The sequence below is a fragment of the Mchenga conophoros genome, linkage group LG19, assembly GCF_057382185.1.
Source record: "Mchenga conophoros isolate Kocher_MC1m ecotype Shallow Benthic linkage group LG19, M_conophoros_male_GT1.1, whole genome shotgun sequence".
Taxonomy (NCBI): Eukaryota; Metazoa; Chordata; class Actinopteri; order Cichliformes; family Cichlidae; genus Mchenga; species Mchenga conophoros.
In genome coordinates this window covers 14022934-14167112 of record NC_140544.1, presented here as the reverse complement: position 1 = coordinate 14167112, position 144179 = coordinate 14022934, and the positions used below count along the sequence as shown (strand labels likewise).

Here is a 144179-nt window from a genome sequence, read left to right as displayed (position 1 = left end):
TATAAAATATGATGCCAATAAGGAACACTGTAAGAGTAATAATTTATGAAAAAGTGGCAATCATTAATTAGTAATTGACCGATTATTTAACCTGCTCCCGTTATCAGTCACTGGCATCTTATTAAACAGGACATGTTGCTCTAGAACAGTGCTTCCCAAACTTTTTCCAGCCACGTACCCCTTGAGACATGTCACCCTCAGCCGCATACCCCCTACTACGAACGACTCTTAATTAGTGTCTATAAATACATTGCAATATCGCATGCATAAAGATAAATACTGCACAGTCGATTATTTCTCACCACCAAATGAATTTATCAATATTTTTTAGTAATGACAGTTTTAATAACAAACTTTACTACTTAATACTAGCAGTGTATCAAAGGATTTATTAGAATTCACTTTTTTGTCGAGAGCATAAAGGCCATGAACTTTCATTAAACAGAACTTTATTTAATGTGATGGATGTGCTTGAGCAGAGGCACACAGCTCTTCAATGTTTGGCTCAATTTGGGAAAGGCTGAGTCTTAAATCGTTTTCCACACAAAGTCTTGCTCTGTATTTTGTTTTCATGTTTGTTAAAGCAGAAAATCCCTTTTCGCATAAGTATGTGGTGGCGAAAGGCATCAGAGTCTTGACAGCGCGCTTAGCCAGCGCGGGCTGTTCAGTGCGCAGCCCTATCCAGAAATCCGCCAGGTTCTTTTGAGCGTGTTCAACTTTTAGAGATCCATCTGTGGCGATTTCAATTAGGCTCTCCTGGTCAGACGGTGATAACGAAGTAGGCACGGCGGTGAACGGGTGACGTATCCAATCATTTGAGCCGTCCGTCTCTGGGAAGTATCGGCGTAACTGCACCGCCAGCTCCTCAAGGTGCACGTTACATTCGCGCTTTACACTTTTAGATAGTGTGAGATCATTAGAGCACAGAAAATCATGCAGCACAGGAAAGACTTCAGTGTTGTTTGTATCCAAGCAGTTCTTCCAAAGGTTTAACTTCTTTATCATGGCCTCAACTTTATCTTGAACATTGAATATAGTTGCAGAAACGCCTTGTAATCCGAGATTGAGCTCGTTCAGACGAGAAAATATATCACACAGATAAGCCAGGCAGGTAAGGTACTCTTCATCATGCAAATGTTCAGACAGCTCAAAGGGATGGTTACTGAAGAAAACTTTAAGTTCATCCCTCAACTCAAAGAAACGGGTCAGCACTTTCCCTCTAGATAGCCAGCGAACCTCTGTGTGGAGTAATAATGTCTCATGCTCGCTGCCCATCTCATTGCACAACGCAGCAAATAAGCGGGAGTTCAGCGGCCTGGCTTTCACAAAGTTAACCATTTTTACACTCGTGTCCAAAACATGTTTCAAACGGACAGGTATTCCCTTTGCAGCAAGAGCCTCTCGGTGGATGCTGCAGTGTACCCAGGAGGCATCTGGCGCGACTGCTTGCACACGCGAAACCACACCTCCGTGTCTCCCAGTCATGGCCCGTGCGCCATCAGTACAGATGCCAACACATCTGTCCCACACGAGTCCATGTGTGTTCATGAATGTGTCCAGCTTTTGAAAAATATCTGCGGCAGTTGTCCTTTGTTCCAGCGGTTTACAGAACAGCATGTCCTCCTTGATGGTTCCTTCATGAATGTAGCGCACATATACGAGAAGATGCGCCAGGCCAGCCACATCCGTGGACTCATCTAGCTGTATTGCATAACATTCACTGTGGCGTATGCGCAGAAGTAGCTGCTGTAAAACATTTTCTGACATTGCATTGATGCGCCGTAAGACAGTATTGTTTGATGATGGAATGGACTGTATCGTCTTTTTTGCCTTTTCCCCCAACATTGTCCCTACCATATCTAAAGCAGCAGGGAGAATGAGGTCCTCCACAATAGTGTGGGGTTTGTTGCTTTTAGCCACTCTGTAACTGACCATGTAAGATGCTTGTAGTCTGTTTTTATTCATAAGATCTGGCACCTGAATGCAGGTTTTACTTGTTGAAAGTGATTTTAGCTGTCGCTCAAAATATTCCCTTGGTTTATTTTTCAAATGGGGATGATTTGTCTCTAAATGTCTGCGCAAAAGTGAAGGTTTCATTGAGTTCTGAGACAATACTTTTGCACAAATAACACACTGTGGCCGGGGAAATCCACCAATATTTATACACGTAAACCCCAGCGAAATATAATTGTCATCATATTTGCGCTTCTTTGATGAGGTTGTGTTACAGTCCGTGCTGTCATGCTTTCTCCCACTTTGACGCTCCGCATCAGACACTTCATCACTTTCCACATGGCTGGCTCCAGCTATGCTAGCCACTTGGCTAGTAACCACAGATACATCCCTGCTAGCACTGCTAGCATCCAAATCTGACGAACACATTGTTGTTGAACAATCACCTGTGCGGTCACTGGAAAATGCATCTTCAGATATGAGCTTATTGGTTGTTGTGGCCGGTGTCTCTGTGGTAGGGCCTTTTTTTCTTGTTAACCACTTGTCCATTTTCGCGCTGCACTGAATGCTTGGAGGCAACTTCAACTGTTAGGTGTCAGTCATTTGGGCAAATCACGCCCATGTATTTTGTCAGAGCTATTTTTTTGCTGAACACCAGAGGGTGGTATATAGTCATGTATTTGACAGGCAAAAAAAACTGCATTAGCGCAAATTTCGGCTTTTAAAACTTTTGATCCCCACTCCAACCCCAACCCACGCGTACCCCCTACAGCCACTTGCGTACCCCCGAGGGTACGCGTACGGTAGTTTGGGAACTACTGCTCTAGAAGGTATTGTAAGAGGCAGCTGAATACAAATACATAAACATGCAACAACAGCTGTTCCTCAATGAATGCACGTGAGACTTAATACTCTTCACAGGTGCACAGTTGCTGGAAGACATACAATCTTTGACATAAAATCTGCATGTGCACATATACACTCCCACACGGTCGACTGTGATCACGTGGTGTTAAACTCTTACACAGTCTCCCCCTCAATGCACTGAGTACATTTCCATGCATAATGAGCCTGGGTCACATCTGAATAATTGATAGGAGAAAATGGATTTGGGAATCCATTGTAATTTCTCCTCCGAGCAAAATAACCACCTTCCCAAAACAAGACACTGATGATAAATTTCTACCAGAGAGAGGGTTTCGGGAGATGGAGAGGGTGTGTATGTGTGTGTGAGCAAGAGTCAACACAGTTAAGTGTTAATTAAATCAATATTCACATTTACCTGAAGCAACCCGTGTTGCCCTTCACACTTCCTACCTTTGCTTTTCCTCTGTTTCAAGTCCATACATCTTTCTCCATTATCTTTTCCTACCCACCTTTGTTCCCACTTGCTCCTTTCTTCACCATCTGAGATTCTGTTTTGCTCTCTGTAGTGCTTTTAACAGATTCTGCAGTTATAGACCCACAGTGCTCATCCAGGTAACTAAGGGTATGGGTAATATTTCAGGTCTGGAATTTTTGGGAGCCTTGTGTGGATATTAGCATTTTATATGCTGAGCTTCAGGCTCAGTTTGAGCATTCCTTTCAGTAATCAGTTATTCCCATGTAAATGGTTTGACAGCTGTGTGTGTGAAACAAACAAGCAGCCCATTTATTAGATCCTTGCAGTAGCTTCCAGTCAAATAAAGAAGTGAATTTAAGGCCCTTCTTATTGTCTCAAAGATCTGGGTCCAAAACATGCCAGCGATTTCTTTGTATAGTGCAAGCGTGCTAGATACCTCAGATCTGCAGAGACTGCTCAGTCAGTGTTGCCCAGAGATCAAACCAGGCATGTGGAAATGCCTTTCAGCAGTCTTCTGGTAATCTGCTGTAATCAGCTCCACAAGGAAATCAAAAATACACCAAATTTAGCAACTTAAACTAAACAAAAGACAGTTCTTGTTTTAAGAATTGTAACACAAGTTTTTATGATGCTTTTACTTACTGTCTGAATTCTAATATAAACTTGTATTTTATAGCTTTTAGGCTTCTTATCTATTGTCTGTAAAACTCAGTTTTATTAAGATTTTAATGACTCATAAACAAAAAGCATTTGGGAAAATGAAAGACAGGCTGAGACATGCATTACTGTGGATTAAGGTTAAAATGTTATTACAAACATAATTATAGTAGCACATCTTTTATGTTTTGGATGTATTTCAGAGGGAAAACTCTAAAGCACTTTATATTAGATCATAATGCAGGTTGTAAGCTTTGCAATATGTTACAAAAAGATTCAGCTGCATTGCAAAGGTCACCAAGGTTCACAGATCACAATGAAACATTTAATAAAATGTCTCATGTCCATCCTGCAGCATAATCAATAACAAACTTGCACAAAACATAGTGCAAACGTGCAAAGGTATATACTGCGTGTGGATATTCTGCAGTTCTTTATATTTGCTTCAATAACTTTGAGTAATTTCATAAATACACAGCTTATACTATACACCAACAATGAACTGCATTCAAAAATATTTAAACCCCTCAAAAGGCAAAATATTGTGAGAAATCACTTCAGCTAAAGAGATAAAAGATAAGGTTGTGTATAGCTCTATAGAGAGAACTTTGAGACCATAATATTGGGCTTTTTAAAAGCAATAAAAATAAACCCAGTTTTCTCCCAAAAGAAAGGCAGTAAAAAGAATTCAACCCGAAAATCAATGCTTTGTGGAGCATAGTTCTGTCTTTATGACCTAAAATAAATCTTTTTGGTATTTTCTCCCAAACTTTAATTTATTTGAAATTCTTGTCCATCTCTTATGAATAAAAAGCATTTAGCCTATTAATATTCTCTGGTTTCCATGGTGTCACTACTTTTTAATCAAATTGGATTCAAAATCAAGATATTGATTTTTGATATATGTTTGAGATTATCGTCCTTTTAGAAAGTCCAGCGATGACACAGTTATAGTTTACATACTGAAGGCAATACATTCGTCTTCATACTGGTCTGGATTCCTGTCTATGTCTATGAAGCTTTCCACATAAAATTCCTGCAGCAGGAAAACTACTACTGCTGATCTGGTACTTTGTTTTGTACAGGGCTCAAATCTTTCCACTTCTGTGCATTAGCAGTTATTGTATTAACTGTAACAGTGGTAGTAGTAGCAGCTTTAATAGATGTATTGTCAAGTATTAAATATCTGTTTGTATATTTGTATATAAGTGAGAAATTATTGTTTCATCTAGCAGAATGTAAAGAGTGTCTTGTTGAGTTTTGCTGGCTGATGAGCTGAACTCTTATCTGTCAAATACCTTCCTGGCCTGAAGACAAACTCTCCATCTTGTCAGGCTGAAGGCTTGTAGGCTGTGATCTTCCAGCTGCTTACCGAAATTATTCATTTGTGAGTTACACAATTATGCAGACATCACGGACATGGTGGAATCTAAATGAATAACTGCCAAGTACTGAAAGTAGGTAAATATTTTTTTACTCAACGAGTCAGTCAGAGGGCAGACTGAATGTTCCACAATTTGCCAAATGCTTCGTCTTTTTTTTTTCTTTTTTTGTGTCCCGTTTGGATCTTTAGCCATCAGAATTGTTGTCTTAAGGCCAAGAAAGATGCCAAGCGGATTTATTTTACCAAGTGGATCATCATGGCCTTGCCATATTGGTCCATTTGATTGAACTTTATAATAATTATGAATTTATTTTACAGTGGGGCAAAAAAGTATTTAGTCAGCCACCGATTGTGCAAGTTCCCCCACCTAAAATGATGACAGAGGTCAGTAATTTGCACCAGAGGTACACTTCAACTGTGAGAGACAGAATGTGAAAAAAAAAATCCATGAATCCACATGGTAGGATTTGTAAAGAATTTATTCGTAAATCAGGGTGGAAAATAAGTATTTGGCCAATTACAAAAATATAACTCAATACTTTGTAACATAACCTTTGTTGGCAATAACAGAGGTCAAACGTTTACTATAGGTCTTTACCAGGTTTGCACACACAGTAGCTGGTATTCTGGCCCATTCCTCCATGCAGATCTTCTCGAGAGCAGTGATGTTTTGGGGCTGTCGCCGAGCAACACGGACTTTCAACTCCCGCCACAGATTTTCTATGGGGTTGAGGTCTGGAGACTGGCTAGGCCACTCCAGGACTTTCAAATGCTTCTTACGGAGCCACTCCTTTGTTGCCCGGGCGGTGTGTTTTGGATCATTGTCATGTTGGAAGACCCAGCCTCGTTTCATCTTCAAAGTTCTCACTGATGGAAGGAGGTTTTGGCTCACAATACATGGCCCCATTCATTCTGTCCTTAACACGGATCAGTCGTCCTGTCCCCTTGGCAGAAAAACAGCCCCATAGCATGATGTTTCCACCCCCATGCTTCACAGTAGGTATGGTGTTCTTGGGATGCAACTCAGTATTCTTCTTCCTCCAAACACGGCGAGTTGAGTTTATACCAAAAAGTTCTACTTTGGTTTCATCTGACCACATGACATTCTCCCAATCCTCTGGTGTATCATCCATGTGCTCTCTGGCACACTTCAGACGGGCCTGGACATGCACTGGCTTCAGCAGCGGAACACGTCTGGCACTGCGGGATTTGATTCCCTGCCGTTGTAGTGTGTTACTGATGGTGACCTTTGTTACTTTGGTCCCAGCTCTCTGCAGGTCATTCACCAGGTCCCCCCGTGTGGTTCTGGGATCTTTGCTCACCGTTCTCATGATCATTTTAACCCCATGGGATGAGATCTTGCGTGGAGCCCCCAGATCGAAGGAGATTATCAGTGGTCTTGTATGTCTTCCATTTTCTGATGATTGCTCCCACAGTTGTTTTTTTCACACCAAGCTGCTTGCCTATTGTAGATTCACTCATCCCAGTCTGGTGCAGGTCTACAATACTTTTCCTGGTGTCCTTCGAAAGCTCTTTGGTCTTGGCCATGGCGGAGTTTGGAGCCTGACTGTTTGAGGCTGTGGACAGGTGTCTTTTATACAGATGATGAGTTCAAACAGGTGCCATTCATACAGGTAACGAGTGGGGGACAGAAAAGCTTCTTACAGAAGACGTTACAGGTCTGTGAGAGTCAGAGATTTTCCTTGTTTGAGGTGACCAAATACTTATTTTCCACCCTAATTTACGAATAAATTCTTTACAAATCCTACCATGTGGATTCATGGATTTTTTTTTCACATTCTGTCTCTCACAGTTGAAGTGTACCTCTGGTGCAAATTACTGACCTCTGTCATCATTTTAAGTGGGGGAACTTGCACAATCGGTGGCTGACTAAATACTTTTTTGCCCCACTGTATTTTCAGTTGCTACAAACGGGACAGACATGACTGGGGGATAGGACAGGGAGAAAGAATGAAAGAAAGAGAGGGAGAGAAAGAAAACCAAAGGGGAGAAGAGATGGTGAGAAGGGGGGGAAGAAAGAAAAAAAAAACAAAAAAAAACAAACACCTGGGTCACCTGTATGGAGAAAAAAAACAGAAGAGAAAGCAAACAACAAAGAGAAACATAATAAAAAAACCAGCACCATCACAATAAACTAGCTAGCAGTAGATATCAGTAGATACTAAATAATAAACGATATTGTGCAGTACGCAAGATAGACAGCGCACAATGTGCTTTGAGGCAGCAGCCAAGAAAGCTGTAGTCCGCGTCTGTGAATACCCGTGTGTACACCTGTGTGCATACCTGTGTGGATCAGCATGCTTGCATTCCAAAGGTTTCTCCATGTAACGATCTGCTAGAGGGTGTGGGGAGCCACAGCCCCGTCCTCCAGTGTATGAAGCAGGTATGGAGGAGATCAAAACTCCAGACATCCAGAGGCCCCCAGAACACAAGAGACCAAGGAAGACCAACAGAGGGGCAGCCGCGCCACTGTTCCAGTGAGAGCTGAGGAGAGTCCCAGATGAGGGCTCACTCAGCAGCCGCGGAGCAGAAGCCAGGGGGAGTTGCAGTGACGCGCCCGTGAGCTCCGCCGGCAGCCAGCTGTGCCTGAGTGACCGAGCCCCAGGCCGAGAGGCCGGGGGCACCCCACCTCCGAAGTGGCCCGAGCGAGCCCCAGGCTCCAGGCCCCGATAAGCGGCCGCCAAGGAGTGAGCCGGTGTGTACCTGGACGCCCATCCCCAGACACAAAGAACCACCAACGCACCGATGTCTGAGGGAGTCCGCCACTGGCAGGGGAAGTGGTGGTGGGTGGAGATAGGCCTCCAAACCTTGGAGGGCCTGAGATGTCCCCAGAGAGGTGGCGTCTGATACCCAACCTGACATATAGACACAGACATACAGGCACACACATATACAAACATCCATTCCCACCCTCATGCTCTCATATACACTTACTCCACACTCAACCAACATGGAGACAGACATAAAGAGACGCTGTACACACGATCACACTCCCCAAGCGTACTCTACGAACCGGGTCTAGGTACCCTTGCCCCTGGAGGGGGGAACTGCACCCAGACCCAGGTGGTGTTACCCTTTTCCCTGCGGTGGGGAGAGGCAGACCGCCCCGACCCCGCAGCAGCAGGGAGGCCCCACACTCCAGACCGCAGTCGGACGGCCAACTCCTACTCCTAGCCCCCCCGCTCCAGCAGGCCGCAGAGAACGGGGGTGAGAGAAGACTCCAAACCTCCCTCCACCCGCTCATTGTAGTGTTGATGCATGTGTGTTCTAAGGTGCAATTAAAACCCAGGAGGGCATGGAGCTACCTGCCAGAGAGCAGCAGGTAAGCGCATGGTCCCTCCTGCTAGCCCTCAATGTCTACGTGTATTCAAAATTGAGAGGTGGGCAACGACGCCAGGGGTGAGGTGTACACCCTGATGGTAATTTGGACTCCGTGTATCGTGCCCACCCCCAAGATCCTATATGTATGTGTAATGAGAGTGTGAGTAATGTGAATGTCTAAGTTGTGGGATAAAATTGAGGCAGAGGCAGCCAGAAGGGGACAGAGGGGGGGGTAGCCTCCTCTGCACCCTGGTGACATACCCCTACTCCAAGGCCCTGCATGTGTGGGTGGTTGTGGTGGAGCGGGAAGAGGGAGGCAGCTGGAGATGGGGAGGGAAGGAAGGGAGGGGCAGGTGACCCCTCCCTGGGGCCAGCTCCCCCGCTGACCCCAGTAGGCACTCCCATACTCCACGACCCACCAGGGAAAGGGGGCCCAGGCCCATCCAGACCGGGGCCCAGCGCAGCAGCGCCCCCCGGCCCCACAGAGCCCGGGACAGTCCACCCAACCCCACCACAGAGAAAATTGCACCCACCCCACCATCCACTCATCTTCCAGACTACATGAGACAATAGACGCCCAGGCTGAGATCTTCCTCCACCTCTCCTGTATCTCTCCCTCCTGCAGAGAGTTCCTGAGGAGAGGAAAGCTCCTGCAAGATGTGACAATCTCCCCCACCAGTTTAAGAGCCCCCCAGGTGGCTCGATGCACCGGCGGCACCCTGCACCAGGGATGGGCCCCCATGCACCCACCCGCCCACAACCCCGGCAACACACAAACCAGGTCCCAAGGCCCCGAGGCCCGGCCAGGGCCCCAGCCCAGAGACGGAGCTCCCCCAGAACCTCACTCCCATCCCGGACCCACCCAGGGGCAGACAGGCTACCAGGCCAAATGCTTCGTCTAATAAAACCATTTGCCTGTTGGGCTCATTTGCATAAACAGCCTGACAGATCAAACAAAATAAATGTAATTACTAACCTGTAAAATACTGATAAAAATGATAAAAACTGATAAAAAAAAAAAAGCTTACAATTCTAGGCAGAAATAGATGACTTATGGAAAGTTCTGTGACATGCTGCCTGCTTTTGCTAAACGTGTGTGTGTGTCTCATATATATATATATATATATACACACACTAAACATGTTCTGACATTTAGACATAAGATTTGTGATTTTTTTTTGTTGGTATATCTGGAAAAACGTGCATCTCCCATTTTTTTGAAATTGCCGTTTTTATTATTACTATATTTATTATTATACATTTTTTTTCCTGCTTATCCAATTCAGCTGTTGTGGAGTGACAGACTGCTCTGTTGCAGAGCATCTGGAAAATCATGTGACTGCAGTAGGAGAAGAAACAGTAAAAAAGCTTAAACAAATTTATGTTGTAAAGTGTGACAACATTGTTCCGCTAGTCCGTTTGATCCGTTAGTTATGCAAGTTGTGAGGTGGGGCCTCCATTGGTCAGACTTGCTTTGTCCAGCACATCCCACAGATGATGAGAATTTGGAGAAATTTGGTTGCCAATCAACACCTCAAACTTGTTGTTGTGCTCCTATATGCCAATATAATACTATCAGCGTTTATAATGAGTGATAAATGAAAATTTTATAACAAAAAACCAGGAGAATCACCTTTCAATCGAGTTACGAGTGTTGATGTTACATAGACTGTCCAACAGAGGGCACTCTTCAACTTCTCAGGTGTTGACAAATGTTTGGAACACCACTCACACAACAATCAGCTAATCTGGTCGAGCAAAACACAAACGAGAAATCCTAGACCAGGGGCCCGTTCTTCGTACGTCGCTTACTACATCCAAGATCAAATGACACATCCAAGATCAAATCATCGCGCTAACCGTGAGCTCGCTAATCCGGTTCCCCGAACACACCTGCTGTTGACGATTACTACAGCTGGACGCAGGAATGTGACATCACTGGGTGTCGTAAAAGGGGCTACGCATTGATAGTAGAAACATTGATCGGCAACCCGCTGATTGGTCGGCGAAAATGTCCAAGGGGCGTGCTCGGTATTTTCCGGCAGCAGAGCAAGAACTCATGAGTGAGGGATTTCAGGAGTTTCAGAGTTTAATTAAAACGCAAGAGAACACTGCAAAGGCTGCAAAAGCAAGGAGAGAGGGCTGGCAGAAAGTTGCTGACAAATCAAACTCGTAGGTAATTTAATAATAATAATAATAATGGATTGGGTTTATATAGCGCTTTCCAAGGCACCCAAAGCGCTTTACGATACCACTATTCATTCACTCCCACATTCACACACTGGTGGAGGCAGCTACGGTTGTAGCCAGGCTGCCATATCGCGCCATCGGCCCCTCTGGCCAACACCAGTAGGCGGTAGGGTAGATCTATCATATGACACTATATTGTCCAATATCATATGGCATTATATTATATTATAATATGTTATATTATATCCCCTTTCACATTAGAGCCACAACAGGACCCACAAGAACATGGGAACAAGTAAAAGTGGAATACAGGAGTATTCTACAGAATGGTAATATTTATCTCTTAGATTGCTTTGCGTCTCTTGGCAAGGTAATACTGGCCTGTAATACTCTGTTAGTTTGTTCATAACAGCAACCAAGAAAAGGGCAGAGGAAAAAAAGACAGGTGGTGGTCCTGCACCCCCTCGTCAACAAGTTGGTTAAGTAAATAATACCCTCACGGGAATATCGATATCTCTCTATGAGCACACTGTCGCGCTGAGCTAAAGGATCCTGTCTGTCCCGCAATATACGCTGAATTCTGAGGACTCTCCTTATCAATCTTGCACCTTCCGCAATGGGTTGGTCGCGTATACGGACAGGACATGGCTGCGACAGGCTTCCCAAATCCACCTTCGCTTTTATAGCCGTGGTCTCTCATCTTGATTACACGAAGTAATTTACAATTACTACTCTGAAATATGAATTACATCTGTAATAATCACATACATGTAATAGAATGTTAATAGTACATTTCCCTTTTTTAGGAAATGACCTGTATGTATCTGTGTGACATCAATAAAAGGATCAAGTGCTGCATTATCTTTAGTTACATTGATAATATTTATTTATGGTGAAACAGTGGAAAAATATCGCTGTTGCTTTCGTATAAATGAAGCGGACATACCTGCGTGGCCGCGATCTAATCCTGTTTACATAAAGTAAACCTGCTCCCGAGCAGGTTTACGCTTACGGCTCTGTTGCTATGACAGCAAGTCCCGGATGAGCTTCGGGGAACCGACTGATCCAGGATCACGCGAAATCGTCAACAATCTAATCCGGCTAACCTACTTAGCGAGGTACGAAGAACGGGCCCCTGTTGTGACAAAACGAGATTATTTTAAACTGCACTTTAAAATCTTAGTTATATCTTAGCATGGACTCATCAATAACTAGACATAGGAAATGCCAGGACAATCTGTTTGTTTCATGTGTCTCAAAGATAAAGCAATTTTGTATATCGAATATTTAATAATAATAATAATAATGGATTGGATTTATATAGCGCTTTTCAAGGCACCCAAAGCGCTTTACAATGCCACTATTCATTCACTCTCACATTCACACACTGGTGGAGGCAAGCTACGGTTGTAGCCACAGCTGCCCTGGGGCAGGCTGACAGAAGCGAGGCTGCCATATCGCGCCATCGGCCCCTCTGGCCAACACCAGTAGGCAGTAGGGTAAAGTGTCTTGCCCAAGGACACAACGACCAGGACAGAGAGCCCGGGGATCGAACCGGCGACCTTCCGGTTACAGATACGCTTCCCAACCCCCTGAGCCACAGTCGCCCTAAATCTGATATTCACCAATTCACCAGATATCAATATGAGTCTTAAAAAATGTACATTGGTCATGGTTTGTTTTAGTCACAATGTCTAACTAGCACATGCTTTGCATTAATTTAATATTTACTGAATGTTAAATAAGTAAGCTGGGCAGCACGGTGGCACGGTGGTTAGCACTGTTGCCTCACAGCAAGAAGGTCCTGAGTTCAATTCCACCAGCAGGCCGGGGTCTTTCTGTGTGGAGTTTGCATGTTCTCCCCGTGTTTGCGTGGGTTCCCTCCAGGTACTCCGGCTTCCTCCCACCGTCCAAAGACATGCAACTTGTGGGGATAGGTTAATTGGATAATACAAATTGCCACTAGGTGTGAATGTGAGTGTGAATGGTTGTCTGTCCCTGTGTGTTGGCCCTGCGACAGACTGGCGACCTGTCCAGGGTGTACCCTGCCTCTCGCCCTATGACAGCTGGGATAGGCTCCAGCGCCGCCCGCGACCCTGAAAAGCGGAAGCGAATGGATGGATGTTAAATAAGTAAACCTTCCACCTCATTTTTATGCGTTCTCCTTGTGTTTTGTCTGCTAAAGTAACAATTTAATATGATGACAAGTGAGGATTCAAAAAGTGGATCCATCCCTGTCTGTGAGCTTTATTTATAACTGGAACAACATAGCATCACATTGATATTCCTTTAACATCACTGGTGGCATCCCAGATGCTATGCAGCTCTTGCCAATAACTGTTAACCTCTGGCACCCATCGCATGGAAAACACAGATTTCCTTTTAGAAATTGCAGATTTAAGGAGGTGACCCTTTCAATCACATTCTCATTCCTGCTCAAGCAGTCAAGTGCCCTGAATTATGTAGAAGAAAGTGACAGAGAGAGATAAAGTAAGGTGAAGAGAACGTGACTGAGCTGGACGTTAAGAGGCTGTATGGCTCGATATGCCCGGGAACCATGTTTAAATAAACATCAGACAGGCAGAAAAGGTGAGAGCCATGCACAGTCATACTTCAGGGATATTCTGCTCAGCCCAGTCATACATAATTCTTCTTGCTTTCTAGAATATCAGGCTGCCCTGTCCATGTGCAAGTGTCCGGAGCTACTGATATTCATGCATATTCAATACCAACTATAAATCTCTTCCACCCTCCCTTCTTTCTATTATTTCTTGAATCTGCCTACATGGGGTCTTGCTGCTGGATGTTAATCCTAATCTCGATTTTATTCCTCTCCTCGCTTCTCAGAGTTTAGCCGCATGAGGTCTGCAGCCAAAAGAGAAAGAGACTCAACAAAAGAACCGATCAGCCAGCCTCTCTTTTCAGTTTTGATCTCTATTCATTCGTATTACATCTTGTGAGGTCCACATGTAAATATTGATATATAAATTTTTGAAATGGCATTTTGAAACTCAGTGACAATTTGACTTGGCTAAATAAAAGACACAATTATTTGAACCAAGCAAGAAACGAAATTTTAAAATCATGAAAATACATTTATAAACTTCATTTAATGTTCAACTTATCCTTCCAAATGGGAAAAATGTGATTTCTCAGTGACTTTGAAAGTGCCCCGATTGTTGGTGTCAAACGGGCTGATCGAGTAGGCTATGTCTGAAACTGCTGATCTCTTGGCTTGTCATCACATCAGCCTCTAGAGAGAAAAACAAATCTTTTTGTTAGCTGTAGACCTGCAACTGTCAGCCAAAAAAAGGAAATCTGAGGCTACAGTGCGAACAAGCTCACTTAAGCTGGACAGCTCAAGACTGGGAAAACAAACCTGTGACTTAGTGAATCAACCTGCCCAGGCTCCTGCTGCTGGTAGTCTCCCAGTGTGTGGAGTTCCTCCATATGACTGTTGACCAGTTGCTTTTATTTAGGCCTCAAATGACTTCTAATATCAGGATAATGCACCAAATCAAACTGCTTTGATTTGGTGAATTGGCTGAATATATCCAGCAGACATAGTTACCCTATGTCTGCTGGATTTTATTTTTATTTTTATTATAGTCTCCCAAAGAATGAGAGGTATTCAGTGATTTGTTCCAACATGAAAATAGTCACCTTCAGTGGCCATGCTGACTTAATTGTCCTACAGTGGAGTCTTCAGTGGATGCCAAAGAAGAGTTTTCTTCTTTGGCATCCCAGAAATGATGTAAAGCTGAAAGAGGTAAGAACTACAGTTCAGTAATCATTTTATTTCTGTGGGGTTGTCATTTGTCATTTGATAATATAATATAAGATATATCTATATCTATCTCTCTCTCTCTATATATATATATCTAGATATATATATATATCTAGATATAGATATATAGATATATATCTATATATCTAGATATATATATATATATCTATATATCTAGATATATATATATATATCTAGATATATAGATATATATCTATATATCTAGATATATATATATATATATATATATATATATATATCTAGATATATATAGATATATAGATATATATAGATATATCTCTCTCTCTCTCTCTCTATATATATATATATATATATATATATATATATATATATATTCGATATTTTTTCGATACAAAAAAAATGTTCATGCCTTTTTAATTTGTCATTTATTAAAATTATAAATATAGATTTTAACTCAAAAGTACAGTTTTTAAATTTAACCCTAACCCTTGTGCGTGTTTTTTATTTTGACAGCGAATGCGCACCTGCGGACCACTTATGTGCAGCCCTGGTTATTTAGCTCGTCATATTGCAGCCACAGAAATTCTTTTGTCCATGAAACCATAAAGCTGAACTTTCTTTTTGCCTTATAGTCTGATTTGTCATAACTTCTCCGTGTTGTGTTCTTCACCCTGACCTGTCTTATTTGGCTCAGCAGAACTAAAATATATATACTGCTGCTTTTACACACGCACTCACATAAGCTCAGCGATTCTCTGCGCGATCAACCTCTCACATGTTTAAGCTTGCTGCGGGAGATTTCACTTGTCATGTTTGCATAGTAAGCTACCAATTAATAAGACAATGTCAGAGGAATTGGTGCACAAATTATCATCACTCACAGATCAGTGCTGTCGCTCTCTATACACAGTTCGCGCGATTGCAAAGTGAAAGCAAAAAAAACAAGCGCAAATTCAAACGCGATTTCAATATGTCACATATTGACAGTGGCTCACCGATGCCAATGACATAATTACCCAGCTACATTTCTGAAAGAATGCAAAAGCATTGACATATTTTTCTTCCTACAATAGCCCGACGGGCAGGGCAGAGATAGATTTTGGTAGCCCGACTAAAAAAATCGCTAGCGATATTGCGAGCCCTGTATCTGATTGAGGAATCACTCATCTTTGGAAAAGAGAGTTTATTACAGAGAAATGTCTCTTTCCAAAATAAAAGCTATACTATCCGCTTCTTCTGGGCTATATTCTCAGCAGCATATTAAACACATAAGGAGAATCATGTGCTAACAGCTGTCTAAATGACTCGGCTAAAGTTAGTAGCATGCGTGCTTGTTTTTTTTCTGCTTCCACTTGTCTTTGCACTAGGATGATGTCGGCGTAAATGTGCAGTCATATTCGTTGTGTTCCCACTAGTGCTTTCAGGTTAATCTCGTTGAAATGACCTTAACGCCACAACATGGCAAATCTCCGTTAACGAGCTACCGCCGATCGCCCCGTGCATGGGGCTAGACGGCCAACACGTTAACGAGCTAACTGCGCTAACACACTAGCTCCCACCCATGTAATTGAGCATTGCATGGCATATCCAACATACTGTTTTACTTTAGTCCATGATTCGCTTACCTTCAGGGTCATACGTCACATGAAAACCAAAATAATTCCAAAAGCCAGATCTGAATGAGGGTGGGGGAGGTCCATGTTGCAAGGAGAGCTTAACTTCTGTCTCGCTAGCTTGCCCTGCGCTCTTCCTTCTGACGATGCTGTCTGTGTTGAGCGCTCAGTGAATCTGCGTTCGACTACTCCGCCTAGGCTGCACTGTCGAGCCTAGGCGGAGTAGTCGAACGCGGATTCACTGAGCGCTCAACACAGACAGCATCGTCAGAAGGAAAGTTGATAAAATAAATAAAAAATTTTGTATTGTTCGATACATATGCGTACCGAACTGAAAGCACTGTATCGAACGGTTCAATATCGATACGAATATCGTTGCACCCCTAATATATATATATATATATATATATATATATACACTGACCGAGTGCTCAGTGAATACCTAAGGCAGCAGAAACCCAAGAAAGAGGAGGGAGACGAGGAACCATCATGGAAGGACAGGCCCCTGCACGGTATGTACCACCGGCAGATAGAGGGGGTGGCTGATATCCAGAAATCCTACCAGTGGCTGGACAAAGCTGGACTGAAAGACAGCACAGAGGCACTAATCATGGCAGCACAAGAACAAGCTCTGAGCACAAGATCCATAGAGGCTGGGGTCTATCACACCAGGCAAGACCCCAGGTGCAGGCTGTGTAAAGATGCCCCAGAGACAATCCAGCACATAACAGCAGGGTGCAAGATGCTAGCAGGCAAGGCATACATGGAACGCCATAACCAAGTGGCCGGCATAGTGTACAGGAACATCTGTGCCGAGTATAACCTGGAAGTCCCGAGGTCAAAATGGGAGATGCCCCCAAGGGTGGTGGAGAATGACCGAGCTAAGATCCTGTGGGACTTCCAGATACAGACGGACAAAATGGTGGTGGCTAACCAACCGGACATAGTGGTGGTAGACAAACAGAAGAAGACGGCCGTAGTGATCGATGTAGCGGTTCCGAATGACAGCAATATCAGGAAGAAGGAACACGAGAAGCTGGAGAAATACCAAGGGCTCAGAGGGCTCAGAGAAGAGCTCGAGAGGATGTGGAGGGGAAGGTAACGGTGGTCCCCGTGGTAATCGGAGCACTAGGTGCGGTGACTCCCAAGCTAGTCGAGTGGCTCCAGCAGATCCCGGGAATAACATCGGAGATCTCTGTCCAGAAGAGCGCAGTCCTGGGAACAGCTAAGATACTGCGCAGGACCCTCAAGCTCCCAGGTATCTGGTAGAGGACCCGAGCTTGAAGGATAAACCGCCCGCAGGGGCGTGCTGGGTGTGTTTTGGTATATGTAATACAACAAAATATAAAAAGGGTTTTGAAGGCAACTTGAGTGAGTCATAGCAACATCATCACAAACAGCTGATTTTCAGATGATCTCTTTCTGCCTCTGCAGTTTATACTCTCTCCCATGAACTCATATTTCTGTAAATATTCAATATCGAGACAAGTGTGTTGGCAGTTCAGCTTTCAAAACGTGACCACGATGCAAGTATGAAAAATATGGTGAGAAACTTATAATATGAACTTGGTATTTGAGATTCTTCTCTTCTCGAGTTGTTGTTGTTAGGACACTAACTGGCTTAACCTTTTCCATCTTCAATTGCATCTCTAATGCAGCGAAAGTGCAAGAACCACTCCAGTGTTGATTACAAAGAAATAATGAACTTTGATTTCCTCAAGGTCCAAAAGTTTTTTGAGGAACTTATTTTAGATGGTTGGAAAAAAAGGCAGCTTTCAAGGCCATAATTTTTTCCACCTGTCTTACTGGAAAGTAATTATCCAGTTCTTTCAGAGGCAAACAGATAGCAGTCTCCAGTGTTTTGGTAAACCATCCATCCATTGGGGTCTGTCTTTAATTGGAGGGCAGTTTCCTGGAGCAAAGTTCACATCTTTCTAATGAGCAAACATGAATTATTACAACAGATAGTTTTTAAGTCTCTCCTATGCTAATTACAATTAAAAGTTATAATTAATGTATAATTAATGTAATATTAAATGAAGATAAATGAAGATACTAGACTGAAATTGCTGTCGAGAGTCTCCTCTGTGTTGTCTCCTCTCAATAACCTTTAGAAAGGAAGCCAGAGAAAAAGAGATAGCAAGGAAGGAGGAAAAGACCAGGAGAGAGATGTGATTAACTGCTTTGAACTTTAACTGATGACAAGTTGGTCGTGTCTGCTAAGCATATGTATAACCTATTCTTTTCTCTAATAAAGCTCCTGTGTTGTTCCCCCTTTCTCTTAGCTCTCAGTCAGGGTGTTTCTGCACCATCGTCTTTTGAAATTGGTTTGAGGAATAAAATGCTGTGTGAATGATCGGCTTGTCTGTGACATGTGACAGTGAGTCACTGACAGGCTTGAAGGCAGATGGTAGCAACATCTGACTCTGGATTTAAGTGCTTTCTTTCATCTGCTTTACAATTTTCCTTGTGTTGAGGTATGTATTCATGACTGAAGCCCCATTTCCTCTACCTTGGACCAGTAGATCTGAAGGCTCAAGTTTCCAAACTACTAACCCAGACTCAGAATTACATGCACTTCTAAACCCATCGCTCTCAATGAGTTTTTTGAGTGCTTATAAACCGGCAGATATAGCTTAACATTGCCTAACATTGCATTTAGATATGTAGCCTAATTTATGGTGTGTTTTCCACTAATGCACTCCAGTCCAGTTGTCATAGCTGACCAAAGATCTAAAAGAATATATAACCCATCTTAAAATAATACAATATATTTACTTGACAGTATGAGACTGATCAAGCTCCTATTTTTGATGTTTTAAAAATGCATACATAATGCAAGATACAGTAAATAATAATAATAATAATAATGGATGGATATGTCACAGGTTTTTGACCCAGCGTTTTGTGTATTTTAGTTTTATTCTTTGATTATTTTATTTTCTCAGTGTTTCCTGGTTTCTTTGTCTTCTTCTTTGTCATTGTGTTTAGGTTCACTTCCCCTGTGATGTCGTTAGGTTCATTTGTGTCAGCTGTTTCCTCGTGTGTTTCCACTCCCCCTGATTAACCCTTGTTTGTATTTAGTTTTCACCAGTTTCATAGCCAGTTTCTCAGTTTAGCGTTTGTATCATTTTCACCTTAGTTTTCATGTGTGCGTCTGCCATCAGCCCAAATAAAGGTTTGTTTTGGGTTCAAATTGAGTTCCGTCTCCTGCAGTATCTGCTCTTGGGTCTGTTTAACAAACACATCGGCCCACCTCGCTGTGACGGTATATCCTTGTGAACAGAAAGCAAAAAGCGAGGCAGATTAAGTTCATTAAAAGGAAGTGTTAAGATATGTTGACAAGGTAGAGTTTCACCCCATTCTTTCCCCCAAGTCTATTTCCTGTAAAACGTATGAGTCTCTGTTAGCCCAAGGTGCTTTAGCTTTCCACTATTCCCCCTGAAGTTGTCTCCTGCAAACACAGAGAGAAGAGAAATGTGACAAAACACTGTGAGACACAATTACAATCTTGCAGAAAACTCTCGACTATTACCACATCTCACAACACCCCATTACTTTTGGTATGTTTGTTTTTAAGGTTTTAAGGTTGAAGTATTTTTTTGAAATGAAAGCCTATTTGTCAGATTACACTGCACAATGTGTCAAGAGAGCTGGTGAAAATAGACGCAATCCATTTCAGTTACAGTGGGTGAACTGATGGATTTTATCTAGCTCAATGGGACCAATACAGTTGCAGCAGCAAAGTCCTATGTTAGTGAAGTCAGACCACAGCAGACACTTAGAGTAATTGGATATACCACACTTTGTGTATTTTTGGGTGGGTGAGAGAGCAGATAGTAACATTTGAGCATAGACCAGTTCCCCCCCCCCCCCCCTTTTTTTTTTGGAATTTGTGATAATCCAGAATCAAAATAACATTCCATTCATTACTTCAAATTTGCTTTCATTTTTGAGTAAATGGGGGGGGGGTTAGACACATTAGTGTTATTGATTCTGTAAAGTAACAAATCACCAAGTCCATCATCTGGGAACTATCAGTTCCATTAAAAAGAAAACCAAAAAATATCAGTGCCTTTTTACGCAATTTCTGTGATAGGAGAAGAATTTCAAGCAATTCCTAAAGTTAACATGATTGATCTTCTTAAGTTCAAGTTCCTCAAAGTTCTTAAAAATCTTAAAATCCAAAAGGATTTTTATGACCTAACACAATCCTTATACCAGCACTGCCATTTCTAGAAACGACAACAAGAGCTCATATGATCAGACTCATTAAACTTCCATCCATTTATCCTCTTCCACTTTTCCAATTAAGGTTCACTGGGGGCCTGGACCCTATCACAGCTACAAACTTAACTTGTTTAAGCAAAATTTTTGTCACTAACATGTTTGGTCATTTTCCATGTCATAAAGAATATTTATAATTGGTATAAGTATTTTTTTAGAACTCTAATTTAGAAACCTCTGACTTGAAATGATGAGTTGTTAGCCAACTGAGAGATGGATCCCCAAGTCTTAGTGACATTTATTCTGTTTCAGGAAAAAAGTTCTTTTGCAGATTCAAGTCAGAGAATGTAGAAGTGGATAGTGGTTGAATGATAGATGAATTGAACACTTTACCGATCTGTCTAGCTGCCTGTCTGCACATACAATAGGCCTTGACTGACAGGGGGAAGACGAGCTACAGTGGAAGGATTGGGATACAGAGAAGGTTGCAATGATTGATGAATAGAACCAATACAGATGGTTCCCCAGGTTTATAGAACGTTTGGGATAAAAGGATTGGAAAACTGAGCGAAATGGATGTCGACAAAGAATGACTGACTGATAGGAATTCCAGAGAGGGCTCTGGTAGGTTAAGAACAAATTTTCATGAATGTGTCTACAAGCAACAGTTTTTGTGTCGATCAGATCTGTAACATTATGTGTTGTTCACTTGTCTCCATTTATCAACCATCAAGCCAGTCCATAACAGGCAGAACAACTACAGATTATCCCCAAACTAATTTAAAAGCATGGCCTGACAACACTGACTGGAAAGATAAGAACATAATAGGATAAAGTCTTGAATTTTTCACGTTGTTGTCAGTTTTTATTTGAAGTCTTGTAGTGACTTGACATGCAGAGAGAAAACATTGGCTATAGCAGGAAGAGATCCATATACCCAGAGAAGTTCAGATGCTCTGCAATCCCACAGCTCACAGCTCCGTGTTCAGCATCAGACATCAGAACACACAGTCTATTGTCAAGGGTAATGTTATCTGATGCTACAGTGAGTTAGCAGTTTCTTAATATGAGAAACTGATCATAACACTTTAATGGCATATAAGCAAGCATTACTTAAGACCTAATGATAAAATATTTTTGTTGGGCAAATGTAAATTTGCTAAATTGCTGCAAGAGTTTGCAGCACCCACTTACAGACACAACATCAGAACATAGCTCAACAAGGCAATAAGTGTGGCAACGTGTGAAATGGACATGTTGGACCAGCATGTCTGTTTAACACTTCACTGTGATATTGGGTTGAGAGCTTACATTTAAGCAAATCTGGAATATGAAGACCAAGTCATGAGAAGAACAAACTGCGGAAGCAATTGAGATTAAGTCAAGTCTTGCTCTAACATGACTTTTCTCTCAACTTGAAGACTACACATTTATGACAAAAAGTCCACAATTAATACAAACAATAAATCCGAAGCAGTTTTATAAAGTATATACATTAATGATTTGAAATACTGTAAACCAGTGGCAGGTTGTCGGGGTGCTTGAAACTCCATCAGCTTAATAACTTGGTGGCATAAACCATAAGGCACCTTCAGAGGTCTTGTACAGTCACCGCATCTTATAAGTCATATCAGTTCACTTTCCTTTAAATCTCACATCAATAATCTCACCCGCTCTGCCTACTTCCATCTACGTAACATTAAAAGATTGCTTCCTTCTCTTTCCACCCAGTCTACATCCATTCTTGTCCATAGTCTTGTTACCTCCCGTATTGACTACTGCAATTCTCTTTTGCATGCCCTCCCCCAAAAATCCCTCCATAAGCTTCAACTGGTTCAGAACTCTACTGCTCGCATTATCACCAGAACACCCTCCTACCAGCACATCACCCCTGTTCTTCAGGAATTTCACTGGCTCCCTGTGAAATTCCGGATAATTTTCAAACTTCTTCTGCTCACCTTCAAGGCCATTCATAACCTCGCTCCTCCTTTCTGACCTGTTAACCACCACTTGTTCTGCCCGTTCACTTCGTTCTTCTTCTTCTATCCAGCTTGCTGTACCTTCCTTCTGCCTCACCACCATGGGAAGCAGAGCTTTCAGCTGCTCTGCTCCCAGGCTGTGGAACTCTCTGCCCCCAGAAATAAGAAACATTGGTTCTCTCCCCCAGTTTAAATCCCAACTCATCTTTTCAAATCTGCATATTCACTGTGAATCCACTGTTTGTTCATTTTATCTTGTGCTTTTATTTTATTGTTCTTATTCTGCCATTGTTTTACTAAGTGTTTTATCCTATTGTAAAATGTCCTTGGGTGATTTGAAAGCCGCTCATAAATTTAAAAAAAAAATATTATTATTATTATTATTATTATTATTATTATTATTATTATTATTATTAGTAGTAGTAGTAGTAGTAGTAGTAGTAGTAGTAGTAGTAGTAGTATTATTATCACCACTATTCTTGTCTTATATGCTCTTGACTTACTAAACCATAGAAACCACAGCCCTCCTGACGCTTCCCTCTGGTTTCAGTCTTACTCTGGCTTTCACACTTGCTTATTTCTCCCACATAAATTGATATTTTCCTTATTTTCTTTACCTTGAAAGGCACAATTCTTACAAATTAAATCAAAACTGTTCTCTTGTCTCGTGAGTGGTCACAATTGTTTTCTTTATTCCACAGACAAACTGTGACCAATTATAAACAATATGCTGTCTAAGTGTCTGCAGCATTCGATGACTAATGACCTGTGTGTGCATTTTTTGTGTTATCTGGCATATTTGACCCATGGCACATGAAAACACATATTTTCTTCCACTCTTGATTACAAGACCCTTTTTTTTAAAGCTTAAACTGCATAAACATCAACCAGAGTAATCTGCAACCTTTCCAGAACATTTAGACTGAGAGGAGGTGGTGAGGGATCATCACTTCACTGGCAGGCTGTGAGCTTTACAGCATATCTTAAAATCCTTACAGCAAGTCATTACATGGACTTGCACTCTAATACCCAACCAATTTACTTCAACTTTACACTTGGCTCCAGCAATGCCAGGCTCTTAACCGTCCCTGTCATTTCCAAAATGTGAGCAGGTGGTAGGTCATTTCATTTTATAGAAACAGTCTGCCTTGCCATGTCAAGGAATTAGAAACAGTTTCTATTTTTAAAATGAGAAGAAGAAAAAAGCAAACGCCTGTTTTCAGACTTTGCCCTATACCTGACCCAGCCTCACATATCAGGTCTTTCCATCATTATCATCTATATATCAATAGGTAGGAGTGTATGCATTCACTTCTTTATTAATGACTACCTGCACTACTTAGCCAGTCATTAAAAAACAGCAGCATGAAAAAAAAAGATGGGAATGGGGGAATTCTATGCTAAATTAATCATTAGCTATATTTACTTCAGCTGGGTTTGATGGGTCTTCAGCAGCTGCATGTATTAGATTGTGAGACAAAAAGCAGCAGGATTTCAAAAATAATGAACACATAATTGGACATGAAATTAGCTTCAGTGTTGGAGAGATGGAGCAGAAAAGAATAGCAGATTGCTAACAATTTGAATATTTAAAGATAACTTCAACCTGCTAACCATCCAAATTGCACAAAAAACATTTTAAGGTGCAAAACAGTCAGGTCAAGACACTATCTGATGCCATTCCTGGCTATTAACAGACAAGAACTAAACATACAATAGGATAATAATCACTGTAGTTACTTTTGCCTGAGGATAATTGTTACTCTGAATAGTCATCCAATCTTCAACATGCAGAAGCTGCTTTTCTGACAATAAACATGGCAGACAGGTAAGAATGTAACATTTTTAGTGTTTGCACTGTTTTAAGTTAATTAAATGTCATATCCTCACATATAATACTGCTTATTTGCAACTGTTGATGTTGATGACTTAACTTATGATAATCAAATGACCAACACTGAATGAAAAGATGGCTTTGCCAGTTATTTGGAATTTGGGTTAAAATTGTGGTGTAATGTGACTGGAAACCTCATTGCTGGTCCTGGAAAAAGCTCTTCTGAGTTAGACTGAAATTCCTTTGATTTAGTGCTAAACATCATCAAGTTGGAGCACTAAAAGGTTTAAAAGACTGCTTTTAATGACAGTAAAATTAAAAAATACCCAGGGGTACATTTCCATGTAAATTAAACTGAACTGGGCAAAAAACAACAACAACAATTGAAATATGCTTGTTATTCACACTTTCCGAGCTGTTCTGTTATCCAGATATTAGAAGGTGAGTTGTTGAAATAAGCAGCTGGTGTTGCTTTTCCAGATGATTGTCAAGATGTCCCAGCTGAAAGAGCGCTACTCAAAAAAGTGACAATGAATATAGAAAATCTGTTTAATAATAATAATATATATTATTAATTCAAAATCATCCACGACTTGCAATAATGACATTTCCTATTTCCTTTTCTGGCATACGGCTTAAAGTAAAGAAACATTTATTCATTAATAATTCAATTCCTCACCTCAGGGCATTTCATTTAGTAGTAGTAGTATAGGAGATGTCTGCCAGGTTTCAACAAAGGACAGTACAATAAACTTGCTCTTGGGCAGAAAATGTAGCAATGTGTTAAAATGTAGGCGTTTTGGGGTGTTAATTAGTCACTGCATGAGAGAAGTAGCTCTAAGGAGGCCAAGCAGGACCCAGCAAGTTGGCCAGGCAGGAGGAAGACAAAGATACCAGTGTCTACTACCACCAGGAGGTGAGATCACTGTCTGTTTGCTAAGGGGAACGATGCATATTCTCATTTGGTCGGCACTCTGGGTGGTCCTACTGAGCAATGGTCATGTGAAAGCTGTGATAAAAGTGTCCATTCTATTAATAGAGATGAGCTGTCAGGCTTTGTGCAGTATGTCTGTTCAACAAATGTTAAGAGTAAAAAGAATTAGACAGTTAAATGAGATTAAATGTCAATGTGAATATAGAATGTATACTGCAGCAGAAAAAAAGATAAGAAGTGCATTATAAAAAGGAGGTAAACGATTTGAAAGATATAACAAAGCAAAAACAGGAAAAGACAAGAGAGTGTTGAACAACTCCTATCAGTCTCAGTTGCTGTCCAGCTGCTTACAGTAGGAAGGACTGCAGTGTCCACACACACAAATATGCACACACACCAGACATTCTGCCGATGGCTGACAGATACTGCAATGCAGAGAGATGAAGGGAAGGAGCCAGCGAGCAAACGAGTAGGGGGGAGAAAAAATGAAAAGAAGAGAAGAAGGGATCATACTGTGACTGAGAGGAGGGAGGGGGAGAAACAGAGTAGGGTTACTAAGGAGCTCTAAAGTGGAGAGGAAGAGTAAAGAAAACAATGAAAAGACAGTGGTTGACAGAGAGGGTGACAAATTAGGAAGGATGCAAGTTGGGAGGCAGACTGAGGGCAGCAAAAGGAGAAACATGGGCTCTGTTAATCAGAAAGTATTTATTTATTCAATTTTTAAGTTTGATTGTGACAATTTAAATAGATAAATAAATAGTAAAAAAAAAAAAAAAAAGTAGCAGGAATGCTTACTTTCACAATTTTGAGCTTCTTAATTGCCAAGCTCATAGAATGATCATCAACAAGAAGAAGCATGACTTGGTAATAAAATTGATGCATCCATATTAAAAAAGAGATTAAAAGAAGAGTCATAATTTTACTGTTTGTTTTTCTAAATTTGGCAAATTTAACAGATTACTGCCCTGATAAGGGTGTCCATCCATCAGAGCCAAAATAGAGAAGAGCCAACCAGAAGAAACCTTTCTGTGAATTGACTGTAAAGTGTGTAAAAGACATGCTTTGTCTCTCCTAAGCGTGAGATGGACACGCATGCAGAAATTGCATTACCAGTAGGGGGAGATAATATATTTAAAGCCACAAAGTCAGTAGTGAGCATAAAAAATATTAAGTACATTCCAGGAGCCTTAATTGTCTGAATCTATTCATCCCTTTCCCGTTATTATTTTCATGTTGGCTTAAAAATAGAACATCTCCCTCTGCTGTTACTGCAGATGACTGCAACTTCTGCATGAGTGTACATTTCATGTTTTGGAGAGGCAATGCATGAAATGGACACAGTGGACCAGCATGTCTATTGTGATATTAGGTTGAGGTGACCTACTACCTACTGGAGAGTTGTTGGTGTATTGTGTCATGTAATCACATTACATTTTTCAGTGTAAAGCGTTAGTGTACTTATCTGCACACCGGGCAATAGAAAAAAAAACCTAACACGCCTTTTCTTCTTCTGCTTTAGCAGTACAGTTATAGTGGGGAACAGTTTAAAGGAATCAGAATTTTACAACTGGGTTTGCTAACTTTGCAATCATATACACAAAGAGCATGCTAACACAAAGCTAGCAAAAATTCCATAATGTAAATACATGTATAAATGTACATCTAAAAATGTGTTGTTTAATTGATTAGTTGGTCAACAAACAACTGGAAAAAACAAATTGGAACAATTTATTTAGACTATTTTGTAATGTCAAAACAATTTCAGAATAATGTCATATCCATTTTCCTCGGCCAATTCATTAAACATGCCGCACTCAAGTAAATAATCTGAATTCACATTGATAATGTTATTTATTAAAAGAACTGGTAAACCTTTTACATGCATTGTTAGATTCCAGATTCCACTCAAAGAGCTAAAATAGGGTGCAATGAGTCTGTTTACTTTTATTATTAGACTTAAAGGAGCTGGACAAAATACATTTGATGATTTATTATATTTAGAAGAATGTAATTTCAAGGGAACTAAAAATCCACTTCTACTTATGAGAACGTTCTCCTATGAGGCGGAGAGATACAGGAAGCCCAAGGTCACAGCACTTAGAAAAATTGCTTATATCCACTATTTATCTACATCTTTTCCCCTTCCCTTTGTTCTTTTGCCTCTCATTATCTTGGTCTACCTTCCTTTCTCTCTTGCTTCCTGTTCCCTTCTCTCACATGCACATGAACAATAGCACAATTCTTTCCAGGATGCAGGATGATTCACAGATGATGCAACTCCTGCTATTCTGTCACATGTCCTTTTCTTTCTGTCCATTCTTTTTCATTTCTTTCTGTGCTCAGTAGAAAGAACTATCATCCCCATAGCTGCCGTGTGATGAACAATAATCTGGTGATAGACCATTATTTTACAGTGCTGCCATCACCATTGTTGTTGTGTAAGTGGATGTAGTTGTCTGGATATGTGGAATTGTCTCTGTGTGTGTGCATGCGTGCGTTTTTACTGGAAACTATGAGTTTGATTGATACTGTACCTTCCTTCCTCTATTATTGACACTAGTGTGTCTTTCTTCACAGTGGTAGCTTTTGTATGTGTCTGAGATTTATGAACTGCACAAGAAATACTGTAATAACCAACTTTACAATAAGAAAATCACAACAAACATTTATAGACTTGGATTTGTCTCCTACTTTACTGTAGAGCTGTTTAGCAACTTAAGAAAAATCAGGTCGTGTCTACAAGCACAACAATTTGCTATTAGTCTATAACTAACTGAAGACTAAAGTAATATGACAAGAGTATGCACAGAAAACAGTGTTGGGGAGTAACGGAATACATGTACCGCCGTTACGTATTTAGAATACAAAATATGAGTAACTGTATTCCGTTACAGTTACCGTTTAAAAAGGTGGTATTCAGAATACAGTTACTTTGTTGAAATAAATGGAATACACTGCGGTACTTTCCTGTTTCATTTTGTCGCGGGTCAGGACTGTTTGGGTTTTGTTTGACAGCTACGTTCTTTTGTTCCAGGCGGCAGCGTTACGGTTGCCATGGTTACAGGGCGACGCTCTCTCTCTCTGCGACTGTGTGTTTCCTGGGTGAGAGAGCGCCTTTTCGTTGTTGTGCTAAGCTAACAGGCAGAATGCTACAAGCATAGCTCTAAAGAATGTAGCATCATGTTCAGTGTAGTCCGTGCTGCTGGGAGAATGGACTGGCATACACGTTATGTGTCTGTGAGCGCTAGGAGGGAGAAAAAGGGGAGTGGAAAGGTACGAGCAGTCATCGAGCAAAAACGGGAGCTGGAAGCATGTAAATATAATAATAACCACTGCAGCCAAGAAGAGTGCCCAGTTGTAAGTAAACTATTAAGACTCGACTGTACACTGTGTTCGTGTTTTCCTCCGAAAACAACAAGTTCCGTTGGAGCAGTCTTTCAATGCCTCTCTCTGTCTGTCGCAAGAAAAGTTGACCCACACAACAAAGTAGAGCTATTTTTCGGCTACCAGCCGACAGGGACCCCGCCGTATTATGCTGGGCTTACACTGTGCGATTTTTTTTCAGTCGCACGATTCAGCTCCTGCTCAAACTGTACGATTGACTCGTAGGGGTTAGAAGTTCATAGGTCACGATGCAGGGTCTCACACTATACGGCCCGATGCTCTGATGCGACCTGAGTGCTCACACTGTGCGTCCATAAAAATGAAGGTTATAACAGAAATTCTGTCGCTCGCTCTCCCTCTCCGTCTTTCACTCACACAGACACACCACCACCATCAACTTTGCTAAATTGCTAATGAAAAACATTGGTCAGGCAGCTGTGATTGAGCAGCAGTGTCGATCCAACTATTTTCACGGTTGTTGTGGTCGTGATAATTTTGTGAGGCCACATCGAAAGGGCTCGGATGGTTCTACAGGTTGTGCCTCCATCGCTTGTGTCCAGATCACACGCTGCACTGCAGTGCTACACCGTCTTTTTCGCTGACATTTGTGTTTGCGCGTGCACAGTGTGGCAAACTGCGGTGACACCCTCACGACCAAGCGATTGATGATCGGGAGCTGGTCGTGAGGTGTCAATCGCTTCTCGTTACCCCACGTATACTACACGATGCACGACGCACGATGAAGGCCAAAATCGGGCCGATCCCAAAACGATCGCACGACTCAAAAATCGGCTCAAAATGGGCCAAAAATCGCACAGTGTGAGCCCAGCATTAGTCAGAGGTCCCTTTACTACAGTTCGGAGTCGCGGACCTTCAGTAATAGTAATAAATCACACAGCAATAGTACATTCACGTTGTTGTAAAAAGCATGATAATATTGTAGCGGGTCAGGGCTGTTCGGGGTTCTGCTTGTACAGTTATGTTTTGTGTATGTTGCCATGGTGACGGGTGACGCCCTCTCGATGCGACGGTGTGTCCTTCCGGGGTCAGAGGGCGCCCTATGTGTGTTGTGGTTGCCGCGCTGAGCAGTTAGCTAGTGGCAGTGTGTTCTTCTGCAAATGTAATAAACGGCTGTGCTCCCTGGCTAGCTCACGGGAAGCAAGACCAAACGATACCTCCGTCTCCTCCTTGTCTGAACTCGCCACAATATATTAAGTAATCCAAAGTATTCAGAATACGTTACTGTCATTGAGTAACGTAACGGAATAGGTTACAGAATACATTTTGGGGCATGTATTCTGTAATGGAATACATTTTAAAAGTAACCTTCCCAACACTGACAGAAAAAGACATTTGTTAGAACAGCTAACTGCTTTTAGTGAGATTTTAGAAAATGCAGTTTGCAGCTTTTGAACACAGGGTAATACAATACATCTAAAGATTTATTACTGGATTTTACATGGCCTGAAAATATCTTTATATTCCTTCATTTTGATTCACCTTCACTTTGGATTTACACATTTAGTTTTCTAAGAGGTTTTCCTGAGACCTGCTTTCGCCTTCTGTAGATACTAGAAGTGCAGAAAAAAATTCACAAAATGATTTTCAGTTATTGCAAATCAATTTTCATTTTAACACCCTCCCTGACCTTTTTAGATCCAGGGTTGCAGGAGTGAGAGGATGGTGGTGGTGTGTATGTGTCATATTTCCTGTCTATTTTTGATAGTCTGCATCCTACGTCAATATATCTAGTTTTACCTTCCCTCATCTCATTATGTCAGATTTGTCCCAGCTGCGTTTCTTCCGTTCTGGACTGGATTATAGATTGCAGACAGTTGATGTCGTAAACCACCGCCTCTGTTCAAAGATGGTCGCTCACAGTGGACATAGATGGCTTCTTTCACTCCTCTTTCAAACCATCTGTCCTCTCTGTCCAAAATGTGAACATTGGCATCCTTGAAAGAGTGACCTTTGTCCTTTAGATGCAGATGGAGTGGTGAGTCTCGTCCTGTGGAGGTGGCTCTTCTGTGTTGTGCCATGCGTTTGTGAAGTGGCTGTTTGGTCTCTCCAATGTAGAGGTCTGGGCATTCCTCGCTGCACTGTACAGCATACACCACATTGTTAAGTCTGTGTTTTGGAGTTTTGTCTTTCGGGTGAACCAGTTTTTTTCTGAGCGTGTTGCTGGGTCTGAAATGGCACTGGGATGTCATGCTTGGTGAAAACTCTCCAAGCATGACATCCCGGTGCTCCTTTGACTACGATGACCTGGATGACTGAGAACCTTCACAGACAATCCTGTGTTACATTTTCCTTTTGTTACTTTGGCTCCAAACTTACCAACAAAAACACTAGAAAACAAATGAATATATTTCATTTGCCATGTCATTTTTTGGCCCTGGCTTTTTGTAACTTATACTGCACGTAAAACAGGATAAAAAAAATTAAATGGTAAATGGCTTGCCTTACTAGTCCTTAAGGACCCCAAAGCACTTTACACATCCAGTCAGCCACCCATTCACACACTGGTCAAGGCTGGACTGGGACAAAAAATCGGCCCGGGCATTTTGACTAGAGACCGGCCCACCAGGATAAAAATTGAAAATGTGACATCATTCAGGGGTAAAACCGCAAAGGATTCTGGGAACTTGTGGCAAGAGGTACTAGCGCACGCAGGCTTTCAATTGAACTCAGTTACACAGCGATAAAAAGAAACCCAAAAAATGGCAAGAAGCTGTTGTATTATTAACTGCAATAGCCGGTCGCATGACAGCCACGGGAAGCCGACGGGTAAAGAGATCGTTTTTTTTTTTATCGGATTACGTCGTTGAAGAGAAATTTTTTAAGCCATGTTTCCGAAGTAAGAGCCGACGGATGGTCTGGATATACCAAATATAACGTCTCAGAACACTCCAGCTCACATGTTAGTCTGCTCCAAGCATTCCCTCAAAGGTCAGAGTTTTGTAGTAGTTAATACGTCATTTTTCTTAACATAATTGGTGATATAGGTTACAAGCAAGTTTGGCGCTGAACAGAAATTGTTGCGCTATGCTCCTTTGTTTATTGTGTTTATTGTGCATAAATAGTGAATTGTCCTGACACAATATTGCGTTTCGCTTCTGTTATTACCATGGTACATTGACAAAAATATATACTTTTATTCACAGGATAAAACAGTTGTTTTGTATCACTAATTGTCCAGTACGATTACAGCATACAATATTATTGTCACTGCTACATTTCTGTAATGCTACCAGAAATTATTTCCACTACTAATTAATTACCGTTGAGCTCAAAGGTTATATTAATAAACGGTTAACGAATGTGTATGTATGACGACGATTTGTGAGACTAGTAAACTTACCTTTGTTCGTACGATGGTCTTTCTTTCTACACGGTGCATTTCAAGGTCCTGTACTCATCCGTCGGTAAACTGTACCTGGGCTTGTTGCGGTGACCTGAATTTACTAAACTTCATGAGTGCATGCACTCACTCCAAGAACCGTATAATTATAAATATGAGCGTGGTGAAAGTTGGGCAGCACGCTAACGTCTTTTGTCCACTCTGTGTGCTCGTAAGGGTCTAACCCTTTCACTCCTTTGATTTTTTCCTTGTATCTTTTCTTTGTCTTTTCGTCGAGTCTGTCTTTGTACGGACCGGCATTGTTCTCCTTTTGTTTTTGTACATTCCTTTTTGTGCGTCAAAGAAAAAACAAGAAGGCATTGGAACCGGAGAATGAACGTTTTGCGGTGCTGCAAATGCTTGCATTTGATGCGGTACTTGGATTGTTTTGCCACGAGTTCCCGGCATGCAATGCGCGAAAATCACATGATTGCTAAACAAGGGAGAGGGTGCATCCGGCCTCCTCGGCTGTAATTGGTCCAGCCCAGAGTCGATCATGACCAATTGGCCAATCCAACACCTTTCATTATATATACCCTTCCTAAAAAAAAAAAAAAAAAAAATCCATCGGCCCATAAAAACAAAAAATCGCCAGCGGCCCACCGGGCAAATGCCCGGTATGCCCGATGGTCAGTCCAGCTATGACACTGGTGATGGCAAGCTACATTGTAGCCAAAGCCACCCTGGGGCGCACTGACAGAGGAGAGGCTGCCGGACACTGGCGCCACCGGGCCCTCTGACCACCACCTGTAGGCAACGGGTGAAGTGTCTTGCCCAAGGACACAACGACCAAGGCTGTTGGAGCCGGGGCTCGAACCGGCAACCTTCCGATTACAAGACGAACTCCCAACTCTCGCGCCACAATGGCCCCTTCACACCCCCCCCCCCCAAAAAAAAAAAAAAACAAAAACAATAAGCACCGAGACTAAAATGCTGCAGTACAACTGCAAAGTCTGGTGGTATGTTTCTGGTATTTAGTTTATCACAGGAAGTTTGCAGTAAAGATGCAGTGCTGATCAAGATCCACAAACTATGCATTATAATTGAACCTTTCACGCATTGTGGTCGCTACAGTGGACAGCTATTCAAAGGCTGTTTTCTTGCATTTGTGTCAGTGTTGATGGTATACTTGCACACAAACCACTACATCGGACACTGTGTCCCTCCATACCCTGCCACCCAGTCAAAATGTATGTTGTCCACCTAAGTAGACATGTAAAAAAAACTCTTTGAAAAATACATGTTTAAAAAAAATGAAGTTCAGAAATCTTTTTTTCATGCCTGAAGATAAATGAAAATACATAAAAATACTTAAGAAAAAAAACCTGATTGAGGTTGTCATAATTCATGCATGAAAGGGTTAAGCAGCGAAACACCGATTCCAAGTATGGTACAATCATTGCTGATAAAATCCAAAATTATTTTAGCCCCGTATATAACAGCACACAGCATTGTTATACAAGCATGGCCACATCTCAATACACCATTTATCACAGCAACTGCGGTTATTAAAGATGTCAAACTGATCTCCTGTGACAGATACGTTCTCATTAGATAGATTTCATATAATTTGGTTATCTTATCAAAATATTACTTCCTGGTTATTCCCTATTTTACTGATTGCAAAAACCTTTTAATAATATAGGGAGTGCAGAATTATTAGGCAAGTTGTATTTTTAAGGAATAATTTTATTGAACAACAACCATGTTCTCAATGAGCCCAGAAAACTCAATATCAAAGCTGAATGTTTTTGGAAGTAGTTTTTAGTTTGTTTTTAGTTTTAGCTATTTTAGGGGGATATCTGTGTGTGCAGGTGACTATTACTGTGCATAATTATTAGGCAACTTAACAAAAAACAAATATATACCCATTTCAATTATTTATTTTTACCAGTGAAACCAATATAACATCTCCACATTCACAAATATACATTTCTGACATTCAAAAACAAAACAAAAACAAATCAGCGACCAATATAGCCACCTTTCTTTGCAAGGACACTCAAAAGCCTGCCATCCATGGATTCTGTCAGTGTTTTGATCTTTTCACCATCAACATTGCGTGCAGCAGCAACCACAGCCTCCCAGACACTGTTCAGAGAGGTGTACTGTTTTCCCTCCTTGTAAACCTCACATTTGATGATGGACCGCAGGTTGTCAATGGGGTTCAGATCAGGTGAACAAGGAGGCCATGTCATTAGTTTTTCTTCTTTTATACCCTTTCTTGCCAGCCACGCTGTGGAGTACTTGGACGCGTGTGATGGAGCATTGTCCTGCATGGAAATCATGTTTTTCTTGAAGGATGCAGACTTCTTCCTGTACCACTGCTTGAAGAAGGTGTCTTCCAGAAACCGGCAGTAGGACTGGGAGTTGAGCTTGACTCCATCCTCAACCCGAAAAGGCCCCACAAGCTCATCTTTGATGATACCAGCCCAAACCAGTACTCCACCTCCACCTTGCTAGCGTCTGAGTCGGACTGGAGCTCTCTGCCCTTTACCAATCCAGCCACGGGCCCATCCATCTGGCCCATCAAGACTCACTCTCATTTCATCAGTCCATAAAACCTTAGAAAAATCAGTCTTGAGATATTTCTTGGCCCAGTCTTGACGTTTCAGCTTGTGTGTCTTGTTCAGTGGTGGTCGTCTTTCAGCCTTTCTTACCTTGGCCATGTCTCTGAGTATTGCACACCTTGTGCTTTTGGGCACTCCAGTGATGTTGCAGCTCTGAAATATGGCCAAACTGGTGGCAAGTGGCATCTTAGCAGCTGCACGCTTGACTTTTCTCAGTTCATGGGCAGTTATTTTGCGCCTTGGTTTTTCCACACGCTTCTTGCGACCCTGTTGACTATTTTGAATGAAACGCTTGATTGTTCGATGATCACGCTTCAGAAGCTTTGCAATTTTGAGACTGCTGCATCCCTCTGCAAGATATCTCACTATTTTTGACTTTTCTGAGCCTGTCAAGTCCTTCTTTTGACCCATTTTGCCAAAGGAAAGGACGTTGCCTAATAATTATGCACAGCTGATATAGGGTGTTGATGTCATTAGACCACACCCCTTCTCATTACAGAGATGCACATCACCTAATATGCTTAATTGGTAGTAGGCTTTCGAGCCTATACAGCTTGGAGTAAGACAACATGCATGAAGAGGATGATGTGGACAAAATACTCATTTGCCTAATAATTCTGCACTCCCTGTAATAATGGATCGCATTTATATAGCACTTTTCGAGACCTTCAAAGCTCTTTACAATTTTGCCATTTGGTCACATTTTACTTTTTTTTTTCCATCCGAGAAGGGATTTCAATATTTCATGCTTTAAACGGGTGGAGGATAGATTGACAAGTGTACGCCCAAGTTCTGTACAGTATTCGTCACATTGCTTTTAACAATGTTTTTCTGGTCTTAGTGCAAGTGACTAACAGCTATACATAACAACTTCTTTTGATCAAATAAATGTATTAATTTCCTTTGATTTAAATGGTCATTTTATATGGAACGCCAGGACTGCCATAATGAATTAATTAAATACACCATTAAATAATTAATTAAATGTGGCAATAATTAATTAAAATTGGAATTAATTAATTAAATAAATAGTTATGACACATGTAATTAATTAATTATTGACACATTTAATTAATTATTTAATGATATATTTATTTATTTCATTTTGGCAGTCCTGGCGCCTGGCTCTCATCATGAAATAATTTTATCTGTCAGCCTCACCCATCAAACTCAGGGGGCGGGGTTAACGCTGCCCATGCAGCTTCTCTAACAATTTATTGGTTGCCGTGCAAAGTAAGTCAAAACAGGTCGATCCTAGATAATCGATTGCTTGTGTAGACTTGGGGCAGCCAGGTATCCCAGAATGCAGATCAAATCACAGGCAGCAATGGTGGTGTAGTTTTAAAATACCCCGTTTTTCTGTCACCAGCTACACTTTTAACAGTGTTTTAGCCGCGAATGTCGCGCCGTATGTCTGGTCAGGTTGTCAACATAGAATATGTTTGCAAAAGTGCTCAGATGTTTTCAGAGATTTCACTAGCTCTGCTAACAGTTAGCATGCAGAGTGCACCGAGGGGGTAGTTAACCGGTTTGTTTACATATTCCACTCTCCGTGTTCCACATGTTGCATTCGCAGATTCTCATTTTCACCGAACGATCGTCTCTTTCCGCCTGGTCTTGTGTCTCTGTGCTTCTGTAACATAAAGAACGAGCTGACATTTTTCTCACGAAACCAGCGATCAGCTCAACAGACCCTCAGTTTACCTGCATGCATCCTCCTCCTCATCTGTCAGCTGTTTAACACCTGCTGCTAATTCAAGAAACACGCCTACGTTACCTGGTGATAGTCACAGTTTAACTGGGCAGCCGGTGCTCGATATAACGCAATGTCAGCGCATTTTTCTGCACAAGATAAGTAAATATAGTGTTTTCCCCGAGCGCAGAGCTGCTGGAGCTTGTTTCCTTACAGAGCACTTTATAGGCGAACAGCTTCATCAGCGGCTGATGTCCAATCACCGGCACACAGCTTTGAAACCTCAGCTGAGTTTTAGCTCTCAGTGGTTAAACGCTGGACTTCATTCACTCAGGTTCTGTCTGTCGGGTCACGTTTACTTCGCTGTTTTATTTACAACTGAACAAATCGGTTTGGCTGAGGTTAAAGTTACGTTTCATAACTGCATAGTTTCACAGACTTTTAATGGTTCACTGGCACATGTGTTAGACTGAACTATCATCTAAATATCATCTGTTTTTTAATAGTTATTCAACTGTATTCTAAGCACCAGCTGTCTGTTAGAATGTGATTTTTTTTTTCTCTCTCTGTTGGCAGAGGTATAAAAATGCGCAGGAAAATCTGACGTGCATGGCGAACTTCACCGACGATATTTAGGGAGGAATAAACACACATCAAACATAAATGAACCATTTGTCTGTCTCCATAATTGAGAGCACTTTCTCTTCTTATGTCAACACTCTCTCTCTCTCTCTTTTTTTTTTTTTTTTTTTTTGCTTTTTCGGTCATGTTATGTTTACCTGTCAAAGGCTTGTTACAAACTATGAAACACATGGTGCAGACTTCTGGATGTTAGAAGAAAACTAATACTGCTCATGAATGAGACTAAAGGCAGGAAGGTGTCCTTTAAAACTAAACATGTTAATAGGACCTCCCTATTTATATCATAGTTTATGATATAGCACGTGTATTTCAGTAATAGCTGAGGCCACTATACGTGCTGGCCTCATATCAAATGTGAAGGCAGACTGAGTCTATGTTTGACGTTTTTTATATCTAATCTTCCTTTTCAAACATTTAAACAGCAGCGAGTCTGCAGCTGAGGGAATACAAACTCAAATTGTCAGAACAGGTTTGCTCGTTTCTTGGATTCATTTGGTGATTTATTAAATCTATAACTGTTATTCTAATCTGCTGCTGAGTCTCTTACACTTTTCTTTATGCTGTATATTTTCACGTCTCTGGAATAGTTGGAAGTTAGATAGTCAGGTGGGAAACTTTGTGTTAACTCATGGAGCTGAGGATATCGTGGATATGCTGACCTCGCTGCGTGGTGTACAGAGCGAGGTCAGCATGATTAATATTCACAATAAAAATATTAGCCGAACATCATGAAGTCTGTATGTGTTTCATAGTGTCGAACAACCTTTGTACAGTTAAAGCCAGCAGTTACTACATGACGGAAACACCAACGTTATCTCTTTTATGCGTTTATACACAGGTCACGCTGATTACTGAACAAAAACCCAAAGATCAGATGTTAAACAGATTTATTTGCTCTCTCTCCTCCTTAAACATGTTTTTAATGTTAGTTATAATTCAGAATTGGCGACTGAAACACGTAGGACACATAAGAACATCAGGAAATAAAACACCGATAAATATAACCTCAGTAAAAGAAGTCAGCGGGGGTTACTACAGCTGTGTACCGGGGCCTGCGCTTTGTCGGTGGGATTGCTTGCGAGGCGAGCGGGTCTATCCCACGCTTTGCCGTGAGACTGGGCAGACATCTCCGAAATCATCGAAACACTTTTGCAAAGAGGCTGTATCTTGACAAACCGACCAGACACATGAAGATTAAACCACTACATTCTCGGCTAAAAAAATATTAAAACGGTATTTGGTGACACACAAACAGGGTTTTTCAAAGCTCAGTTCTGTTAGCTTCCACATGCCGGTTGTTGTGTGCTAGAAACAATGGCCACCAGGCCAAAGCAATCAGCGTTAACCCCGCCCCCTGAGTTTGATGGGTGAGGCTGACAGATAAAATTATTTCATGATGAGAGCCAGGCGCCAGGACTGCCAAAATGAAATAAATAAATATATCATTAAATAATTAATTAAATGTGTCAATAATTAATTAAAATGTGAAATACATAAATAATTAATTAAATGTGTCAATAATTAATTAATTAAATGTGTCAATAATTAATTAAAATGTGAAATACATAAATAATTAATTAAATGTGTCAATAATTAATTAATTACATGTGTCATAACTATTTATTTAATGAATTAATTCCAATTTTAATTAATTATTGCCACATTTAATTAATTATTTAATGGTGTATTTAATTAATTCATTATGGCAGTCCTGGCGTTCCATAATTTTAAAGGATTCTCTAAAAAGTTATTACACAGACCAAATCAAAACCCCAAACAGTAAGTAGCCGGACACGTAAATGAAGGACAAGCACTGCAGGGAATATAAAAAGGAAAAAAAGCTGCCCTGTGTCACAGGTGGAATGCAGGCAATCTACACTGCAGCCCTAAAGGGGCAAAAAAAGGATGTAAGAAAAGTCTTTGATGGCCAAGCAGAAATCCACAAGCAAAAGCTTGGCGGTATGTAAATTAAAGCAAGATATAAGCATACTGTGCAGGTTACCTCGAAAGGAATATCCCTCCTGCTCTACGATACAGCTGTCTTTCAATTATCCGTCTCCAGGTTAGAACTCCACTCTGATAAGTATCAAAAAGAGGTGGCACAGTCCACTACAGATATGGGGATCAAACAAAGCTTTCTCCTAAAGGGTAAAAACTGATTTTACCATCACACTCCACAGAGACTCGAGCAGAACATTTTTCTATAGCCTGCCTCTCCAACAGGGGGCTATGAACCCCCCACCAATCCACCTTTAGAAAGATTAAGAAGGCTAAATGCTACGACTCACACTACTCGCACCAGGAATTCCCGCACAAGACACAACAAGAGAAAGACCCTAATTACCTGCACCTGTGCTTATAAATGGGAAAACAACCCAGTCCTCCCTACAAGGGGCAATTCTCAGGCCCAGATCTCATCTCTCACAGTAAGAAATACTAATTAAAAACAAAGCCTTAAAGGTATGGGTTTACTGACAAATATTAAACTGTCTACAAAAAGTACGAGGCATCTCTTTGTTGCATGTTTAATGGAAAATCAGCCTGTAACCTAGACGTCCTAAAATATTACTCATTCCAGCTTTTCAAACTGTACTCAACAAAAGGGTTTTTTAGACCATTGTGGTTTCAACTGAATGACAAATGGAGGGAAATGATGACGAGAGAAACAGCTTTTTCTTTACTCTGGTCCACTCTTAAAACCACATCAAAATCAAAACTTGTACATGACATTGGTGCTTCCTTAAAATGGCAATATTCAGATGAATACATTTGATCCAGTGATTGGTTAGCAAAAACCGAATAGCCTTCAGAGTCTGGGTTGACGGATCCGTCTGATATCAGCCTAGTACTTTAAAGGTTTGTAGTCAAAGGAGGGTTTCTGAGGGTTTTGTTGAGTCACAAGCTGATAAAACATTCCCCACATCATTGCATCACCACCTTCAGCTGTCAGGACTGTTGAGAATTGCAAACTGTCAAAGCACAACCATCAGGTTAACTCTTGTTTCAAGACAAAAAAGTGCAAAAGAGCTATTACTGTGAGAACTACAATCTGCGCTTTCATGTCTATTATGGCAATTTCGTTTTGAAAACACTACAAAGTGGGAGAGCAATGAAATCTGATTTGAGTGTGAATAAAAAATGGAGGAAATGGTAAACAGATTCCTGTTGATGATATTTTAAGAAGAACAAGGCTGCCAGTTTTTCAGATGCTCAATTTATTAGAATGATTTACTGAGCTCTTGTACACAACTCTGACTCATTCACATTAGCAACTGCACACCTTAATAAAACCTTAGCTGGGTCAAAAAGGCAGCAATTAGCAATTTCAAAGACCATCTCATTAATTAGAATAGAGAATAAGGACACAAACACGTTAACAAACACAAAGTTGCCCTCACGCAGCATAAGAACACATGCACACATGCATTACAGGGATGATGAACAGTTGCTACTAATTACAGTTAGTGTTGGTTAGAAACACACAAGAGGGAAGAAAGAGACAGAAATAGAGGTTTGAAAGAGAAAGACAAATCATAAGAGAAAGAGTAGAGTTGGGAAGGTGTAAGCAATAAAAACTTCACCCACACAAGACATAGGAACAATGTTCCCTCTAAGCTGCAGGCGTGCGCAATTGCGCACTGCTGGCACAGTCTCTGCGCACAGAAAATCTGCATTGCACACACAAAAAAAATCTAACCTGAATTGAAATGAAAATAAATACATTATCAATTCTGTTTCGCAGTGTTAGTCAGTAAGTGACTGGCTGCTCCCGTATGGGATTAGAACGATGCCACCTTATCCCATAGGCCAGCCAATGATGCGAATCACATCCATATATACACAGGCTATGACAGCGTCCTTATGTGCCGACACCGGTGTTTTAGCTAGCAAAGTGGCTGATGTGGAGTGAAGCCACGTTAATGACAACGTGTACAACCATTGGAGATGTGAGCAGGACAGACGGAACAATTGACAGAAAAAGTGTGGACTTTATACCAGTTTTTAAATTGTGTTGATAGGCCACGTAAAACCAGAGTTATGATAAAAAAATATGTGCAATGGTTGGTTTTCTCCCTGATTACTATCGTTGTTTGTTTTCACCATTTTTTCCGCAGTACATAGCGTTTTATAAGGAAAACGGAAGTAAGGGGGGAAGTGTTAGGAGTGACGGAGGTGTTTTGAGATATGAGAGATTTGCAACGTTTAGCGCAAATCTTGTGTAGTTAGTGTGCAGTGTAGTCACTAGTTTTGTTGTGTGTGTCAGAGCAATGAGACGACTGCTGAATGTTACAGGTGTTACATCTCCTGTTGTCAGGCCTGCGGGTATCAGGCTGTTGTTCTCCTTTATCTCATAGTGGACAGAAATTATTTTTTGGAGTGGCACAAATCATTTGTGTGGCATCAGATTTGATGCAGAACAGCTGATTGTTCTGTGAATAGTTTGAAATGTTTGTTTAAAAAAACGCCTTGGCTGCATTTTTAGGTAAACAGCTGCAAAAAACTTTGTTACTTTTTTGAAGAAGTAACTACGGTATATCATTAATTGCCCAGCATTGGTCATTATTTACTGTATTTTGAAGACAGAGTTACAGGACTCTCTCCCAGACCACAGACTCATACTCATAATACAAGTCAGAGCTTTATAAAAAAGAAAAAAGAAAAAAAGAAAGTTGTGTTTTCAAGATTGGAGTTCAAGTTAATTTTACTTCCAATAGTGTTAACATGCTACACAGGTCATGAACAAGATTTTTTTTTAATTTTCATTGTAAGTGGGCTAAAGCAGTTAATTAAAAGTAGTCTAACATAAACGCTGTAATTTGATTATTTTAATAAACCATGTGACTTGGATGGATTCGATGCTGGCGTGACCATACTGCACACGTCTGCTGTTGCTCACAGTGGTCCAAGGGACGCTCAGGGAGTTTGTGTGTTCGCTCAGACACGTGAAAAATTAGAGGGAACATTGGATAGGAAGTCACAGAGCTAATCCACACACTAATGAGACTCTGTGTTAATTGAGGCTAGTAATTAATCAGTCCCAGTCTGCCATAATATCAGTTTTACAGTCATGCAGCCACCCTCTTTCTACACTGTAGACAATTGCATAAACCACAGCATATCCTGCGGTTGACATGATGACCCGTAGTGACAAACAAAGGCACAATTCAAAATCTTATCGACTCCAACTAATGATTGTTTCTGTTATCTCTTGGTTTCATGTTTCATTCCGTGCAATGCTGCAAAGTAAATCTGCTTAGAACCATGAGTCTTTTATTTTAGTGGAAAGGGTGCACTACACAACTATTTTTAGAAGTAAAGTAAAAAGTTTGCCTCATTTGATATCTAGACTTTTAAAACAGAGGAACCCAAACATCAGAACTGCTACAGAGAAGTCAAGAAACTTCTTGAAAGCCACTGAGAGCTTTACTTTGCTGCACTGTGTTCTTGTCGCGTTAACAAAAGATCCCAGCACAGTGGGATTCATGGAGGCACACGTCTACTGCCAGTTTCTACTTTACACTTGTTCATTTATGGATATAAAGTGGGTACAATTATGTGTTTTTATTTTTTAGGTTAACTGCTGTTGTGACACATTGTTTCAAATCAGTTTTTTATTTTATTTTATTAGTTTATTTTTTGTTTTCTCTGAGGCAGGTCCATGCTTTGCAGTAAAATGCTAAACACCTATAGGGTATGCCAATTTAATTGGGATAAAAATAACTGCCTGAAACTGTCTAAGGCAGCAGAAAAGAATTCCAGACAAAATCCTGTGAGAGTCGCTAATGATTCGTTTTGCACTTTGTCAAAGTTTAAAAAAAAAAAAAAAAAACAAAACAACTTTCCTCTGACAGTATAATAAGTTCTTGTCACAATTCATTTTAAGCCAGAAGATACAGCGCATATTCAGAACAGCAAAACACAGTGAGAGGGCCCACTAACAAGCACACTTGTTTAGAGACATAACAATTCAATTAAACTGGTGCATTAATTTTCTCTTTCACAGAGCGTAATAAATTAGCAGTGAATAATGAAATGCAATTAAATAATGTGCACTAGGACAGTGAATGACCAGGGCCTCAGTTTCAGCATTTCAGCTCTTCCCTTAAAGATATTCCTTTCCTATGTTCTAATATGTTCAAGCATTCATTGATTCATTATTTAGTAGTGGACAGTCTATGAAATGTTGCATTAGGTTTTGTGTAGGATAAGACTTTCAAAACAAAGGTGGAGACAAAGGAGAAAATGGAGAGCATAGGGACAGGAAAGGGAAAAACGCAGGGACCTGGACTACAGATGTATTACAGTTTTTTCTGAATGCTTAAACCCTAACTGTGATTCCTGTAGCACAATCTCTAAAACTATTCAGACTTATAGCAAAACCACTCACTGAGTTTGCAAAACTAAAAGCACAAAAACTGCTTTGCACTCAGTTTGCAATTTTGTAACACACACTTTGCAAAACTGTAGGCACAATTCACTGCACAACACTCAATTACCAAATTTCCAACACACTCCTAGCAAAAGTATACACATGTATGGCTATCATTAACACTAATTTGCCAACTGTCTGGCACACTTTCACATGTGAAAACTTTTTTAGATAATTAGTTCACTTTGCAATCAGCCTAAGCACTATAATACAGGTAAGCTGTGTGTGCGGAGTACAATGGAGGGAGCAGAAAGAGTGAGAAGTAGAGGAGGCCGAGGAAGAGGACGTGGAGGTGAAGAAGTAGGATGAAGAGGATGACAAGGACAAGGAGGAGCAAGAGGAAGACAAGGAGGGGGGAGAGGAAGATGAGGAGGGGGGAGAGGAAGGGTAGGAAGAGTAAGAAATAGAATTGCTGATGACATCAGAGCTACAATAGTGGACCATGTAATCAACCGTGGAATGACCCTGAGGGTAGCTGGCCAACGTGTCCACCCTAACTCGAGCCGCTACACTGTAGCCAGTACCATAAGGACATCTTGAAATGAGAATCGGTTAGTACAGTCACTTCGCACAAAGATTTGTAGCACTGCCATATGCCAATGAGAAACACACCAATACCATTGATGTAAAAATACTGAAATTGCTACTTTACAGAATTGCTAGATGACCAGATGCTGGGGGCAGAGGAAGCATGTTCACTGCAGACCAAGTAACCCATATAGTCATTATGGCGATTGCAAATAATCCTATACTTGGAAATAACCACTTGTGTTTGTTTTGATGTGTTTGAATAAACACCAGTACTTGAAGTTTGGATCTCTCTATGCTTATGGATCTATGACAGAAGTATGAGCTCAAACTGACATAGCCTACCTTGTGCACAGAGAAAGCAAAACCCAGATGTGTTTTGTATTCATACCAGAATACAAAACACATATAGAACCCTAACCCTTAATGCAATGGAGCTAAGGCTTCTTTATAATCAGAAAAGAAAAAAAAGAAAAAAAATAGATTAGGCTTTAGATTTAGATTAGGCTTTAGTCCACGTCTGTTATACTTCCTGTTTTACTTTGACGGTCCCTTGTCTCATGTCAGTGTTTCTAGTTTTCCTTCCCCTTGGTCTAGTCATGTTTGATTTCTCCCTCTTTGCTTTTAAATTAATGATATGTCAACGTTGTATTTATGTTCCTTTGCTTCGCCATGTCCAACCCTGATCAGAAAAAAGAAAAACACTGGTCTTTTCATGATCTGAGTAGTGGCAGGAATAAACTGTTTTCAGCAGACACAAATGCCTCAAAGCTAACTCTCCATGCTAATGAGTGTTCATGTTAATTGATGCTACTAATTAATCAGCCTCACTGCTAAGAAATCCAATTTGGTCCTCTGTTTCATTCTCTCATAAGATTAGCTTTAGAGAAATACATCCCACAGTCAGAGAGAGAGAGAATTCTAAAGCAATTCTATCCATGACCAAGCATGCTCTAAGATCAGGGTATTATATAGTTACAGTGAGACTCTCAGTTGCAGAATGTTTTCATACTTGTTTGAATCGTGTGAAGCAAAGTGTTACTGCATAGAAAACAAATTTTCCATTGTGAATTCAGTCCATTGTCTGATTTATAGTTGCAAATGAATCGATAACGTTCTGTGAAGTAACAGTGCACAAGTTGGGAAGGTTGCTAGAAGCAACTAGAAGGTGTAATGCTTATTACACACCAGCACAAGGATCATTAAATCGGAATTTTTATTCCGATTTACTGATTGTTCTTTAAGTTTGACTGTGGGAGAACAAATGGCAGTTATTGCAATGGACATGACCTATCCTCGGCTTCTTCTAGGAGCAGTTAATAAAAAATCAATGAAAAAAATCAATAGGTATGCAAGGCGAGACTCAAATGACAGACAGAGCTGGTACTCCTATGGTGATGTTCTGAAATATTATGAAAGAAAATGGTGCTTCAAAGTAGTTTTTTTTTTTATTATTTTTTTATTTGGATTCTCACCCAGACCACAACACAATTCATAATCATTGGGGCAATGTTTTTCCAGGCACTAGACACTTTTGAAACATTCAGTTTTCATATCTGCACTTTATCAGATACAGATACAACTTTATAAATAAAAGTTAAAAAGGCTAATTAAAAAGTCAAATATTGAAAGCCACTCAATTTAGTCTTCTTGGTCTATCCAAATTTCTCCCTATACTTCAATCTTCTACAATTCCTCCTTTTGAGCTGAATTAAAACTGGTAGAAGTGTAGCCCCAGCCCTTTTTAAGAGCCCTTAAGAGTCTCATGAATTCAAAGCCTGCTCACATCTCTTACACTCTTAACTTGCGTGACATACTCTGCTGGTGTAAATTGTCAACTTCCATAAAATTTGTAGTTGCATACTGTACTCAGTGCATAGAATATTCACAATGGATTTGAAATGCCACGTACACAGTACAGCAAGACAGGTGACAAGCATCCTCCTAAGCTCAGTTGGTACAGAGCACGCAACTTATTGCTGAGGCCTTATCACAGCATCCTAGCCCGTTGCTGCATGTCATACCCCAATATAGTGACCTTCTCTCTACAGGGGAAGCTGAATTCAAATAACAAATAATGAAATAAGGTAAGCTACACTTTCATTATCCCAAATTTGGGAAGTTCCTTTGTGTTTTCATATGTTTGTCATATAATGACATTTAAGCTTAGATTAATTTATCTCAAAACCCAACATTGCAAATCAAATCTCTTAATAGGGCAAAACTAATTTGGGAACAAAAAAAATGCAATAAATAAGAAAATTATCAAGTAATAACATAATTGCAAACTGAAATATGAATATGAGATAATAATGTATATGGCAGTAAAAAAGATCAATACAGCAAAACAGCTTACTAAATCTAATAAAAACACCACAATAAAATTAAAAAACAATAAAATGGCTCATTATAACAGTGTATAAAAAATGCAATACATGTGCTGCACTGTAGATATGACTTACATAAGATGTGCAAAATTTCCTGTTTCTGTTCTTGCAGCACTGAAGCTCAATCACTGTTAGAAAAAGAGCCACCTGCTCAGTGAGTGATGCAGAGTGTAGTCACGATTATCAAGAGGTGAATGACAGTTTAGTGCCATGCTCTCCACCATAGCTTCAAATGTATTCAGTTTGCAGCAAGAATTCCTCATCAGTTTATTCAGTATGTTAGTATCCCAGTATGTAAGAACACTGTGATAACAAACACACAGAAACAGATGAACATTTAAATGCAAATTACAAAGACTCTCAATCTCACTAGGAGATGCCCATCCCCTTTTGTATACAGCCTCTCTGCTGGTGTTTAAGTTCTCCTGTTGCTAGTGTGGGTGTCCATGTACTTGTATCCCTCCACCACATCAATATCTCCTCTCAAGAAATGGGCCATGTAGCTGTCCTTCTATCTGAAATCAGTCAATAGACATGTCACCATATCATGGTCTACTGACATTCCTCATAGCTTCTTTCTCAGTACCAGAGGTTGGATTGTGATGAACGCACTGGAGGACCCAAATAATTTGATTATCACCATGCAGACACAGCCATCCTGATGGGAGTGAGCTCTATGGAGTTCTTATGTATGTAATTGCAACATCCACTCCCAGACTTGGTTGATCTGCAAACTGCAGAGTGTATAGAGATTATTTCATTCTCTTGCTTCAGATACAGTTTCAGGCTATGATGGCCTGCAGCCTTGCTTTGGTGCAGTTTTTTCATCTGTCTCCTAAGCTGGTTACATATCTCAGTCAAGCAGGAGGTGTTTGTCAGAGTCAGACCCACAGATTTCATTTGGGGGTGAAGAAGAGGAGGAATGCAACAGACATATCGTTAGCTTCATAGCATAAGTGCCTAAGTCATTGACTTAGTCAAATGACTTAGGCAATTATGCTATGAAGCTAACGATATGTAAGACTGCTTTCTTCCATTTGTGCAAAAACTCTAAAATTAGAAATATCCTGTCTCAGAGTGATGCTGAAAAACTAGTTCGTGCATTTATTACTTCCAAGTTGGACTACTGCAATTCATTATTATCAGGAAGTCCTAAAAACTCCCTGAAAAACCTTCAGTTAATCCAAAATGCTGCACCAAGAGTACTGACAGGGACTCGAAAGAGAGAGCAGATTTCTCCTGTATTGGCCTTCCTTCAGTCCAGAATTGAATTCAAAATCCTGCTCCTCACATACAAGGTCTTAAATAATCAGGTCCCGTCTTATCTTACAGTTTTTTCTGAATGCTTAAACCCTAACTGTGATTCCTGTAGCACAATCTCTAAAACTATTCAGACTTATAGCAAAACCACTCACTGAGTTTGCAAAACTAAAAGCACAAAAACTGCTTTGCACTCAGTTTGCAATTTTGTAACACACACTTTGCAAAACTGTAGGCACAATTCACTGCACAACACTCAATTACCAAATTTCCAACACACTCCTAGCAAAAGTATACACATGTATGGCTATCATTAACACTAATTTGCCAACTGTCTGGCACACTTTCACATGTGAAAACTTTTTTAGATAATCAGTTCACTTTGCAATCAGCCTAAGCACTATAATACAGGTAAGCTGTGTGTGCGGAGTACAATGGAGGGAGCAGAAAGAGTGAGAAGTAGAGGAAGCCGAGGAAGAGGACGTGGAGGTGAAGAAGTAGGATGAAGAGGACGACAAGGACAAGGAGGAGCAAGAGGAAGACGAGGAAGGGGGAGAGGAAGATGAGGAGGGGGGAGAGGAAGGGTAGGAAGAGTAAGAAATAGAATTGCTGATGACATCAGAGCTACAATAGTGGACCATGTAATCAACCGTGGAATGACCCTGAGGGTAGCTGGCCAACGGGTCCAGCCTAACTCGAGCCGCTACACTGTAGCAAGTACCATAAGGACATCTTGAAATGAGAATCGGTTAGTACAGTCACTTCGCACAAAGATTTGTAGCACTGCCATATGCCAATGAGAAACACACCAATACCATTGATGTAAAAATACTGAAATTGTTACTTTACAGAATTGCTAGATGACCAGATGCTGGGGCAGAGGAAGCATGTTCACTGCAGACCAAGTAACCCATATAGTCATTATGGCGATTGCAAATTGCAAATAATCCTATACTTGGAAATGAACACTTGTGTTTGTTTTGATGTGTTTGAATAAACACCAGTACTTGAAGTTTGGATCCCTCTATGCTTATGGATCTATGACAGAAGTATGAGCTCAAACTGACATAGCCTACCTTGTGCACAGAGAAAGCAAAAGCCAGATGTGTTTTGTATTCATACCATCAGTGTGTAGTTGGCGCATTGTGTGCTTAGTAGATGATGGCTTGTGTGTACTGTTTGATACGGAAACACCATTTTTACGAAGGTGTGAAGAGTTAATCTAGCTGTGTTTGCTTTTGCAAGAGAACTACAATGTTTTGATTATTGGGTGACAGGTTTTCTTATTTGTGTGAAGAGTTTTGCAAAATTAGCCAATAGTTACAAAAAATGTGCTTAAGCAATCAGAAAAAACTGTAATGACCTTGTAGTACCATATCAGCCTATTAGAGCACTTCACTCTCACACTGCAGGCCTACTTGTTGTTCCTAGAGTATCTAAAAGTAGAATGGGAGGGAGAGCCTTCAGTTTTCAGGCCCCTCTTCTGTGGAACCAGCTTCCAGTTTGGATTCGGGAGACAGACACTATCTCTACTTTCAAGATTAGGCTTCAAACTTTCCTTTTTGCTAAAGCATATAGTTAGGGCTGGACCAGGTGACCCTGAATCCTCCCTTAGTTATGCTGCAATAGACGTAGGTGTCATGGTCTGGGTGGGTACCTTCAGGTCTCCAACAGCGGCTCCTCCTCCTTTAAGCGGAGAGTGGTTGCTCCTCCCTGGCTGACCACCTGTGGGCAATTATTCCGGCAGTATATCAGACCTGCGCACTCAACCGTTCACCGCCTGAGTATCTGCTATCCCATGTTAGTCAAGTGAAGAGAGATTGCTCTGTCCTGAACCCGTGTGACAACTCACCTGTCTTTCTTGTTCTCAGAGTTAGCTCCTGGAGGTTTTTCTGCGCGCCACTAGCGTGGTGGCGTTGTTTTGTGTTCGCTTTTGTTTACTGTGGGTGGAAATAAATCCTTTGTTCACTTACCGTCTCGCTTCCGGTTTGGTTTCTGCACTAGTGTCCATCTCCGTTACCTAGTGCCGCTGGGCCGTGACAGTAGGCTGCCAGGAGATTCCCATGATGCATTGAGTTTTTCCTTTCCAGTCACCTTTCTCACTCACTATGTGTTAATAGACCTCTCTTCATTGAATCATACCTGTTATTAATCTCTGTCTCTCTTCCACAGCATGTCTTTATCCTATTTTCCTCCTCTCACCCCAACCGGTCGCAGCAGATGGCCCCGCCCCTCCCTGAGCCTGGTTCTGCCGGAGGTTTCTTCCTGTTAAAAGGGAGTTTTTCCTTCCCACTGTCGCCAAAGTGCTTGCTCATAGGGGTCATATGATTGTTGGGTTTTTCTCTGTATCTATTATTGTACAATCTACTATACAATATAAAGCGCCTTGAGGCGACTGTTGTTGTAATTTGGCACTATATAAATAAAATTGAATCGAACTGAATTGAACATAAAGATAATGAGGGTATGTGGAGGCAGGGTGTTTGCAGCAGAGGGCTGTAAAATAAACCTGTTACCTTCCACAGCAAAACATAGACCACTGAGCTCCCCAGTACAGGGGTGAAGGCTTTAGGTCTCGCTTTAATCTGTTACTCGTAAATCTTACTAGGACAAACTGCATAAAATCCACAATTTTCAAAATGTTAAATTGCTAAATCACTTGACATTTAACACAATCATAGCTAAAGTTGTAGATGAACAGGTTAACTTGGGAGGCAGGGAGAATTTTTTTGTCTGTACTCATTAAATTATACAGTCACAGACAGGCATGTGCACTGACTCACATGCGCACGCACAAACACACACAGCCAGAGAGATGTTATGCTACACTACACAACGTTTCAGTGACAAAAGGAGACAGGTAAATGCAACTGGAAGCCATGTTGTCAACACTGATATTTCATTGTTGTATGTATGAGTGCGTGTATGTGACATTACTCATTTAAGAATTTACAAGAATGTGTTCAAAATGATTAATATGAGATGTTTAAGGTCACTGTGTGGGTGGATCCAATGAACATGACTACAGCCTTGCTGTACACATATACACAGGCAACACCAGAAATACTGATCTATAAATATATCGAGACTTATGCATATTTATGAGACTATTTCATACTGAGAACCCTGTGCGTGTCTTATGTCTGAGTCAAAATTGTACTTGTCATTTTTAATCTACTTCTCTAACTATTGCTAATCAATAATAAAAGAGCCACTCAGTGTTTGGCACACACAAAGCAAGCTGTTATGGCTTTTCTCAAAGTGCTTCTCACTCAGTTTATATCATATCGCAAGCATTTCCATAAACTTTTTTTGGGGTCTTGTCTTTCTTCTGACCTCTTTCCAAAGCTTCTCCAGCTGACTTATATGTCACTTTTCATTATTGTTAAATAAAGTGCCTCTAATGACATTTCTTTGGCTTCTCTTTTTATATTACGGTCATTAGCTTAACATAATGCGTCTGTAATGGCTGAACATTTGTATTTAGCTGACAGACTCAGTTGAGCTTTAATTTTACAGACAAAACAACTCAAGTAACACACTGACGGTAAAAACAAAACTAAATCAGCTTTCATTTGTAGTCATCGCAGTCATCTCATAAAATTTTCAAATCTGCCTTATCCATCCACCATTACGCCTCTGCACTCAGAGCACGTTTTTTTTTCCATGTGCAAGTTCCACTAATGTGTTGTTTGTAATTTGTGAGGTGACATCCAGTTTGAGACACAAGCTATTTCTGCAGTATACACAGAGGGTTGGTCAAGTCAGTAAATTTGTCCCGGATGAGTTGGCAGGCTGAGGAGTGACTGACTAACAGATTGAGGTCAAGAATGGACTTGTTTGAAAATTGTTCCTGTCTTTGTTTGTTCAAACAAATTTGAATGACAAGCATTAAGGACATGAGATATGGAGCTGCTGTTGTATTTGTGCTTCTGTTTGGAATGGATTAATGTCATTAAAACGTATGCATTCACACAATTTCATAATCAATCTAAATGTGTGTTTTGGTAGAGATTTAAGCATGGATACAGATTTGACTACTGAAATTTCCTACTAGAAATCAAATACTGAACATCACAAAGAACTGAAAGTCAGCATTTTTTTAACACGTGTAGAGTTGTTTAAATGTACCAAGCCCTTCTATGTTTATATTTTTTAAAAAGATTAAGCAATTCCTGTAACTGTTTTCCTTGTGCTTGCTATATCACCACTAGGAATTGCCAACATAAATTTCACAGTGAATTTGAAGGTACAATTCAAAATCTGTTTTAATCTTGAAAACTGTGACTTCCTACGATGCGCCGACAACTGGCGAGGGGCTCTAGATCCCTTTATTCCATAACTTTTAACATAACTTGCTCAGTTGCACATCTGTCAGACACTAGTGATGCATAACATCAACTCAAAATCTTCCATCTTTGGTTCCTGAAAACCTTTATCATTTATTTTTATGTTGTCGCCTTCTGATCTTATGATAGTATGTCACCACTTTGACGTTTTCTTTTATCTTAACTATTTCAAAGAGACAACTACAACCAACACTTTCTTTTACTCTAAATAATTTATGTCATTGTTTTTGTTTTGTCTTTTTAGTAATTTATTGTGGAAAGAACAAATACTTTTTATCATTTTCTGAAGCCAAAGTTATCATAGTTTTTTTATTTACATTTATATCAAAAATAATACATGTAAATGATATTATAATCTACTAACTTACACGAAGGATCATATATGAGCAGATATCAGACAGCCTTCAAGTGATTCTGGCAAACCATCAGGTGACCTCAGGGAGGGGAACAAAGTTCCTGTCTACTGATTCTGCACATTTTTAGGTGCAGTCAAGAAGCAGAGGGTGACTGACTTGGTGGTCTCAGGAGTTTGTCTCTACTTTTTGCAGATGATGTGCTTTTGTTAGCTTCACTGAATGATGATCTCAAAGTGGCACTGGAGAGGTTTGTGGCAGACTGTGAAGCAGCTGGGATGAAAATTAAGACCTCAAACTATAAGGCCATGCTGCTTAGTAAGAAAATGGTGGAGTGGGTGGGAAATGAGTCACTGTCCTAAGATGAGGAATTTAAGTATCTCGGGGTCGTGTTCATGACTAAGTGATTAACTGTTGTATTGGATGTGGCATCAGCAGTGATATGGACACGACATCAGTCTGTTGTGGTGAAGAGAGTTGAGCATAAAAACAAACTTGCCAATCTACAATCCTACCCTCACATATCGTCATGCCCTCTGGATAGGGAGTGAAAGATGAGTGTGTGGATGTGAGTGGTGAAAATGAGCTTCCTCTGAAGGAGATAGGATGAGGAGAGGCTTGAAGTCGCTATGCTTTGCCATTGAAAAGAGCCAGCTGAGGGGGTTCAGGCATCCTATCAGGATTTCAACAAGTTGTTCTGGGTGCTTCCAACCAAGAGGAAGCTGTGGTGTAGACCTTGGACATGTAGGAGAGGTTACATTTCTTGGCTGGCTTGGGAAACACTGAGGGGTTTCCCCAAAAGAGCAGAAAAGGTGGATGTCAACAGATATGTCAGATATTAGTACATTGTTGTACTTTTCACTTGAAAATAATTTTAATGATAAATTAACTTAAAAGTGTAATGTTCTTGTATTTTCCGTTAATTTAATAATTATTTCAGCTCTACAGTAGTTGTCCATTTCCAGCTGCCCTGGGGAAATATTAAAATTACCATGTATAATAAGGACTTTAGTTATCCCCCCCTCCCCCCAGATAGATTATGATATATATATATATATATCCATAGGTCCCTCATCCTATTCATGTAGCCCCTTCCGCCGGGGTTACTTGCATAGTAGCATTCCAACAACGCCCTGTTTTCGTCCCTTGCCCACCGATGCCTTCTTGTTCCAGTAGCCCACTTTTCGTCAGGGTGCCCTGGTTCCTCAACACCTGACGCGGACCTTGTTGATCCGGGCGACGTCCGAGCCGGCATGCCTTCATATTTATCTGTCTCGCTCATGTCTGCGGTAGGCTTGCTTAGCATAGGGGGTCTAGCCTTAGGACCCTTACTGGATACAGATGCCCCAGGCAGGAATCGAACTTGCGATCCTCTGTTCCAAAGGCGTGTAGTCTAACCACTACGCAGATCCATAGAGGCTGGGGTCTATCACACCAGGCAAGACCCCAGGTGCAGGCTGTGTAAAGATGCCCCAGAGACAATCCAGCACATAACAGCAGGGTGCAAGATGCTAGCAGGCAAGGCATACATGGAACGCCATAACCAAGTGGCCGGCATAGTGTACAGGAACATCTGTGCGGAGTATAACCTGGAAGTCCCGAGGTCAAAATGGGAGATGCCCCCAAGGGTGGTGGAGAATGACCGAGCTAAGATCCTGTGGGACTTCCAGATACAGACGGACAAAATGGTGGTGGCTAACCAACCGGACATAGTGGTGGTAGACAAACAGAAGAAGACGGCCGTAGTGATCGATGTAGCGGTTCCGAATGACAGCAATATCAGGAAGAAGGAACACGAGAAGCTGGAGAAATACCAAGGGCTCAGAGAAGAGCTCGAGAGGATGTGGAGGGTGAAGGTAACGGTGGTCCCCGTGGTAATCGGAGCACTAGGTGCGGTGACTCCCAAGATAGGCGAGTGGCTCCAGCAGTCCTATATATATATATATAAATATATAGACATAGATATATATATATAGATATAGAGATATATAGAGATAGATATATAGAGATATATAGATATAGATATATAGAGATATATCTATATCTATATAGATAGATAGATATAAAATTTATGAGTGTAAGACTACTGTAGACTTGACATGTAGAAAAACTCTTAAGGTATGCATAGTATAATGTACGCTCCTTAACATAAGTGTCCATGTAAATCTCCAGCTGTCTTGTATTGTCCATTAACATGTACACTTTGAGGAGTGAAGGTGACACAAATCACTGAATTCAAGTTTGATAATAAAGTTCATAAATGATAGAGAAGGAGAGTGAAACACAAGATGTTGAAAGGAGGGAGAAAAGGACAGCTATGTGACTGACAGAGAGACAAAAGACGAGGAAGGCAAAGAGGAGTGTGAATGGCAGTCACAGAGGTGAGTAGAAGAGATTAAATGACTGGGTTACTGAAGTGAAGGAGGAGAGGTAACAATCATCTGCCTGCAGCTCTGCGAGGGACACAGATAGGACAAGAAGAGAGAAGCAGAGAAGGGACAGAAAAACAAGTAATACATCTCAAGAAATGTTTTTTGGTATAGGATTTATATTATCACATTACATAATGGAATACATAAGTCTGAGTTAAATCACAATAATAGTGAATGACATTAGCATTTTGTTGTTTATTATTTATTTGCACGGGCCAAATACATTTGGATTTGAGATTGTTCTTAGGCGGTGAATAAGCTTAAGTGCCTTTGTGTGTTTATAACCAGTGAAATATGAGCATTTTCATATCATTATTGTGTGTAGTGCTAGAATCAGAAGTGACGAATAAGTGACGATAATATTCAGATTCAGTTTTCAGTTTTCTGAATCCAATATCAACACAGGCATTGAAACAATAGTCTATTGGAGGACACGGTCCTCTAATCCAAATATTCGCTATCAAAAAGAACAGTTCAAAAATCCGTAATGACAGACTTCTGATCCCAGTTTGGTTGTTCAGATAGTTACATCATGTTCCTACAAACAAAATTTTTTTTAATCATTTCTTAACTTGCACATATATTTGATTCAATTGCTGATGTTCACTGTCCACACTCAAAACTTTATTACTTATACTGCAGTATTAACTATTCAGACAACAATGGGACTCATTTATACAAAGTGCATATGCATATTTTGTGCAGAGTCCAGTGTTTATTAACACTGCCATGATTGTGGTTTGGAAGACACCAAATATCTGAATTCTTTAGAAAAGAATCACTATGAGGCTAAAAGTTCAATGGGTACATGAAGCTTTAGCAACAGGAAGTTTTCAAATAGAGTCATCCAAACCAGCAGCATATTCACGACTCTCAGGTCTTTTCTTGACTGAGTTTTCTCTGTTCAGAATTTTTTTCCCTGTCATATGATTGCATCTTAATCGTAGCTCTGCACAAGTTTTTATATTAGCCTAACCATATGATGTATGAATGCGAGAGTGAATGAATAGTGGCATTGTAAAGCGCTTTGGGTGCCTTGAAAAGTGCTATATAAATCCAATCCATTATTATTATTATTATTATTATATCTCTGTAGCTAGCCACCAGGTAGCACCCCATTATATAGAAGTGTTAGCCCAACTTCAATAACCATACAAACATTGCAGCTCTTTAGTTTTTTGTCTTCATTTATGTCCAAAGTGATAGTAGAGCTGTTGTTTTAGATAGCACTCAGTTAGCTAACTTCCCCTTTTCGTGATGTTAAAAAGCAGCCACACTGATAAGTGAAGATGAAAGTATTTGGGCTATTCTTTAACTCTGTGATGGTATAGTGTTTGTTAGAGAACCAAAGAAGAGTTTGGACCTGGAAATAGCTAATGATGTCAGACTTAAGAGGCTAATACTTGGTATATTGAAACCATATCCATAAGTGCATCCTATCTTGTCATCCATTAAAAATTATTTCCGCTCTTCCTTTCTTTTGGGAGATCAGGTGCTCCTGGTAATCCACTTATTTTCTTCTTTGTGTTCTGGCCTGATATTCTTTATTTTTTCATAATAACACTTCCTACTTTGCTCATAGTGGCTAGAATGCAGGAAAGATTCTTAAGTCATTACTGCATTGTAAATAGTGTCTGTATAAGTGAGTTTGTATAACATAACACAAAATGTATAAAACAACTATAACTTTTTTCCCTATTATCTTACTTACTTCTATCCATTATCTTCTGCATAGGTTATACTGATGACAGGTTAAGCAGAGTATTCCAGATGATTCTCCCCAGATTTTCCTGTTCCACCTGGTAAAACCTGAGGCCTTCCAAGGTCAGTTGAGATATATAAACACTCTAGTGGTTTCTGTGCCAGTCTTAGAGTCTCCTCCTACTTGGGTATCCCCAGAAAAAATTCAAAAGGAGTGATCCTGTTTATATCTTAACCAGGTGATCAAACCACCTTACTTGCTCCTTTTTGTTACATCCTGTGAGGCTGTGGGCGTGTTGCCCTCTCCCTCTCCTCCTCCTTCTTTATAAATAATAATAGCTTTAAAATGTGTTCAAATGATTAAAAACTTGGTTAGTTGGCTATGTTTTTTATTCTCTTTTTTTGTGACAGCAAGTGACTCTTCACATTAAAGAGGATGTGAAAAGCTACACATATACATGTAAAGGTTAATTTACATCATGGAGCCCGGCTCTCAAAAACTGATGTAACACTGGGCGTGAAGCTGGATTTACAAGATAAGTGCTAGGTTTTTAAAATACGTGTAGCGCGATCTTCTGTTAGTACTGAACATTAAGTCATGTGGTTGGTTGGTGGTTGGGGCTCCAGGATGTAAATAACCTCTATATATGCAGTGTTTCATGTCCTCTTTAAATATCATTCAAGTGTGTGATAAAGTATTAACATAAAAAATATTTATTCATCCAGCTCACATATCTAGAAACTGGAGCTTTAAATGTTAATACCAGGTTACTGAAACCCAGGGCTTCAATTTCAGACCTGTGTGATAAATCATTACAGCTGAAGGTGCCAATAAATGTTTTAACATACCATTAATCCACATATACTTGACACTGACATGACACTTTTTGGTGGTGATTTATTTCTTTGTTTTTCCATCTGAGGACTGAGTTCTACTCATTTTCACTTGAATGCAGCGCAATGTTTTACTCATTGCACATATTTTTACATCTAGTTTTTATCACTCTGCTATTAAATACATAAGTCTGCAAACATATAATACAAAGATGTGCAGACACAGGCAAATTATTCTGTTCAGACACAAACAGCTGGCAGCACATACAAAATAAGACATGGTGCCATCCAGTCTGGTTAAGTATTGTTTGGATGGTAGTTGGCGTTTAATTCTCTCATTCTATTAAGTCTACACAGAGAGAGAAGGAGAGAAAGAGCAATTTAACACTAATCCTCACCAAATAATATATTCATTTGTGTGCAGAATGGGAGGATTTAACGCCAGCTCACAACCAAGCTAGACTTCAATGCAATGGATACCAAAATGACCACTAACACAGACACATGCTCAAAGGAGCATGTGTCTGTGTTAGTGACTCCATTACAGATGACAACTGGGGGAAAAAAAAAATCTCACACATTTGAAAGTGAGAGACACAACAGTTTAATTTACTGTGTTAATTTTGATACCTAACAATTTAAAATATGTGTGATAAATAAAAGATGCAGTGGTAGGTTGCCATCTCCTTTTTCAATGCAAAAAAATCAATTATCATGTCTAGGGACTCTGAAAGACTAGCTGTTGTAAAAGCAAGCCATTACTATACTGTATGTCATGCTGCTGTGACTTTTAGTCCACATAAATCAAAACACGCGCACAAACACACACGCGCCAATCATTTATGTTTAAAATTGTGTAGTTAATTAACACTGACATAAATTACATTAACAAAAGGCAGCAAGAAAAAAAGAAAAAAACTGTTTCTGTTTTAAATCAGACCAAGGGTCAGATTTATTAGCAGTCTGTGCCAGTGTAAAAGTGTCTGCTTTGTTCCTGCCAGCACAGTATTTATCTGATTCATGCAAACCTGATTTACTGAGGTTTGCAGCAGGAAATTGACTTAATAAAAATGTATGATCGTTAGCATCATGATTGCTTTACTTTTTCTTTTTAACGAGTGGTAATTAGCATAGATCGATGACTCAGACCTGCAAGAGATGTACCAAACATTTGCCTTGGTGTTGTAATGTCATACTTGGATGTTTAGAAGTCAGCGCCCTAAATTTCTTGTCTTCTGTAATACTCAGCTTTTGATGAAATGGAGCACAAGTTCTGTAAATGTTGAGCATGATATGGAACTGCATGGTTACTCTGATTACTAAAGACTGGTTAAACTTTCCATAACTTCTCTCTAGAACCAAATTTCTACAAGTTCACAATAAAGAATGTTTACGAGTTTACCATTTTGTAAACATTCTTTGTTGTAAACAAACATAATCAGTTGATTCATAATGTATGTTTAAAATAAGGCAGCCCCTCTAGTGAGCTGTCAGACCTTTCTGGGGATCATACACATTATTTATTTATACACAGTCACCAGTAATTTCTGCCGTCCAAATTTTGCTTTGAATCAAAAACATTTGGATTTGTCTTCAGCACCCTCTCATATCCTGATCTAAATTGTCATGTTTCCAGACAGAAAGTCATCCATAAAATTTAAAATGATTTTTTTGGTCCATTTTTCACTGACACATTAAGTCTGCTTGTTTTTGATGTACTAATTTACAGTGTTGGTAAGTTGTGTAGGTCAGAAATGAACTGCTGCCTCTTTGCTTTGTAAATTAACTGTCATGGTCCTGCGACCATGACTCAGTGACTTTGTGTTTGTGTTCTTTATGGGGCGATCGTGGCTCAAGAGTTGGGAGTTCGCCTTGTAATCGGAAGGTTGCCGGTTCGAGCCCCGGCTTGGACAGTCTCGGTCGTTGTGTCCTTGGGCAAGACACTTCACCCGTTGCCTACTGGTGGTGGTCAGAGGGCCCGGTGGCGCCAGTGTCCGGCAGCCTCGCCTCTGTCAGTGCGCCCCAGGGTGGCTGTGGCTACAATGTAGCTTCCCATCACCAGTGTGTGAATGGGTGGATGACTGGATATGTAAAGCGCTTTGGGGTCCTTAGGGACTAGTAAAGCACTATATAAATACAGGCCATTTACCATTTCTTTATTGTTATTATTCTCTTTATTATTCACGGGCTGTTTTGGGATGGTTTGTGTTTTGGGATTTTAGATACTGGGTTCTGGGTTTGTGCTCCCTCTGTTGGTCCCTGGTGTTTGTGTTCCCCTGTCTCGTCAGGTTAATCGGGTCCAGCTGTGTCTCCCACCTGTGTGTGATTTCCCAGTGTCTCTCTGTGTACTTATGGTGTGTGTTACCTCTGTTCCTCGTCGCGTCGTCTGTATTCATACCTTGTGAAATCCCCTGCGTGCTCTCCCTGCTGTTCTCCCTTCATGTTCAGGTTTGCCACTCCTTTGTGTAGTTTATCCCAGTTTAGTTCGTCCTTAGTTCTGTTTGCCATCTCCACTTTATGTCTGGTATTGTTAATAAATCACCCTTCACGTCTGAATAAGTGCTGCATTTGAGTCCTCCTTCCACTCTTCACACGGCCGCTGCCCCGAACCGTGACATTAACGCATTTTTAGTCGATCACCCTCAGAACTTTTCGTTCCCGTTAGAACATTTGTTGAATTTCTGGTGTTATGGTAATTTGCACTGCTAATTTGACCAAATTTTACAATTTTCTGTTTTTATTTTTCAGATTTTTAAATTTGTAATTTAAAAAGAAAAGAAAAGAAAAAAAAGAATATGCCAAAGAGAATATGCATAGCTCATCACTAACTGATAAAACTGTTTTCCAGGTCTTCAGTAAGATTGGTTCCCAAACCACATCCCTGCTCATCCTTGAAATCATACCAAAATAGCCTGTGGCATTATGCAAATGTGTAACAGTCAGGGAGAGATATCACGAAAAGAAAAACAGTCAGCTTTCCAGTTCATTCAGTTCAGCAACAGTTCTTTCTTTGAGAGATTTCTCTGTGTTTTAAAATGGTGTTCAGCCATTTTGGCTAATTAAAGTTTGTACTTGGTTCTAGATAACCAATCCAAACTCAAATTATCACCTGAGCTGCACAATATTTTCTCAAACTCCAGACATACCCTTTATTTTTTGATTCTGGTACACTGTAAAACCTAATAAGTTCACAGAACTCAAAAATTGTTGTGTAACAGATTACACAGCAATTTTTTAGTGATGTTTTTAAAAGTTTTAAGTTTAACTAAAATAAAAATTATAGTTGCAGTTGCCTTAAATTACCTCAATGTTAACTCATAAATGTTGATATTCCTCAACTTATAATTAGGGAGTAATAAACTCAAAATGTTCAATATTTTTCAACTTAATTAAGGTGGAAAATACACTCAAAATATTTTACATATTGCAACTCATACGATGTTGGAAATAAACTCAAACTTTTTCATATTTTCTAACTTATAATATGGGAAATAACACTTAAAATCTTCAATATTTTTAAAATACTGTGGGAAATACACTTACAAATAACTGTTTGCCCAGTAAATTATAATCAGCTAAAAGTGTTAGAAAACATGAAAGTAACAACACTACCAATTTAACAACTTTTTATTAAACACAATGTGCTTTTAAAAAGGCACAAACAACAGAGCTCACTCATAAAAAAGTGCTTAATAAATAAAACAAGAGAAAAAGACTCCAAGGGTCTCCATCTCAATTCTAAAATTCAATAACATTTTCAGTATTAACAGCAATTGCAGCTATTAGAACATTGAGGCATTTAACACTTACTGTACCTTGACAGCTGCAGCTCACTTTCTTTTTTAAAAATACATTAAAAAAAAAAAACAGTACTGGTTTCCACTGCTGTACTTATAGGGAACAAACATCAAGGCAGTGCATTTATGTATTAGGCAACAGAACATTAAACATGAATAGTGCATGAACTGAACAGTCATTCATCTTAAATGTGAGGTAGAAGAGGCAAATGGTAAAAAAAAAAAAAAAAAAAAATGGTATAAGTAAAACAAAACAAAAAAAGAAAAACCTTCAATACTTAGCTTAACAAGTTGTCTATTCCAAGTGATTCACTTGAACAAATTCTTCTGCATCAGTAAGCGACCTAACAGTGGTTTGTTGTATTCAAGGCACATCACAACCTTCTGGATACATGTAAATAAAAGCTCGAGAGTCTGCGTATTGTAGGTCTAGTGCACAGAACAAAAAGCAGGAGAAATGAGGCATCCAGATTTGTACTGGTTTATACAACTGTACATAACTGGGAACAAACATCAGGTAGTGCATTAAGGTATTAGGCAACACAACATTAAACATGAATAGTACACAAAATGAGCAGTCATTCACTTTAAATTTGAAGTAGAAAAGCCAAATGATTAGGAAAAAAAACAAAAAAAAAAAAAGCTTCCTCAATACTCAGCTCAACAAGTAGCCCATTCTGAGTGATTCACTCATTGAACAAATCATTCTTCAGCATCAGTAGATGCCCTTTCAGTGGTTTGTTGTCCTCAAGGCACATCACAACCTTCTGGATAAATGTGAATGTAAGCTCAAGTTTCTTTGGGTATTGTAGGTCTAGTGCATAGATGTACCTAAAGAGCAGGAGAAATGACTCAGCCAGATTTGTGGGACCATTCACAAGTATTTCATCCTCAACGACAATGCAGATGCTTTCGGGACTGAAGAGGGCCGAATCAGTAGTGTCATCCGTGACAACGGACAGCAGAGCCACAGGAGTGTCAGTGAGGTCTGGACCATCTGCTGACTGCAAAACAAAAATAATACAAGAATGAGTTCAGCCCCACAAGGACACAAATCATGCTATTGATTAGAGGTGTGAATCTTCACAAGTCGCACGTTTCTTTTAGGATTATAATGTCAACGATTTAATTTGATACATCATGATGCATTACAATAATCTTAATTTGGGTTTGGTTTCAAAACATATGTTTAAATAAATGCTTTCAATAATAAATATATGCCAAGATATTTGTTTTTGTTATTTACCAAACATTTCTGACCACAACATGGCACCTCCAAAAAAATAGAACACTTGAATTTTAAAAGGGAGTTTTTATCTGTGGATTTGTTTTTGTTTAATAATCTTTCAACTATTTTCATGTTTATGCGTAACAATCTTCTTGCAATCTTATTCAACAATAGTTGATATGTGGGAGAAAACAAGTCAGATGTTGAACCTCCTTCCTGATATACACCCTGGTTCTCCTTGAGTTCTGGGCGATGTCATATGTTCGACTGAACAGCTAGGCAAAGGGGTTGATGCTGAGGCCAGTACACTTACATCACAAGTCCTGAATAATGTGGAGGCATCTTCACGCAGGTACACAGGAAGTGCACGAAGGACGAGGGCCCGTCTTGTATTTACATCATGCTGTTCCTAGATGAACATACAATATCTATTAGAATAGTATTTACACAAATGCAGAGTAAAAACAAAGTGTTGGATAGCCATGTTCTGATTGTCAATGTTATAGATCAGGGGTGTCCAAACTTTTTGTGTAATGGGCTAAACTTGTCAATCTAGAAGGTTAACCCAAAAAAATCTAAAAATTTTGAATAATTCATGGCAAAATTCTCTAGTTTCTTTGCATTTATTTTTTATTTAAATTAGGACACAAATTATAAAACTCACCCACTGACAACTGGTGAAATGTTGACTCTGTAGCGCTCTTTGCAGTCTGATATCTGTAAACAATATGTGCACAAAGACAACTTATTAATGTTCAAAAACATTTTTTGCACAGCACACACACGTAGTCAGCTGATCTCATCTGATGCAGATCTGCTCCTTGATCAAGTGACATTTGTCCAGATTTTTGGCACGAGTGACGTCGAATCAGCATCGCAGCTGGATGGCCCGATTTACATACCCAGCGCATCTGATACTCACCACAATAATTTACTAAGATTATATGCACTCCTGTTATTAAGTCCAGTTCAGTCTGTTAATGTTAACCGTTTCAAACTAATGTTAATAGGTGTGTTGCTAAGCTTAATAACTTAAATAACAAACTTGAAATTTACCCGTCCTATTTTCCCCTTTATTGTTTTTTCCTCTGTGCTGTAAATCTTCTGTCTAAGAAGAAATCTGAGGCTGGTGTTCTGAAAATGAGCTACCAAAGCTTTTTTTGAATGAATCAATAAAGATCCATTTATGGAAAGCTGTGATGAAGGCAGTTTTGCCTTTAATTATATTCAACAATATAACATATTCGACCACTTTTAAGTGATTTTGTGATCTTTAATACACTTTAATACACTAAAGTTAAGGTTATTTACCTAATTTCTAGTAAGTGGCCCTCAGTGAAAAAAGTTTGGACACCCCTGCCTTACAACTGGTGTCAAGCCAGCCTCCAATTCGAGACTTGCAGTCAAACCAGCCTCCAGTTTGTTTTACGTTCCCTGTGTATTCAAAGTATTACGGGAATGGATGTGGAAACCGGATTTCAAAATAAAAGCCAACTTCGAGTGAATTAACAGATATGTTAAGAACATAATAACATATAATTTAGGCTTTTTTTTTTAATTTTATTTTTTTTTACAAACTCTAATGTTAGATCGATATGACACAGCCTTGTACCCTAATTGTGCCCTGTCACTATCAAGGCCATCTTATTTTGGATTTCAAAGTAAAAGCCCTGTGACTCTTCATTTTTGAACTACTCTTTCAATGACTTAATCAGAATCAGAATCAGAATCGTGTTTATTGGCCAAGTATATGTGCAGACACATACAGGGAATTTGGTTCCGGTAGATGGTAACTCTCAAGCACAGCAATGTAAATCTCTCTCACTCACACACACACACACACACACACACACACACACACACACACACACACACACACACACACACACACACAAGTGTCTATATATACACATTACACATACATACACAAAGCTGTGTAAACCAACTATAAATAACGAATCTAAACTTATATACATAAAATACAGAAATGAATGAGGTGGAATGAATACTACAAAATGTACATAAGGTGCAGTTGCAGTCTGGCAGTGGGAGCAGTGTGACAGGTCAACTGTTAAGAAGGGAGAAGGCGAGGGGAAAGAAACTGTTCCTGTGTCGGGTGGTCCTGGTCTGCAGGCTTCTGTACCGTCTGCCAGAGGGCAGCAGATCAAAAAGTCTGTGTGCAGGGTGTGAGGGGTCTGCGATGATTTTCCCTGCCCGTTTCCTGGTTCTTGAGAGGTACAGATCCTGGATGGAGGGCAGGGGGGCGCTGATGATCCTTTCTGCTGCCCGTACAGTCCGCTGCAGTCTGCTCCTGTCCTGTTTAGTGGCTGCTCCATACCAGACTGTGATGGAGGAGCACAGGACAGACTCAATGACCGCAGTGTAGAACTGGATCAGCAGCTCCTGTGGAAGACTGTACTTCCCCAGTTGTCTCAGGAAGTACATCCTCTGCTGGGTCTTTTTGAGGATGGAGTTGATGTTGGTCTCCCACTTCAGGTCCTGGGAGATGGTTGTACCCAGGAACTTGAAGGTCTTCACAGTTGACACAGGGCTGTCTGATATGGTGAGGGGGAGCAGAGTTGAGGGATGTCTCCTGAAGTCCACTGTCATCTCTACAGTCTTAAGAGTGTTCAGCTCCAGATTGTGCTGACTGCACCAGAGTACCAGCCGCTCAACTTCCTGCCGGTATGCAGACTCATCACCATCTTGAATGAGGCCAATGACAGTGGTGTCATCTGCAAACTTTAGGAGTTTGACAGCCGAGTTCTTGGAGGTGCAGTCGTTAGTGTAGAGGGAGAACAGTAGTGGTGAGAGGACACATCCTTGAGGGGCACCAATACTGAGGGACCGGGTTTCAGAGGTGATCTCCCCCAGCCTCACTTGTTGCTTTCTGTCTGTCAGGAAGCTGGTGATCCACTGACAGGTAGCTGGTGACACGCTGAGCTGGGAGAGTTTGGAGGAAAGAAGTTCAGGCACAATGGTGTTAAAAGCCGAACTAAAGTCCACAAACAGGACCCTGGCATAAGTTCCCGGGCGGTCAAGGTGTTGCAGGATGTAATGCAGCCCCATGTTCACTGCATCATCCACCGACCTGTTTGCCCGGTAGGCAAACTGCAGAGGGTCCAGCTGGTGGCCTGTAATGTCTTTCAGATGGGCTAGCACCAGTCGTTCAAAGGATTTCATGACCACAGACGTCAAGGCGACAGGTCTGTAGTCATTCAGTCCTGTGATGGTGGGTTTCTTGGGAACAGGGATGATGGTGGAGCGTTTGAAGCAGGAGGGAACTTCACACAGCTCCAGGGATCTGTTGAAGATGCGAGTAAAGATGGGAGCCAGCTGTTCAGCACAGGTTTTGAGGCAGGAGGGTGAGACGCCATCTGGTCCGGGGGCTTTCCTGGGCTTCTGTTTCTGGAATAGTCGGCTCACATCCTGAGTGTGTATTCTTAGTTTCAGGGAGGAGGAAAGGGGGGTGAGAGGTGTGGTGGAGGTCGTTGAGTCTGGATTGGGGAGGGTGGGGGTGGTCGTTGAGTCTTGATTGGGGAGGGGCAGGGTGAAGGGGGGAGAGGTGGAAGGTGTGTTGGGGGTCAATGTCTGAAGCAATGTCCCTGGGGAGGGGAGGGTGGGGCGTGGGAGTCTGTCCGTCTCAAACCTGCAATAGAAAGTGTTTAACTCGTTGGCCAGGTCTTTGTTTGCTTCAATAGTGGGTGGGGGGGCGTCTGTAGCTGGTGATTTCCTGCAGGCCCCTCCACACTGACGCAGGGTCGTTGGCTTAGAGCCGTTCTTCCAGCTTCTAATAATGCTCTTAAAAGCAAAAGTCGTATTTCCAAATACTGTTTGAACTTTATATCAACACTTTCCAACCACAGTCTTTTTCACAGTGATACCATATCAATATCAAGTCAGTCTGATTTTGCCTTTCATAGTAATGGCCCTTTGAAATTGCCGATATTTGACTTAATCTTCTAACGATTCAAAATGCTCTAAAATGAAAAATTCTTGTTTCCACAGGGTAAGTCCACTTTAGATCAACAGTATACAGCCCCACAGTGATACCATATCAATATCAAGTCATTCTGATTATGCCTTCCAAAATAAAAGCCCTTTCAAATTGAGCATATACGACCTACTTTTTAACGATTTCAAAATGTTCTTAAACAGAATTTTGCTATTTCCACAGGATGAATCCATGTTAGATCAACAGTATCCAACCCCACAGTGATACCATATCAATATCAAGTCATTCTGATTATGCCTTCCAAAATAAGACTTTTCAAATTGCCAAGATACGACCTACTCTTTTAAAGATTTCAAAATGCTCTAAATTGGAAAATTCCTGTTTCCACAGGGTAATTCCACCTTAGATCAACAGTATCCAACCCCACAGTGATACCATATCAATTTCAAGTCATTCTGATTATGCCTTCCAAAATAATGGCCTGTTGAAAATGCCCATAATTTACTTAACTTTCAGTGATTTCAGAATGCTCTAAAAATGAAGATTTCAGTTTCCACAGGGTAATTCCACTTTAGATCAACACTATACAACCTCACGATGTTACCATTTCAATTTCAAGTCAGTCTGATTTTGCTTTTCAAAATAAAAGCTTTTTCAATTTGCCCATATATGACTTACTCTTGGAGCGAATTCAAAATGCTCTAAGATGGAAAAATGCTGTTTCCACAGCATAATTCCACTTTAGATCAATAGTATCCAACCCCACAGTGATACCATATCAATATCAAATCAGTCTGATGTTGCCTTCCAAAATAAAAGACTTTTCAAATTGCCGATATACGACCTACTCTTTTAAAGAATTCAGAACGCTCTAAAAATGAAAATTGCTGTTTCCACAGGATGAATCCATGTTAGATCCAATAATAATTCCAATAATTTTTCCTCTAAATCAATAATATACTCCCTCAAAGTTGTACACTGTGAAAATCAAGTCTTTCTTGTTTTGGATTTAAAAATAATCGCCCTGGAAATGGTTTGCAAGCTGTTTTGTAATTTCTTTATTTAGGATGACATCTTTCCACAGACTTGAAATATGAGCGTACTATCAATTATAACTTACTGGCAATTTCAGCTTCCTTTTACATCATCTTTATGATTCAATTCTGTCATAATCAATTGAGTCTGATTTTGCTTTTCAAAATGAAAACCCAATATGTGTTGAAACAGCAATTTTCATTTTTAAAACATTCTGAAATAATTGAAAGAGTATATCACATATGGACAAATTCGACGGGCCATTAATTTGAAAGGCGAAATCAGACCAACATGAAATTTACATGGTTTTACTGTCGGGTTGGATACTGTTGATCTAAAGTGGAATTATCCTGTGGAAACAGCATCTTTCAATTTAAGAGCATTTTGAAATCGTTAAAAGAGTAGGTCGTCTACGGGCAATTTGAAAATACTTTTATTTTGGAAGGCAAAATCAGAGTGACTTGATCTTAACATCGTATCTCTGTGGGGTTGTATACTGTTGATCTAAAGTGGAATTATCCTGTTGAAACATGAATTTTTCATTTAAGAGCATTTTGAAATCGTTAAAAGAGTAGGTCGTATATGGGCAATTTGAAAAGGCTTTTATTTTGGAAAGCAAAATCAGAATGACTTGAAATTGACATGGTAACATCGTGAGGTTGTATACTGTTGATTTAAAGTGAAATTATTCTGTGGAAACTGAAATCTTCCTTTTTAGAGCATTCTGAAATCACTGAAAGTTCGGTCAATTATGGGCATTTTCAACAGGCCATTATTTTGGAAGGCATAATCAGAATGACTTGAAATTGATATGGTAACATCGTGAGGTTGTATACTGTTGATCTAAAGTGAAATTATCCTGTGGAAACAGCAATTTTCATTTTTAGAGCATTTTGAAATCTTTAAAAGAATAGGTCGTATCTTGGCAATTTGAAAAGTCTTATTTTGGAAGGCATAATCAGAATGACTTGATATTGATATGGTATCACTGTGGGGTTGGATACTGTTGATCTAACATGGATTCATCCTGTGGAAATAGCAAAATTCTGTTTAAGAACATTTTGAAATCGTTAAAAAGTAGGTCGTATATGCTCAATTTGAAAGGGCTTTTATTTTGGAAGGCATAATCAGAATGACTTGATATTGATATGGTATCACTGTGGGGTTGGATACTGTTGATCTAACATGGATTCATCCTGTGGAAATAGCAAAATTCTGTTTAAGAACATTTTGAAATCGTTAAAAAGTAGGTCGTATATGCTCAATTTGAAAGGGCTTTTATTTTGGAAGGCATAATCAGAATGACTTGATATTGATATGGTATCACTGTGAAAAAGACTGTGGTTGGAAAGTGTTGATATAAAGTTCAAATAGTATTTGGAAATACGACTTTTGCATTTAAGAGCATTATCAAGTCAAGAGTAGTTCAAAAATGAAGATTCACAGGGCTTTTACTTTGAAATCCAAAATAAGATGGCCTTGATAGTGACAGGGCACAATTAGGGTACAAGGCTGTGTCATATAGATCTAACATTAGAGTTTGTAAAAAAAAAAAAAAAAAAAAAAAAGCCTAAATTATATGTTATTATGTTCTTAACATATCTGTTAATTCACTCGAAGTTGGCTTTTATTTTGAAATCCGGTTTCCACATCCATTCCCGTAATACTTTGAATACACAGGGAATGTAAAACAAACTGGAGGCTGGCTTGACTGCAAGTCTCGAATTGGAGGCTGGCTTGACACAAGTGCCTTACAGGTTAGGGAGTATTTGTGATCCACACAGTCTGCATCAATGATTCTTTCTTAGCCTGGGAGCAGAACGCGGCTCTTTATTTTCATTTCATTTCAATTTATCTAGCAAAGATCGATAGGGTCTGGCTTAAAGGTGTCAAGGAGGCGCCTCAGTCTGGCTGGTTGAGCCTTGTCGAATTAGCGTGAACAATTTAGCTGAACTTCGTTCGTAGCACCGAGTTCGACCAGTGTGTAATGTTAGGCTGAATCAGGCGATGCATTTTTTTCGAGCTCGCTTAGTGGAATACCCCTCTAAACTGCTAAAAGGATTTCGAGATTATCTCACAACCACACATTTGAGACTACGAAAAAATACAAACGTGTCTAATTACCATCATGATAACACACTCATGTTGTTTATTATTGTTCGCTTCATGCTAGCACACACACACACACACACACACACACATAGCTCAACAGCGTAAACTACTGACTGTGTAACACGGACACTTATTGAAATAAGTATACTCACAATACGCACGTGCATTACCAGCGAATACGACAACCGGTAGAAATGGACAATAGAAAGTTTTAGTAGAAAGTTCAAACGCATGGAGCTAAAAATGCCACCGTCAACTTCCCGGGCAAGAATACAATGCATTATGGGAAATGTTGTCCCCCACCAAAAAGCCGTCAAAACCGAAAACCGCCAAAACGTTACACCATTCTAATTTGAAATAACATTACGTATTTGTCACATTCGAAAACTTCTAAAATTACAATTACTTGGATTCGAATTCATTTATAACAAACATTCACTGTGCACAAAGTACGAATATATTTCCAGTAAAAAATAAAAGAATGTTTATCGAAATTAAATTTAAACAAAACAAAAACACGTTAGACTTACCAAATTTAGAGCAGTTGATGAAAATAAATAAGGTGGTGGTCGTGGTGGGTTGAAGTTGGGGACTCTTAATCCACACGGGCTGGCCAAATCTTCCCGGTGTCAAGGTAAATCCAAGATGGCTGACTCAGCTTTCCTGAGGGAGCGACAAGACTCCACCCACCAGAACGTCACTAATATATGCTTCTTAAACTTATTGAGCGTTCCAAACAAATTAGCTAAAAGATATTGAGCCCTATTCAATTAAAGTTGCATAAAAGCCAACAGAGCTCAATACTTTATAGTTTGCTCAACTACAAAACGACATTTGAGTGTTATGAGCTTATTAGTTATGAGCTAGAACAACTGTTAGGGATTACAGTGTAACAGTACGTGAAATGTGGAGCCAAATTTAAGTGCCAACAAGAGTCAAGGTCAGCACCACAGCTGGAATAAAATGGATCCAAGTGCAAAAAAAAAAAAAAAAAAGGCAAACTGGCATGCTATAAATTAAAGATACTTCAACAATCTGATCACAAAAGCATAAAATACTGTGTGGTGTAGCTGGAAAAAAAAATCAAAATAAAGTTTTCCATTTAAATTAGCAAGAACTAATCAGAAACAGCTGGGAAAAAACAAACAAACAGGAATATTAAGCAACAGAGGAGAAATGAGGTAATGACCTGACTGATAAAAGAATGATTATATAAAAAGAGGAAGAAAGATAACTGGATAAAGGCAAGCTCAAGACCAAGAACAGAAGAGGGAAATACAAGAGAAGAAATGTATCATGCATGAAAAGGTAAAACTAATTTCAATGTCATTTTGTCTATAATTGTGAAAAATCTTTTTTGCTAAAAGTGGTCTGAAAGAGGACCTTACACCTTTTTGCACATACAGTAATATGCATGGAGGCTCTGTCATTCAGTGCCCACTATTTATAATTCATATTAGCACGTATGATATATGTTCAGATGTCTTTGACTTTTGTCAAATATGAGAAATTGAAGGGCAAATAGTGTGTGTGGCATACACAGCAAAATCGCTGGTGTGAAATTAACACTGTGAGTGTTAAATTTAACACTAGAAAAGTGTCTATATGTGTCCACTCTTTTGAGTGTTAAATTAACACTTTTCAAAGTGTTATATTTTTAACAATGAGCTAGTGTTATTTTAACACTGCACAGAGTTAAAGATTAACACTGAGCAACACTGACCAGTGTCAAAAATATTCTACACTGGTGTTAAGTGTAAAAAAATTAACACCGAATAGTGTTGGTAGTACTTTACACTAGCCCGGGTGTTTAAAAATTCAACTCTGAATAGTGTTAATTTTCTAACACTAACACTAGTGTCAGTCAAATCATTAATACCACCAGATTACAATAAACTCTCATTAATCTCTGATATCTCTACTGCTACAATTAACCCCCAACATCTACCCATTACAAAGAAATACAAGACATTAACGTTCCAAAATACTTTGTATTCAGATACACCACAAGTAAACAAGTTATACAAAATTACAGTATGGGACAATGTACATTTTGTCATCAGTGCCATTTGAAAATTGCCTATCATAAGGTCTATAGTACACCAGATCATCTACAGAGATCAGTCTAATCCATCCTCAATAACAAATGCATTTAAGTGGTCATTGAAATATCAAATCAAATCAAATCACTTTTATTGTCACATCACATGTGCAGGTACATTGGTACAGCACATGTGAGTGAAATTCTTTTGTGCGAGCTTCACAAGCAACAGAGTTGTGCAAAATACAATAATGTAAACAAGCAAAATACAAGAATGGCTACATCTGAAACTAATAAATATATGTACAATATATAATAGTATATGCATTTCTGGATGTGTATACTAAATATTTTTCTACGTGTGTGTGTGTGTGTGTACACATATTTTACAAATTAAATAGAGTAAACAATAAATAAAATATATAAAATAAAATATACAGAGTGAGACATGTGCAAAACAGTGGCGTTACTGTACAGTATGGAGTGCATAATGTTAAAGTTCCAGTAGTGAAGCTGAGGTGTCTATGAAGTGTTCAGCAGTCTGATGGCCTGATGGAAAAAGCTGTCTCTCAGTCTGCTGGTTCGGGACCGGATGCTGCAGAACCTCCTTCCTGATGGAAGTAGTCTGAACAGTTTATGGCTGGGGTGACTGGAGTCCTTGATGATCCTCCCCGCTTTCCTCAGGCACCGCTTCCTGTAGATGTCTTGGAGGGAGGGAAGCTCACCTCCAATTATCCGTTCAGAGCACCGCACTACTCGCTGGAGAGCTTTGCAGTTGTAGGCGGTGCTGTTGCCATACCAGGTAGTGATGCATCCAGTGAGGATGCTCTCAATGGCACAGTGATAGAAGGTCCTGAGGATGCGGGGGCTCATGCCGAATCTTTTCAGTTTCCTGAGAAAGAAGAGGCGCTGCTGCGCCTTCTTCACTGTTTTGTTTGTGTGTACTGACCACGTAAGATCCTCAGCCAGATGTACACCAAGGAACCGGAAGCTGCTCACTCTCTCCACAGCAGCGCCGTTGACGGTGATGGGGGTGTGTACTTCTCTGCACCTCCGGAAGTCCACTATCAACTCCTTTGTCTTTGCGACGTTGAGGGTGAGATGGTTGTCTTGACACCAGTGGGTCAGGGCGCTGACCTCCTCCCTGTAAGCCGTCTCATCACCGTTGGTGATAAGACCCACCACTGTAGTGTCGTCCGCAAACTTCACAATGATGTTGGAGCTGTTAGTGGCTGTGCAGTCGTAGGTGTAGAGTGAGTACAGGAGAGGGCTCAGTACACACCCCTGTGGAGCACCAGTGTTCAGTGTGACGGGGGATGAGGTGATGCTGCCCAGTCTGACCACTTGGCGTCTGTCAGACAGGAAGCTAAGGATCCAGCTGCAGAGGGAGCTGCTCAGTCCTAGATCCTGCAGTTTCCTGTCCAGCTTCGAGGGAACGATGGTATTGAATGCTGAGCTGTAATCTACAAACAGCATTCTCACATACGTGTCTCTCTTCTCCAGGTGTGACAGGGCAGTATGTAGTGTCAGGGCTGTGGCATCATCAGTGGACCTGTTGTGGCGGTATGCAAACTGTAGAGGGTCCAGTGAGTCGGGTAGTGCAGAGCAGATGAAGTCCCTGACCAGCTTCTCGAAGCATTTGCTTACGATGGGGGTCAGGGCTACAGGTCGCCAGTCGTTCAATGAGGAGATGGTGGAGGATTTGGGTACAGGGACGATGGTGGCCATTTTGAAGCAGGCTGGGACTACAGACAGAGAGAGGGAAAGGTTGAAGATGTGCGTGAACACTCCAGCCAGCTGAGCCGCGCATGACTTGAGGACGCGGCCGGGAATCCCGTCCGGACCAGTAGCTTTGCGTGCGTTCACCTTCCTGAAGCACCTCCGCACATCCTCCTCAGACACAGTGTGCGCACTGACGTCATCCGCGGTGCGCACACTGTCCGGTCTCATGGTGTTCGCTGTGTCGAATCTAGCATAAAATACGTTTAGATCCTCACACAGAGAGGCCGTGGTCTGCGGTGTGCTGGTTTTCCCTCTAAAGTCTGTGATCGTCTGTTGAGACTTTACAAGTTAGAAGATAAGCATTGCAATCTCTAACAATTATATTGACAATCTTACTGAACAAAGGCATCTCACTTGATACTTGAGCAATAACAGAGCTGCACATGTTCAGTATTTGCCTTTTTTCAACTGGAACCTGTGTAGTTATTGTCATGGGATGAGCCACATTTACAGGCTGTGAAACAGAGGTTCCATCGTTAGGTACAGGCTCAAAATTATTGATGACCTCAGAGTGAACGCAGTCTCCATGTGCTCGGAATAAGTGCCGCTTGTAACCAGAGTACGTGCGAAAGATAAATGAACATCCAGGCTCTCCACAGGTCAAACGTAAAAACCTTCCTGGGTACAAACCATGCTGGAACTTCAAATTTCTAAATAACACTGAGCAACTTGAGTGGTGTATCTTGCAAAAGTAACAGGTGAACATTTCCAGTCAAAGTGCTGAATAGTGGATATTTTTAAACAGTACAGTGAAGACTTGCTCTTGTTTCCCTGACCCGAGGACTGTCCTTCATGCTGCCAACATCAGTGCCATACACGGTGGTCTGGATGAATGTGTAGAAGTTGTCCAATGCCTTATCAAAGGACACGGCAAATAAAAAAATGTGCCTTGAAAAGTTTTGCCTTGTCAAAACCTGCATCTCCCATCTGTGTCACACAAGGAATGACCTTTTGATCTAGGACAATGTAGAAACTCTGGATGGTGTTCTTTCTTTCTCCAACACACAGGACGAATGGCTGAGTGGGGCCAGCCTTAAGAAAAGCCTCCGTGCTATCCCCCACCTGAGGGAGAGAAAGAAACCAAGTGATTCACATTAAACAAAATTGATAATCTGATGTTGAGGCATTGCTGCGTGAAGTTATGACAATATTAAAATGTTTCACTCCACGCACCCAATTATTTTTGTTTCAATGTGTACATTTAGTTTTAATAGAAACAATGACATGTCAGTCCTGCAACACCAGGCCTGTCTGGGATAGATACATCTGCTGCAGGTTGGATCACCTTGCCATCTTAAAATATCAGCCCTTGATAATTTGCATCTGTTCTCATCAAAAGAGAAATATACAATTCTAAAAATCATACCTTGATGAATTTCATTAGGTGGTGAGCAGCATCTGATGTGCTAATCTTTGAAGATGTCCTTCCCTTAGATGTTGGACAAGTGAAGCAGCAAAAGATGGCAGCCGCCTCGCAGTCCCAAACTACAGAATAGGAATTAAGATCACAATTACTGTCATTTAAAGGACCCCAGCAGCCATTTTTTCCACCTTATGTATGTACATTTTAGACACCTGATAATTTTTCAATAAAGGCAGTTTACCAGTGCCTTGGTTTAAATTTCAAATATTGTATAACAAGACAAAACTGCAAATATGAACGCATTTCCCCCCCTCTCACTCTTAACTAACCTTTAATTGAACTACAAAATTAACACAATGGTCCTCTCTTTCTGGTCAGACACTTTGCAGCACTTCTGCTGTAATTTTGTTCATATTTAACAAAATAAAAATGCAGAAATAAGTGTACACATTAGTTTTTGACTCTCACTGAATTAACAAAGCCAATCCCTCCACATGTTTGTACTCTCTTGTTACCTCGGCCAGGTCCGCGGCTCTGAACCGTGGTAATGACACCTCTGGCTAATACGTGGGGTTGTCAGTGTACAGTCGAGTCTTAACAGCTTTCCTACAACCAGGCACTCATTTTGGCGGCAGTGGTTATTATTATATTTACATGCTTTCTTCTTCCATTTCTCCTCGGTAACAGCTCCTACATTCTCCCTCTCTCGCGCTCAAACACACAACGGGAGGGGCAGTTCCACGTTCTCCCTGCAGCATGGACTACGCTGCCCATGAGGGCCCGTAACACTCTGCCCATATTGCCTTCATATTAATTTTGGCTAATGACAAAAAAAGTCACTTTAAGGGTCAAATTGCATTATACTTCTTCACCTCACCTGACGTGGGCCGCAAGTGGCCTCTGGGCCGTGAGTTTGAGACCACTGACCCTAAGGCTTTGACAAGTAATATTCATTACAGCCTGCCAACAGCCAGATTATGCTAAATGAATATTAGGAAAGTAACTGGTACTTTCTAGCTAGCAGTAGTCTAGCTTAACAAAAAGAGTTAAAATTCAAATATGACACTTAAAGATGATGTATTTTGATATAAATACTATTTTTTTTACTAGTTATCATGTTACTTGTTCTAACATCAATCTAAAACTTAATATTTAACCGAATAAAACTTACCGCAGCAGCAAGAAAAAATGGCGACCGAAGATTCTGAAATGCGGAGCTCCACAGGAAATGAAGGTGTGGTCTAATTTAACACCCACAGTGTTAAAATGCAGTAACGACTAAAATCCACACTAACACTTTTCAGGAATCAACTCTCGATGTGTTATTTTAACTCGATTAAGTGTTGAAATAACTCGGAACTCTGTTGAATTCTACTAACACTGAAAAATCCACACTGGCATTTTTGCTGTGTAGTACGCGCTTGAGGCAGCTGTCATGATTTAGTGCTATATAAATAAAATTAAATTGAATTTAGCGGACATTTTCCAGAGATTCAGTGGCTGAATCATCCTCCAAGCATGCTGAAGTATCCTCGGACAAGATGAGGAAATGTGACCACCCCCCAATGCATCCATTGGAGTGTGTGTGTGTGTGTGTGTGTGTGTGTGTGTGTGTGTGTGTATGCAATTGTTAGAAAACATACAGATAAAAGTGCTGTATGATTGTGTGAATGAGACTTCCAGTAGAAAGTGCTTTGATTGCCCAGTTGAGTAGAAAGGCACTATATGAGTACCAGTGCACTTACCATTTATTTTGTTTTCTACTTTCATTTTTTTCGACCAATCCTCAATACTAGGATGTAGAAATCGTCATGACAGACAATCCAATCTTCCCAGTATTTTACATGTTTGATTAATGTGAATGTGACTTGATTTTAAAGTAATTTACAGCAACTTTAAGTTTCAAGAAAACTTGAGTTTTACAATGCTTGAGCTCAGGATCTAAATATACAGTATACACATTTAAATTTCAAATGTAATATCTTTACATAACCATTATTATAATTTTATTTCTCATATGAATGCTGTTTATTCAGCTTAGTTCCTTCTCCCTCAGTTCACAGCCTATCTCTGTCATGGCCCTTGGGTCTTGGTCCCAGGGTTTTGAGTTTTTTGTGGATTGATAGTTATTTTGGTTTGAGTATGATTTATGTTTAGGTTCTTTATAAGTTCTTTTTTGTTGCTTTAAGCTAATCTCTATGGTATTCCTTTGCACATCTTTAGTTGTTAGTTTTAGTTCCAGATCGTTTTGTGGAGTTTGTTTCCACTTACTTCCATTTTAACTTTCAGTCCCTATTCTGTCTTTCAGTGTTCCAAGTGTTAAGTTGGGTTTTTTTTTTTTGTTTTTTGTTTTTTTTTTGGGGGGGGGGGGGTTGGTTGTTTTTCTTAATCCTATTTAGTTATGCCGTACATCCCATTTTATTCCAGTAGCTTTGGTAGCTATACTTTTTGTTTCTTGTGCTGAATTTTACTTCTGTTGTCATTTTCTTGATTAGTTTCAGCTGTGTCTTTTTACCCCAGGTGTTTCCACTCTCCCTAATTCCTTCTTGTGACACTTCAGTAACTGCTTCAGTCCTCAGTCTGTTTCCTCTTTCCTGCTTTGAAGACTATGGATTTTCCATTATACTCATAGACTTCAATATCCTATATAAGGGTTGTTTTTAGTTCATTATTGTGCATCTGTGAGTCCTTAATTTGAGTTCTTCCTGCCCACCTGTGACACTTTTGTTGACATAACATTATGTCCATAGCACATTTATCTGATCTTCAGCTCTATTTTACCCATTAACAAAACTTGAAAATAGCGTCCTAAATGCAGGAAGTCGGGGCACACAACCATTCTGCTGTTCTTTGTGGTTAATTATTGAGATGGTAGCGGGATGATGTTTCTAATTGTCTTTCATGAATTAACCACGACAGACCAGATATTATCACTGAAGATTGAGAAGGAAGAAAGAAAGATTGTCTCAGCTGCAAAATATCAAAGTATTCCTACTTTTGAACTTTTATTGCCAAAAGGAGAAAGCAAAGCTTTTAAACTATATCAAAATTTGGCGTGTGTGCGTGTGTGTGTGTGTGTGTGTGTGTGTGTGTGTGTGTGTGTGTGTGTGTGTGTGTGTGTGTTCGTGTTCAAGAAATTGCCCAAGCAGAGCAAAGGAAAGCCTAACCTTCTTCCTCATGGTGATGTGACAATATTAATAAAATCCAGAGTTTCTCTTGCTGATGCTCAGGTGTAGACCAGTAAGAAATAAGTGAAGTGGTGCTTGAGGTAAATAAGGTAGAACAGCTGCTCGGTAGATAAGCCTGCTGTTCACACATCAAAATGACTTCAGTTCATTCCTACATTCCAAATAATTCCAATAGCCCTCTTTCCATCTGGTATTAGTGTGCAAAAAGTCATTTCAATACTGTTCAACCCGACAATGACTGTAACTGTTGCGTGCATAGAAAGTATAAAACATGGACATGGCTTCCAAAAAAGGGAAAATGAAGCCAGTGCGGAGATACCTGATAGCTTCTATGTGAAGCTATCGCCAGCAGATTGCAGAAGTTGTGGTTGCAAAAAGACTCTTTCCTGTTGATCTTATAGCACCAGTGACTCAATTTAGACTATACGAATAAAATGAAGTAAGTTTTGTCAGTATTCGTCATACCATATTTCAAAATGGGCAGTTATCTGTGGTGTGAAACTGCATGGATGTACCCATCTCTATGTGCTTTTACAGTCAGTGCCCTTTCTTATTACATACGTTGTTTTTGTAACCAATATGGTAATGACTGTAAGGCTCATCTTCCGACTTCAAAATGGGACTTCAGAACCCAATGGCAGAAGTCATGGTAGCTCAGCAAGGTTCATCTTTTATATTGTCTATGTTTGCACACAGTCATTTATATTGACGACAGACAATCATGTTTCCTCTGAGTCTCATACCAACACTAGCTACTAGCTTCTTTTAGGAACCTAATTTAGCTTCAGCTCAAGTTACATTCTACACTAAAGAATAAAAAGACTCACAATGACCCTGTAAGCTTGTTCTAAATAGGGAATGGAAATGGAGCACAACAATCTTATGTCTATTTTAGAGATAATACTACAGTATTTAAACCCATTAAAATCAACACTTGAAAAAGAAATACAGAATAACTATATTTATGTTTGCATGTTTTTTATGCATTTACTTTATCAATGTAAAATACATTTAAATGATCTATTTTCCATATCCTTGAAACTGAATAAATAAAGAAATGTAAAGCAATTAAATGTTGTGCTTAATTGGCAAAGAGAGAAGGGATAAGCAAAAAGTTAGGAAGTCCCAGTAAGTAAAGGGATGGCTGGAAAAGTGAAAGAAAAGTGAATTTGAGAGTACATGCAAGAGTCACCATGGGCAGTAAAAAGAGATGTGAACAAGTGAGGAGAGGAAAAGTGTACAAGGGAAGCATGGACTGATAACTAGATGGATGAATTGAAAAGTGGGAAAATTTCAGCATGACAGCACAAGAGCCGAAATGGCTGAAAGTTATGGGCAGAGAAAAAAAGAGACACGCTATATGAAAATGAGAGGAAAAAAGTGACAGGCGACAGATGAACAAAGTGAACATCCTCTGCTGCAGACAGAAATCCTTTATTAAAGACAATAGCAGAAAGGGAGGTGAAGAATGAAAAAAGGAAAAAGATGAGGATGCAGTCAAAAATGGGTCAAGAGAAAGATTACGAGACAGCTCTGCAAAAGTGGAGGGAAAGTGTGTTGAAGTACTGATGGGGAACAGAAGAAGAGAATGACAAGAAGTTACAGGGAGGAGACATAAATACAGGATTAGAGCTGCAATGGATGAGATGAGAGGCGAGGTAAGAAGGAGAAGGAGTTGCTTTTCAATGGAGCTGCTGATGATTTCCACTTGATAGATCTAATCAATCAGCTTGTCTCACTACCCGTTCATCCTCACACACACCTTCTCTGACTCATGCTCACTGTGGTGTGCCGCACACAGATTGATGGTCCATAGACGAAACAATGGACTCCCTTGTTTTTTTTCTTTGCCACCCAATGTGTTATGAAAGGTAAATGGTTCAGGTGCTTTTCTTGCCCTTGATTTTCCTTGCCAGGGGGAACACAATTAACATAAGCATCCATGCATCAAGGGTTTGGACGGGTGAAACTACCAGAAGGACATCTCATGTGCGTTTTCAGGCTTCCTGGATATTGTGTAACTGACACAAAAAAGCGGTCAAAAAAACAAAAGAAAAGATTATTTAACACTTCTGCTTGGCAAGTCTATTGACACAGGATATTGCTAGCAGTGATAGCTAGTCCTTGCATCTGCTAATTTAATTTTAACATCTTTATAACATTTATTGAATGCCACACTTTCTTCCAGTTATATAATATGTACATATTAAAAAAGCAAAAGAACAAAGTGCAGTAGTTATTATAAAGTTATAAGATATCATTACAAATTACATAACTGAAGATACAGAATTGTAATGACTGGCCATTTCTAAACGTATGTGTCTCCATCATGACTTTGACTTAGGGATATAAATTCATGTGGTTTGGTACAGGTGTCATGGTCCGGCTGAGTGTGGTGTTTTTCCATAGACCTGGGGCTCCACCTCTGGGAGGAGTCTCCATTCAGCAGTCTCACCTGTCTGCAATCAAGCTAGTGGTATTTAAGACCAGCACACTCAACAAGTCTTTGCCACATCTACAGTGAACCGGTGTTAGGGTTTGGCTCTCTTGTGATTTCATTGAAAGTAGTATTCTTACCATGTGTCTTTCTGTTCTAGTAATCCAGCTGGTCATCACACTTCCCCTACAATACTTACAACAATACTTACCTTCATTAGGACGCCAGTCTTCCTGCAGTCACGCAGTCTGGTTACACTCGCTTCCTCTCTGCACACCGCCTGCCTGCCTCCCTGTTTTAGCTTCTGGAACTCATTTGGTACAGTACGTTATGGACTCACCCCGGATTGGAACTCTCCCGGATCCCTTGGACTGTCCTCCCATGTCATTCCATGCCTGCAAAGAGTAAGCCATTAGAAACACTTCAAACCGTACTTACTGTTAATCACTGGAACCCAGACTCTGTCTCCTTTCATTGCAGTGACTCTGCACACCTTCACCCGAGCCACAGTCCCTCCTCCCCTTGGCCCTGTTTCATGGACTTCAGTATAAACTTTAGCTCACAGATTAAGCTTCACATTTTGACTTTTCAGGTTGTCTCATTTCACAGTTCATAGTCAGCATCCAAAGGTTTTGTTTCACTTTGTAAATAAAGCACTGTCTCCACTTTAATCTGTGCCTCTGTCTGTGTTTGCATTTGAGTGCTCTCACCTGGTCTGGCCTCTGGGCTGTGACAACAGGTGACAAAAGATTTGACGCAAATGCACATATGTGTGTACACATGCATTCAAATATAAAAAGAAAAGTTATGAAGTTTTTAATTCCAATGTTTATGCTCCACATGCAAGACAAAAAAAGAGAATAAGAAAAAAAAATGATTTCAAAATGAAAATTTTAAGCTTTAACAATAGGACCTAATCAGTACAAAACTCAGCTAGACGCCTGTTATTATTTTAGTACTGGTGTGCATAATGTATTAATATTACCAATTCAGAACTTCACATTGTTGCAAAGGCAATTTCATCATGTATCAGCTCTGTTTAGAACTCAGTGCAATTTCTCTCCTCAATTCTTTCACTTCATTTGTTCTGTTTGTGATTCTGAACGAGGATAATTCAAGGATATTGGAAGCAAGGACTGTCTTTTTGTGGTTCAATTAAGGCAAAAAGCATTTAAAAAGTTGTATGGAGGTAAAGAATGAAATATGAAGATAAAATATATGAAGAACACAAATCTAAAACTTGTATTGTTTACTTGTATTTGTTACTGGCTGAAAGAGGTATTTGCATGGACAGAAAAAAGTAGAAAGGTATGGTTACTGGTACAAAACTGTCCTTCCACAGGTTGTTGGTGCTGTGGCTCTATCAACTCTATAGGTGTGCAGCTAAAATAAGTATTGAAGAGTATTGAAGAGGTCACCAGTTTAGTTTTGTCAAAGTGCCTTTTGGCCACTATTACTGTTTTCTTTTAAACAATTGTACCTGCTGATTCCAGAGGGTACAGACTCGTTACACTCATTTAGTAAGCAGTATTTTGCTGTCTTTTTATTGACTATGTATCAGTGATGTGTTGATTCAGCTTCATGATTTTATTTAAATATAAATATATTTATAATATAAAATTTAAATTTGATATTAAACAGTAAGGATACTGACAAATATAACAATCTTTATCCCAAAAAAATAATATTCTTCATGCCTGCATTTAGATACATAGAAAAAACTGAATCCTGTTTGGAAAAATAAATTGATTCCTCTCCCACATATTAAAACAGCTGGAGGCTACAGCTTCAGAAAGCTTAGAAGGACCTTTTATTTGAATTATCTGTCCCTTCTCCACAAACATTTTGTCACTCACATACAGAAAATAAAGCTATAGATCATCTCGAGTTAGTCCTCTTGTACATGAGCGTGTGTGTGTTTGTTTGTGTTAAGACCAGTGATGGGTAACTGAAATAAATGGCCGCAGTCAGCAGAGGGGCTGTTCACCTACTGTTAAGTGTCTGTCTGAAAGTGTGTGTGTGTGTGTCCGTCCTTGAAACAGTGGCCATTTGGACAACAGACAATGCCATCAGATTTCTCTCTCAAATACACATCTCTTACCAGACAGCCTGTAGAAGGGACTATTCCTCCTTAGGTGTCTAGAAGAATAGAATGGAATTGGACAGGCACTGATATAGTGCTTTTCTAGTCTCGCTGAAACTCAAAGCACTTTACACAACAAGATGAAGGCTCTCACATCCTCCAGGCCTCATCGAGTTTTGCAGGCCACTTCAGGACTGTCAAACCTTCTCCAATCCTGTCCTCTGTCAGTGGCTAATTTATTAACGGCTTTCGTGATTATTAACAGCACATTGCATAAAATATTTTAAGAACTTTTAGAGAATGAATAAATGTGTAAAGTCAGATGTTTTCTTTGCTGATGTGGAGGGTTAAGGCAACATTGTAGTAATCAGAGCACTTGTGGCAGTGCTCCCCAAACTGGGTGAGTAGCTCAAGGAGCAGTCCTGAGACAAAGATACTGTACAGGACCGTAAAGCTCCTCCCATATAATCTTCCAGTATTGCTCTGTCTCCTGCTCTGATGGGGCGGTTCTCATATTGTTGTTGCTCATGTTTTTATTGTTGAGCATACAACTTGGATGGTTCAGTGGAGAACAGCTGGTTTATTCTCCTGGCTTCTCTTTGTCTGGTATACCTCTGGTTTCACACCTTTCTGCAGCTGACTTTCACCTGTGCTGTCTATATCTTGGCCTCTAGTCTCCTTCTCCATGAAGGATCTTGTAGCTGTTCATCTTGCAGCGAAGTATCTCAAGGATAGCTCTGCTGTGGTGTAGGTCAGCTGGTTGGTTTTACAGATCATTGCAGTAGAGATTGTCCATAATGATGTGTTCACATATTCTAGTAGAATTTAAGGGGGTACTTTATTTAGTCTCTCTCCCTCTCTCTCTCTTTATCTATAGGATGAGGAATAAAAATGGGGAATGATGGACTGGTGAAAGCCTCTTAATCAAATTTGATTGCTGTGGTTTTCACAGGCATGGCCAGTTGAACAAGTGAAAGGTTTCACACAGCTTCACCTTCTACTGCCAAGTGCATCACTGTTGCTGCTTTGCTTTCTCCCATTGACATACATGCTATTGAGTGTCAATCAATAAACAAAGGCTGTAAAGACACCTGCTATGAGAGAGAAGGGCACACTGGCATTAAACATTATAAACAATCACTCGAAGACTCTCTACACCAGTAATTGACAGCATTTCAATTTTGCTTTTAATACTGTCTTCCTCTCTGTGGGTGCTTTGAAATGAAAATCAAAATAGATTGTCATGAAAAAATTTTTTTTGTACCTTCTGAAAAACACCTTAATGTTTTTCCATCATTTCTTTTTGTCATGACATGATGACAGCCTGTAAATGTTGTGTAGCGCTGCTGCTCTTAAAATGAGAGCCCTGCGGAGAAGACGAGGACCTAGCAATCCCTGTTGACTTCTGAATGTGTATTAATGGTGGGAGGAAGTAACCAGGCCAGATAAGTTCTGTTATTAGCTGTGACTAGGAATATGTTTTCAGCCAGTATATTTAAAAAAAAAAAAAAAAAAAAAAAAAAACCCCAAAGAAACCACCCAGCACGCCCCTGCGGGCGGTTTATCTTTCAAGCTCTGGTCCTCTACCAGAGGCCTGGGAGCTTGAGGGTCCTGCGCAGTATCTTAGCTGTTCCCAGGACTGCGCTCTTCTGGACAGAGATCTCCGATGTTGTTCCCGGGATCTGCTGGAGCCACTCGCCTAGCTTGGGAGTCACCGCACTCTGTCTGTCTGTCTGTCTGTCTGTCTCTGTATAGTTAAAATATATATTATTACACCCATTTTCTGTGCTGTTTGATTATTCCCTTTTGCTACACTTCATTCACTCTGTATATGGGTAGAAACTCCCTTTTAACAGGATGAGATCTCCAGCAGATGCTAATAAAAGTGGACCTACCCCTGAGGAACTTGCACAATATATATCGAAACAGGTTGATTTGTATTAACCTTTTTTTGCAAATTGCTACATTTTTCCTAAGTAGCTCATCACGCTATTCAGCCAAACCCCTCTGATACCTTACCCTTTTCAGTTTGCTGACTAATATGTCAAAAGGGTTTTTAGGTCAAATGTTCCTGCTGCATAACATTTTTTTTCTTTTAAATCAATAGAACAGTTGAGATTTGTGGGTTTTTAAAACTTTGTTTGCACTACGCAAAGTTGTTTGTTTTTTTGTTTTGTTTTTTTTTTTTTGTTTTTTTTTAAAGAAATCTATTGTGTACGTCATTGATAGGCACTTAAGAGAGATGTGGTCTGATTTCCACCAACTATTGAGAGAATTACAGTAGCTAAGGCAACAGAAATTCAAAGCACAGAATGTAGGCAGTGGCATGAATGATCAATTTGACCTTTCCTAAGGTTAAATGGTTCAGTTTGCATGTTTGTTTCTTAACAAGATTACTGTAAGTTTTTAATTAATTATCATGAAAATTTTTACAGAGATAGGGCTTGGGGAAAACTTTGAATTTGGTAAAATTTGTAGTTAATCGTGAACCAGAGCTCCATGCATGGTGTGGGCTGACTTTATCTCTGGAGAGTTGTGGCCATCTAAAATTTAAAAAGGAAATATAAACTCTTTTGATTGTTTATCAAAAATTATGAGAATCCAAGTTTTCTTGCGTTAGGCTTAATTTGATTACAGGAGGTTGAGCTTTAATTGTGGTGGCAGAACTATCTATAGATAAACTATAGATGCTTTTCTCTCTCTAGGAATTTACATCCTTGTGACAAAGATCACAAGACTTAAGTGGTGGGAAGCACACCTGGGGAATCAATAGTCTAAGATAGCAGAGTTTCTGTAAATGGACCCCAAAGAAAGGACAAATAGGGAAAAGAAAATGGGCTCTAATTACAAGTCTTGTTGTACTCCGTGGGACGAGGTGTAGGAAAAAAAGAACATTTCATCCAGCCTCTCTGTGAGCTGTCTTGAAGTTAGTAGGTAAACCACAGAAAGGCTTGACCTGAATGCCAACAACATGCAGGAGAATTGTAGACTAAATTTCCTCAACCTTTGTAAAGTACTGACTTTAAGACATGTGCAATCAGTTCTCATTTGTTAATATCTATAAACTCACCTCAGGGCAGGCTGAAGGCTAAATCAAGGTTTCTCTACCAGGATATGCTGCACCAGGCTATTGTTAATTTGTACTGAATTCAAATGCAACATACTGCTTTTTAAGCCTATGAGTTCTGCCCCACAGCTTTGTGTCAATTCTGCCTCGCCAAACCAACAGCTGCGCTTTGATAGTTCAGTCTAACTAAATTAAATTAAAATAAAATAAAGCAACATTGTGTGCATAGAGCCCTTCATTTCTCTGTTGCTAAGAAAATGGAAGGTGGAGTGGTTCATTGAAACATTTGCAAACAGACATGGAAATAAAGCATATAAAGCAGTCTGTGTAATTCTTACAAGCTTGAAAGTCAATATTTGGTATGACCACTTTTATTCTTCAACACAGCTTACCTAAGAGATTTCAGGCTTTCTTATAATATCTTTAAGTAGTCTTCTTTTCTTCTTGTTGACTGCCTTTTGCTCTATTGTCTTACAAGATCCAGCTTCAATAATGTTGAGGCCCCAGCTCGACAGAGGCAATTCCACTATATGCTTTCTAGCCAGGTATGCTTAAGCTGCACTGGCAATGCATTTGGGATCATTGTCATGTTCAAAAATGAAGTCATCTGAAAAGGATCTGATTGGCATCTCCCCTGACCTTCATCCATTAGTAAGAATTATTTTCACGGATTTTCAGCCAAGTTACTGTAATTTGAGATCTCTCCTCCTGGTTTCACCGATCCCATTTGGGATGAGACTCTGGGTAAGAGTAAATTGATTAACTGAAGATCCAGGTATTGTACCTGATTATGATTTAGGATTTCGGCACACTGTAGCAGTTTAAACGACTGTTAGTCCAAGAGCAAACATAAGTGTGTATTAATAAACTTGAGGTTTATGGTGTAGGTCATTGTTCCTCATTACTTGTTGACTCACTGACTGCAACACTGTGTTGATAACACACCTGCACACACTGTCTATACCACTACTTTGATTCATCCCTTGGTGAGTCGTATATTCTAATGTTTATACAGGACATGAATAACATGGTTGGTCTCATGGATTGCTTTCACAGCCTTGTAAGCAAACAAATTGCAGGGTTGAAAAAGCATAAAAAAGTTTATGTGAGAGGCAGCCCCCTGCAGAGTGCTCCCTCCACACGGTCTGCAGTTGCCATTAGCATCAGATGCTTACTGCAGTGTGAGAAGTGTTTTATTTATTTATATATTTTTTAAATGGATATTAGTGACAGATTCTTATTAGATCAGAAGCAACAACAACAAATTTCCATCCTTCTCTTAGCAGGTCCTCAAGCTAGTGGAGCCTGTAGCCATTATGATGTGCAATGCCAAAAAGGAGCACTGCAAATCATGACTTTACTGTATTTTAGCATTGCAGCTTAACACAAACATTTATAGTAAATAAATGGTGAGCAAATGGCAGGGAAGGACATTTGGGTTTGTTTGCTATTAAAATTGTACAAACCCGGTCAGTTCTGAAGGAAATGGCTTCACAAAATCTACTAGGTCAAAAGCCACATATCTGATCCCAGGTTCAGTTATGTTTTCTCAATTCCTACCATAAAGTGAAAATTAAACTATAAAAGGCAAAGGAGCTAATGAGAGCTAAAAAGAAGGAAACACAGTCAAAAGGAAATTCTACAGAGACTTTGAGTCTTGAATATGGCAGGGTTGATCAATCCATGTAATACCAGGAGAGACAAACAGTCACTCTCAATGGAAGTGTCAGAGGACTAGATGAGAGAGGACAGTTAGCCAAATGTGTGTTGTGCCAGCTGTGTATGTGTGGAGGCCTTGGCTAGCACAAAGTCACTGTGGGTTTATAACATTTTGCCAAGGACATGTGGGGTTTCTATGATGCCATGTTTGTCTCACACACAGATGGATCAAATGAAAGATGAGTGAGTACACAAAACATCACTTATGCATTTTTGGCATTGAAGGGCAAACTGGGAACAACATTGATGAAACGCACTCATGCACACTTGGCCTGAGGGGAGGAGGACTGTGCACTGGACTAATACGTTACATCAAAAGGCACTGGAGAACAATTTCAAAACATTTAAATGGCAAATAATATAAAACCTTTAAAATAACCTTTAGCTTACTTTGAAAATAATTTTAATGACAGGTAGGGTAATTTCATACCGTATAACCCATCTCTCAGATTTGTGAGACAGACAACATAATCATGTCAACACAGCTGAAAGTGAAAAAGAAAGTTTTCTCAGGACTTCATACTGCTTCCATTAAGAGGCCAAAGTATCACCACCTTCATGAAAACAGACGTGGATCGTTCACATTCACACTCCTTATTTAGCTGTCACAATATTCCCAGATGCAGACATCTCAGCAATGTGACCCCAGTGCTCAATTACAGGAAAATGGTCAATGCAATGCTCAGAGAAAAAGAAGCAAAAGACACGAGAGCTACATTTTGGAAACAGCATTTTGAATGTCAAACTTCATGTTACTAGAATTAGCAAAAGACTGAAAATCACAGCTTGTTTTGAAGCGTTGCCAGGTAAAGCATCTTCTCAAAAAACAAAAAAGCATGCCAGCATGCAGGGCTGGACTGGTGAGTACTGGGAATATGCCCAGTGGGGTGACACACATCTGGGTCAATATATTTTTTTTTCTTTGTCAATATAATTATACAGGTTACAGGCAGACTTTAAGGGCTGCTGGGCACCAGCCCTACAACCACTGACACCACATTGCCCAATCAAATCTCTTCTAACCAGCACCTTTCCTGTGCACTCATGCAACTTGTAGAACAGAGTTTATTGTGGAAAAAAAGGTTGATGAAGATAGACAGACAAATAAAATAAAAAAGGTGGAGCTGAAGTGCTATAACAAGAAATAGAACAAAATCTGTAAAAATAATCAGCATGTCAGCTGTCACCCATATGGAAAAGAAATAGTAAAAACATATATGATTTACTCATGAAAGTGGCCACTTTCTCATTACTTTCATATATTTTTTGAGTAAGTATACAAAACATACAAGTTTCATTATATAATTTTTCAAGGGATCTTATATGTGTTTTCACTCTTGTATGCTTTTCATACAAGTTTCATACAAGACAGATAAAAACTTTATAATATTTATATATATCTTTTCCATATGGGCAGGGCTGCTGCAGCTGCACCATCAGAAGTAGCAGCAACTAGTAATTTATTTTTTCACAATTCAGTTTATATAGTGCCAAATCACAACAGCAGTACTACCACCAGTAGCATATTAGTCATTCATCGTTTAAAAAGAAAATAATGTGATTAATTACTATATATACTTTTCACATGTATAGCTTTTTCATTGCTTTAAGTGTTTTGACCAATCATGGTTGGTACCTTGGACCAAAAATGCCTGAGCCAATTTTTTTTTTTTTTTTTTTATCCCACTCGAGACCTGGAAGCATTTGATAAAATCACAAGTTTTCTGGAACGGATTCAGATTTAGAGATATGGAACCAAAGAGGATGCATAGTGCCACATATAACAAAACGTAAATGCAGCATTTACTTCTGGTTTTGGTAACAACAGCACCTGGGCATTGTACAGTCAGAGAACAGACCATGTGGCTCATCTATATACCAAAGTATTGTAGAAACAAAGCAGAGGCTGAAGTATGGATGAAACTGGGTCGTGCAACAGGACCATGATCATTTGGAAAGAATTGAATCTACAACAGGATGTCTGAGGAAAGAAGGTGTTGCAGTGGAAATGCAATCAAACTCCAGAACTTTGTGGCAAGAGCTTTGTGAGAGCTGTGCTTAAATGAATGCTTATAGTACTCTTGTTATTGACACATCCTGTGTGTGATGTCATTTTATTTTTCCTTGAAAGCTTCATATTACAATTAAGCATACAGCTATAAGCAACATCAGCAGAAGATTTGTTTGCTGATATATCTCTGTAATAGAGCTACACAGTGTTTACTCATAGTTCTAAAAATCTCTGCATTAAAAATCTTGAAAATATATTTTAACTCCATGTCACAACTCATGTTACCTGTAATGATTACCTTTTTACCCTCTTTTGAAATCCTGCTTTGAGTTCAATAAACCAGCAGGAGTTCATCCTTTAGCTCCAGAGCTCAGCAATCAGGAATACTGAGCTGATGTAGCATGGGTCACATCTGCCACAACCCCACTTTAAACAGTTATCTGATAGCCCATCTGGTTTTGATACTTCCGTGTTATTCCCCAAGTGCAGCTTGAGTTTAAGAAATGTGAGCTGGAGATGCTAACATCCCAGACTAAAATTAGCTAAAACTGGCACTAAGAACTGATTATTAATAAATGACCCAAACTACTCAGCATAGACTTGATGAAAGGGTAATTGTATTTGGTAAAGGCAGAAAGTTCCCCGTCAGACATGTATTATGTAAATATAAAAATAAACATCCCACAAAATTTTATATTAAACGCAATCTGACTTGTTTGTTCAGGACACTCATTCTGAATAAAGCACACACGCATACTTTATAACGTTATCCAGCAGCTGTTTGAGAAATCATTAGGGCCCATATTCACAAAACATCCAAGTTTTGCTTCTGATGAAATTCTAAGAAAAGTCTTAGAATCGTGATGTTTTCAAGAAGTTAAAACCAAATCCTTGTGAAGAATTGTTAACTGTCGGGAGCAAGAGGGAGATTTTTTAAGATGGTGAAAATCTGCTCAAGTGTACGGAGAAAGAGCAGAAAAACAAAGTGAAGTGTTTGGGGATCTGTCAGCCTCAAGTCCTGTTCTATCACTTTGGACTGGTGTCTCCATGATATACAGTGGATATCTTATATTGTCAGTTTTGGGAAGTGGGCAAAGTTGAGTGGTCCAGGCTAAAAAAAGAAAAAGAAGAAATTTTTTTTTTTTTTTTTTTTTTTTTTTAAACTGTGCTCTGAGCCGACAAAAGATAGCATGATAGTTCACAATGCAATTTAGGTGCTTTTTGACTCTTGTCCCTTCAATGCCTTGGGACGTCAGAGTAGAATTCTCCCTGGTGGACAAGTTAACATTGGACAACCCGATAAATGTTCGGAAAAAAAATAGCCGAACGTGTTTCTGGTCTCATCCCTCACCCAAAGTGCTGCCTTTAAGCTTGGAAATTGTTTACTTCTCAACTGAAACCTTTTGAAAACTGCTCAGTTGTAGCTGTGGGCCCAGCTCTCTCTCACCAGCAATGATCCTTCGCACGGAATACAGGTCAGCTTGAAAGAAATTGATGATTCAGCGATGAAGTGTGCAGTGCAAGCAGTCAGGACTGGATTTGCTGGGAGGAATCTAAAAATAGAAGCAGCACCACAAGTTATCTGGACATGCCTGAAAGATGATCTAAAATCTGATATCAGCCCAATTTTTATGGATCGATTTGTATGTAAACTTGTCATCATGAGAACAGTGATTATATAACTCAACTCTGCATTTATATTCTGCTTTTTAAATATATTAATGAATCATCATTTCTGAAGAACCTGTATACTGTCTAATGTAAGCACCTTAATGAGGCCACTTTGGTTTTAGTAAAACACACAAGTTTGCAAGGGTCGCCAAGGGCATTAAAATTCAGTTTGAGAGCAGACTTAATTACTTGTAATACATTTTATAACACTGCAGTTGTCAAGACATTTAATTCAAAACTTCAAATGTCAGCTTATCATCTAGCGCCCTACTGGCTGACTGAAAGAAGAGCAACAAGAGTAAAAAAGATTAAATTAATTAGTGGCACATCAGTGAGGCAACTGGAAGCCTTTGTGGCTAATTGGTGCTCGTTTATTTACCAAAGAGCTGAGGGGAGGAGATGACTCTAATTACTACGGCTCCGTTTCCACTCTGCTTTCTGTCTTTCTGTCTTGACAGATTTTCATGCTATCAATCTTTTTTCAATTCTGTTTACTGTTTACACCCCCCACACCACCACCGCCACCCTCCAACAATGTCTCTTCATCTCCTCCTCTGCAGTTTTCTGGTTTCTCTATTTCTTTCCATCTTCAGGATGGTTGATCAGCAGCAGAAAGCTCAGCTCAGCATGAATGTTTCTCATCCTGTGATAATTATTCAATAGTGCAATATTTAAATAGACTTCTCTCCCACACACACACTTCTGCAGTTTTGCTTTCAAAGATTAGATTGAATCTAAATTTCCCTGATATAACTCAGCATTTAAGTCATTCCTCTACAGTCATGCTCAGCAATTATATTCTGAAACAATGCAGCAAAGTAGTTGGTTGCAGGCAGCTGTGAATCATTAAAAACATCTGTGTTGCAACTCTTGCAACAGATGCTTACGCTGTGGCCGCTAGCAGTGTTTTAATGGCATGACACCTTTCCCAATTATTCTGCTGATGCATTTTGCTCCTGGTTCATGAGTCACTTGTGTGCAACAGCCTGTTTGACCAAAAATGGTCGTAACTGAAGAAACTGAGCGTCCCCAATGTTCATCAACATCAAGATGCCCTTCAGTGATGTTCACATGAATTCAGACTGTACACCAGCACAGTTAAACATAGTCATGAGGTTCACTCTATCCTCTTGTATCAAGGCAGTCCCTTTGGTAAAGGGTAATTTCATTGCATTTTCAACAAGCTTTTTATGAAGTTATAACAGGACTTCCACCACGTACTGTGTGCTTGTACATCTAGTAACATGTTTCTCATCTAGATAACTATTAATTACAATTACTACAATTTGTTGTAATTTTGCCTGTGTACACCACCATAGTGGATATTAAATCAAACAATCAAGATGTGACTGACTGCAAATTTTCATTTTTATTATAAAAGGTTTGCCTCATTTGTGCATTCAGGTTCATGTCTGGGCTCTGACTGGGCCATTCAAGGACATTCAGAGAGTGCAATTCTTTGTTATCTTGGCTGTGTGCTAAGGGTCGTTGTCCTAATGAATAAATACATTTGGACAAACACTTTGTATTTTCTCATGGAAGCTAGTTTTAACAGTTAATTGACCACTGACCTGCATGAGAAATCTTTACTTAAGAGAAAAAAATAAAAAACCTCAATCACAGCTACAGGTCAGACATAATATGTAGACATCTGCATTGCAACTGTATTGAATGTAACATGTAGCCTAAACCATCTAGGGTTCTTGTAGGCATACGTAAGAGTTTCAGACAAGGTTCAGTCATGATACATGTGTTTTTCTGTTACATAATCTAATAATTTGGGCAGTCTATAATAAATTAGTCGACAGCAAATCACAGCATTGACATAACCATATTCTCCAATACCTATCAAACACTGATATGGCATTTTTTTACCTGGTTTTGAAAAGTCCTGACCACTTACACTCCTGATAACAGGTCATACAAATCAGAAGAGCAGTTGACTTGTGCCATGCGGTGTCATCTGCAAATTCTATGGTTTCTCTCTAATCTGTTTAACCCTCTTATGAAATTCATTTTAGGCCTAAGGGCCGTGCGTGAGATGCAATGTCTGTCTCAGCAGCAGATTGTAAGAAAGAATGAACGTCATATTTGGTGGAAACCTGAAAAAACAAACTGATGGCTCAGTTTTTTTTTTTTTAACCCTTTAAGACCTACCATAGAACCAAGTCCGCCAGAGCTTATATTATATTTTACATGTTGTACACCCTGTTCGAACATAAGAGTGTCCATAAGTGCACGTGGCACCAGGACGCTCTAGGCCGTAGGTCAATGATCGATTTTGTAATCGTATCAGCAGACCTGCGACCATATGTTCTGGACACTCGGGTAAAGAGAGGGGCTGAGCGTTCAACTGATCACCACCTGGTGGTGAGTTGGATCAGGTGGCGGGGGAGGACGCTGGACAGACCTGGTGCACCTAAACGCGTAGTGAGGGTGTGCTGGGAACGTCTAGCAGAGGCCCCAGTCCGCGAGATCTTCAACGCACACCTCCGGCAGAGCTTCAACAGCATTCCGAGGGAGACTGGGGACATTGAGTCCGAATGGACCATGTTCAGCGTCTCCATTGCCGAAGCTGCTGCATTGAGCTGCGGCCGCAAGGTGGTTGGTGCCTGCCGTGGTGGTAATCCCCAAACCAAATGGTGGACACCAGAGGTGAAGGGAGCCACCAGGCTGAAGGAGTCCTATCGGGCTTGGTTAGCCTGTGGGACTCCGGAGGCAGCCGACAGGTATCGACAGGCCAAGCGGAATGCGGCTCGGGCAGTGGCTGAAGCAAAAACTCGGGTGTGGGAGGAGTTCGGAGAGGCCATGGAAAAAGACTTTGGGACTGCCTCGAAGAGATTCTGGCAAACCGTCAGACGTCTCAGGAGGGGAAAGCGGTGCTCTACCTGCACTGTGTATAGTGCTGGCGGAGCGCTGCTGACGTCGACTGAGAAAATTGTCAGGCGGTGGAAGGAATACTTCGAGGACCTCCTTAATCCCACTGACACGTCTTCCGAGGAGGAAGCAGAGTCTGGGGATGAGGGGAATGACCCGCCAATTTCCGGGGGCGAGGTCACTGAGGCAGTTAAACAACTCCTTGGTGGCAGAGCCCCTGGTGTTGATGAGGTCCGCCCCGAGTTCCTGAAGGCTCTGGACGTTGTAAGGCTGTCCTGGTTGACACGCTTCTGCAATGTTGCATGGAGATCAGGGGCAGTACCTGTGGACTGGCAGACCGGGGTGGTGGTCCCCATCTTTAAGAAGGGGGACCGGAGGGTGTGTTCCAACTACAGGGGGATCACACTCCTCAGCCTCCCTGGGAAAGTCTATGCCAGGGTGCTGGAAAGGAGAGTTCGTCCGTTAGTCGAACCTCGGCTACAGGAGGAACAATGCGGTTTTCGTCCTGGTCGCAGAACACTGGACCAGCTCTTTATCCTCTCCAGGATACTTGAGGGTGCATGGGAGTTTGCCCAACCAGTCTACATGTGTTTTGTGGACTTGGAGAAGGCATTCGACCGTGTCCCTCGGGGTGTCCTGTGGGAGGTGTTGCGGGAATATGGGGTGTCTGGCCCATTGCTACGGGCCATTCGATCCCTATATAACCGTTGCAAGAGCTTGGTTCGCATTGCCGGCAATAAGTCAGACTCGTTCCCGGTGGGTGATGGGCTCCGCCAGGGCTGCCCTTTGTCTCCGGTTCTGTTCATAATTTTTATGGACAGGATTTCTAGGCGCAGCCAAGTGGCGGAGGGCTTTCGCTTTGGTGGCCTCAGAATCTCATCTCTGATTTTTGCAGATGATGTGGTTCTGTTGGCTTCATCGGGTGAGGGCCTCCAGCTCGCACTGGAACGGTTCGCAGCAGAGTGTGAAGCAGCGGGAATGAGGATCAGCACCTCCAAATCTGAGGCCATGGTTCTCAGCCGGAAAAGGGTGGAGTGCCCACTCCGGGTCGGGGATGAGTTCCTGCCCCAAGTGGAGGAGTTCAAGTATCTCGGGGTCTTGTTCTCGAGTGATGGGAGAAGGGAGCCGGAGATCGACAGACGGATTGGGGCTGCAGCTGCAGTAATGCGGACGCTGCACCGGTCCATCGTGGTGAAGAGGGAGCTGAGTGTAAAAGCGAAGCTCTCAATTTACCGGTCGATCTACGTCCCTACCCTCACCTATGGCCACGAGCTGTGGGTAGTGACCGAAAGAACGAGATCGCGGATACAAGCGGCAGAAATGAGCTTCCTCCGAAGAGTGGCTGGCCTCTCCCTTAGAGATAGGGTGAGAAGTTCGGCCATCCGGGAGGGGCTCAGAGTAGAGCAGCTGCTGCTCCATATCGAAAGGAGCCAGCTGAGGTGGTTCGGGCATCTGACAAAGATGCCCCCTGGGCGCCTCCTGGGTGAGGTGTTCCAGGCATGTCCCACCGGGAGGAGGCCCCGGGGCAGACCCAGGACACGCTGGAGAGATTATATCTCTCGGCTGGCCTGGGAACGCCTTGGTATTCCCCCGGATAAGCTGGAGGAGGTGGCTGGGGAGAGGGAGGTCTGGGCCTCTTTGCTTAGGCTGCTGCCCCCGCGACCCGGCCCCGGATAAAGCGGATGAAGATGGGTGGATAGATGGATGTTGTAGAGCCATTTTTGGGAGCATTTCAAGTTGCTATACATCAATACAACCATTACAGCCTAAATTCTAATATTATGCATGCATTAAGTGCATAGTAATTACATAAATTGCAAAAAAGTGCAATAAACTACAAAAAAATTGAAAATCGTTTTTGTTTTTTAACACATATTTCTAGTTAGAGAAATTTAAGAGGCTTATCCCTTAAAACTGTAAATACAAAAAAGTTGCACAAAATAGTTTCCTACCACAGGAAATTTATTTTGAGTGTCTTCATAGTTTTATTTTTGAAATACACCAATTTCTATATACTGCAGGAAAAAACGAAAATAAATATTATAGTGCAAATTTTCAAAAAAGCAGCATATGCATCAAAATAAACTATTTCCAGCAGTGCAATATGAGTCCTAAGAATCCCAGAAATGACACAGAAAGTCATAAAGTCAAAGATAACTTTTAAAAACACCAGTATAAGCTCACGAGGCCTTGATGGTAAAAAACTACATTTCCGTGAAAATGACGCCACTTCCGGTTTCGGGCAGGTCATGGCGGACATGCGATAGTTCGCGCTGATGGACGTAGGAAGTGTTATGAACAGCTGATCGGATCGGCAAAGCGTGTTTCTGGAATATTATGTTTTTGTTGCTGCAAGTGCTTTTTATGCAGTTTTTGCAAAGCTATATGTGGAAGGAAACTGTGAACTAGGACAAGCTGATGGCACAAGATGTAAGTACAACTCCTCTGGTTTCATATGCAAAAAAAATTATTGCGCTAGCTCACGTGGTTACAGTGCTACCGGGATTTAAAAATAGTTACTCAAGCGTGCCTGTTTTGACCGGTTTTAAAGGGTTAATGTTATTTTGTTACTCTACCTTCTCAATGTAGTGGATTCTACGACAAGGATGCAGAAAAATTCAATTCATCCAAGATTTTTAGAAGATACACCTGTGGTATCAATTTGAATCTCCTATATCACCTCATTCTCGAGTTATCGCATTCACAAACTGAGGTGTCCATGTCCAACACCAAGACTACGACAATACCCCACCATGTATTTAAATGGAGCTACAGAGGGAGAACAACAGTCAACATTACAGTAAATCCTCTGAAAAACAAAACCATATATTTGCAGAATCTCAGACATTGTCTCATCCAAGGAGGAAATTATTTTTCCAAGCAATATAAATAAATGACCCTCCAATAGAACTTCTCTGCAACACTGTCGAAGATACCTCTAGTATCAGCAGTTATCTTTTGCAGGTCTGCAGGAGACAGTGTGGCATGCAGCTAAAGTTTTTTGACATCCATAAAGGCTTGAAGCCTTTTTTTGCTACTGGGTCAAACTGTAAGACAGGCTCTACCTCTTCTCCATTTGTAGGCCACCATTATGTCTCATGTCTCTACCCCCTAACTCATTTAAAGGAAGGAGGGAAAGGTGACACTGGAGGGTGACAGAATCCTGGATCCAGGAAAAAAAAAGCTGTCAAGAACATTTGAATTGAACCTTATTCTTCTAGCAACTGACTGTGCTGGAATTACAGAGGTGATGTGGATTGCAAAGTTTTACACCACCTCATCATGACACCCAACTCTATCTGTCCATGAAGCCAGGTAACACACATCAGTTAGTTAAACTGCAGGAATGAACTAGATATGACATGTGATAATTTTACTGCAGGAATGTCTTAAAGACATAAAGACCTGGATGGTCGCTAACTTTCTGCTTCTTAATTCAGATAAAACTGAGGTTATTGTACTCGGCCCTGAAAATCTTAGAAATATGGTATCTAACTAGATTCTTACTCTGGATGGCATTACCTTGGCCTCCAGTAACGCTGTGAGGAACCTTGGAGTCATTTTTGACCAGGACATGTCCTTCAATGCACATATTAAACAAATATGTAAGACTGCTTTCTTCCATTTGCGCAACATCTCTAAAATTAGAAATATCCTGTTTCAGAGTGACGCTGAAAAACTAGTTCATGCATTTATTACTTCCAGGCTGGACTACTGTAATTCATCATTATCAGGAAATCCTAAAAACTCCCTGAAAAGCCTTCAGTTAATCCAAAATGCTGCACCAAGAGTACTGACAGGGACTAGAAAGAGAGAGCATATTTCTGCTGTTTTGGCTTCCCTTCATTGGCTTCCTGTTAAATTCAGAATTGAATTCAAAATCCTGCTCCTCACATACAAGGTCTTAAATAATCAGGCCCCATCTTATCTTAATGACCTTGTAGTACCATATCACCCTATTAGAGCACTTCGCTCTCGCTCTGCAGGCCTACTTGTTGTTCCTAGAGTATTTAAAAGTAGAATGGGAGGGAGAGCCTTCAGTTTTCAGGCCCCTCTTCTGTGGAACCAGCTTCCAGTTTGGATTCGGGAGACAGACGCTATCTCTACTTTTAAGATTAGGCTTAAACCTTTCTTTTTTGCTAAAGCATATAGTTAGGGCTGGACCAGGTGACCCTGAATCCTCCCTTAGTTATGCTGCAATAGACAGGCTGCCGGGGATTCCCATGATGCATTGAGTTTTTCCTTTCCAGTCACCTTCTCACTCACTATGTGTTAATAGACATTGAATGCATTGATTAATATCTGTTATTAATCTCTGTCTCTCTTCCACAGCATGTCTTTATCCTGTTTTTCCTTCTCTCACCCCAACCGGTCGCAGCAGATGGCCGCCCCTCCTTGAGCCTGGTTCTGCTGGAGGTTTCTTCTTGTTAAAAGGGAGTTTTTCCTTCCCACTGTCGCCAAAGTGCTTGCTCATAGGGGTCATATGATTGTTGGGTTTTTCTCTGTATCTATTATTGTACAATCTACTATACAATATAAAGCGCCTTGAGGTGACTGTTGTGATTTGGCGTTATATAAATAAAATTGAATTAAATTGAATTGAACTCATCTAAGAGTTGTTAATATATTCCCTTAATAAATTATGACACTAGAGACAATTTCAAAGATTTACTACTACTAGCAAAATTTACTCTCAGGGAACCATGATTTTCATGCAAATGCATCCAGTGTTTATCGGTAGTACCAGGCCCGGCCCTAACCAATCTGGCGCCCTAGGCAAGATTTTAGGTGGCGCCCCCCTACATCGGCAGTGTAGTGTATGTACTCACAAGAAACCGAATAGCTTTGTCTTTGACCTTTTTTTTTTTTTACTTAAAGAAAGCAAATTCACAATCAGAATAATTAACAAGATAAAAAAATATATGAATAAATAAATGAATACAAAAAATAAAAAAATGAATATATGAAATATAATAAATTTTACATACATAAACACAATAAAACGTGTCAACAAGTTGGATAAAATAAATTAAAAATACAATATAAATAAGGCAACAGGAACACCGCTTGATGCTGCTGCAAAACTGGTGGGTTGTGCTGCTGAGGTGGAGGCAACAGGAAGACCGTAATGTTGTAACAAATAATATTTCTATTAAATAAGCTTTACTTTGCATTTTAATTAACGTGGGATTATTTTTTGTATTTAGAAATAATAGTACCAACTTTTTTTTTTCTTCTCAACATTTGTGGCACTGGCGTGGCGCCCCCTGATGGACGGCGCCCTTAGCATTTGCCTATATGGCCTATGCCACAGGCCGGCCCTGGGTAGTACTCTTGTTCAAGTGTAGTGGACAACCCCTAAAACTGTAATGTACAAAACGCTTGGAAGCAATTTACATAGACCTGTCCAACACCTGCCAATCTTGCTTGTTAAACTAAAAAAATTTGTATCTATTTAACGACAGCCTGACAGCTTTAATTGGAACCAGAAACAAACGTCATGAGCGTGGCAGCTCTCAAATTTAACCATAATGTAATCTATTAGTTCTACCAAATAATAAACAGAGGAGAAACAAATGTGCTGTCAGCTGTATTGTCTGAAATATCACGTTTGAAATGACAGATCGGTATGTGATTAAAAGTTCACTTTGTTGTCTTTTGACAACTTAAATGCAGTGGTGTCATTGTCAAGACTCATTAGCTGTGTCATATTTTAGTGTCAGCTTTTCAAAAGGGCATTCTTTCCAGACAGACGTTTCTGCAAGAACTGCTTTCAGTAAAAGAAAAAAGATTTACAATAACTTAAATAAACCCAGTTACTGTTGGTATTGTACTGTTAGTGGGTTATCTGTAGTTAAGGATTCAAGCACAGCAACACCTACTATGAACACATGGACACACATTCACAGCTATCTACTACACTGACGTGATTTGACAATGACAGCCAATTACAGAGACAGTGGTGCTTCTGAAAAGAAGGGCAAAGAGACAAAAAGTACTAACACAAAAAGGTGGGAAATTAAAAGCAATACAAAGGTTTCTATGAAATGTCCTTTGTGGGTGTCTATTTGTACATTTTGTTAAGATTGGGTCATTATTCTATATGTTCTGCTCCATTGGCCATCGTCTTTGTTCTTTCCATCTCTTTTTACAGTCAAATGTAATTGGATCACTTTTGCAGTGGAATCTACAAATGGTTCTTTTTTTACTAAAGGTATAACAATTAATATAAAGTATTCAATAAAGGTAAAATACATCAATATATGCATTAATATAGTGTGTATTTTATTGTTTTTTTTTTCTCAACATATTTCTATCAATTTCCTGACTGAGTCTGAGTCACCAGAACTAATTGCTTGTACCTGAATGACGAGGGTGTGATGGACATGCTTTAGATTTGAGTTATTTATAGAACTGTGAGTCTTTTGTCTTCACAAAGTGGTGTGTTTTTATTGCAACCATATTCTGACTTTTTCTAAATCTTTCCTGTGACAAATCTTCTTCATCCTCTAATATTTAAAAAAAATGAAAAAATACCAGTGAAACCAAAGGAAAATAAACCACAACTAAATATGTTCAAGCAATAAAAACTCAAATAAAAATGAATTTATTAACTTAATAATAATAATAATAATAATATTATTATTATTATTATTATTATTATTATTATTATTATTATTATTATTATTATTATTATTAACAACAAAAATTCAATAACTTTTCCTTGGTGCTTAGGCCAGTAATACACTGACGGAAACCTGGAAGTAAATGTTAGCTGTCACAGTCACATAAACTGTAGATCAGGGGTCTTAAACTCCAGTCCTCAAGGGCCGGTGTCCTGAAATGTTTCCATGTGTCCTTGTTGCAACACACCTGAATAGAATTAGTAGGTCAATAGCAAGAGCATAGACCTTAACTGCATGCTGAAGTGGCAGCGTCTAACCTTACTCAAGTAAATTTAAGTGTTTAGAAAAATGTACTTCTGAAAGTACTTTTGTTGCACCATGTTCATTCACTCATGAGCTGCTGTAACATGAATCAAATGGCTTAATTGCCACACAGAACTACATAAAGTACAATGTACAAAAAACAAAACAAAGACAGTGCAACACCAGACAGAACAGAACAATACAGACACAAGACAGTAAAATGTGCAAAAGACTGAGTATTGTGCAAAGTCACTTGGTGTATGAAGCCCTATGTGTGTGCGTGTGTGTGATATAACAACCCTTATTGTGTTATAGCACCACTAGGGGGAGTTGACCTACTATTGTAGTAGTTGGGGGAGTCTCCTAGTGGGTGTGTGAGTATAGTGGCAGCCATTTCATGCTGCTCGTGTGTCTGTTCCAAGAGAGACCTCACCATTGTAATGGGCTGGAACCGGCACCTACCCATCCCAGCACATGTATGTATGGACGGAGTAGAGGTGTTGAGACCTGGCTTGTATGGTCTCACGTTGCTAAGGTCAAATGAAGGTCTGCTGTTTGATTTAACTTACTGGCCTCAAGTTATCCGGCTAACCTCCACACCACATGCCCGCTGGACCTGCTAGCCACTCCTTCCTCGCCAGACTGCCGTTACAGTCTGTATGAGATTCTGCAGATAAGTGGCTAAGGTGATAGAAAGCACCAAAACACAAACAAGGCACCATTCTGATCCGGAGTGGCCACTGTGTGCTGCTGCCACGCTGCCGAGTAACTGTGGATAACCGTGGACTATAAAGACACTTGAAGACCTGCTAGCTTAACAGGTGTTAAGGTTCAAAGTTGAGGAAGGAGAGTACACACCACCCATGGTCCAGTAGGTCTTTGGTCAAACAATGATTTTAATGAACACACGTGTGGGAAGACACTCTGTACGCAGACAGCCAGTAGTCCTCGACTTAATCAAAGCATGAACAGATATTTTATAGCATCAGGGTTTGTTTACTGACGCCCCTTCATGCGTCACCGGTACATTTTATACATAGATCAGATCAACATCATCATGACTTTTCACCCAGAAAATCATCTTCTATTTTCATGGCGTGGTACTTTCCGTTCTTATCTTAAGGTGAATTGTTCCTCTTTCTTGTCTAGACAACAAGGACGGTTCCTCTAAATAAATTTAACTAATGTGTGTGTATGTGTTGACCTCACATGCTCTTTGTGTCACCTCTTCACCTACTGTCTGTGTCTCGTCCTCAAATGCTCTTTCTCAATTCACCTGTTGCACTTCTGACCTTTTACCAGACCAGAGGCTCACTGAGACTATGTGTATGTCTTCTACTAAATAAATGTTTTAATCAAGAACCTCTACTTAAACCTTAATATAAAATGACCTGATATAAGTGTTTTGTAAGCATGTATTGCGATTCCTTCTATGGCTCCAAGTCACTTGCACAATAGATTGTCCGAACATCGCGCCGAACAAAGCTTCCGACCCCCAATTAATTGACCGAGCTCCAACTCTTTAATAAGCACAGATATGCATTGTGTATAAAATAGTCATAACTGCTTAAGGCCTTCTTAAAGCTATCTGTTACATTGTTAAAGCCTCGTCTTAGCCTGCGGCTCAAAATAACTATCTGCTTTCACTTCTGCATACAACTTCCTGTCAGCCTGCAACTCAGTCTTTCTGAAAGAGACACTGTTTAAACCTCTGAATGCAATATCCATGCTGCAGATTATATTATTAATGCAATGGTAATAATGACAATTATTTAACAATAGCAGTAAAATAATTTCCCTTCTCCACACTCCCTCTCTTGACCTCTGGAACACCAGAGGTCACAATACATTGTGTCCTCGCTCAGACCCTCTCTGGTGGTCTCTGACCTCGAGATCTCCAGGATCCTCGCCCCTCCTGTGGTCGCCGAGATCTTCTGCAAAGGAAACAAAACACCTTTTCCTGCACCTCCCTAACCTATCCTATCTGGGACTCTTTAATCAAAAGCCTGATCCTAATTATCTTCTTAACTTATTGACTTGTATTTATGTATACTCTTCAACGTTCCTCATCACTTTAAACTCTTTAAGCCCTGCTTTCACGTCCAGTTGCTCGCTCTATTTTCCCTTATCTGATCATCAACATCCTGTATACATTTCATCATAGCTAAATGCTGCCTTGAAACAACTCCTGTGTGTTAACACTAACTTCATTTTAAAACCTCACATTACCTATGTTATCACCTGTTTTTGGTATAGCCTTTTTATTTCATTTGCTCCCTTTAATGTAACAATACCTTCTAATTCTAATTTATCAGACTTAACCAAAATATATGCTTTCCTTACTCTTTAGTCCTTCTTTAAGTTCAGTCAAAAAGCTAAATGAATTTGAGGCCTTTTGCCTGGAATCAATACTGTCATGTGTGTTTCTTAACTCTGTGTCTGTAAGCGTGCAATCCTTCAATAACTTCAATAACTCATATCAAAAAATGCAATATGTATAAAAATCATTTCTATTTATAAGCTCCCCCTTTATCCTAAAAATACCTCCTATGTAATATCTGTATGTGTACGCCTACATTATAACCACTTCTTCTAAAAATCAAAAAAGAAATCAAAGCTGTTCTACCCCTTCAACCCTCACTAATTTTCCCTCTAAGAATTATTCACAGCTTTGAAAAACCGGCATTGTATCTTCTAAACAGGATTCAGTTCTGTCATGGTCCTGGGCCATGCTGGCCCAGTATTCTTGGTTCCTTGTATTTTCGTTCCTTATTTAGGCCAGGTTTTCTCAGGTGTCCTGTTGTGGTGTTCCCTAAGTGTTTTTTCCCTTTGTGACTCTTACCCCCTTGTGCCCCTCTGTCTATTTATGAGCGCTCGTCTCTCTTTGTGTTTATTCCATGTTTTCCCCAGCCTGTTATGTCTGTGTTCTCCCCGTGCTCTCTGGGTGTATTTAAGTTGTGTCTTCTGTTATGGTAGTTGCTGGTTTGTCTGTGTTGTTTCCCCTCGGTCTCCCTGCGTCTCTTGTGTATTTCCCCGGACCTCCCTGCATCCTCGTTTCTGGTTTGTGTTATTAGCTTACCCAGTTTAGGTTTCCGGTTTCTTGTTTTTCCACCAGTGCTGTTTTGTGCCCACCGTTGTAAATAAATATTCACCTGCACCAGAGCTGCCGCCTTTTGGGTCCTTTTCTACAACTCCACACGGCTTGCCTCGCAAACCGTGACAAATTTGCAAACAAAAATCACCCCCTTTAACATACTTAAATTCAGCATAAAACCCCCTTGCGACAACGTATAATCACTAAACTATAAACTATTTCCTACCCAAATCTATACTTCTCTTGTCTGCCATGCTTCCTCGTCTGAAAGTCACTTCCTCAGTCACACACATACAGGAAGCTCCTACGTCACCACTCACTCCAACTAATTTGCATACTGAATCATCTCTCAATGAGTTGCTGTAACAACAGAAACATATGTTTAAACATCACCAACTCATTAAATCATTTTATTTCTTCCAACAGTGATCACTAGTGTTGATCACTCAGTACGAGAGCACTCCTAAGTCACTCTTTTTAAAACTACTTTAATCCCTTTTTTGTTTACATAACTCACTCCCTTTGTCATATGGCTTATTCTATTCCTCAATTACAAACTCAAATGTATTTTATTAAACATTCACACCATTGTATCATTCATACAAAATAGCAAGCTGTTCTTCATTGCATATGTTTGTGTTCTTAGCCAGGTTTAATCAGTGTCTATGCATTAAACTCCATGAGCTTGTCTTGTCTTTATAAGTTTAATGCATTTTCTGTTTGTGTGTGGGAATTTGCATATGGTGCTTTTGCAGTGTGTCAGACTCCTTCATAATTTTGCCTTTAAACAGTCAATTTTCTCCTCCCCAAATTTACTAACCCAAATTCTGATTTCCTACCTTAAATAGCAGCATTCCTTGTCCTCAGCCAGAAGGTAGGGCTCCACTTGCCACTTACCCCCTCTGCCTCAGCCCAGCGGCCTTACCCGTCAGGTCCCGTCTTCTTACTGAAGCCGAGTAATCGTGACTGTGCCTGCCTTAGGTTGTCCCAGGGTTTCGAGGTGGGATCTTACCCGTCATGGGCTATCCAGCCTTCCATACTCGCCTGATACGGGGCCCAAGTGGGCAGGGGAGGGAACACACTGGCTCTGGGAATTAAAGGAATGTAAGCTGCTTCCTTCATTGCATCTTATATTAAACTATCTCACTTCTGACTCCTTCCTAGAATAATTTCACCTATGGCACTTTGTGTATGTGTGTTTTCTATTCTTGTTTACCTCTTTGTTTGTGACGGTGGACATCTCTAAACCATCATGAGTTCAGGCTTCACTTTCAGTCCAATTACACCCTGTATTCTCACAGTCGAACTCGTCCTGCTTCGCCTCTCACTGGTCACTGTCCTCTTCTCTCAGTGTCCTTTTGTTGTCTTGAATTCCAGCAAACACAGTCTGTTTCTTCTCTGTTTCTCTTCAGTATTTTCCTTTTGGATCAAGTCCCAGCCTGGCAAAATACCACATTCAGTGCCTTTAAACAGTCATGTCACACTGTTCTTACCAGCCTGCTGTCCACCGTGCATGTTTCATCACGTGGTTTCTTCTTTTCTGTTGATCCTCTCAGTCATCTCTTTCAAGATTACTCCAAGCATGGCAAATCTGACAATCAATGTCCAGTGCTTTACCACCGTTCATTATCCCACTGTTCAACTGCCCAGCCTGTAATTTACAGTACATGTTTCCACCTCATGGTTCCTTACATGCTGCTGCTGGTGTCGTCAGTGTGGTTTCCGTTGCACTGTCTTTTGCCTGCTATTAATTCTTCTCAAGTCCACGATGTTCTGTCGGTCTTCATCAGGAGATTAACTGTCCTTTGAGCTTCTTCTCAGGATGGGGACAAGTGCGAGGTCAAGCTGTAAAATTTTAAGCCAAAATCTGGCCTGTTTTCTCCCAATTATGCTACTCTAGTGGTTTTGGCGCCGTACTCAAAATTCCAGGTTGAGAGAAGTCCACCTTTATTTATCTGTAATCTGTGTTGACACACTAAAACATACAATTAATATCCTTTTCATTTCTTTTCTCAAAACCTCCATTCGCTTTATCTGCCTAGAGTTTAGCTCATCTGTTTCTCTCTCTGGGTGCTCACTCGTCACCTTATATGGGCATGCAAACTTCCTGTCACCCACACCATTTCCTGTTACACACACACCGCACGCAGCTGCTCAGAGCAGCTCAAGCTGCTTTGCTGTTTCTCCAGGCTAATCAAACTTATTTTGTATTTACAATCTACAAACCCTCTGTAATTCTACTAACTTTTGATCTAAAATGTAGCATCATTCACACAATGATTTCATAATCCTCTCACACACACCTTTTAAATAAACTAAACTCTTATAACCTCACTCATGGATCTCTTAAATTAAAAACACTTTCAAACTTTAAAACATCCTACTTTACATCACCAAAGAAATACCTCTCACACCTTTATTCATCATTCAAAACCTTCTAGTCACCGCATTCACACTTAAACTGTGACTAGAGTTGAAGAATATAACTCAAAACACAATTTCCTAAGAGTATTTTAGACATGCTTGTCATAATCAAAAAGAGCAAGTAAAAAACAAACAAACAAAAAATTGAAACCTCCATTAATTCTCACCGCACACACAAGAAATTAAAAATAAAACACACCAGCAACTAATGCTGGAGAAAAGTTACTACTGAAAGTGATGTGTTCGTCTTAAGTATATACAGTGCACTCAATATATTTATATATCTGCATCCAAACTCAGTCAATTACTATACATCCACTACGGCAACTCAAAACTTTATTTATAGTCCTCTAATAAACATAAATGGCATTTTAAACACACACTCAACAATGTTTGCAGCAGTATTTGTAAAACCAACTGTGGTTTAAACAGTTCACTGCTTACTCATTTGCATTTTCACACTCACACACACCGTCTAAAAATAGCAGCAGGCAGTCAGTGCATTACTGACTCGACACACAGAGATCTCTCACACCAAATTTTCTTCTTCTATATTACAACGACGTCTTATATTTACAACCACTGTCAGATCTGTCAGCTTTAGCGCCTATCCAATTTCGACAAATTTAAAATAACCGCCCAGCGGATAAACTCCCTGAGTTTTTTGCGACCAATTAACCAGTATCAAGACTTTAACTGTTTCTGGCCTCATCTCTAAAATCCCTAACTCAATTTAAAAGCGTCAACCAACCCAAACTTTGAAGTTTTAGGTTAAAGTTACACGCCCGAAGTCCAACTTCTTCTGACCAAAAAAGCGCAGGTACCGTTCCAAACGGTAAGGAGACTCTAACTCCTAGCTATTTTGGAGGTTCCCAAGTTCTCCCCGGTTGCCAACCGTACTAACCCTATTCGCCGATAGGTCAGGGCCAAGCGTCCTTGGCCGGGAGGGAGCATTACCTCCGAGAACTGCGCTTCCTAGCAGACTCGAACTGCCGTTCTAGAATAATTTATAACACTTTGAAACAACAATCAACACCCGAAACAAGTGTATAACTGAGGCAGATCGACCCTGATGGACAATGGGGACTCTAACCCACAAATTGACCCACAAAGGTCTGACCTAATGACCAACCGGGACTTTAACCCACAAAATGACCAAATACCCTACCAAACTACTTGAGACTCTAACTCAATTTCTTTGGGACTTCAACCCAGTATTTAAACTTTTCCTGGCAGACTCCAACTGCTTTAGCAGACTTTACTGCTTTCATTTCTTCTTAGCAGAACTCTAACTGCATCAACTCATGAGATTTTCATCAAAATCAAAACAGACATCCACCAGTAACTTCAGTGAGTAGACTTAAATTTTATCATGTCCAATTTGGCACACTTTGGAAATAATTCAACAGGTAGTGCCTTACCTTTTGGATAAGCCGGCTTATGCCCACTCACTTCGACCACTGGAATTCATGTCTGCCCGTCAGACCACCTAAGACCAAATTTCTCCATCTACACCTCCAATCCTCCCTCCTCAACCACCGGACGAAGCCCCCAAATGTTAAGGTTCAAAGTTGAGGAAGGAGAGTACACACCACCCATGGTCCAGTAGGTCTTTGGTCAAACAATGATTTTAATGAACACACGTGTGGGAAGACACTCTGTACGCAGACAGCCAGTAGTCCTCGACTTAATCAAAGCATGAACAGATATTTTATAGCATCAGGGTTTGTTTACTGACGCCCCTTCATGCGTCACCGGTACATTTTATACATAGATCAGATCAACATCATCATGACTTTTCACCCAGAAAATCATCTTCTATTTTCATGGCGTGGTACTTTCCGTTCTTATCTTAAGGTGAATTGTTCCTCTTTCTTGTCTAGACAACAAGGACGGTTCCTCTAAATAAATTTAACTAATGTGTGTGTATGTGTTGACCTCACATGCTCTTTGTGTCACCTCTTCACCTACTGTCTGTGTCTCGTCCTCAAATGCTCTTTCTCAATTCACCTGTTGCACTTCTGACCTTTTACCAGACCAGAGGCTCACTGAGACTATGTGTATGTCTTCTACTAAATAAATGTTTTAATCAAGAACCTCTACTTAAACCTTAATATAAAATGACCTGATATAAGTGTTTTGTAAGCATGTATTGCGATTCCTTCTATGGCTCCAAGTCACTTGCACAATAGATTGTCCGAACATCGCGCCGAACAAAGCTTCCGACCCCCAATTAATTGACCGAGCTCCAACTCTTTAATAAGCACAGATATGCATTGTGTATAAAATAGTCATAACTGCTTAAGGCCTTCTTAAAGCTATCTGTTACATTGTTAAAGCCTCGTCTTAGCCTGCGGCTCAAAATAACTATCTGCTTTCACTTCTGCATACAACTTCCTGTCAGCCTGCAACTCAGTCTTTCTGAAAGAGACACTGTTTAAACCTCTGAATGCAATATCCATGCTGCAGATTATATTATTAATGCAATGGTAATAATGACAATTATTTAACAATAGCAGTAAAATAATTTCCCTTCTCCACATAGGTAAACAGGACTGCACAAAATTTCATATCATTTCAATTTCCATCGTTCGGGATAAAAATGGAAATTGTCTAATCCCCAAATATAAGAAATGAAGAGCTTAAAATATATATTTTAGAGACTAGTAACTTTACTTAGTTACAAGTACAGACATTGACCAAGCAACAGAGAAGAGAAAGAGAACCATGGAAGCGACAAGCATCAAATTTAAAACAGCCTATTTCCATGAAAATTCCCCCATTAGTTCCACTGCTTGCAGATTTTTAATCTAAAGTAATATTTACAACACCTCATGACCTGCTACATCAGGCACAGCACAGATTGTGCTCAGTCCCCCTTTTACCTCAAAAGAATCATCTGTTCACCCATCCTGTCTCTCTTTTTCCTGTGTCCTCCATTCTTGACATAATTTATTTGGGCTTTTATAGAGATGAGAGCAGGCTTAATTAAGATAGCTCTATATTTCTGCACAGAAAAAGCATTAGTAATACACAAACTTGCATATGTCTGACCAAAATGGATTTTGAGTGTCCTGGAAGTATGACAGAACAATATCGACACCTTCCTACACCCTCAGTTTGTATTAGGTGTGGGTGAAGAGAAAATGAAAGAGAGAGAGAGAGAGAGATGTGGGAAGGAGGCAAGAGGGAGCTATGTGGAGAGTAGAGATAAGAAGTGAGAGTGGGAAGAAGGTAGGGAATTGTAGAATAGAATGTAAGAAAGTAATTAAGGTGGGGAGAAGGGGGCCCAGTGGGAGCAAATTTACAACTGTTGTCTGTTTTCATAGTACAGAAGGAATGCATGGAGATTTGGGAAAGGCACAATAGAATTGGCATTAGAGTCACAAACCAAAGAAAGACTAAAGAAAGGGGGTGGGGGATATGTAATGCAGGCAAAAAGCCATGAGAGATGAAGAAGACACCAAGTAGGAAGGCCTTATGGAAGCACTTGTTTATTAGTGTGGCATACACTTGCAATATACAATATCATATTCAATAAATTCTTGCGAGTTGCTAGGAGCACACTGATAAGCAATGATTAGGAATTTAATTCCACTTTCCAAAGTTTCTAAACTTTGGAAAGTTATATTGCCATTAATGCAGTATCAACATCAGAATCACTGCTTCTGTAAATAAAAGAAAAGAGTCATCATTTCAATATTTTGCAGTAACTTGAGGTAAAGTGAGACATTGAATGCATTTTCAGGGTAATTTTTTTGTACTTTTTTCTCTGTTAGAAGCTGAGGAAACGAACCACAGAAAACATAACTGCACACCTTTGGAATGCTTTTAAAACTTTATGAAAGAAACTTTTCACTCAGCAATTAAAAAAAAATCCAGACAAATGGACATGGATCTAAAATCCATAATATCGGTAAAACACAATTGCATACCGTGTAAAAAAAGGGGCTCTTTATTAGGTACACTTTGACAGTAACAAGTAGGACCCTTTTTAAGCTTTCAGAAATAGGTTCAGTCAATCAGTTAGTCAATCACTCAAACCTTTTATTTTGAACAAATAGCAGTTATAGCATGGTTATTTGAGTTAATGTTGCCTTCATAGCAGCTTAAAGCAGTCTGGTTTGAATAACAGAAAATATCCATTCTCCCAACCCAAGAGATGGTTGTCCTGAAAGATCCCAGTGGATGAAGAGTGTCTAAAACACCTCAGAGCTGCCCATCTGGCACCAACAACCATACCAAAGAATCATTTAAATCACCTTTCTTCTGCATTCTGATACTCAGTCATCTTGATCATGTCTACATGCCTAAATGCCTAAAAGTTTTTGCCATGTGATTGGTTGATTCGGTATATGTGTTAAGATTCAGTTAAACGGATGTATCTAATAAACTGTAGTTGAGAGGGTTATAAGTGAATCCTTGTTTTTCATGTTTTTTTACTGGATTAGTTTATCAAACAAGGGCACGTGTGTGTATGCCAGTTCCAGTAAGATTTATAAATCCAATCCTACCTGGTCCTGAAGAACTACACATACCAGCTATCAGTGGTCATAACACATATGACACCTCACTGTCTAAGACTACTGTTCCAATGTGTCTCAAGGTGTCCACTATTGTCTCTGTGTCAAAGGCCTTGACAGTGTCCTGTGTCAGTGAGTATCATCCAGTCGCATTTACTCCAGCAATGATAAGTACTTCAAGAGGCAGGTAATGACACACATAAAGAAGTCCATTGACATAACAGCTGACTCTCACCAGTATGCCTGTAGATGTTCCACGCTGGATCCCATCCCTGTTGTGATCCATCAGTCTCTCACACATCTAAAGAACAAGTACTCTTATGTGAGGCTTCTCTTTTTTGGATTTTAATTCCACTTTTAACCTCTCCCACACACTGGTGAAAAAACTGTCAGGACTTGGAATAGCCCCATTACTCAACTGAATTTTGGACTTACTGTCTAATATACTCTGTCTGTTACGATCAACAACATCACGTTCTCGTCCATTGTCCTCAAAACTGGCTCCCACCAGGGCTGCATTGTGAGCCCACATCTCTGGACACTGCTTATATGTGACTGTAAATCAATTACATTTTATTAATATATTTGTATTTATATATGATTGAGGAGTACACTCACTGTCTGCATCATTGTGTGGTAGTGCAGGTGGTTAAGTTTGCACAGAGGACCTTCCGACAAAGCTCACCCACCTCTTCTTTATATTTACACCAGCTGATACAAGCATAGAGCAACCTGCATCACAAGAGACTCTAGTCACCCTGTGTGGACTGTTTTTCCCTCTCCCCTCAGGCCAGAGGCTGTGCAGCAAATGAAAATAGGTGTTTCTCATCCCATCATTTCATCCTAAACCATCTCCATTGGGTGACTGAAGGCCAGGTCATCTGGCGCAGCACTCCATCACTCTCCTTCTTGTTTAAGTAGCCCTTACACAGCATGGAGGTGTATTTGGGGTCATTATCCTGTTGAAAAATAAATGATGGTCCAACTAAACACAAACCTGATGGGATGGCATGTCAATGCAGGATGCTGTGGTAGCCATGCTGGTTCAGTGTGCCTACAATGTAAATAAATCCCCAACAGTGTCACCAGCAAAGCATCCCCATACCATCACACCTCCTCCTCCATGCTTCTCGATGGGAACAATGCATGCAGAGACCCGTTCACCTTTTTTTGCGTCGCACAAGGACACGGTGGGTGGAACCAAAGATCTTAAATTTTGTCTCGTCAGACCAAAGCACAGATTTCCACTGGTCTAATGTCCATTCCTTGTATTTCTTAGCCCAAACAAATCTCTTCTGCTTTTTGCTTTTCCTGGTCAAATAGCTGATAAGAAGCCATGACTGATTCCCACAGACTCCTCTGAACAGTTGATGTAGAGATGTGTCTGCTACTAGAACTCTATGTGGCATTTATCTGGGCTCTAATCTGAGGTGCTGTTGTGGAAATTTGATTACCAAAGCCTGCAGACACGATGATCAGCTATCTCATGCATAAGGAGAAACGTCAGTCAGGGGGCACTGAAAGTCGTCTCTGACAATGAACAGTTCAGGTCCCTTTTAAACACAGTCACAGAACAAAAGGCTTTTACAGTTGCAGTTCACACCTTGGCTCTAAACAGAAAAACTCTCTATCACCTGTGTGAATCTCCCCCACTCTGGGGTCAAGCCTTCCTCAAATCAGATCAAATCACTTTTATTGTCACATCACATGTGTAGGTACATTGGTACAGTACATGTGAGTGAAATTCTTGTGTGCGAGCTTCACAAGCAACAGAGTTGTGCAAGCTTCTGTGTGAGCTTCTGTCTCCTGGCTTCCATCTCCTGGGAGACATTCACCAGTTTCTCACTGTCTGTTTCCCAGAGTGAATGAGGTGTGAACCAGACATACTAAACTAAGTTACCTCAAAGCATTTCATCAAGACAATACATTAAAGGACAATACATTAAAGAGAAATCCCACAACACTGTAAACTTGTTAGGCTGGTGACTCGGATGAATTCATCTTCAGTAGCAAAGGTGACAATTGGTCTTCCTAAATATATATTTATATATCCATCCATCCATCCATCCATCCATTCGCTTCCGCTTATCCTTTTCAGGGTCGCGGGGGGCGCTGGAGCCTATCCCAGCTGTCATAGGGCGAGAGGCGGGGTACACCCTGGACAGGTCGCCAGTCTGTCGCAGGGCCAACACACAGGGACAGACAACCATTCGCACTCACATTCACTCGCACATTCACACAATGGCAATTTGGATTTTCCAATTAACCTATCCCCTCAAGCTGCATGTCTTTGGACGGTGGGAGGAAGCCGGAGTACCCGGAGGGAACCCACGCAAACACGGGGAGAACATGCAAACTCCACAATGATTTTTATATATATATATATATATATATATATATTTTAAAAAAAATACACATGACATATAATTTAATTGCAAGGAGGTATTTCTGTAGTCTATTGATACTAGATTGTGGAAAGGGGGTGGGATTAAATAAGCTTATGCTTCTTCCTGCTCCTTTTTGAACATGAAAGTTATTTGGAGTTGTGGTTGCTCGTTTTCCTTTTGTTTTCCTTTGTTCATTTGTCTCTTTTAATTCTATTTTGTTGTACTTTTTCAACATGTTCAAAATATGACTGTGACTTTAGCAATCATTTTCTTGCAACTGCCAGCAACCTCTAGCAACCAATCGCAACTAGATGGGGGATACTAATTTTGCAGACCAGTCTCTAGGCCTGTGTGACTGAGACCTTTTTCACTTGATCCTATATTGTCACCATGATTGTCAAATGTCCAAAATGGCAGCTACCTTAATGTCATGTGGTCAGTGACATATGTATAAAACCTATAATGCAGCAGACACATTCAAATTCATTCAACATGTTCTTGAATAATTAACAAGAAAATACAGCTAACAGTTGTTAGAAGATACTCAACTGATGTAGCCATTCCAATCGTATTGTTTAACACCATTATTTCTTCACTGCTTCAAATCTAACAGTAGCTGAAAAATTTCTGTGCCGTAATTCCATATTTTTCCCATTTTTCCACTTGAGACAATGAGGCCTCTAACTATTAAGGCAATTGTTTCCGAAAAGTTCTGATGAATCAAACACAGCCAAAAATGAATCCCTTCAGCATCATAGAAACTTCAGAGCTGAGAAATTGCCATCTCTCAAGGGTCTTAAAAGTCTGAAAAGAATAAGTTTAAATCTGTTAAAGAAGAAAAACAAGTGGAAGAAAATAATGTCCCGACAGCAGTTAAATATTAAGAAGGACGAGAGAGAGAGTTGTGGAGGAAGCTATAAGTGTGTGTGTGTGCGCGCTCAACTTGTTAAACCTCTGTTAAACCTTGCCACGAATCTCCATTTTCAATATCACTGATCAATAATAATAATGGATTGCATTTATATAGCGCTTTTCAGGACCCCTCAAAGCGCTTTTACAATTCCACTATTCATTCACTCTCACATTCACACACTAGTGGAGGCAGCTACAGTTGCAGCCACAGCTGCCCTGGGACAGACTGACAGAGGCGAGGCTGCTATATCGCGCCATCGGCCCCTCTGGCCAACACCAGTAGGCGGTAGGTGAAGTGTCTTGCCCAAGGACACAACGACCGAAACTGTCTGAGCCGGGGCTCGAACCGGCGACCTTCCGATTACAAGATGAACACCCAACTCTTGAGCCACGAATGTATAACAATCCTAGAAATACCTCTCAGGGGGGGTTGTCTGTCTCTCTTCGTGTGTGTGTGTGTGTGTGTGTGTGTGTGTGTGTGTGTGTAAGACAGATCTAACACTAGGGGTTTATTTTGCTGTTTTTTGATAAAGCAGGTTATGGATAAACTGAAATGGAGGTCATGAGAGGAAGTGGATGACTACAGTAAGAAGAAAGATGATTTATTTTTAGAACTTTTCAAGGCAAATGAAGAGACTTTTATTCAGCATTTAAAATTGCACGACATGACCAAATTCAATTAAAGAAGAGGTTCCCAGAAATGTTCCTCTCACCAAGCTGACACAAATTAAACTTCTCATTTGATGAAACATTGTCCTATTTATGAGCTTTTTATTGGATTTATTATTTTATTCTTTAGTTTCAAAATTGTCTAGATAATGGCAATAATGGTGGTACTGCTGATTAAAATGCTGCTGCTCACGCAGGAGGAATAAATTAAGGTGAATGTAATACAAATACAAAACTATTCATTTTGCTTCACACCACATCAAGTACCACAAAAACCTGGTTTAGTGAAGTCTGAGTAGTTTAACCCTTTAGAGCCGATCGGAGCGGGCACGCTCTGTTTTGCGTAACTATTTTTAAATCCCGGTAGCACTGCAACCACATAAGCTAGCGCAAAAATTTCTTTTGCATATGAAACCGGAGGAGTTGTACTTACATCTTATGCCATCAGCTTGTCCTAGGTCACGGTTTCCTTCCACATAAAGCTTTGCAAAAACTGCATAAAAAGCGCTTACAGGAACAAAAACATAATATTCCAGAAACACGCTTTGCCGATCCGATCAGCTGTTCATAACACTTCCTACGTTGGAATAGACGTCAGCGCGAACTTTTGCATTTCCGCCATTACCTGCCCGAAACCGGAAGTGACGTCATTTTCACGGAAATGTAGTTTTTTTTTACTATCAGGGCCTCAGGGCCTATACTGCTCTTTTTAAAAGTTATGTTTGACTTTATGACTTTCTGTGTCGTTTCTGGGATGCTTAGGACTCATATTGCACTGCTGGAAATAGTTTATTTTGATGCATACGCTGCTTTTTTGCAAATTTGCACTATAATATTTATTTTCGTTTTTCCTGCAGTATATAAAAATTGGTGTATTTCAAAAATAAAACTATGAAGACACTCAAAATAAATTTCCTGTGGTGGGAAACTATTTTGTGCAACTTTTTTGTATTTACAGTTTTGAGGGATAAGCCTCTTAAATTTCTCTAACTAGAAATATATGTTAAAAAAGCAAAAACGATTTTCAATTTTTTTGTAGTTTATTGCACTTTTTTGCAATTTATGTAATTACTATGCACTTAATGAATACATATTATTAAAATCTGGGCTATAATGGTTCTATTGATGTATAGCAACTTGAAATGCTCCCAAAAATGGCTCCACACCATGTAAAAATATAATATAAGCTCTGGCGGACTTGGTTCTATGGTAGGTCTTAAAGGGTTAATAAATATAGAAAGAATGATTGTGATATCTGTTGCTCAATAGCATGTCATGAAAATGTGAAATGTAACTGTGCCTTTGATTCTACATTCCTTTTGGTATCAAAACAAGCCTGGTACATTGTTATAAAGCCCAGAGATGATCTCTGATTTCTTCTGCTGTTTAACTTGGACAAGTAAGGACATGCTTTAAAAAGCTCACAGTACTGATGTTTACTCCAAAGTAACACACGCAGTGTAACCATACTTTGACAGATTGTACCGTATGCTTGTGAAACCTGCAGCCTGCAGGCATATATTACCAGACAGCTCATATCAGTACATGAGACACGAAAGATAAAAGGATACTGGGGGTGGTTTGCACAAAAGCAGCCACAGAGCCATCACAAGCCAGTCCCAAGCCTAGAGAAATGGAGAACATTGTGTCAGGAAGGTCAATGACCCTAACAATCTTGGCCAAATTAAATATGCAGATCATCAAGAATGACATTTCCAAATGGGAGCAGCTGCAGCCCAGGCCAAAAAGGACTGCCACCAGTGCTGTTGATGTGCCGAGCTGCTACTGGAAAAATGTTACTGTAGGGTGAAGACAAAGGAGGTGGAAGCCATCTTCAGACAAAGTAGGAGTGTGGAGATTAGAGTATAAATGTTTAAATGTAAGGAGAAGATAATGGATAAAGTGAAGGAGGACATGCGGAGAGTTGGTGTGAGAGAAAGTGATGGAAACTAAAGAAGCCAAATGATCTGCTGTGACCACCCAAAAGGGAGCAGCCAAAAGAGGAAGTACGAGTGAATTGCACCAAAGTGTAGTTAGGATGTCATACATTTTCACAACAGTCAGAATACGTTATGGTTTGGACTTTTTGTTTTTGCTATCACAACACAATGGGACAGCTAAAAGAGGTAACAAATGACATTTTGAAAGTCCTTTGATATTATGATTATGATAACATTTTTTCAGTAACAGTAACATTATTGTGGCTGTCTCTTAGACACTCTTAGTTGGAAATTGGAAACAAACAAACAACAAAACAAACACAAACAGCTGAAAGTTAAAGGCAAAAAACTGAAATGACATGGATCATCTTATTCATAAGACTCCACTACATTTAGTGAATTATTGTCTGCTTTTCTTGACATTGGGCTCTGTTATTAGTAAAAATGCAAAGACTGTTATTTTTTTTATGTAGGATATGATCTTTATTAAATAACTGCAAACCCTGAAATCAGTTTCACAGCTCAACAGCTGCTAGATGACAGATAAATCATTCTTTCTCTCCTTCTCTTTGTGAGTGTATACAGCTTGTATAGCTAACAAAGTGAGGACCAATTTCAGGTTTTGATCATCAAGTTTGGACACATGTGTCCTAAGGGTAGGTGAAGGAGGGGATAAAAGACACTTCATGGATGTATGAACAGATATGGATAACCATGCCCATTGTTAATATGTGCATCCATGTGTTTCTCTAATTCTTGAGGAATTACTCCTAAATGCAGAAAGATTTTCTACAACAGTTAGAAGTTTTCATTATGTTTGATCAGGGTTTGCAGTCTGACACACATGAGAGGTGGACGACATATTTACTGTCCCGTTCACAGTTAGCTCATCCTTCTCAGTGGCATCTATCTCCTAACATTTGTTTTTAATCTGTGTATCACTGATGGTTGGTTAAATCTTAACGTCACAATTTAGTTCAGACAGTTCAACTTTTTTAATCTCACTTTTGAATAATGTTGCGGTTTCTGTAGCATAACTTCTTTTTTTTTTTCTTTTTTTTTAGAGGGTGGGGTTGCTAGCCCCACGCCCAACCCCCCTCCTCTCTCATCCTGGACTTGGGACCAGGCAATGGCGGAGTGGGAGTGATCCAAACAGACGTGGAGAAGATCTGTCGAGAGCGAAGTGAAGGCTGCCAGAATGACATGGGCCAGAACAGAGTCCGTTGGCATGGTGTTGTTGCAGCCCACCAGGACTCTACAGGAAAATTCATTGATTGAAGCAGATTATGGTCGGGTCACATAGTTTGCACTTTACACACTTTCTTTATTCCAGTTGTTCCTTCTTACAACTCACCGCCGCAGCTTTTCAGCTGCGTCCCGCACAAAAAAAAAACCAACATCTTGGTCCCTGCACATTTAATACAGGGAAGACATGATGAGCCAATGGAGCTCCTGTATGCCAGTCTCCCCTGCAGCCACGTCATGAACCACACCCTGCCCTCAGTCAAGAGGATGTGCTAGTTCTCCTTGTATTTAGGTAGTTTTTACAGCCTGGCTGCTACTGTTCACTGTGCTGCAGGATCTTTAACAACCCTTAAGCCATTTAAACCTTATAGATCCAATATTTTTACAGTCAGCCGTTTAGACAGAAGCATATTTATCAACACAAAAGGCAGGAATAAGGAATTCGAGAACCTCCACTAATGTAGACGTGTCTCCTATAATAATATAAACAGTATTTTGTCTCACAGAATGACATTTCAGTGCTTTTGCAACTGAACTGAATAAAAATTAACCCACCTGAGACAGAGAGAGAAGACAAGAGATTGCTGCCAGTGATGCTAGCGGACTGTGCGATATTTACCTCCAGGTTAAATGGAGGTGAAAACAGTTCAGTTTAACAGAAGCTTTCCAGATGCTTCACAGTCAGACTGTGTGTATACATGTGAAAAAGACAGACAGAGAGTGTGTGTATTTAGACAGAGAGGTTGATGAGGTTCTAAAGGTCAGCTTAAAAGTCTGGCCTTCAGTCTGAATGATGCAGTTGGCATTTACACTGACATACACAAACACACAGCAATTACAGATGCAAGTTCTTCAGTAGAGCAGATAACAGTGAACAATCAGGCAAAAGGACTTCATATAATGCGGTCACATATTTTCCTGGAAAATAATAATGTAAAGAGTAGTGGTTATAATTAAGGTAACAACAAAAACAGAAATAAAAAGGACTTGAAACTGAAAACTAGCCAGTGTGATATTATTTCTTGTAAGGCTCACCTGACATTTTCAGATCAGAACTCTGCCTGTTTATGCCTTCAGAACATTAACAATAATGATTACTTTTTTTTTTTTTTTTAAGAAAACAGGGTGGAAACAACACACATTAACAAAGTGATCAACTTTACAAGATGAGAAGTGGGATGTGGGAACAAGTTATATAGAACAAGGACTATATAATATAATACATGGAATTGACAGAATGCTACTATGTCAGCTGACCCAATGCGGTACCAATAACGAGTAGTATGGATATAATGAGCCAGTCCTGGCAGAAGACTGAGCTGACAATGAAGACTGGCTTGACTCAAGGTCGCCATACAAGGGCATAAGTCAGTTTTGTGTTTTGACATCAGTGGCTAGACTTATTACGCAAGGTGGGTATCTGGTGCATGTGATTACCAGTAGCGCGTGTGTTTTAATAATTTTATTCCCATTCCTGTCTTTGAGATGGCTGCTGAGCAAATACACCTGATTAACTGAACATTAGCAAGTTTCTCCACCTTATAAAAGCAGACATTTAGGAGTTTGTTGGTTGGGGCACTCAAAAAGGTGTTATCACAATATCACAATCTTCCCAAGACTGAACATTCAAGCAACTTTACCCCAAGGTCATTGCAGTGCAACGCTCAGAGAAACAGCAGAAATCCCAAGAGCTACATTTCAGACTCTACAGCCCTCAATTACCATGTAAAACATTAAATTTAAATTTAAAAAAAAAATACTGGCTTGTGACATCATAGCAGGGTTTGGGTTTGCAACGTTGCTTCTGACCAAGTCACAAGTTTTCTACAACAATGTTCTTTGGACAAATGAGACTAGAGTTGAGATGTTTGGCTATAATGCACAGTGGGACACAGTTAGGTCATATACCAACAACATTCCTAGACTAACAGAAAGAAATCAAGTTGTGTAATCTCACATACTGGGCAATGCACAATTGGGTCAAAAATGTAAAATATATACAGTGGGGCAAAAAAGTATTTAGTCAGCCACCGATTGTGCAAGTTCCCCCACTTAAAATGATGACACAGGTCAGTAATTTGCACCAGAGGTACACTTCAACTGTGAGAGACAGAATGTGAAAAAAAAATCCATGACTCCACATGGTAGGATTTGTAAAGAATTTATTTGTAAATTAGGGTGGAAAATAAGTATTTGGTCACCTCAAACAAGGAAAATCTCTGGCTCTCACAGACCTGTAACGTCTTCTGTAAGAAGCTTTTCTGTCCCCCACTCGTTACCTGTATGAATGGCACCTGTTTGAACTCATCATCTGTATAAAAGACACCTGTCCACAGCCTCAAACAGTCAGACTCCAAACTCCGCCATGGCCAAGACCAAAGAGCTTTCGAAGGACACCAGGAAAAGTATTGTAGACCTGCACCAGACTGGGAAGAGTGAATCTACAATAGGCAAGCAGCTTGGTGTGAAAAAATCAACTGTGGGAGCAATCATCAGAAAATGGAAGACATACAAGACCACTGATAATCTCCCTCCATCTGGGGCTCCACGCAAGATCTCATCCCGTGGGGTCAAAATGATCATGAGAACGGTGAGCAAAGATCCCAGAACCACACGGGGGGACCTGGTGAATGACCTGCAGAGAGCTGGGACCAAAGTAACAAAGCTCACCATCAGTAACACACTACAACGGCAGGGAATCAAATCCCGCAGTGCCAGACGTGTTCCGCTGCTGAAGCCAGTGCATGTCCAGGCCCGTCTGAAGTTTGCCAGAGAGCACATGGATGATACAGCAGAGGATTGGGAGAATGTCATGTGGTCAGATGAAACCAAAGTAGAACTTTTTGGTGTAAACTCAACTGGTCGTGTTTGGAGGAAGAAGAATACTGAGTTGCATCCCAAGAACACCATACCTACTGTGAAGCATGGGGGTGGAAACATCATGCTATGGGGCTGTTTTTCTGCCAAGGGGACAGGACGACTGATCCGTGTTAAGGACAGAATGAATGGGGCCATGTATCGTGAGATTTTGAGCCAAAACCTCCTTCCATCAGTGAGAACTTTGAAGATGAAACGAGGCTGGGTCTTCCAACATGACAATGATCCAAAACACACCGCCCGGGCAACAAAGGAGTGGCTCCGTAAGAAGCATTTGAAAGTCCTGGAGTGGCCTAGCCAGTCTCCAGACCTCAACCCCATAGAAAATCTGTGGCGGGACTTGAAAGTCCGTGTTGCTCGGCGACAGCCCCAAAACATCACTGCTCTCGAGAAGATCTGCATGGAGGAATGGGCCAAAATACCAACTACTGTGTGTGCAAACCTGGTAAAGACCTATAGTAAACGTTTGACCTCTGTTATTGCCAACAAAGGTTATGTTACAAAGTATTGAGTTGTATTTTTGTTATTGACCAAATACTTATTTTCCACCCTGATTTACGAATAAATTCTTTACAAATCCTACCATGTGGATTCATGGATTTTTTTTTCACATTCTGTCTCTCACAGTTGAAGTGTACCTCTGGTGCAAATTACTGACCTCTGTCATCATTTTAGGTGGGGGAACTTGCACAATCGGTGGCTGACTAAATACTTTTTTGCCCCACTGTATATCCACCATCCCTAGGAGTACTGGCAGCAGCCCACTGGTAAATTCTTTTACTGATCCTAGATTGGACGACCAAATTTCATAACACCACTGGCCCCTCCCCTGCCTTGATAAGATAGAAGCTCATGAACCAAAAATACCAGAGCCGATTTTTTTTTACTTTCACCGTTGAGCTTCTCTGCAGTTTAAACTGACTCTGATTCGGTTAGTTTTCTTAGAGATGTGTTCCTATTGCTCTGGTCACAGAAGGGTTAAAAACTTTGGTTGTTTGTAGTGTTGAATATTAAACTGTTGTGCTAATGGTAAGTAGTAAATAGTAAGTAATAGTAAGTAGTAGGTAGGTAATAGTAAGTAGCTGTGAATAGAATCAACATATAATCCTGTGATACTAATATGTTTACACATAAAGGCAATAATTGCTTTTGCAAACTGGAGCGATAGGCAAAGATAACTTGTTGATAATAATTGATAAACTGCAATAATTAAAGGGTGCATTTTAAAGCTTTTGAAATCATCTGCCTTTGTACGTTATTTTCTAAATCATTATATTACATGTTCAGCATGTTGGTCGTGCCCTTATTTATTGCATATGATTGCTGATACCATTCACTGTGAAGCTTTTCTGTATTGCTGTGAATGATATTAACTTAATGAATCCCTCCATGATTCATGTCATTAGTCCAGGTTAATGGGGTCACTGCAATGTAAATGGAATTTCTCCTGCTTTCATGTTCCCCGTTTTATTTGTACTTTATGGTCTGACACAAGTTAAATTAAAATTCATCATTTACATTTTATATACATATAACAACACAAATGTGTTACACAAATGCTAAATAGAGCCATAATGCCATTAAAATCAGCCCATTGTGGTTTAGCATGTTATTTGGTGTTTTTGTTAATGAGGAATCCTGCTGTTACAATGAAATACAGATAATTAAATTCCAGGATGTTCTTCGGGAGTGTGCCTGACCTGTGCCAGAAATGTGCACGCAAATAACATTTAGGAATAAAGAGATGTTGCGCTATTATTAACATGTGGGGGTTGGTGAGGGCTGAAGCCCATCTCAGTTGCCATGCGATATACATCATGGACAAGTCACCAGTCTGGTGCAGGGCTAAACAAATGATGCTTATAAGAATCAAAATAACTCGCGTATTATATCACAATCACAGTCTACCTGTTTTCATTCTCTTTGCAAATTTATCAAGTTCTCTAAGGTATTTCCATATCAAAGGGTTGGATTTATACATGACTGACAGCTGATGTCTCAGCATTCATACATTCAGCACCACACCTCACTAGAGATGTGACAGAAATCGTATTAAAAGCATAGCCAGTATTTGTGACTGATGTAAGACTGCAAATTTATATGAAAAAATGAAATGTACTTTTTTGATGATGCAAGTCTGTCACTGTATTAGTATGCAGGAGGATTGGTAAAATTATACTGTGATGTCAAAGTCACCACAGAGGCATACGGCACCTAGAAGAAGAAAAAAGATATGTTAAATTACCAGTTCATGTAATTTTAGACAGACAATGTGCTTAAATGTGATAAATAAATAATACAGTTCACTTAAGCTTTATTTATACAGCACCAAATCACAACAACAGTTTCCTAAGGCACTTTACATTGTAAGATACAGACCCTACCATAACCCAGAGAAAGCCCCTATACTTAGCCCCATATTAGTAAGCATTTGGCAACAGTGGGAAGGGAAAACCCGAACTATATGCATTATCAAAAAGGAACATTTTAAGCCTAATCTTAAAAGTAGAGAGGCTATCTGTCTCCCTAATCCAAACTGGGGGCTTGTTCCATGGGAGAGGGACCTGAAAGCTGAAGGCTCTGCCTCCCATTCTACATTTAAATACCCTAAAAATCACAAGTAAGCTTGCAGTCTGGGAGGAAAGGGCTCTATTGGGGTCATATGGTACTATGAGGTCTTTAAGATAAGATTATTCAAGACTTTGTATGTGAGGAGAAGGAATTTAAAGTTGATTTTGGATTTAACAGGGAGCCAAATAAGAGAAGCTAACATGCTATCGGTTATAAAATAGACAAAAGTATCAACAGCCTTTCACTAAAACCAAATTAGTGAAAATAGACTATTTTTTTAATAAAAAATTCCCATTATCTTTAATGACATGTGCATCTTGGAGTCCCCGTCTTTCTTTCTTTGAAAAGCTAATTTGGAAACACAAACTCAAACAAGGGGGTCAGGAATTAAAATAGATCTGTTGTACCCTTTCTCCTATTTTCAATCTGCTAGCATTGCATATTCTCTCAATGTGATTATTAGCTAAGGCTTTCCCAGACTGAGCCACACAGAAAGCCTTTCACACGTGACCAACTTAGCCCTTTTATGTCGTCAGAAGGCCAACATGTTAGAGAAGCTCACATTATCTGACTACAAAGGCTCGACCCTGTCAAAGAATACTGATCACAAAGAAACAGAAGCATAAACAGCTTATTAAGCGTGGCTGAGATGACAGAGACAGAAAGGATGTCAGCAAAGCAAGGATATATTTGTCTTTGCATTGTTATCCAGCTACAACGGATACAGCTTTAGACACACAGCCAAAGGAAAAGCTAAAAGATTACAGCTCAATGGAGTGGAAGTAAGAAGCAGAGTATGCTGCTGTTTGTCTTTCAGCATGTGCCTGCTCTTACATTGCAAGCCAGTTCAAAGTGGTGATGATGGCCAACACAAGCTGGGAAATCCCTCTGAAAATGATATATAAAAAGTATAATGTTTATCCCAATACAAATGCATTGTAAGTGAGTCAGTTATGTGTTAAATAACAGGAATAATATAAGTAAAAATAACATAACATAATATTACAACTTCAGAATGGTTCAGTCCCATCACCGACAGCGTGATTTGTTGCCTTTCATATGGGAATAGTTTTTGGTATTTTAGTTTTTGCCAAGTGACACGTGGAAAGCTTCCAAAAGTAAAAAGAAAATGCATAAAAATTGGATACAACAAAGGACAAGATAAAAAAAAATTGTGCAACAGAATATCAAAAAATGATATTTTAGAGCAAACTGCACCTGAATAAAAACAATGCTGGCAACATATCGTCTGGCATACAACATCAGGTCGAGTGCAGACTTTTATTAAATAAGGTCATATATATTTTGAGCAAAAGACCCTGAATTTTGCTTTCTTCTGAGTTTGACCTTTGTAGTGTTGAAATTTATGTTTGAATTTATTTTACTGACCTATGTGCAGAATACACCCTTTTTTAGACAGGGGGTCAACCCGTGAGGAGAAACAGAACAATGAAATAGCTGAATATGGGCCTATTGTCCCAAAAAACAGTATAAATAAATCCTGGCGAAACACAGATGTGAACCTTGTGGAAAATCGGTGATTGGACTTTCTTCTGGGCCAGATTAGAGGACATTTATGAGAAAATATCAACAGATAAACTCAATAAATCAGCCTGTACATGGTATATGTCTGTGTGGAAGTGGTACAACACTTTGTCTCACAAAGGTTCTATGTTAATAACACTGTTACCATGGTGATTCTACCTCCCACCCTCAACACTCTGTTCATATTATGTCAAAGAAAATAAAATCCATGAACTACATGAGTATTCAGAGAGTGCAACTGCCCCTGAAGTGACAGGGCTATATTAAAACTATGACATTCCATTAAGTTTTTGTTACAATATAATGATGTCAGCCTGTCATGGCTAGGGATGGGTATCGTTTAGGTTTTATCCGATAACGGTGCCGGTGCTTAATCAGTGCTCGAACCGGTGCTTAAAGAATGGAGAACACAAACTTTGTCCAAAAACCTCTTGTGTTTTTATTTTTAGCAGTCTTTTTTTTCTGCAAAATGATAACCAAGTTAGCCTTTTCTGTAGATACAACATACCTCATATATGGTATCACTCTATCAAACAAGAAGACAGCCGCATGTAATTACGACGGTGTTTGCTAGTTTACCTTACGTGCATTAATGTAATAACGTGGTTAGCCTACTCAACATAAATTACACACGAACAACATTAAGCTACTCATGCAGAGAAGATGGCTGCACCGAAATAAACCACCGAAATGTGCCATAATGGCACCGGATACCGGTACCCATCCCTAGTCATGGCATAGTTGTGACATCGTAGGACGTCGTATTAAAGAAAGTAATAACTGTGTTGTAGCTCTCTCATATGATATATTACTCTACATGGTTCCGTAAAAAATTTTAAGGTCATCTTTGAGCTCAATCAATGAAAGTCAAATGCTTATGCTTATGCTCATGTCCCCCATGGCCTAATATATTATTGTGAAATTTGAAGATGATCCATAAAAAATTGTGGGTAATATAAGGTCAATGTCAATATCACACATTAGTTGTCTTGACCTTGATTTTTTTCACCAAATTAAGCCAGCTCAAGCTGTTATATCTACCATCACACAAAGTTTGAAAATAATATCATGATAACTTTGGAAGCTAGACTGTTAGCTAACGGCACTGACTGCATGCTCCCTCTCTTTGTAGGAGAAATCCACAAGATCTCAATTATCAGAACATTTAATCTGGACAAACAGGTCATTAGTAATAACTAAATAATGAGCTCTAGCCCACACATTTAAAAAATACGCACTGAAATGTTTTCTTTAAAATGTTAAAATTCTTTAAATTTCTCTCAAAATTTAGATCTGTCTCTTGTTTCTAGCACAGGAGATGCAAAAACATGAAAAGTTGACCACTATTAAATATTTAACCCTCTATTTGCTAACATAATTCTTATAACAACCTGTGTTTCCAGTAAATGATCAATTTTGCAATTTTCACCTCAAATATTTAGTGGTCTCTCTCTCTCACTCGCTCTCTGTCACTTGTTGTGGATTGATGACTCCTGAGCACAGCTACATGTTCCTGTGTCTTGAGGCTTAACTGTGTGAAGCTTCCGTATTATATCTGCAGGCTAAAGCAGGTTTACAGGCACACACCAAAAAGTAACAACCTGCAACAGCTCAATCAGTTACATAGCTGACAGCGAGGGTGAACTCACAGAGACAAAAAAAACATTTATATAGTCATGTGGCACAAAAAGCACCTCATAGAAGACAAGAATTAGGACATACACACTTAATCGCTGTAACATATAGGGTGATCAATCAGAGTGGAGGTCTCTAATCAAATTTCAAGGAGAGGCTATTAAATGGAGGCAGGAAACCAAAGGGCATTGCTCTTTTCTTTCTGACAGAAAGAACCCAAAACAAAAACACCTATACCAGAACACACAAAACCATTCATTTCATTTTGCATAATTTTATTGCTTTTTGCATTAAAAAGAAAGGCTTTAACATCTTCCCATGGATTTCTTTTATTCATCTTACTTGCTATGCACAAGTGATGACAATATGAAGTTATCAGCATTGATAGATGAGACCGTTTTTGCAGTAGTTCAGTGCCAATCAGAATCAGTTGTTTTTTCTCTAATAACTCACATATTATTCTATGAATTTATTGCATACTGGCGCTGTAAATTTCCACTTCATTTTACCCCTAAAAACCAGAAGCTGAATAAGAATAAGAAAAAAGAACATCTTGCTACTTAGTACACTGTTACACAGAAAGGTGTAGTGGGGAAAAACAGGAGACATTGCTTGACTAAACAGCAGCGTCAGTTTATTGTCTTCTAATCATTACACAAGCGGCAACCTCCAAAATGGCAACTCATACACTACTCTTGCCAAATCCAGCACCATCCACCTATATACTTTCAGGCCCTGCCTTTTTACTTCAAACTGGACTATCACATAATAATTCCAGATAGAAGAAAGAAAAATGAAGGAGTTTAATTTTCACAAATAACCACAACATTATTAACCATATGTCAGTAATGGAATACAAAGCATACATGTCATGTATACACAAACACAATTTATTTCACACATTTACTTTGAATTTCCACAAATGGTCGACCAACCAAATGCCTACTCTTGCCAGCTCACATTCCGCATTTGAGGCAGTCTTCCTGTTTACCTAATAGGCAAGATGGCTGCCACAGATGTTTGAACTGAGTAACTTAAACCAAACATTTTGCTTTTTGCTGTACATTGTTTCTCGTTTTACAACATTTAAGAACCACTGGGAGTTAGGAAAGAACTTAATACTTCCTAACATATACAGCATAGCTAATAGGAAGGATATGGAAGGATAATGGAACTTTATCATCCCGTAGAGCATAAACACCGTGGCATTGAGCTCCTAGCAACAGAGAAAAACGTGAGCATGTCAATTGTTATTTTAAAAACCTGAAGTATGACAAAAAAAATTCAAGGATCTTTCATGTGAAAAACTTCTTGTTAAAACTGTCTCTGCCCTTAAGCATTGAAAAATTATTTCCCCTCAACAAGAAAAACTTTACTCTTTATTTCACTCTTGTATATGCCATTATGCTCACACAAGACCTCTCAGTGGCACAGAAGATTTAGTTTCATTCAGGATGTCACAGGACAGGAAGATTCTTTTGTAAAATTCCTCATGCTCCCAATAGGAAAAGGCAGCTGCGAACAATGTGACTGCATCAAGAGATCGGAGTCGAAGCTGCATGGATAGAATGATACTCACATTGCCCGTGGGGATCAGCCGTGGAGAAAAGGGCTGAATTTCGAAACAAAAAAGGACACTTAAGGGAAAATAGCTGTAAATAGGAGAAAAATGTGTATCTTACTCTTGACAGGGGATTAAAGATGATAGTTATGCATGTTTACTCCTCAGTGCAACATCATTTAAAACTGCACTAGTCAATATATTTTTACATTGACAGTGAATCCATTATTCAAATATTATTCTTTTTTGGTCAAGGGCTCTAAACTTTCTCTAGCTTTGTATCTAATATCACCAGACAAGGCTAACAACTAACTAGCAATAAAAAAGTGGGTAGAGATGTAGGTAAAGACCAAAAACTGAGCTACAAATGGAGTAAATTTTACCATCCACAAGCCATCCAAATGTGCCAACGTCTCTGATTATCTACTGATGACAGATTTCATTTAACTTTTGGATGCTCAAGGTATGACTGTGTTGTGAGTACATGCTATTAGGTGACATCTTTATAGGCAATAGTGCACTAAATAACAGCTGTGATATGTTTGCATGAAAACAAACATGAAATGAAAGTAAAAGCTGACTGACACTGTGGCTAAATTTCATCTTTTTTGCTGTTTGCAATTATGATTTAAAATTCATCTTTTTTTGGGGGGGGGTATCTCTGGTCATTGGTCACAGAAATAATGTGTGAGCCCTCCTGTGGACGTTTCCTAGGTTTAGGTTGGCTTCTATTTATAGCCTTGTTATGTGTGTGATTTGTTAGTTCCTCTTATGTTTTGCTATCTTTCATTCTTATTTATGATAGAGTTCATCTGACCTAATTTGAAATTGTTCCCTTAGCCGTGTTATATTTGAATTTTGTGAAACTTTTTGTACTTATAAAATGTTCTGTTTAAATAAACTGTGAAGCCCTTGGCTTTTCCATTAATTTAAAAAGAAACCACAAAGAATATTTAAAATATAATATTTATATTTTTTATACCGCACAAATTTTCCAGACCTGCATAGGTGAACTGATAGACAACAACTTTGAATGTAAGCAAAAATAAAAATAGATAATCCTCTTGGCTGAGCTCTGACTCACTCTACTATCTGTATCTCAAATAGCTAATGACATAATGACAGTGTCCTTGTCAGCTGTATTACTCCGAGCTGTATTCTGTCTAGTTTCCTTTTGCTGCTGTGAGTTGTGACTGTACATCAAGTCCTCTTTCCAGGTCAAGGTCATCATCATGTACAACCACTTAGTGTTTGAATTTTGGTTTGCTGTAAAGATCATGCTGTTTATCTCATAAGCACCATCTCTGAGTTCATTTATCTGCTGTAGAGACAGCGATTCTAGACTGCAACTGTTGCAGCCAAGACACTTGTGTATTCCTGATTAGTCCCTGTGGATACTGGTCTCAGTGTTGCTGTGTAGCTCACACTGCACCACTTGGCAGTTTCACACTACATAGCTCTGTAGTTGTGATAATCACAATTTCAAGTGTCCAGATTTCCAGCAATTAACAGCTCCCTCAAATGGTTTCTTCCTTAAAAGACATACAGTTGAAGCACAACATCAAAATTAGCATTGCTTTTATTTTATGACAAGCACCAAAAGACCCCAACTTCAACTTGAGATTTAATTTCGAGTAATAATTGCTTATCAACTATACCTGCTAACTTTGCAAAATAAAAACATGTGCTAAACAGGATATAGTGCCGTATAAGCTATAGTAAACTTGTTTCCCTTTAAGTAATGAAGAAGAGTTTAATCTTAACATAACAATTAACCTGAAATTTAAAAAGTTGAAAAGGAATCAACGTCACAAGGCAAGCACTGGACTGGAACCCACAAGGAAAAAGGAAAGTGGGGAGACCCAAACAGACGTGGAGAAGATCTGTCGAGAGCGAAGTAAAGGCCGCCGGAATGATGTGGACCCAGCTGAAGAGAACGGGCCAGAACAGAGTCCGTTGGCATGGTGTTGGTGCGGCCCTATGCTCCATCAGGAGGAGGACAGAATTTCTCTGCTTTGATAAAGCAGACAAATAATTTGAAAATGTTTCCATTGAAAGGGATAATCTGTTAAAATTCTGGAGTTCCCTACCCGTGCCCTAAAGTGACACAAACCCCTGCTTATATTTATACAACATCGTCAGCTCTAGGGCTGCTCGATTATGGCAAAAATGATAATCACGATTATTTTCACTGAAATTGAGATCTCGATTATTTGACGATATTTATTTAACAATAACAATGTATTGAATAATGACTTTAAAGATTGTTAAAAATAATATAAAATAGTGTGCAAATACTGATAACAGTGCAAATGTTTGCAATATAAAAAATAAATGAAAAATGAGTTCTGACTAATGTTTCCACACCACTGAAGTTTTTTTTTTACCTCTCTTTTCAACCAACGGCTGTCATTCTCCTCTCCAAATAACTTCTGCTTAGCTTTCCGAACTTCCCTCGGGTCCTCTTAATCAGCGGTCCCCAACCCCCGGGCCTCGGACCGGTACCGGTCCGTGAGTCGTTTGGTATGAGAGAATTGAAGCTCAGGTGTGAAATGTATAGTTTTCAGGGTTTTTATCGGTTTTCAGCGTTATTTTGTTATCATTTTTATCGTTTACTCGGTTTTCCTTGGTCTTTTCACATGTGTTATGAATAAATCTTCTTTTTTTTCGGTACCGGTACTAGTTTTATTTTGTTGTATTTATCCGCGACACCTTAAAGGCCGGTCCGTGAAAATATTGTCGGGCATAAAGCGGTCCGTGGCGCGAAAAAGGTTGGGGGCCGCTGCTCTTAATTGTTGTGACACGTGTTCGAAATGCAGAGAGGTGCGCTCGATTTGCCACACGGAGCAGCGCGAGAGTAAAGCACAAGGGAGGGGCTAATAATTGGCTCAGTCATTTTTAATGATCGTTGAAAGCCCAGATCGTAATCGTGATTAAAATTCGATTAATTGAGCAGCCCTATTCAGCTCTGCCTCTTAATATAATCTGCCCAAAACAAACAAAGCATTACAGTTTTGGTCAGTGCAATCTACTCTTATAATGGAAAGAGTAAACATGTCTACCCCTTAAATTGTTCATGCAGTGTAGAAGATCATTGTGAAAAAATGATTTGATAGAACTTTTGTGGGTGGAGTAGTCGGTGTTTGTTTTCTTCATCTTGTGTGCTTCAGTCTGTCTGAGACAGTTGGGTGAGCGTCCCTCTGCCTGACCCAATCTATCCCAAACTGTCAGACAGATGGACACTCAGCTGTGAATGGATATTAGCACCACTTTGGAAGTTGGTTATGACGAGGCGTCTAGAACCCTACCTTTGGTTGAATTCCATTGCAGATAATGTAACCTGGCACTGGATAAGGGAGAAGAACACATTATCTGTGGCATTTTGTATTCATACTTTTTGCTGCGAGTCTGAAACAAAACTCTTTCAAAAACACATTAAGATGACATATGTGGCAAGCATTCATTACCATCAAGTCTGCTACTATTCATGCTAGAAACTCTTATTTTAAATTAATGAATGCATTTTTCTCATGTTAGTGTCTGTGCTTCTGGCTGAAGTTTTTCTCTTCCCCCTTCTAAGATCTGTAAATCAGTTTAACTGTTTGACACCACATTCGGTGTTGTTGAACACACTGTAAAATGCAGTGGCGAGGCTTGCGAAGAATGCCAAACTTTTCAGCAATGGCAAGTTATCTTAATTATAGTCATTTTTCAAGTGTCAAATATCCTCTGATTCTAGTTTCTCAAATGTAAAAATGTTTTCCTTTTGTGGCTACAAATGACTTTACAGTGAACGTCTTTGGGATTATGCGTAGGATGAGTGAAATGAGGTCCTGGAATTTATGAACATTTTTCATTATTGTCTAATATTCTTGTATACAAAAGAACTAATCGAGGAAATGATCATCACTTGGGCCTTACACATGTGGAAGGATTTCTCTGATTTCATTTACATATTACACATACTCTATAATACATACATTAATTGTCGGATGTAGAAGAGAATACACTTTTGATGAAATGTGTAAGAGTGAAGAAAAGGCTTTGCACCGGGTAGAAACAATAAAAACAGCCATATAAAGAACAGTTTTTCTCAATTTTGTCTTTCTCCTAAACTGTCACAGTTACTCAGTCCATCACACCATACCTCCTATACACACAGTAACACACAGTTACAGAGTTGCTACAGTGTCTGGCTGCCAGTGCTAGGCGACTTTCAATTAAGTCTTAACTAGACTTTTAATGAACTCTGTCTGCTTCCATAAAGAGATTGAGCCAATGAGAGGATGGCGTCAAGGTGCCCATCAAGCCAAACCAGAGAAGGACCCGTAGAGCTTAACTGACTCTTTAACAAGCTAATCAAAGCTCTGAAATGGCTTGTTAACTGAAGGGCTGATTGATGGAGGCAGGAATGTAAGATCCTGGTTCAAACACACACACATTTTTTTCAAGAATGATCTCCGTTGTGTGTTATAATACATTTGTGTCCATATGAGTCAGGTGTCCCTATTTTCTTGCCCTATTGTGAGTAAGTAAAAAAAAAAAGTACATTTTATTTGATCTGTTTTCAAGTTGTTAAAGGTTTAGTTAGCATGAGCAGCTTTTTACTTCAGATGTCTTCCTCAAACAAAGGCTAATTTGGGTCAAAACCTCTATGGTGAGTTCTAATATATTGTTCAGTAAGGTAGAGTAGGTTTTCAATTTTGAACTGTGCTGTAAAGTACACATAGCACACTGCATTTATTTGTTTTCTGTTTTTAATCAAGGTTAAACTGGTTAAACCTTTTAAAATCATACATGTTGCCTCCTGTGAGATTCCTGACACCCCTCCCCCACCCATCACCTTCACTCAATACCAGGTTGAGATGCAAATGAGGAGACTTCACTCAGGCAAGTCTGCTGGACCAGACGGAGTGAGTCCCCTTGTCCTCAAGGCCTGTGCCCCCCAGCTGTGTGGAGTCTTTCATAAACTGTTTATGCTGAGTCTGAGTCTGCAGAGGGTCCCGGTGATGTGGAAGACATCATGCCTCGTCCCTGTACCAAAGACGCCTCGTCCCAGTGGCCCCCAGGATTACAGGCCCGTGGCACTGACCTCCCACATCATGAAGACCCTGGAAAGGCTCATCCTGGACCAGCTGCGACCCATAGTAAGACCACATCTGGATCCCCTTCAGTTCGCTTATCAGCCTCGTCTCGGAACAGAGGACGCCATCATCTACCTGCTCAATCGTGTCTACACCCATCTGGACCAGCCAGCGAGCACTGTGAGGGTCATGTTTTTTGACTTTTCCAGTGCTTTCAACACCATCAGGCCGACCCTCCTGGGTGATAAGTTAGCAGCGATGCAGGTGGATGCTTCTCTGGTGTCCTGGATTGTTGATTACCTGACAGGAAGACCACAATATGTACGTCTCCCACAGTGTGTGTCTGACAAGGTGATTAGCAACACAGGGGCACCACAGGGGACTGTCCTCTCCCCCTTCCTCTTCACCCTCTACACCACAGACTTCAGCCACTGCACAGAGACCTGCCATCTTCAGAAGTTTTCTGATGACTCTGCGGTGGTTGGATGCATCAGCAGGGATGATGAGACAGAGTACCGGGCTGTGGTCGACTCCTTTGTCACATGGTGTGAGCAGAATCATCTGCAGCTCAACGTGGCAAAGACCAAGGAACTGATCGTGGACTTCAGGAAGACCAGGAAACACTTGACCCCTGTTTCAATCCAGGGGGTCAGTGTTGACATTGTGGAGGACTATAAATACCTTGGAGTACACATTGACAATAAACTGGACTGGGCTAAAAACACCACAGCACTTTACAGGAAGGGCCAGAGTCGTCTCTATTTTTTGAGGTGACTGAGGTCCTTCAACATCTGCCAGAAAATGCTGAGGATTTTCTATGAGTCTGTGGTGGCCAGTGCGATCCTCTATGCTGTTGCATGCTGGGGGAGCAGGCTGAGGGTCGCAGATGCCAACAGACTTAATAAACTGATCCGTAAGGCCAGCAATGTTGTGGGGATGGAGCTGGACTCCCTCAAGGTGGTGTCGGAGAGGCGGATGCTGTCCAAGATAAAGACAATGTTGGATAACACCTCCCACCCACTCCATGACATGTTGGTCAGTCACAGGAGCTCGTTCAGTGAGAGACTGAGATTACCGAAAAGCACCACTGAACGACACAGGAAATCATTCCTGCCTGTGGCCATCTCCCTGTACAACGCATCCACTTAACACACTGTTTGCTGCTACAACTACACATGTTTCTTTTCCAACTATTTATTTATAAGTGACTTATGTATGTATGTATGTATATATATGTATATATTGTACTATTCTTAGTTAGCGTATTGTCTGTCTTGTCTTAATGTTGGTTTAAAATGGAGCACTGTAACAAAAAATAATTTCCCCCAGGGATCAATAAAGTATTCTGATTCTGATTCTGATTTCTTTGTGTTATTTCTGTTCCAGTTATTTTAAATCCTCCAAGTTAAATCACATAGAAACTGTTTGAGACACTAGATTTTCATCTTTCACTAGATTTGTGTAATGTAACTAGTTACTTGTTTACAATGGCATTATGTGGTCACATTCTGTAGGGGATTTTTCTGATATTAAAGATAAAGGTAGTATAATTTATTTTGAAGCACATATTAATCAACCTTATACCTTACTTAAGCTGGAGCAAAACTGCACTGCTCATTTTTCATAGCAGACATTTTGACTTGTAGTAGCAAAAACATATGCAACTGCAAACTGTAGGACAGTGAGCCACCATGCAGTATCAGGAAGCTGAAAACCCTGGCAGCTAAATCCAACTGATTTTTTTTGTTATGATGAATTTTGTGACTTAAATCAGTTTTTGTCTTGCTGTCACAATTTCTTCCATGAAAAAGTGTTAGAGAAAAACAAAAGCAGGAAACAGGACATGACATGCAGCCTGTGTTAGCCCAAAGGCAAAAAACAGGATGTGTAAATTTTAAGGTAACCTTAGTGCTACAGTAGCTGTTTTAGCAGTTTTCTGTTAAACATGCTGCACATCAATTCTAGGATTCATTCAAATTTTTGTTACACTTAATATCACAAATGACAGAACAACATCTACTGTTTAGTCTGTCTCAGATTCCACCGCTAATTACCTACTGTTTACCTGCTAGTCACTAAAATGTTCTGGGGGTTATTATAGAGTTGACTGATAAATACACAGTTCCTTGGATATCCCTGTGCTCAAGCCAACCGCAGATAATGCTAACAGCCCACATGTGACAGGACACTGTCTGCATTGTGATATGGGTTTGTGGAATTTGCCTAGCTACCTTTCAGGATGTGGTGGACATTCAGTCGTGTGAGAACTGTGCTGACAGAGCTAAACAGACCAGTGGAACATGACTGTAACATCCTGCATTTCCCAAAACTGAGTCATGTGGTGTGTGAGTAAGCTGTCACAAAATGCTTCATGAAACTGGATGTGGATGCAGTTAGAAATGAGTTCATCAAGCACCAAGTTGCATGAAGAGACAATTTCATTATAAAGTATAAGACTAGTGCCGGAGGTGAGTAAAATAACTAGAACACACACTGGTAGAAACATAAATTGACACCCATGGTATTAAGATGTTGCTCTTAGCAATATCTTCATAGCATTATCAGTCATGATTCATTTATTTGGTTTAATGAAAGTTTTCAACTTGTCTGAGAAACACTGAAGTTTTTACAGCCTTATTTACATTCAGCTTTAATTGCAAACGAAATGTCTAATTATTTCATTGAATTAGGTTTGATCTGTTTGCATAACACCAAACACTTCATGTTATGTTGATTTGTATATGGATATAAAGCTGTCTCAGGAGAAAAAAAGCAATGTTAAGTCTCAACAAAATGCAGAAGAAGGAAAAACAAGAAATAGGAAGGCATGAAAATTTCATTTATAATCCTGAATTGTAGCAGCTCCTATGAACATGATAAATCAACATTACACCAACAGCTGTTCATATTAAAATGTTATACATTGTTGCTAGAAGTGGTTGTGACCTGGCACTTTGGAGCTGGTTACTTCGTGCACTGCGGAGGACACTGTTATGATTAAATCTCTCTGCTTGTATTAATCTTCCTATTTATCTCTTTCTTCTGTCTGAGCTTCCTCTCATTACATTTTCCTGTCTGTCCCAATCTACATATTCTGCTGCAACATAAATCAATAACTGCATTGGGACTACAGCACAGATCATATAAAAAGGACGTGATAAAACACACACTGGGGCACACACAGACAGGGGTGTAGTTTAACTATCCATTGTGGTTGTAGGAAACAATGTGCAGCCATAAATCAATAGCAGGTGTGGAGGCAATGAGGCATAGACTAGGACGCCAGGAGGCAGGGTACAGAATAACTGGACAACAGAGACACACATATACACACCAAGATAGCCGAATTTTGTAGTATTTTTTTGTTATAATTCATGGAAAACATTTTGATCCATTGAAGCTGGTTTTCGGTGAAAAAAAATGTTTAGGATACTTAGGAAATAGTTTAAGTTTGTGGACTCTGCTGCCTCAGGGAGACTGTCAGGTCAGTGCAGTAAGAGGTTTGCAGTAAAATATGCTGACATAATCTTAATTTTAAATTCTCTGTATACATCCTTGGCCTAAAATCATCCATGACCACAAGGCAGGTCTCCAACTCTTTTTTCCCCTCCAGCACCAAATAAATAGTCACATTTGGCAGCCGTGTCTATTTGTGCATTTGCACCTTGTAAGGTTGAGCAATATTGTCCTTTTTTGTGACACTAAGCAGTGGCTCTGTGACACATGACTGTCCTTAGGCTTGTTCTGTGCTCCCACACATACATTTGTGTTCGTTTCCATGTGACATCATTCCTCAATAAGACTAATTTAAGGTTAAAAATAGGCATTTAGACTATTGGTGAGATGAAGAAACAGGCAAATTAATGTGACCATTTTCTGCCAGAAAATATCTGTAGCTTTACAGCAGAGTGTATGTGTGTTTCAGAATGCAGCCCACATCACCTCTTTCTCACATTACCCAATCAATATTAACAGCTAACACGACTTATAGGGCCATCTTTCTCTCACACACACAAACGCACACACACACACTTAGATGACACATAGATGACCTCCAGTACGGGTCCCTCTCGTCCAGGCCAGTTAGCCCCTCGGGGAGGATCAGTGCCAGGCATACATATTCAGATGGCGCTGGAGCTCTGACAGGCCCTGCATGGTGATGGCTTGTGTTGGAACAGAAACTCAGAACTACATCTCTTTCCCTGAGGGGCTGTTCTTTTTGATTCACCATCATTCATAAACCTACTGGGCCATCCTATCCAAGAGGGTGGTGAAGGTAATGGGGCAGTCACTGACGTCTTAAACTGACATATCGCATTACTTTATCATTAAGCACATGCCTTTTTTTTAAACAGTCATGTTGGAGAAGTGATGTATTTCACAAGAAGCGGCAGCGTGTTTATCTCTTTATGGTATAGTATTAATTGAATGCTTTGTTCTTTTCTTTTCCAATGGAATAAAATGCTGTTTTTAACCACCGAGGTGCAATAATTGTGTTGCACACAGTTCTGAATACACCGTATGCTTGGTGTAGCCTTTTTGATCTGTCAGTGCTAAGTTAGGAACAAACTCTAAATGGAGCCCCAGCAGTCTGTCACAGAACTGTGCTACAGCTCATCAGTATCTGGTCACCCTCATGCTGTTCAGCCTGCTGGGTGTACTGTAGCATTGTAACATACGAAGTTAAAAGCTGTGGAAGAAAACGAATGAATCCTGGCAGGATTTAAAAAAAAAAAAAAAAGGGCTGGCAGTGTGCAGCCACACTAGCAGCTTTGAGAGGATGCAGTTCAGTGTTGGCTTGAAACGCTCATGCTGCCGTGACAATTCTAACACGCTATGTAGCAGGTGGCATGTCTACGTGTTCACACACAGCATGATTGTCAGATGCAAAAAACCCAGCTGTATATTTCACTACAGTCATTTTGCTATTTGCATGTGAAGGAGTACTTCACACTAAGTGCATTAGAGGCTTAACTGTTACAGTTCATCAAATATAAATTTTACTGCACGCATTTTGTGACGTGCAACAGCCATGAATTCATCATATAAACTGTCGAGCGGTACTAGCACTCCAGTCATTAGTGTTCATTGTTTAAGGAAACCTGGATTTAAACAGGTAAAATGTGCAATTTCATCTGAAGGTAAACTGGTGTGCACTCATGTAAAGTCAGCCACTGAAGTAAACGCACAAAGGCTATTTGTGCCAAAGCCACAAGATTACCGCTCACTGTTGCCAAGAGCCTGGATAAAAGAACTAACACAATCAATAGAATGACCTGCATGCAGATGCAATTACCCTGTTGCTTTGAATGTAGAAATACATTGTCTGCAATTTTACCAATGTCCAAGGCCATAAAAAATGTATAAATAGGAATAAAATGGAGAAAAACTGATAATGTGCCAGGTAATTAATAAAGAGGCAGCATCACCAAAGACAGCAGATCGTGAATAGTTCCATCATACTCAAAATTGTTTATTTAAAATTGTGTTATGCTGCTACTACACTTTAACAGACATGAAATTAATAAGTCATAATCAATAAATCATGATTTTTCAATTAACAAGTAGCTCTTAGTTTGCTATTTCTTGTATTATTTATCTAATTATCGTTTACTAATCACCCATTAATATCTGTGTTGCATATCTGAATAATTAATAATAATGTTAATGTTACAGTAGCATTCCAGTGTGAAGAGGGACTGTGTACTTGCATATATTTAACTGTATCAGTACTCCATAATTAAGTTCAAGTAGTAATCAGTTCTTTCAAATGAGAATTTTTAGTCTCAAATCAGCATCTTTTTCAAACCTAACAACATACCAACATTGTTTGATCATCATTAATTTAAAATAATCATCCACAGAGACACACTAACAAAATCCAGAAATAGCATTGTACATGCGGTCCAGTTGACCACCTTCACATTTTTTATCATATTCCTAGAAGCACAAGTTAAGTGCATTCCATGTATGAGTATGAATAGTTTTACCCACATATTTTAGGACAGTCTGCCCACAGCCAACTGGGAATCAAAGCCAAAGTGCATATCACACTTGCCTGAAAGGCATAATATTTCTCCAGGGAAATCTTCCTAAGCCTTTACACTCAAGGGCCCTTGGTGAAAACTGTCCTTTCTCATTTCTCAAAAGGCTCTTAGAAACCCTATTTTCTGTGGGCTTGTTGGTGGCCAGTTATTTCCATACAGTGAGGACTGACTAGTCTCTGCTCTTGTTGATATGATTTCATTGAGACTAAATTCTGAGTGTTGATGTGATTTGATCACTAAAGTGAAGCCTTCCATTCAGTGGGACACCAATCAGTTCTGCTTAAGATGGTAATTTTCTCTCTTTTAGCGATAGCAATCATTTCTCACTCCCTCTGCTCTGCCAGCGACAATTTGTATTCTCATCATCTCTCCGCTGTGGCTGTGACAATTATCCCCATCTCCAATCAGACAGGGGAGTATCCAATGAGAGAAATCTTGTTAGTCTGATTCAGGAAAGCCTCTATTGACTGTAAACACTGTGGGGAATATAAACACACAGCAGTAATTCTGTCAGCTGTTAGGAATCTTTTTTTTTTTTTCCGAACCAGTAGCTTTTTACATATTAACTCACAATACCAAACACTTAGACTCTGGCTTCTAGACCTATTGCACATTAAGAATACATACAGCAGCGCATCTTAAAATCTAAACACAACATTTTTACCTCTATGGCTGTGTGTAGCTCTGTTTAAAACGGAAATTTGGACATTTTATGTACCATATACTGCACCTGTCAGGCTGAGCAAGCTCATAATAAAACAAAGTCTGAATCTAATAGAAAGTGAACATATACATATTAACTCCACTTGCCATTTGGAAACCATTTTTTTCATTTAACAGACCTCAACTCTAATCTAAAGGGAATTTGATTCTGAATACAAGAGATATAACACACATTATATGTTAGGAGATTATTTCAGGTGTTACAACAAAAACTATATACATTACAGCAGTAACTATTTGCTTTCTGGCCACTAGGAGGGAACACAAAATATTTTAGCTACAGTACAGCGGGCTTATCGGGGCTGCTTGCTGACAGAGGAACAGAGACTGAATCTAATATAAATGCTGAAAACAGTAAAATTACAGTAACACAGCTGCACAGTTGAAGAATAATCATCTAGTCTTTTATTTATTTATTTATTTATTTTTAACAGAAGATCACTTGATGGTTACTGGATCTCTATAGTTTTTCATATTTATATCCTGTTCATAGCCTGTACATAGCTTGTACTCACTACAGCCTGTACATACTTATAGTTATAGAATATTCACAACATACTTCATACCGTGTACATTATAACATACCATAATAGACCCATTTCTGTAATATACTCACATATCTATATTATTGCTAATATACATTGTAATATATCTATATCACTAAAGCACTTCTGGATGGATGCAAACTGAATTTCGTTGCCCTGTACCTGTGCATGTGCAATGACAATAAAGTTGAATTCTATTCTATTCTATCTCTTTAGTTTCCAGGTTTTGAAGTCGAACCTGTTGCCTTCATTGCAAAACTCACCTCTAAACTCCAACTGGTCTCCTTCTGCTTGGGAAGAAAACTATTACTTACCACTACTCATCACTGCTCTACATCACTTCATTTCTCTTTGAACTCCTCTTGTCAACTCCTCGATGTGGTAATTGTATGAGAAATAATGAGTAAGGACTCAAATCTGTTTGCTCAATTCCATGAAACAATGTATAATACTCACCTGGACTCGGATTGTTTGTCCCCTCTTTGGCAGAAACTCCCGGCCCTCTCTAGCTGTGAGATTATTCATCCTGCATTAAATGAAGCTCTGAGTTCTTTTCTGTTTACTATGACAACTGTCACACCTGCTGATTTAAAAAAAAATCCATCCCCAGCTGCCACTTCTAATTAACTATTATAAATTGGAATAACCCCCCCAATTAAAAAATACACACATTTTGTTGGCTAGACGATATCTAAAGTGAGTACACCCTTGTGCAATATTACTTAAAGGTCAAATGATTTAAAATAGTTTCATCTCTTAATATTAGCATTTTTTCTACAATGACATCTGGGGTATTTCCTCTTATGAATAATCATTTAAAAAGGCTGCAGTGTATTTAAATACAGGCCCCAAAGTCAAAACTCGCAACAGAGGTAAATACAGAGATAAAACGAACATACAAATAAACAAAAAAAAACTGGATACATGTTTGAATCGAACACCAGAACTTTCTTAGTTTTGGGCCTGTGGGTTGTGCTTTTCTACATCATGGACATGCAGAGACACACTGAAAAGAACTGGTTGGGAAATGAAAAATCTAAATACCAGACTTCACAAAGATGGAAAAGAATATGGGTATATGGCACCAACTAAAAACAGATTCTGGCACAGCTGCAGTTGTAATCAAGAGATACAGAAAAGGCCATAATACATCTAATCTTAGGTGCAGCAGCCCTACATAGCAAAATTACACCCCAGACGGTATACTACCTGCACAATGTTTAGCTCTGCAAAACAGAGGAAAAATGCTTTGGCACAGGGGTTATCAGTGGGAATCTGCATTTCTGTGACAGCACCAAGGACATTGCATAATGTTGGTGTCTGGCACAAAACTCTAAGATTAACTTTGCTTAAAAAAATCACGAAAAGAAGCCTGATGAATATTGGAAGCACATTCTTATTTCAAACCAGATAAATTCATACGATAAATTTGTTTGGTTGAGGTAAAGTCCAGCATTTTTTATGAGCCTCGCCAGGACAGCCACAGTGAATACAGTCCCGACAGTGATGGGCGGAGGTTGGGGTCTGACAATATGGGGTTTGTATGCATGAGTGCAAAATGTTTTGGGGAGATGACATTTATAGATGATACCATGAATCCCTGTGGATATGACAACGCAACTCCCAGGCTCCAGAGGCTTGCCAGGAGAGAAATATTCCAACATCATAATGATCCAAAACACACTGCCAAAAAAAACCAAAACACAAGAAGTAAAAAGAAACCTGAAAACTTTGACATGAGAGTATGTACCTGAATTGAATCCAACAGAACACCTTTGTGGAATTTCACAGAGAGATGAAACAGCAAAGGTTTTCCAGCAGAATAAGAGTGTCTTGGTATTGGTATTCGCAGAACATCTGCTCAGAAATTGGCGCAGCACTCCTCTCTGCTGAGAATGACCGACAAACAAAATCAATGTGGAACTACAACTTTTTTTTTTTTTAAGTTTTGAATCTCAAACAAGAAGTTCCTGTTTTGGGGTGTTTAAATACAGGTACTCAGAATACTTAGTTTGGGGTTTGATGCTCCGAGAATCCTTTCCCTGCTATTTGTACATAATGTGGTTTTGTTGACTTCATGAAACAGTAACCTGCAGTGTGTGAATGTGAATTGAGTGTAAAGTGGCAGAAATGACAATTAGCAATTTTGGAGATGAAGTCCTACCTTAAGAACGGGGGTTCAAGGATCTCGGGGATTCCACAACTTGTTCACAAATTGTGGAAGAGTGAGCAGGAGATGACACTGTGTGCTGTGATGTGTTATATTGATCGCTGATTGATTGATGCTGTATTGGTCTGTTGTGGTTTAAAGACAGAGCCCTACCATTGGTGCACACCAATGTCCAGGATTGGGACATTATTATATGTGTTCATCTTTGCTCTTAAGTTTGCAGCATAAGGGATACCTCCCATACAACCCAAGGAAGAGTGAAGTGGTTTTGTATGGCCTTGAGTACTGTCTTTGCTCAATTTAAGGAGGTTCTCTTGTCAGTATTGTTTGGTTATTAGCTTGTACATATGGAAAAAGGCATATATCAGAGCTTTATTTTGTATTACATTAATTAAGCTGTCAGGAAAAGCTTCAGTTATTTCATCATTTTATATTCATAGATTTCAGAGCCAATATAATCAAATAAAAATCACTGATGTCCAAATGCTGGCACATAGAGCACTACATTCTCCAGCCAAAGGACTAAAATTGGATCATTATGCACAAAAAATTCTGTGTAGTTGTGAAAAAAAAAATTAATGAAATAAAATCTTCATCCTGCTATAGTTCAGATCGCTTTGGGATTTTCAGCTAAACCTTTGGCTTCCTTTCCTTCAGAGCAAAGAAAACTGTTTTTAATCTTGTCCTATTTCCTTCCTGAAAACAGTGCTGAAGACAACAAGGAATAAAACAGAACTAATAATCTATTTATAGTTGTCTCACAGCATCTAATTAGTGTGATTTTGTCTGGAGTTTTTTGCAATGTCATAAACCTTTGAGGACACACAGCTGGTGCCATGTCAAAAGACTTCAAGCAGCCACGGAAATAATGCAATATGATGTCAAAATTTTGCAAAGACTCGTTAAGTTAACATAATCAAGAAGCAAGAAAAAATGTATTTTACTTGGTATTTTTTGTAGCAGTTGTTTACCTAACAAACCAAAGCATCCTTGCTTTGTAATACAGTGTCAACTACATTTTGTTTATTTAATTCATGAAATCCAGGATGGGAAACAAATTAAGACCAAAAATTCTGTCAAACTGTTGAGGCCAAAGTGCTTTCCCATCCCCCTAAGTGTACAAGTAGACCCAAACCATGATGGTTTGGGTCTACTTGTACACTTAGGGGGATGGTTCAGTACAAACACATATTCTTTTCTAGGACAACAATCCAATGATACGAAAAAAAGTTTGCTGCTTCACTTATCTCTGGCTTCACCTTCACCATGGCCTGTCTCTTGTACCTGCCCTCAACCTGCCTGCCCACTCTTCACCCGAGAATCTCTGGAAGCCAACCCACTGCTCCCTCCCCACTCAGTCTCCATGCTGCAGAAAGTAAGATCACATGAATGAACAATAAACTCAAATGGATCAAAGTCTCTTGGTCACCTCCACCCCCCAATTCACATTACAAATTACTCAGTCTCAATAAGCATCGTGTTGCTGAGTCGCTTGAGTCTGCTCTGGGTTCTGCCAGAGAAAGAATCTTAAGTCATAGCCATTGATGTCACCAGGTCCAACCCAATTCAACTTTAAATAATAAAAAAACACAGTCATCTGCACATCTTATAAACCCATGTTTTATTTACAATAGAAATCATATCAAATATTTAAACTAGATTGTAACAAACACATTTTGAATTCAAAGATAGCATTACATTTCAAAAATGTCAGAGCCATGTTTACCTCTGTGTAGCATGCCCTC

The 144179-nt window shown here is 39.9% G+C and overlaps 1 protein-coding gene and 2 long non-coding RNA genes across 4 annotated transcripts; 1 reads left to right on the top strand and 2 right to left on the bottom strand.

The window, feature by feature from the left end:
- Positions 1–453: 453 nt before the first annotated feature.
- On the bottom strand, positions 454–1845 carry LOC146551900 (zinc finger BED domain-containing protein 5-like). The gene has a single exon (XM_085258279.1). The coding sequence runs from the start codon at positions 1843–1845 to the stop codon at positions 454–456; it is 1392 nt and encodes a 463-aa protein (XP_085114405.1).
- A 54542-nt stretch (positions 1846–56387) lies between these two features.
- Positions 56388–80905, top strand: LOC146551898 (uncharacterized). The gene is made up of 4 exons (XR_014889982.1): positions 56388–56476; positions 80061–80164; positions 80346–80529; positions 80606–80905. It is a non-coding gene; the product is annotated as an uncharacterized LOC146551898 (long non-coding RNA).
- LOC146551899 (uncharacterized) lies at positions 60724–70004 on the bottom strand. 2 transcript variants are annotated; one of them, XR_014889946.1, is made up of 4 exons: positions 69845–70004; positions 62877–62929; positions 62526–62621; positions 60724–61988 (listed from the first exon to the last, which is right to left on the bottom strand). It is a non-coding gene; the product is annotated as an uncharacterized LOC146551899 (long non-coding RNA). The 2 variants fall into 2 exon arrangements; XR_014889945.1 differs by lacking the exon at positions 69845–70004 and adding an exon at positions 69467–69584.
- Positions 80906–144179: the final 63274 nt, after the last annotated feature.

Coding starts and splice junctions, on each gene's coding strand:
- LOC146551900 (XM_085258279.1), bottom strand. CDS start 1,845: ATGTTGGGGGAAAAGGCAAAAAAGACGATACAGTCCATTCCATCATCA.